Source organism: Marmota monax, unplaced genomic scaffold (genome assembly GCF_021218885.2).
Source record: "Marmota monax isolate L192 unplaced genomic scaffold, Marmota_monax_Labrador192_F-V1.1 WCK01_AAM20220418_F8-fsc00211, whole genome shotgun sequence".
Taxonomy (NCBI): domain Eukaryota; kingdom Metazoa; phylum Chordata; class Mammalia; order Rodentia; family Sciuridae; genus Marmota; species Marmota monax.
Genome location: NW_026694080.1, coordinates 1728342 through 1868945, shown reverse-complemented (window position 1 = coordinate 1868945; position 140604 = coordinate 1728342). Strand labels below are relative to the sequence as shown.

General features: G+C 58.4%; 1 protein-coding gene across 2 annotated transcripts; it reads right to left on the bottom strand.

Moving 5' to 3' along the window:
* Nucleotides 1-35394: 35394 nt before the first annotated feature.
* On the bottom strand, nt 35395-136204 carry Grm4 (glutamate metabotropic receptor 4). 2 transcript variants are annotated; one of them, XM_058585591.1, is made up of 12 exons: nt 136086-136204; nt 125376-126252; nt 89300-89516; nt 66728-66863; nt 63896-64050; nt 61823-61963; nt 50561-50761; nt 50223-50359; nt 46238-47173; nt 40799-41045; nt 40329-40386; nt 35462-35577 (listed from the first exon to the last, which is right to left on the bottom strand). In XM_058585591.1, exons 2-11 carry the CDS (start codon nt 125892-125894, stop codon nt 40376-40378), a joined length of 2700 nt encoding a protein of 899 aa, XP_058441574.1. In that variant the 5' UTR covers nt 125895-126252; nt 136086-136204; the 3' UTR covers nt 35462-35577; nt 40329-40375. The 2 variants fall into 2 exon arrangements, with proteins under 2 accessions (XP_046320476.1, XP_058441574.1); XM_046464520.2 differs by lacking the exon at nt 40329-40386 and having other exon boundaries at nt 35395-35577.
* Between the last annotated feature and the right edge of the window lie 4400 nt (nt 136205-140604).

The window sequence follows — 140604 nt, the reverse complement described above, 5'->3', positions numbered from 1 at the left end:
TGTAAAACAAATGAAAGTCATATCCTGTGAGCGCAGATGCACTCGCTGTGTTCACATGTGTGCCGTGAGCAGACAATTAAAATAATATTAGATAAGATGGCAACCAGCCTGTTTTGTTGAGGAGAAAACAGAAATAAGAGATTATGGGTGACAGTTTCCATCCTGCATCCTACACCAGGCGCAGCCTCTAACTTGTTTCTGCTTCTGCTTGTGTTGTAGGCTATTACTTATTCATACAGATAAGTGAGTGCGAGTTAAAGGAGGGTTTTGTGTGTATCTTCCAATATTCCTTCCTGCCATGCCTTTCAATTAACTCCAGATACAGAGGGCTGGGCGGAGCTCAGTGGTAGAGTGCTGGTCTGACGTGCGTGAGGCCCCAGTTTCAATCCCTAGCATTGCAAAAAAAAAGAGAGAGAGAGAGAGAGAGAGAGAGAGAGAGACAGATGTAGGAAAATCTTTAGTACCAGATCTCCCCAGAGCAACCCTTCTGGTGATTTCAAACAGCTTGTACATTGTGTAACATAATCTTTAACCTGCATCTATTTTTAAATACAGTTTTAGCATTAAACAATGGTATTGAAAATGAACTTCGAGTCCAACGTTTGTGGATATCCTGATTGCCTCCAGAGTACCCCAGGGGCCTGCAGACAAGGTTTAGAAGCCACTGGCTTAATGACCACATCTCATTTGGTCATCTTTCTACCTGGGGCCAGGGCCCCTTCCCTAAAGCCCAGATTATTCTTTCTTTCCCAAAGACTTGAGCTCAAAGTGGGAAAGAACCCCATGGCTGTGTACGTATGTATTTATTTATTTATTTTTGATGCCAGGGATTGAACCCAGGGGTGCTTAACAACTGAGTCACATCAACAGCTCTTTCTGTATTTTATTTAGAGGCAGGGTCTCACGGAGTTGCTTAGTGCCTCACTAAGTTACTGAGGCTGGCTTTGAACTTGTGATCCTCCTGCCTCAGCCTCCTGAGCTGCTGGGATTCTAGGTGTGTGCCACTGCATTCAGCTTCTCCATAGCCTTTTGACAGCACCTCAGCCCATAGTTGAACACCCACAGTGGCTTGAATACCCACGGTGATGGGGATCTCAGCACCTTATGTGATCCGGTCCATCATTGGGCAGCTCTAGTTGTTGAACATCTCTTTCTCTCTGAAACTCTCCCCTTAATTAGAGTGGGCATAGAATGTTTATCAAACCACGCTGTGAAGATAGAATAAGATGTCATGTGCAAAGGACATCCTACTTGTTCAACAGTGTTTAGTCTCCTTGCCCTCCAGGACCCTGATTTTAGAGAGGTAGACAGCTTGATGTTCACAGGGACAAGTATGTGGAGTGGAATGGGCTCTGTGGAGCGGAGGGGGCAGTGCATGTCCTTTGGGAAGTTCCAAAGGGACACCTGCCTCCTCGCCAGTCCCAGACAAAGGAGCTGGAGGGCGGGGAACTCTGGAGGGCTGGGGGCTCTGGTGAGCTTTGACAACTGCACCCACCCCTGCCCTCATCCCCGCACCCACCCCACCCCCACTGGCCTCAGAGCCTCATCTGTCTTCCCTCCTGTCACCAGAGCTGGAACCTTGCAGAGGAGGTGAGGGGATTAAATCTCAGGGCTGGCCGCGCCCCCGCCAAGGAGCTGGCACTTCATTACCCGCCTGCCCAGCTGTCTGCGGCCATCGATCGGCCCTGGCCCCAGTGACCTCGGATCGATGGGCAGCGTGTTATTTACTGGATTGTGTCCTGAGCCGGCGGGGAAGAGGGGAAGGGGCCTAGACAGAGGATCTGCAGCCCGGAGCCTTCTCTGAGGCCTTGTCCTCTGAGGCAGAGGGGACAAGCCATCAGCAAACCCTGGGGTAAGCAGGGGGAAGATTGGGTGGCAGGGGGCGCTCTGTGAGTCAGGCCCTTCCCGTTTATGAGCCTCAGTCTCCTCTGTGGCAGGGTTGGGGGGGCCAACAGGATTTGCACCCTGGCACCCCGCAGGGGTGCGGGGCATGCAGATGAGCCAGGGGGCAGGGGCTGGGCCCTGTCCCCAGGGAGGTGAACCTCCACCCTGAGTTTCTCCCTTGAGTCATGGGACAGCCCAGTAGGGCCAGGTAGTGCAGCGGCTCTGCACCCTGGCCGCTCTGAAGGCCAAAGCTGGGGAGGTTACCATGCCCCGCAGGCAAGCACCCCCTCTGCTCTCCCCTTCCTGGTTCAAGACTTCCTTCCAGCCCTGGGGACAGACAGCTGGCTGGGAAGTGTGAGGAAGATCATGTCCTCAACGGGGAACAGAGTTGGAGAACAAAGGCCCCACCCTTCTTCCCTCAGACATTTCCAAGCCCTGGTCCTCCTGGTCCCCCAGTAGCTGGAGCCCTGTGCCCACAGCTGCATGGTCATGGCTCTTCCTCCTTCTGGATCAGCCTCCAACTCCCTCCTCCTGCTTCTGGGGCTCACTCACCATCCAACTAGACAAGTCCCTCCTCAACTCGGGCTCTGCTGTGCAGGACCCCAAGCCAGCTAGTGCGTGAGAAGCTGCAAATTCAGATTCTTCTGGAAATCCATCCATCTGAGCCTGGCTTTGACACACACCCGGGGTCTGCAAGTAGATGATGTCCCCGTCAGGTCAGGCATTCTGTTCACGTTACACCTTCAACATTTATTGGACATTTCATGAGCTCATGTCAGCTGTAGGGGCTCTGAGGAAGCCCAGAGAACAGCCAGGAAGGTAAACAACTCGGAGACGACCCCACTGCTGTGCTCCCTGACAAGGAGGGGTCCACAGGCATGGGAAGGGGACCCCAAGCTGTGGTCTCCTGACCTCTGTGGTGGCCGGAGGTGGTCCAAAGAGGCTTCTTGGAAGAGGTCATATTTGAGATGAGTCTCGGCAGAAGAGGTCTTAGAGAGAGATTGGACTTGGGTGCCAATTGCTGAGACCACCAGTGCCCTGCCCCCCACAGCACTGCCTTGTCCCCTTTGGAAGGTCACTCTGGTGAGGACCCTATGATCCCCAAGGCCCCTGCCGGTGGTATCCGGCAGGCAGGCACCTTAGTGAGGGCAGCTAACCACTCACGACAGGGGCTGCCTTGACCTGAGCTGTGATCTGGAATCATCTCAGGAGTTGACCTGGCCGAAGGCTGTGGACAGCAGTCCTCAGCAGACACAGGAGTGAGGCAGAGGAGTGGGAGAGGCCATGGTGGGTCAGGGCCACGATGGGTTGCTGAGATTAAAGCCACAAGACAGCACGTTCTACGTCAGGAGTGAGCCGGAAGCAGACTGGTGCCTCAAGGAGACCAGAGCTACCTAGTGGGGGGACATCCACCCAGGACGAGAGACACCCAGCAAAGCCAGCCCCCGACCCCCAGCCCCAGCCAATAGATATCCTTGAATTAGGGAAATTGAGAAGGTCCCTGTTGTTCAGAACCAAAATCGTGAACCAGGAGTTGAGCAGGAGGGGCCTTTTCCCACAACAGGCAGCACAATGACCGGAAGGCAAGGAGCCGGGATGGGGTGGTCCATCTCGGCTAGAGCAGGGGTGTGGTGGGTGGCTGTGCACCTGTGTCCCTAGGAGGTTCAGAGACACAAGATCAGCACACAGAATCTAGCAAGGGGCCAGAAAGGTTGGGTGGGGGAGCAGGTGGTGGGGTCCAGAGATCAGGTGGCACCCTGAGCAGAGAGACGTGTGGCTCACACAGGTCGGGCCCAGTGTGGGGAAGCAGACCACAGGCAGAGAGATGTCACACACCTGTGTCAAGACAGGGGACTGGGAGAGGCGGGACCAGAGCGAGATGCTCTGGGTGACGCTGCCTGAGCAGAAGCCCAACATGGACATGGGGACAGAGAGAAAGGAGGCTCTGCTTACACCTCGGCCAACCAAGAGAACTGCAGGGCTGGTGGCCCACCCACCATCCACTCCACAAGCCCCCTCCTCAAAAAAAAAAAAAAAAAAAAAACTCTCCCTCTGGGCCTCCGGGTCAGCCAGGCTGGCCAGCCATGTGACATCCTTGGGAGACAGGACCAGCCCAGGACTGTCACCTCCTAACTTCTTGCTATGTAAGAGACAGAGGCTGTCAGGCAAGGTCTCCTCACCTGAACTCCTGGTGGACTGGGGTCAAAGGCAGACTGGGGACGTTAGCGAGAGAGCGGGGCACTAGCAAAAGCACAGGAGATGGGGCAGGTGAGTGGCCCAGCCCACGGCAGAGCTGAACGCCGCAGAGGCAGGTTGCCCTGTGTCCACATGACCTGACACTTCAAACTGCTTTGGTGAGCGGTGGGGGCTGGAGGCAGCAGCAGAGGAGGTGCGGAGACAAGGGGAGGTCAGAGGGAGGCCGGAGAGGGGACAGGCTTTCACAGAAAGCCTCCCCTTTGCTGCTTCCCTCTTGACCTGTTGGTAAAGGCCACCCCCTCTGGGAGCAGCAAGGAGCCTGAACTGTGTCAAGGTGGTGTGATCCCAGCTCCTGCCCACCTCGGGCCCCAGTTGAAGATGGAAGCCCAGATGACTTCAACTGAGAAGGCCTGGCTCCTCTCCCGGGGCCCAGACCTGCTGCTCCTGCACTGCCCCTGCCCGTCCACCGGGACCCAGGCTGCCACAAACCAGAACCTAGCCACGACTCAGGGCAAGGGGCCCTGGAGAGGAGGGCAGCCCTTGTGCTGATCCGGGCATGGGGGCCTGGGGCCAGGGTGGTAGTGGTGGGGCAGGGCAGGCCTAATCTCGGTGACTAGCCCCGTCCCTGATTCTGGCCAGGGTGTCCCACAGGCCTCGCAGGTAGAGACCAGTGAGAAGGAGCCAGTCTGTGGTGTCTGGATCTGACCACGCTGAGGACAGGTGACGTGGGCCCCTGGAGTTGAGGAGCGAGGAGGAGGTACAGCCCTGGTCTGGGGAAACAGGCACAATCCATTGTTGGGATCAGTGTGGTCTCGTCCTCTCCCTGGGTTTCTGCGACCTCCTGCCATTGGGAGGGAGGCTCATGCCAGCCTCTCAGTTCCAGTAACCTGGAAACCTCTTGTCACCACTTGTCCGTGTTATGAGGATGCCTCCTCCTGGAGCCCCCAGCTCACCCTTCCGCTTCACAGCAGTGCCTCCTCTTCCACCCAGGGCACAAACATCAGCCCTTGAGCAGCTGCAAACAGCTATGTGCCTGTTCGTACCCCACATACACAGATCACTAGTTCTCAGACATCTGGTACCAGGGCCCCTTTTCATTCCTACTGAGGACTCCCAGATTGTTGATTTATAAATATTTGTCATACTAGGCCCAATGCAGTGTTGCATACCTGTCATCCCAGTGACACAGGAGGCTGAGGCAGGAGGATTGCAAGTTCGAGGCCAGCCTCAATGACTTAGCCAGGCCCTAAGCATCTTAGTGAGACCCTATCTCTAAAAACAAAAAAAGGGCTGGGATATCACCCAGTGGTAAGTACCCCTGTGTTCAATCCCCAATACCAAAACAAATAAATAGATAAATGCCACATTAGCTATTAAAACAGTATTTTTTCTGAATGTTCATTTATGAACTCATATAATATAAAAACAGTTATCTCAGTTCATGTTCATGCAAGAAGTATATTTTTGTAAAAGATGTTTTGAAAATGAGAGAAGAGCTGTATTGCTTTTCAGTTTTGTAAATCTCTCAAGTGTCTGACTTAATAGAAGACAGCTGGACTCTCTTGTCTGCTTCTCCACTAACGTCCCCGGCAATATGTTGTTTTGGTTGAAGTGGATTAAGGACATCTGGCCCCTCCCACATCTGGAGCGGGTAAAGGGATCATGCCAGCCTTGGCCGTTACCAGGGGCACTCTTCTGTGATCCCACACAGGGCCTCAGCAAATGGCAGCTTCTTGAGGCTTGTTTGCTTCCTGGAATCTGAAAACTTAACAAACTTTTCCTATTGTACTATATTAAAATCCCCGACCACCTGACACTCTGACCCTGTACCTTTGGAACCATGCGCACCTTGGCCCTTTGGAAATCAAAGTTTTTCAGGGATGGAGCTGCTGTCTGGCTTGTAGTAACAGAGAGACGTTTTCCAAACTTCCCATGATGGCCTGCGAGCTCAAATCGCATCATTGACAACTAATCCTGTCGGTGGTTTCCCTCATTTCATTCTTTTTCTAGAAATGTCCACCAGATACCCAAGACTGGGGAGCCGCAGGTCTTCTGCTGTGGTTTTTCCTCTAATAAAACCATGTTTTGTGGGAAAGGAAGTAGCAATGTCAGCTCATGGCTGTTCCTCTCCAGAAATTGCTTGCTCTGTGCCTCCTCTTCCCCCCCACCCTTTCCAGAATACTAAGAAGACGGGTGCTCCAGGAGGGGTATTCAATAGTCCATCCCTGGGACTGGCTTAGCAAGGACAGCCTTAGGGGAATTGGCTTCTTTTCTTCTTTCTTTCTTGCAAGTGTGTGGCGGAGACGGAGGCCAGGGCTGCTGGCACAGTGTGGGGCCACCGCCTCGGGCCTGCTGGGCCACCACTGTGCTGGGGATGACAGTGGTGCCCAAGAACCTGTAGAAAATCACTCGGCCCTGCCGAGCGCCGCCTGGGAATTTCATTTGCCCTCCCGAGGACGCCTGTGGCAGGTGCTTTAGTTGTCGTACCCATTTCACACATGAGGGGACAGGGGTACCTCGCTCTGCTACCCCTGGCTCTTAGAGAATCGAGCCCACTTCCAGGCACGAGGTGGGGAAAAGGCTGCACCCACCGTTCTAGTCAGTCCTTCCAAGTCACAAAGCCAGTCGGTCAGTACACATGACACAGCCATCAGATGTCCCCATCCCTGCCCTGTGGTCAGAGAAACAGAGACCCTGCCAGTCAAGAGCCTGCCTGGCACTGGAGCCCAGGGCTGTCCATCAGCTGGAGAAGGACCCCGGTGCTCCCAGCAGCAGGACCCAGCCTGACTGGGAGTTTCCAGGGGCTGGGGACACCAGCCACCTCCCTGTCCAGAACGCTCCCCCCATGTGCTCCGGCCTGGGCCCTGTGAACACATCCCGTTCTGGGGATCTTCTCTCCCCTTTCTGGGCCGTCTCATTCGGAAAGCGGAGCGGTGGGTGGTGGCGCAGCTTCTCTGACCTCCACAGCTCCCTCCGGCTCCAGGGCTGGGCTCCCCCAGACTGGCCACGCATGCCAATGGCCTCTGGGAGGCAAGGCAGGCTGAGCGGCTGACAGAATCAGTTAACACCCGGGCGCCTCCTCTGTTTGCCAAGGCCCCCTGAGGCCCTCGGTCTCATTTTCCCCCTCCCAGAATCACAGAAAAGTAAATAACCACCCGGAGCAGCTCCTGCGGGTAAACAGCCCAGAGTTTGCTCTCCAAATTGCCACCCACCCCGCCCCGCCCTAGGCTGCACTTGAGGACTGACAGGTTTATCTGTGTTCATTTCCTCCATCCCCCACCTGGTCCCAGTGCTGCTGGAGAAGGGCGAGCACCTGGGGTGTCAGAACAGGCTTGCGCACAGCTACCCAGAGCCCCAGCGCCGGCCACCGGAGAAGCTTCTAGACGCCTGAGGAAGACCGGGCCCATGGCCCAGAAGGCAGGGACGGCCTTGGGGTGCACAGTGGGGGGCAGATGTGACCTGGAGCCAGCCTGGGCCAGGACACCCTCTGCCTAGAGTGGCTCACACAGGAGCCAAATCCTGATGTCCCCTGCCTCTGTGTTTGCAGTGTGCTGCCCAGGGTCCCCTCCCCCCACCTGTCCCTCCGCCCTGCTCTGAAACTCCTCCTGGCTCAGCTTCCAGCCCCGTCCCATCCCCCGCCCGTGTCCACACCCCTCTCTGTCCTCATTCCGTTCCGTCCATCCTTGCCTCCCTCAGGAGGCCCTAGGACCTCTTTTCAGCCCTTGGGTCCTTCTGAGGTGTGTCCATCAACAGAAGCACTAGCAACTGTGAACCAGCCAGGCTGACCACGGTCCTGGGAGCCCTGAGAGCCCAGGAGTCAGAGTAAGAGAGACCAGGCCACGGCACGACTAAGGGTTCTGTCACATCCTGGGCCTCACACATGGCTTTCTACGTGGGAACGCTGGGCTGGCGAGACTAAGGACCCTAGTGTCAGAATCACACTGAACTCTAGGCCTTTCTCAGGGCTTTGGGAAGACAAAACTGCAGAGCATGAGACTCTCTGGAGGGATCCAGGCCTAGACCCCAGCCCTCATCTGAGCTATGTAGCCTTGAAGGACTTGCTCACATCTAGGGCCTCAGTTTCTTCATCTATAAAATGGGAGAGAACAAGCCCTACCTGAGAGAGACTAAGGACAGCCTCTGTCACCTGGTAAGTGTTTAGCAAGCAGAAGTTCTAGTTATTGTTGTTATTACTACCGCGACTACTGAAGTTATTATTGGTACAGGTCTATGACAGCCCAAATCCAAGGGTGGTTTTGAGAGAATGGTTTTCCCAAACAGCCCTTCGATGGCCTCCTGGGACCCAGAATGAAGACTAGCAGCCAAGGCTAGATCCCTGCAAACTGGCCGACTTGGACTTGGCCCAGAGGGGAGTGGAAATGTGACAGCCAGGATCAGAGGCACGAGCTAAGTCTGAAAGGGCAGCGGGTGTGGAATATGACAGTTGCAAGTGAGGTTGGCCTAAGGAGATTAAGATTTGGTGTGTCAACATCACCAGATGTCAGCGAGGGACCCACGATAACCTGCTGCAGGGCCAGATAAGAGAACTGCCTCCAAATCCCCGGGAGGGGGCTCTGGAGGCCTGACAGGAGTGCCTGGGGACAGAGATGGCAATGGCAACTTGGAGCCAGGACACAAGCGCGAGTGGGGAGCTGGTGCAGCCCCGAGATGCCAGAGGCTAGGAGCCCACCACGCGGGGAAGTGTCTGCTGTGGGCAGGAGCAGCCCCTGCCTGGATTACAGACAGGTCGCCCAGGGGTGGCCACAGTGTGCACTAGAGAGCTACCTCCATCCGCTGAGGCTGCCAGTGTCCCCTGGCCACCTCTGCATGAGTGAGGCCCCCATCTTGGCTTTGTGTTCAGAAACTCCGAACACATCCGTGCCGTGACTGCATATGGGAGGTGGAGTCGGGTCCCTGATCTGCTGGACCAGCTGGCTCCGGCTTTTACGTGCAGAGAAATACACTTCTGTCTTGTTTCAGTCACTATTCATTTGGGTCCCTGCCATGTGACATTGATCCTGTGTGCTAGCAAACAGAACACACGAGATTCTCCCACTCCACCGCTGCATGGGAGGGACAGGCTGCCACCTCTGCTGCAGAGGGTCTTTTCATTTAGTTTATGTTGAATTTTGCATTACAGTTCACTTCTTTGAACAGGTACCACAGGCACACAATACAGTCAGATATTTGTCATTCAGACTTGGTTTAACCGTATTGGGGACTGCAATTGACAGTGGCTAAAATGAAAGGAGGTGTTTATCTCTCACACGTGAAAGTCTAAGGGACCCAGGATATTTCTGCTCCACAAAGAGCTTAGAAACTCAGGTCCATCCAGCTCCCGTTCCACCTTCCCCGTGTTTCCCCTTGGTCATGACCCACAATGGTGGCCATAAGGGCTCTGTTCTAGGCGACAGGAAGGAAGAGAGAAGATGAAGGGCCAAGGGCACGCCAGATGTCTTTTAAGGAATGTTTTTAGAAGCTGCCCCCATCATGCTTCTATTTACATTCCAAAACCCAAAACTTAATCACATGACCACGCTGGCCGCAAGGAAGACTGGGAAATGTAGTCTTCACGGGGGCAGGGGCGCCTTGTGCTCAACCAGGAGGATGGATGTCAGGAACATCGTCCAAGAAAAGATGCACAGTGAGCATTTCTGAGGAAGGGGCACAAGGGGGAACTTCTGAGGTGACAGTAATGTTCTGTGACTTGACAGAGGTTGGATCACAAGATGCATACATTTTTCAGAGCTTACGGAATGATCTAGTTAAGATGTGTACATTTCATTTTGTGTAACTGTCGTCTCTACGCATCTCTAAATGAGCACAAAAAAGAACTGTAAACAAACATTGAACTCTAGTTAATGATGTGCACGTGAAGGGTGTCTGCAACTTTGAAATGCATCAAAAATAAGACAGATGGGAGGATGGAGAGACGTGAAAAGAAGTAAATCTAGGGATTGGAGAACCTGGGTGATGGGTAAAATGTTGTCCCCACCCCATCTTCTAACCACCCAAATCCACCTGCCTGCTTATAGCGTATGCCAGTGGCAGTGGTGCAGCCATGTCCAAATGCCATACACACACTGAGTGTGGTGGCACATGCCTATAATCCCAGTTTCTCAGGAGGCTGAGGCAGGAGGATCACAAGTTGGAGGCCAGCCTCAGCAACTTAGCCAGACTCTGTCTCAAAATAAAATAAAAAGTGCTGGGAATGTGGCTCCCTGGGTTCAATTCCAGTACTTAGGAAAAAAAAAAAAAAGCCATACACAGAGCAGTCTTTGTCTTGCCCGGACTGCCAGCCTGCTTGTTCATTGATTGAGAGAAAGCCTTGATTGAAGTCCTTGGGGAGCTGCCCTAAGCATCCAAAGGTGGCAACCCCACTGCCCACCGCCCCTCATCACCTTGAATATCAGCTTCCCATCAGGCCCTGACCCTCACCCACCTGCTCAGTGAGTCCATCCATCAGATCCCCTGAGACACCCCTGCCCCTCAGAGCCTCATGACACCCCCTGGTCCTCCTAGAGAAGCTGCTCATTCTCCTCCTGCACCCTTTGCTCCTTGGGCTCCTAATCCTTTGGGTCCAGCTGTTTCTCCCACCAGAAACAGTGACTGGGCAGCGTGGCTGGGTCAGCGCCTGTGGAGCAGGCCCAGGGGCGCTGCCCTCCTAAGCCGGCCGACCAGTGGGCTGAGACCGCAGGAAATAAAAAGGCAGCAGGTCCGTGTGACAAGAGGCCAGCCAGCACGCAGAGGCCCGGACCATGGGGTTTCTTCCTGGCCGTGGTCAGGCCTCTCCAAGGAGGTGACATGGGCAGAGACTGGAAGGAAGTGAAAGGGAGGGCCATGGGGCATCCAGGGGAAGTGCTGCAGCAAAACTGTCTGAGCTGGGGGTCTCCGTGGCCCCTCGTGGGAATCCTAGATGTTAAGGCCCCCGAGGCAACCGAGCTGTGGCCCTGGAGCACCTCCCCTCCCCTCCCCTCAGCCCAGCAGCCAGGAGGAAGGATTATGTTACACCAAGTTGAAGGGAGCAGGACAGGCAGGCTGCCCTGGGGCCTCCTCCTTTGGAGTGCCTCCAGCCTCCAGCCTCCAGCCCCAGACCCCCTCTGCCAGCCCTGGCGCCCTCCCTGGTGAACAGGTAGCCACAGGAGCTGCTGCGTTCCAGGAATCCAGAGCACCGCCTGGTGCTCGCCAAGTCCCCTGAAGGGTTGTTGACTCAAAGCCAAACATCATAATGCCTGACAGCCCGGAACCAGGCTCCCCAGTCTAGATCCCCTGGAACCAGACTCGAGCAAGTCCGGGCTCTTCCTACCCAACCCCCCAGGCCCTTGAAGGTGCAGGTTCTGTCCCCAGCCCAGGGGCAGCTGGTCATTGGGCTGTCCAGAGCACTTACAGTGGAGCAGAAGGGTTATGTCAGGGAAAACCCCAGGGATTCCTAAAACAAAGCCCGTGGAGGCTACTGCCCCAGGCCACCAGGGCTGGGTGGACCTAAGGCCACACTGTGTTTGAGTCCAGGAGCTGTCCCCGCTCTCCATGGGCAGTTGATCACCCAGGAGGCGCCTTCCCCTGTATGAGGGCCATGGTGGGAGCAGGGGTAGGGCAAGGACTGGAGAGAGAGATCTGCCCGGTGCTTAGCGTGACAAGGGCTATAAAAGTGTTTCTTAAATAAGAAAGGAAAGTGCTTAGTAAAGTGTATTTTAAAATCACTCTTTATTGTAACTGTATTTAAAATGTGCGGTAGGGAAAGGGTTTGCCCCCTTTAAGAAGAGTCTGGGGAGAAGCTGCTTCTGTCAGCAGAAAGTCAGTGATTAGGAAACAGAGCCCAGTCGCCAGGGCTTAATTAGCTGCTTTCAGCACTTAAAGCCCAGCCCAGAGGGATGCCTGAGCAGGTGGCCCTGGTGACCAGCCTGGGAAGGGCCCTTGGCCCCACCGCCAAACATCCTGAGGCTCTGCCTGTTGGCACCTGACCCCCAACAGCTTGAGGCTGAGGGAGCCGGGGCGCCAAGGCCTGGAGGGAGAGTGGAGGGTAAGATGCAAGGACATCCCGAGAGAGCACGAGGCCCATGGAGGAAAGAGCAGTTCAAGGTCACCACCACTTGGGCCAGGCCCCTGGGGGCCCTAGACAGCTGTCACCTCTCTACATCTCTTTGGTATTAAGATACACATTCGTCTGATAGAAGGAAAAGTTGGCTACGATCTACATACTGTGGGGTCCGGCTCCAAATTCCTCAATAGGACACCCATAGCACAAAAGTTAATAACTAGAATCAACAAATGGGACTTACTCAAACTAAAAAGTTTTTTTCTCAGCAAAAGAAACAATAAGAGGTAAATAGGGAGCCTACATCCTGGGAACAAATCTTTACCCCTCACACTTCAGATAGAGCCCTAATATCCAGAGTATACAAAGAACTCAAAAAATTAGACAATAAGATAACAAATAACCCAATCAACAAATGGGCCAAGGACCTGAATAGACACTTCTCAGAGGAGGACATACAATCAATCAACAAGTACATGAAAAAATGCTCACCATCTCTAGCTGTCAGAGAAATGCAAATCAAAACCACCCTAAGATACCATCTCACTCCAGTAAGATTGGCAGCCATTATGAAGTCAAACAACAACAAGTGCTGGCGAGGATGTGGGGAAAAGGGTACACTTGTACATTGCTGGTGGGACTGCAAATTGGTGCAGCCAATTTGGAAAGCAGTATGGAGATTTCTTGGAAAGCTGGGAATGGAACCACCATTTGACCCAGCTATTCCCCTTCTCGGTCTATTCCCTAAAGACCTAAAAAGAGCATGCTACAGGGACACTGCTACATCGATGTTCATAGCAGCACAATTCACAATAGCAAGACTGTGGAACCAACCTAGATGCCCTTCAATAGACGAATGGATTAAAAAATGTGGCATTTATACACAATGGAGTATTACTCTTCATTAAAAAATGACAAAATCATAGAATTTGCAGGGAAATGGATGGCATTAGAGCAGATTATGCTAAGTGAAGCTAGCCAATCCCTAAAAAACAAATGCTAAATGTCTTCTTTGATATAAGGAGAGTAACTAAGAACAGAGTAGGGACGAAGAACATGAGAAGAAGATTAACATTAAACTGGGATGAGAGGTGGGAGGGAAAGGGAGAGAGAAGGGAAATTGCATGGAAATGGAAGGAGACCCTCGGGGTTATACAAAATTTCATACAAGAGGAAGCAAGGGGAAAGGGGAAAATAATACAAGGGGGACAAATGAATGACAGTAGAGGGGGTAGAGAGAGAAGAGGGGAGGGGAGGGGAGGGGAGGGGAGGGGGGATAGTAGAGGATAGGAAAGGCAGCAGAAATCAACAGACACTAGTATGGCAATATGTAAATCAATGGATGTGTAACTGATGTGATTCTGCAATTTGTATACGGGGTAAAAATGGGAGTTCATAACCCACTTGAATCAAAGTGTGAAATATGATATATCAAGAACTATGTAATGTTTTGAACAACCAACAATAAAAAATTAAAAAAAAAAGATACACATTCATTTGGCCCCTAAAGGGGGGGGGGAAGCAAGACCCATGGAGAGGTTTCAATTTGTGTCCACACTGGTGGCGTCGGTCTTCCTTTGGGGAAAAATATACCCCAGTAGCACTTATTGAGCACCTAATAGATGCCCTGCAATGGTCACTCCTCGCAACTGCTATTTCACAGAACCGATACTCTGGGAGGTTGGAGGGCTGTGTCGTGAGCCTGTCCGACTCACCCGGTCCAACTCTCCTCCCTAGAGCAGATTCTCCTGGGGACAGGTCTGTGGCTGGGTCCTGGTTGTCTGGCTTCCTCTCTAGATCTTTCCATCTGTCCTCCTTTGGGACCTCATTTGCTGGGTCTGAAGGGATTAAACCACATAACAAACTTCCTTATGGCAGTCACACGGCTGAAAGTTAATTCCCACCAAGTGCCACAGTCAGCGGGGTTAAAGATAAGCCCAGATTCCAGAAGAGCTAAGGAAGGCATTCATAAATGCAGAGATGTGCTGTGTCCCTGGACTGCAAGTTAATATTATTGGTAAGATGCCGATTCTCCCTAAAATGATCTGTGGGTTCAACACCATGCCCATCAACATTCTAGCAGGTTTTGGTGGAAATTGACGAGCCAATTCCAAAATGTAGGGCTGGGGGCATGGTTCAGGATATGCTCAGCATGGAGGGACACAGCCCCGGGTTCCAGCCCCAGCGCGAGGACACGATAGGACGGGGTGGGATAATAAGATAAAATGAAGTGTGTGTGAAAAGGCAAAGGACCTACAATAACTCAGACAACCACGCAGAACAAAGATGAACTACTTAAATGACATGATTTTATAATTTTCTGTAAAGTCTCAAGCAATTAGGACATTGTGATACTGGCTTAAGAAGAGACAAAAAATATGAAAGAAGAGAGAATCCAAAAATAGACCCAGACGGATATGATCAATTGATTTATAACAGACTCTCGTGTAATTCAGCACAAACAAGATTATCTTTTTGACAATGGTGCTGGGCCAGTTGGAGCAATTGAATGGGGGCGGGGGGAATGAAGCTTGACTCCTACCTCACACCATAAATACAGCTTGCTTTTTTCCCCATCAGTGTTGAGACTCGAACCCAAGGCCTCACTAGGCAAGCACTCTACCATTGAGCTACCTCCATCCCAGCTCCTCAAAAATTAATTCTGAATGGATCTAATGTGGATGGCTAAACAATAAATGATATAGACAAGAACGTGACATCTAGACAAAGCATATCTTCAGGACCTTGGAGTAGGAAAAAGATTCCTTAAACATAACACAGAGATCTTATTTGTAGAGGAAATGGATTGGATTTCATTGAAATGCAAAACATCTGGTCATCAAAAGACACCAGTAACAGCAAGAAGGCCCTCAGAGTGGGAGGAGATACCTACTCCCTCCTGGAGCCAACAGAACTCTGGAAAGAAATGGTTCCTACAAATCGAAGCGGCAAAGACAAACAAGTCTATGAAAAATGGCCAAGAGACTTTGACAGACAGATCACAAAGGAAGATATCCAAATATTCAATAAGCTGTGGAAAAGTGCTCAACACCATTAATCACCAAGAAAATGCAAATTGAGACCAAAGTGAGACACCATGATGCACCCACGCTCTGAAGATGCAGATCATCTGGGACCCTCATGCTATGGACATGTAAATTGATGCAACCACTTTGGAGAACGATTTGGATCTATCTACCCCACCTAAGCATGTGCCTCGCCCATGACCCAGCAAGCCCTCTGCTAGGGGTTGACTTGAGATCCATCAAAACGTGCACACATGCCTGCGAAAGGACATACATGGGCAAGAGTGTTCACCACGGCTTCATTCAGAACAACCCTCAAAGCTGGAAAGAACCTAAAGGACAAAACAATTAAGTTGTGAAACGATCATACAATGGAAGAGCACCCAGCAACAAAATGGAACAGTCTACTGACATATGCAACGACATGGATGAATCTCACAAATATTTTACTGAATAAAATAATCTGGAAATAATCAAGCTATATGCTGATATTCACGTACTTTAAATGGGTTATATTTCAATTTTTTTCATGTAATAATTAGGTCTGGGGTATATAGCTCAGTGGAAGAGCTGGGTTCCATCTCAGCACTAATGATGATGATGATGATGATGATGATGACGATGACGATGATGAAAGGAGGGGGCTGGAGTTGTGACTCAGTGGTAGAGCACCTACCTGGCATACAAGAGGCCCTGGTTTCATCCCCAGTGCCACCAAAGAAGGAAAGTAAGTTTGGGATCCTGAGTCTACCTGGGGCTCCAGCTCTCTCCTCACACAAAAGCCCCAAAATCCAGGGAGGCTGGAGCGAACCTCCAGAGATACCATACATATCTTTGCTGAGTCCTCGGTCCTACTCCTGGGTCCTTTCTTCAGTTCACCTCATATTCCCTACCCACACACACACACACAAAAAAAAAAATTGGCAAAAGTCTTTGAAATGAGAGAAAGACCACATTCTATTGCGCAGCTTGGGGACCTGATTCTACAAGGACTCTGTCTTTCCTCACCTTGGAGCTATTTTCACAACTCTTAAGTTGTACAAAATCGATGATAAGTGAATGGTTCTTTAACACGGAAATGCAATGAATTTTGTCTAGTGAAGGTGCCACCACTGACCTGTGGATATTGGCCCGTTTTGTCATCTCTTTGTGAGTTCATTTCCTGGGGGGGGGGGGTCTATATAAGGATCTGCTCTTTGGAGTCTCCTTTGAACTAGCTGTAGCACCTAACTGGTTCCCTCATTCAATAATGAGTTGAAGTTTTTGACGTGTATTCATTTTATATTTATAGGACAGTCACGATTTCTTTAACAACCTCTAGCCCCATTCCCTCTCCACCTTTTCTTCTCTCCATCTCCCACTTGAGTTCAGGCCCAGGCACCCGGGAGCCTCTGGTGTTTCAGATTCACCCACATCATTGAGTAGACACACGAGGGAAGGAGCCCAGTCCTGCCCTCCCCGTCCAGGAGGGAAGATCTAGCTGGTTTCAAGAGTTTTGAGGACCTTATTGGATCCTCACATGCTCTTTCAAGGCAGCCACTGTTTTTGTTGGTATTGGCATTCACGTCCCCACTTGGCTGGAGGGAAACTAAGGCCCACGGAAGTGAAGCAGCTTGCTCCAGGGTGGGCCCAGATCTCATCTCAAAGCCAGACCTCTGAACCCATGAGAACCCATTTCACCGGGGGGCCACTGAGAGAACTTGATGTCACTCTGCCCATCCCAATATCTCTGTCCCTCCAGAGAGCCTGGTCCCAAGGTGAGCCCCACCTCTGTGTGTGTGTGTGTGTGTGTGCACCTCCTGTGGAGGGAGGACTTGCTGCATTCAGAGGCTGGGGGAGCTCTGGCAGACTTGGGGACACACTGACACCTGAGCACCTTCCTCCCCCTTCAAAGGCAGTTTTTTTCCTGGAGGGACAGCAGTGCCAGCCTGAGTCACACAAAATCGATAGTGATCACGGATGAGATCACTGCTCTACCGGTGGTGCTGGCCTGGGCACCCCCAGGTCCCTCCAGCTTCAGAACCTGCTTCTTCCAGTCCAGGCTCCGTCCTCCTTTCCCCTTCCTTGTCCCGCTCCCAGCCCCCATGTCCACTAAGGGCCTCTCCAGAGACCACAGCAAGAAGCAAGAGGACTCGGGGGTAGAGAGAGGGCCGGAGGGCCGAACGGAGAGAGCGCAGGGATGTCCCTGGCCCCACAAAATCCCTGCTCCACAAACACTAGAACCCAGAAGGAACCAGAGAGATCTTGGTCTGTTTTGTGCCTCTGGCCACCAGAGAAGCTGGAAAGAGGACCAAAGGAGGCCAAGCTCCTGGCTGGGGCTGGCCTCGGAGAGCAGAGGGAAAGGGGAGACAAAGGTGGGCAGGGTCTGTGGCACTTCATCCCCCACGGCACCCAGGTCCCTGACCTACACACTCTGCATAGCGCAATCAAAGACTCCCCAGAGAACCCCAAGAAGTCTGTCTATGACTGCCGCGTTTCACAGATGAATAAAGGAGGCAGGGAGGTAGCTAACGCGGGGATCGCATCTCTAGCAAGTGGGGGAGACAGGATTCAGCCCCACGAAGCCAGGCTGGCATGGGGGTCCCCCTTCGTCCTGATGACTCCACAGCCTTCACATGGGACCTACCGCTGGGAATCAGTGAACAGCAGTCTCCTAGCTCACAGAGATCAGTCTAGGGGGCTCCCCAGGGTTAGGGTGTCAGGGAGAGGCTGTCTTCCATCCAGAGGATGTGCGTGTTAAACTTGTCTCCCCAAAGAGGTGTGCAGTTGAAATTTATTTTCTCTGCTGTCCCAAGCGTGGCTCCTCACCCTCACCCCAGTCTAAGGAGGAAGTGATACAGTTGATCCAGAGGGGAAATGAGGACCAGAGGGAGACCTACGCTGCAGGAGGTCTCACAGCTTCAAGGGAGCAGCAGAGGCAGGATTTGAACCCTGGTACCATGGACTTCCCACCCAAAGGGGATGTAGTTACCCCAGTGGGCTGAGGATAGGGACAGTGGGTGGGGCTAAAATTTGGGGTACCATTCGATACCCACACAGACCCCCCCCCCCCCCCCCCCCCGCTCGCATACTTGTTTTGGAAGTGTTCGGGTTTTCTGAGCTCCGGGAGGATGCGTGCCGGGTGTAGATGAGCTAACCTGCGGGTGCGGGGTGGGACAAGGGCGGGAGGATGCGCGGTGGGACAGTGCGGAAGGCGTGTCCGGGAGCCCAGCGCCCGCCCCGCAAGGTAGGCTGAGCCTGAACCGGTTGGGGCGGGGCGGCTTCCACCGTCTCCGAGGCGACGCGAGGTGGCCTGGGGAGGGGAGAGGAAGGGGGGTCCTCCGCAGATTGATCTCGCTCAGTCAGATTCAATCCCGAGTGAAAATGGATTTTTTAATGCGTCTATTAGCTGCTTTGAAAACACAAATTGAGTTCAGGGGAGACAGAGGCCGTCATCAGAAAACAATTTGGAGTCTGAGACACTGGGGGGCAGAGGCGCCCCAGTGGGAAACAGCCCCCCAAACCTGAACCTAGTCTCGGTGAGAGCAAAGGAGGGATCTTTACGCCCCCACCCCACCCTCCAGACACCAGGTACACGGGTCTAGCCACCGGGGTGGGGTGGGGTGGGGTGTCCAGCTTTGCTACAGAAGGTAGCAAATTGCGACCCCAGAAGAAAGCCAGCTCTTGCGGGGAGGGCGCAACCCCCAAGGGCTTCCCGGATGAGGCAGCTTCTGAGGGGCCTTTGAAGTTGCAGGCTAGCCAATCCTGGGCTTGGGTATAAACAACGCCCAGCAAGACTCTGCCCGGTGCTTTGCCAAAGGCCCCTCGTGCATCCTTAGTTTAAGTCTTCCTAGGTCCCCTAAGGCCATGTAAGAATGTGGGCCATTCTCCAGCTGGGGAAACCGAGGCTGGGTGCTGGCACATGGGAGGCCTGTTCCCCAAGGTCACTCAGGCATGACCAAAGCTGCAATTCCCAGCTGCTGTTTAGTGAGACCCACCTCTCTGCCAGGTGAAGGGGCTGCGCCTGGGAGCCGGGGCGCTCAGCTTTCCAGTGACATCAAGGAGGCAGGCGACTGGAGGAGAAAGAGGTAGAGGGAGAACTGGAAGAGTGGGGTCAGAGACCAGTTACTTCCCTCGGTTGTCGTTCTCTGGGTCTGGAGCCTTCTTTGCATATGCAAATGAATTCATCCTTCTGCAATTACACAGTAATCAGGAGCAAATTACCTTCTTGCTGTTTACTTTCAGCATCCTTAATTAATCCGGTTATTAGACAATTAATGGAGCTTGTTTGGTGAGAAATTCATAGCAAGAATGGAGGAGGAGGTGTGTATGGGTAGTGGGGGGACCAAAGGAGATACTTCCCCTATCCAGGAATGAGGGCTTCCCTGGGGACTCCCCTCTGCACCCTTCCTGGGCAGCCTCTCTCCCAGCTCTGGGGCTTCCTGCACACCCCGACCCATCCACCTTTCCCCATCCCACTCAGCCCAGCTTCATCTTGGGGTGGGTCACCTCCTCCTTGAAGCCTTTGTGGATAAGGAAGTAACTCCTACTGTCCTCCAGGGTCCCTTGGGAGCAGAGCCCCAAGCAGCTCTGGAGGTCTAGGTCGGCACCCAGGCTTTCTCCGTCTCTCCCAGGGCCACTCTTGGTGCCCCAACTCCCACTCCCTCATGTTCGCCACCCTCCCCAGCCCTTGCTGTCTGCAAAACCAGCCCTTCCTATCTGGAGACTCAAGTGAGTTCCCCTAGCCCCAGTCCAGGCCTCTGCCCAGGGGTTACTAATGTGCCACACATGTACCTGTACCCAGAGGGCCATGAATAGGGACACAAAACCACCAGGCCCAGCTTGAGGGAACCCTAAGATCAAATTTTAGAAATATTTTTAACAGAAACAGTCTGAACCCCCACCTGCTCAAACTACCAGTAGCCCAGCACTTCTCCTGGGCTCCCTTTCCCTATGTCATTTCTGGACACCCTAAGCACAGTGGTCATGTCCCACAGATCAGTCCTGGGATCATTGTAATCCTACTTTTTCTGTCCAGCTGCATTTAAGATATTCTTTGGGGGTTTCTGCAAGTTCCCTTATGATGTTTTAGGTCTGGGTTTCTCCTTATTTACTCTGCTTAGAATTCTTTATGTTTCCTTCCCAGGATTTGTCTTTTTTTTAATCATTCTGAAAAATTTCCCAGTCAACATATCAAATATTGCCTTTCCCAATTCTTTAAAGGTCTCTCTAATTCCTAGATGAGCTCCTCATTCTGTATCTCAGATCTTTTTTCCTCATTCTTATTTGTCTCTCTGTGCTGCATTATGGCTAATGATTTCTTCAACTCTATTTTCCAGTTCACTAACTATCTTTTCAACTGTATCTAATATGCTGTCTAACCCTTTGGTGGGGCTTTACATTTCAACATTATTATTTTCATTTCTGAATCTATTTGTTCACTTTCATATTTGCCTAGTTTTTCTTATAGCATCTTTGTTTCTTTAAGCATTGTAAACATCTTATTTTACATAAATTGTATTTATATAGTCTGGACCTGATAATTTCCATATCTTGTCATGGAGGTCTAATTCTGCCATTTGTTCTTTTTATTGACTCATTTGTGATCAATTGCTTTGTAGTTTTATGTTATAAACTAAGCTTAGCTGAGCTTTAGCCACAGGAATCCAGAATAGTGAAAGTTCACAGTGTGTCTCAAGAGAATTCACTTTTGTTTATTCCAGCCAGTTGGACAGATGCTAACAACACACTTGGCGTTAATTCCACCACTCCAAACACACAGGTGATGCAAAAGCTCACCTAAAGCCCTGCGAGGGTGGACTTGTGGTCACGAGTTTAAAGAGCCCTCGCCATCTAGTACACAAGGAGACAAATGTCCTTGGTTTTGATTGTCACACTGGGGAGGGGAGGTGCTGCTGGCATCAAGTGGGTAGAAGCCAGCAATGATGCTGAACTCCCTACAGTTATTAGGGAAGATAGTCCCCCATGACAAAGAATACCCTGATCCCAAAAGCCAAATGTGGCGCTGTTGAGAAACTCTGATCTGGCTCATGGAAATGCATGAATAACCTGAGGTCCTCCCACAGCCTCAGCGTCCCCTGACACTCAGGCTTCCAGCACCCTCTTTGATCCTAAAGGATTTCCTTAAATTCATTTATTCATTCATTCTACAAATACAGCCTTGCAGTTTTTGGAGCACTTCTGGGTGTTCTACAGTAGGAGATTTTCAAGATACCCACTGTCATTCTGTTATAGTTTGGACCTGGAATGTCCCCTAAAGGCCCATGGGCTAAAGGTTTGTTTCCGTTTAACAAATGAATAGAGTACCACTAGTGGGAGGTGGTGGGACCTTTAAGAGGAGGGGCCTAATGGGAGGTCTTCAGGTCTCTGAAGGTGTGGCCTTGAAGATGGTAGGGGGACCCCAGGCCCTCCTTGTCTGTCATTCTTGCTTCCCAGCCATGAGGTGGGACTTTGCTCCACTTGGTCCCTGCCTCAGACAGACCCCAAAGCAATGGGGTCACTAGATCATAGACTGTAACCTCCAAAACTGTGAGGCAATATAAATTTTTTCCTCATTATAAGTTGATTGTCTCTGGAATTTGTTAGAGTAGCACGAAGCTCACACACACACATGCCCCATTCCTCTACCTAATTTTGCCGCCCCAGCCTGCAGCTCACTGTGGTCATCGCCTTCTCTACTTCATCTCGTCTCCATATACCCCACCTGGGAGCCTGGAAAATGTATCGCTGAAGGTTCCAGAGACAGTCATGAGAGCTCTGAGAGTGTGTGACGTGCCCAACAGCAGTGGCTCTCATACCCCAAGTCCCACCCTCCTGTGGCCCCAGCCTGACTCTATGAGGCCAAAGTCTGATTCCACAGCCTCTGGGCTCCTCAGATTTCTGGGTCCTCTTCACCTCCCTGGCTCACAGCCTCAGACAGAGCGTGGTCCCCACTCCAAATCCAAGCCTAAGCAATTCCTGCTGCTAGAACATTCCTTCCTCGCCTCCAGGGTGAGCATCAGCTTGTTCCCACTGACAGGCAGGCTGTGGCCTGCTCGGGCTCTCAGTACTGACCTGTTGAATGAATGAACAGATGGTGCGAGACCTAGAATCCTGATACCCCAAAATACATTTCCCGGGGTCTGGGTTATTCGACTTCACAGGGATACAGTGCTAACAGTATTTCCGGTTCTCTCCTCTTAGGCAAATGGGATTACATAGCCTTAGTTCTTGGGGTCGATGTGGCCATAGGACTCACTCTGGCCAATGACAGATGAGCAGAAAAGACCTGTGCTACTCCCAAGGGGAAGCACGTAAGAGCTGAGGCCTCCATGTCTTCTACATTTAGGGAAAAGCAGTTCTCTAAGGCCTTGCGGGTGCAGGGGGCAGAGCTGCTCCCGCTTTACATGACTGAAGAGCACACTTAACAGGCGAGCTGCCCCCTCCAGGTCCAGATTGTGGGACTCGCCCTGTGCACCTGTAATCCCATTGGCTCAGGAGGCCGGGAGGCCAAGGCAGGAGGATCACCAACCTCAGCAATTTAGCCAGGCCCTAAGCAATTTAGCGAGACCCTGTCCCTAAATAAAATACAAAAAGGGCTGGGATGTGGCTCCATGGTTAAGCAGACCTGGGTTCAATCCCCAGTAAAAAATAAATTAAAAAAAAAAATCCAAATTGTGGGATTTGACATCTCAGTTTCCACTGGGAAAAGCACAGTGGGCTCTGCTCTGGGCCTTCGGTGAAGCGCAGTGGAGCCTCTTCTGAGGTACTTAATGCTTCACTCCAGAGACCCAAATGCCAGCCAATCCCAACTGGCCTCCCCCTCAACAAAACAAAGCAAGGTGTCCGTCCTCTCGGCCACGCCTAGACCCTCAGGCTCCCTCCAATCATTCAGTTAATCAATATTTACAGAGCATCTTGTACGCGCAGGTGCTGTTCAGGTCCAGGACATTCGATATAAAACAGAGCAAAGTCCCCACCAGCACAAAGCCATGTTCTTCTGGGGAGAGAGATGTGGAAACGTGGCGGTGTCAGAGGGAGACACCATTGAGCGGCCTGAAGTGGGCAGTGGCCGCAGCGGTGGGCGGCCAGGAAGCACCTTCTAAGGAGACCCGCTGGACAGGGAAGGAACACCCCACATTGAGGGAACAGCAACCAAATGCCCTCCAGAGGGGTGGGAGGCCGAGGGTTGGAGGGAGGAAGAAGGCAGGCCATGGGGCTGGGCAGGGCATCTCACAGCTTGGCCAGAGCCTCAGGTTCATTTCCAGTGTGGTAGCTGGAAGCAGGGTGGGGAAGGAGCCGATTTACGTTTTCACAGGATCCTCTGTCTGCTTTGGACAAGAGAGGAAGCCAGGAGCATTTAGGGGTTTTCAGATAAAGGGTGACAGGGGTTTGGACCAGCAGGGAGAAGCATTGGGATGATGGGAACACCTAAGGCAAGCCATCGGAGGGGCTGATGCGCTGACCACAGGGGGAGGGAGGGGAAGCCAAGGCTGATTCCCCCTTCCCAGGATGATGGTGACCCCTCTCCTCCCCCTTCCCCTCCGCCATTCTCCTCTCCCTTCTCCTCCCCCTCTTCCTCTTCCTCCTCCTCCTGTATACTTCCCTTGTATCCTCCTCTCCACACCCTCAACCACTCTGAACCAGCCTCAGGCCTCCTTCAGTTCCTCAAACATGCCAGACCCCCTTCTCACCTCAGGGCCTTTGCACATGCTGCTCTCTTTGCCTAAAAATCTCTTTCAGAGTACTTATTACAAACTGAAATTATCTGTATCTGAGTATATTTATTTGAGTAGTAACTGCCCACTGTCTGCCACTTGACCTTAAGCTCCAGGAGACAAAGAACCTTGTCTTTCATGGCCACACGTGGTAAAACGTATGTTGAAGGGTAGGTAACTGGAGAATGGAAACGGGCCCTGCTGCGCCTGGACTATGTTTTTAACATTGTGGGACCTTTTAACCCTGGATCATGTGGTGATCAACGCGGCTAATCAGTATTTCCGGTTCTCTCCTCTTAGGCAAATGGGATTACTTAGCCTTAGTTCTTGGGGTCGATGTGGTCACAGGACTCACTCTGGCCAATGACAGATGAGCAGAAAAAACCTGTGTTACTCCCAAGTGGAAGCACTTAAGGGCTGAGGCCTCCATGTCTTCTACAGCCAAGAAGGACTCGTGGGGCCCACGGTGTCTCAGATGGCAGAGGCCCCGCCATCTATGGTCCCTGAGGAACTGTGATGAGCAGGCTCCCCTCCCTGACGCATATGGGTAGGTGGTGTAGACAAAGGAAAATTCATGGCAGCACATCCCGGCCCACCTAACTAACACAGCGAGCCCATTCCATCCTTCAACGCCCGTCATGCTGTCTGTGCCCAATTCTCAGAAGTATTTCACCATGGCTGGGCCCAGTGGCACACGCCTATAATCCCAGTGGTTCAGGTGGCTGAGACAGGAGAATTGTGAGTTCAAGGTCAGCCACAGCAATTAATCAAGGCCCTAAGCAACTCAGCAAGACCCTGTCTCTAAACCAAAAATAAAAAGGGCTGGGGATGTTGCTCGATGGTTAAGGCCCCTGTGTTCAATCCCTGGTACCAAAACAACAACAACAACAAAAAAGTATTTCCAGGTGTAGTGGGACAAGGCCACAATCCCAGTAACTTGGGAGTCTGAGGCAGGAGGATCACAAAATTGAGGCCAGCCTCAGCAACTTAGTGAGACTCTGTCTCAACATAAAAAAATAAAAAGGACTGGGGGTGTAGTTTAATGGTAGGGCAGCCCTGGGTTATATTCCCAGTTCACACACACACACGAAGTATCCATCAGTACATATAGACTGAGCCACCACATAAAGGAGGCACCGACCACAGAGAGAGAATAAAAAGTGTTCACATCCCTGAGATGCTGGTGCACAAGAAAGGGTCAAATAATAGAGGCACAGCAGAAAGACTGCCCCCAGAGGAAGGAGTACCCAGGTAGAATGGGACCTGATAGTGTCCGTAGTCCAGGCAGGTGTGCCAGAGCTGGCAGCCCCGACACAGGGTAGGCAAAGGTCAAGACGGGAAACGGCATGGTAAAAATCAGTGGTATAGAGTTCAAGTACACACCACGCTGCTCTCCAGAGACTGTAAAATGTTTTAAACAAACAGAAATTGCATTCTCTCACATGCACATTCCAAACCGGGGTGCTTCTAGGCTATAGTGTGGTTCTACCATTCCTTACACTTGCCTCAATCTCTGAGGTCAGAGTGCTACTCCAGCTCCTGCCATCACATCTGTATCCCAGCCAGAGAAAAGGAAGAGTTAAATAGAGTGCATTCCCATTCCTTTCATAGATACAACTTTGAAGCACAAGTCTTTAGTCTTGTAGCAGCTCTATCTTCCAGGCATCAAACCCAGCCATTGCCCCCAACTCTGTCCCCTCGTTACCTCTACATCCAATCGAGTGCCTCTTCTCAGGTCCTCACCTCTCACCAGGCTTGTGGCACTAGTCTCCTACTAGGACCCAGTCTCCAGGCCAGGCCCTTCCAATCCATGGTACATGGAGGGAACAAGCCGACTGACTGCCCTAGCCAGGCTACTCCCTCCTTAGAAGAGATTCCAGGCCACCGGACACAGCACCTCCCCACCCCCTCGTCCACCTGTCCAGTTTCATTTCTCACCACTGAGTGACCATCTTCCTCCTCCCAATAACCCTACTTGGTCTCTTTCCCCAAATATGTCATTTATCACCACTGTCCCTTGCCCATCCCTGAAACCCTCCCTGCCCCTACCATGTACCCTCCATCCTGCGGGAACCTGCTCAGGTCACTCCTGCAGGAAATGGACTCAGTGCCCTCCTCTGAGCTCCTGGTATGGATGGTTCCACTCCATATTTCAAAATGATTTCTTTCAACTCATCCCACTTGTCCAGGAACTAACAATCGCCCTGGGCACCCAGTGGTGCTTGAAAAACAACTAAAGGGAGAAAGCCGTGGTGGAGGCAGAAGATGCCCAGTGTGTCTTAAAAAGGCAGCACGGAGTGGAGGCTGAGGGTGGAGACTGGAGTCGTGCTGCCTGGGCCCAACTCCCAGCTCCACCACCTCCTGGCTGCCCGTAATTGATTAAGTTACTCAGCCTCTCTGAGTCTTGGTGTCTCAGTTGTAAAATGGGAACAAGAAGAGTATTCCCTCATACAGTCATTGTAAAATTAAATGATTCAATGCATGTATAACTTAGAATAGTGCTTGACACTGAACTTGCCCTTCTTGCTGTTGGGCCAAGGGCAGTGAGAAACCTTAGACGAGCAGGGAATGGCCTGATGAGATCTGCATCTTAGAAGGACAGGAGGATGCTTCCACTTCTAACTGAACTGGAGTACCAGGGCTGCCTTAGTCAATTCTGGCTGCTATAACAAATTCTCATAGACTAGTTGGCTTATAAAACATCAGAAATGTATTTGTTCTAGTTCTGGAGTCTGGAAGTCAGAGGTTAGGGCCAGCATGCTCAGGTACTGGAGAGGGCCTCTTCCAGGCCGCAGACAGCTTACTTCTATCTTCTTACATGGCAGAGAGAGAAGCAAGGTCTTCAGGACTCTTAGAAGGGTGCTAATCTCACTTTTGAAGACTCAGACTTCATGACCTCATCTAATTAATTAATTAATACCCCCCCAAAACCTGACCCCTAACATCAACACTTCAGAGGGGGTAGTTTTCACATATTAATGTTGGAGGGGGCGGTCCCTAAAAAGGCACCAGGTTACCTTCCCATCTAAAATAAGTAAAAAACAAACAAACAAACAAAAAAGGAAATACATGAGACCATGGTTCTCAAGACATTAGACATTAAGCAACAAATGACGGGGAGCCCTAAGAGATTGGAAAACAAAGGAAGTAAGCCTACAATTGTTGTCCTCCTTAGTGCTCAGAGAGCTCTCAGCCTGTGGTACAGGAGCAGGGACACAGGCAGAGGAGCCCACACTAGAATCCATAAAGGCTGAAGTGGCCAAGGGTCATGGACAAAGTCCAGAGAGGAGAGAACCCAAGAGGCCCCTCATGTGTTCCCCTGAACATGATCAATCCAGAAAGGAAATGAGCAGAGGCTGCTGGAGGGGAAATTTCCCAGAGCTCCCGCAATCCACCAGCCACAGGGGAAGACTCACAATTCACAGGGCACAACCTTGAGTGGGCACAGGTCCTGCCTACCAGTGGGCACAAGGAGCCCTGGAGGACATGCCACTCAGGTCCCTACAAAGCTGAAAAACAAGACCCAAGGGGATCCAACTATTTCCAGGTAGCAACAACACTCCAGTTAGAGCTCGAGATTTCTTTGTACCCAATAATAAGTAGCACCCAATGAAGTCAGATTCACAATGCCTGGCACCCAGTAACCAATTACCTAGTACACAAAGGGGGAAGCTGAGGACCATAATGAGAAAAAAATCAATCCATTGAAACTACCCAGAAATGACACAGGTGGCAGAATTAGTAGACAACGATATTCAAATAGTTCTGATAATTGTATTCCATATGTTCAAGAAGATGGGGGAGAGGGGATATGAGCATTTTAACTAGAGATGTGAAGGATATTAAAAAGACCCAATCAAGCTTCTAATGATAAAAGCTACAGTACTGAGATTTTTAAAAAAGAAATGCACTGGATACAATCAACAGAGGATTGGGTGACACAGAAGAAAAGGTTAATGAAATTGAAGAGAGCAATAGAAACAATACAAAATGAAACACAGACAGAACCCCCAAAATAGAGCGTCAATGAGCTGCCAGACACTTCTGAGGACTGATATGTGTGTAATAGAAGTCTCCGGTTGAGGGGAGACAAAGGGGAGACTGAAACAATTTTGAAGAAATAATGGCCCCAAATTTTCCAAATATAATAAAAACTATAAACCCGGAGATCCAAGAGTCTCAACGAAATCCGAGTACAAGAAACCTACACCGAGGTACATTGTAATCAAATTGTTTAATAAAACTAGAGACAAAGAGCCCTATGAGGAGCCAGAGGGAAGAGACACCTCCTATACAAAAGGATGGAGATAAGATGACAGCAAAGAGCCACCCTTTAAAAAGTGCTGAAATGAAGACTGGACTGTGTCCGTGGCCGGGGGAGGGACGAGGGCAGGGCGTGAATCCAGGAGGGCTGTGGGCACGGGGAGGGCAGAGACCGGCTGCAGTGAGTGGTGGCCAATGACAGGTGGGAGGGGTCCGGGGAGTGTGCAGGTTCCTGGTGAGCGGGCTGCTGATCTCCCGATAGGGGACATGGGGTGCCGGAAGAGGCACAGCAGAAGACTGTGGGCCCCCCCTCCTCGCAGACAGGCCTGCGCAGCCTGCGGGGTGCTGGGGAGGCCGAGGCTGGAGAGGTGCATGAAGCTGTCACTCATCTGATGCCCTTAGGATAGGCGAGGCTGTCGCTCAGTGACACCGAAACCCTGACATCTCCGCACCGAAGCGCAGAAGTTGATTCTTATTCAAAGAAAGGTCATCCTGGGTTGGCAGAGGCTCTGGCCCTGGGACCAGATCCCCTTGCCGTCGCGCCTCCTTGGCCTCAAGTAACTCCACGTCTGCCCAGCGGAAGAAGGCACGTGTGGCGGCGTCACTTCCGCCTACACCTCATTGGCCAGCAGAGGCACGTGGCTGCGGCCCGCAGGGGAGGCTGGGAGTTGTCAGGGAGGACGCCGAGTGTGGGCAGAGCCCCGAGCGCTCTCTTTAATGAGGGGCCGCGGAAGTTTGGAAGTGGAAGAATAGAGAGGATGGACTCAGGCCTGGGGCCCCAGAGGGGCCCTAGAATTTGAGGAGTGGGCAGGAAGAAGGAAGCGCAGAACCACAGGAGAGCGTGTCGGCTGGAAGGAGGGAGCCTCGGTCCAGGAAGGTGAGGCAGCTGGACTCCGGGGTAGGGCCCCTCTCCTGGTTTGTCACAGAGGTTTGCTTTTGTTTTGTTTTGTTTTGGTACCAGAGGTTGAAGTCAGGGACGCTTAGCCACTGAGCCCCAGCGCCAGCCCTTTTTAAATTTTGAGACAGGGTCTCACTGAGTTGCTGAGGCTGGCTTTGCACTCGCGATCCTCCCGCCTCAGCCTCCTGAGTGATTACAGGGTTGCGCCACTGCGCCTGGCTGTCACAGTGATTTTATGGTCTTAAGATCACTTCCTGTAGTTATGACAGTCTTCGTTCCACAGAGGCAGCAAGTGAAGTTCAGATGGCTTCGAGGCTTCCCATGCCCAAGACAGAACCAAAGCCAGGGTCTCTAGCCCCATATCCCTGTGGGCTGCTTCTGTGTTTGCCTCCTTCCTGCCACACCTAGCAGGTGCTGAAGGCAGCCGATCACCCCAGGGTTAGATGCTCAAGGTGGCTCCCTACCCCCCACGCTCCTCTCCTTGCTTTTCTGAGAGCAACTCATAAGTCCATCAGGGAGAGTGTTTCCAGGCTCAGCAACACCGAGAACCGCTAACTTTTGGTGGGAGGGAGGGTGAGACAATGGTAGCCAATCAGGATGCAAGAAGGGTCTTTCTGAAGCCTCTCAAGTTTTGACAAGCCTTTGACTCTGCAGCCCTCAGTTTCCTTCCCTGTTCATGTGTGTGTGTGTGTGTGTGTGTGATGGAGACAGGATGGTCTTTGGGGCCCCATCCAGCTTAGACAGTTACTTCTTTGTTTTCTTTACTGTCTAGTGAAAGTGTTGCAGTGTGCAGAGAACCCCTCTCCTCTTGTCCTCCTCCACCTCTTCCACCCTCTTCCACTGCTCCATAACATTAGCAAAGCCTCTTCCTCCTCACAGACAACCTAGGCTGGGGAAACCAAAGGAAGGGTCCGATTTGCATACTCTAGCTCCTTCCCCACCCCTTTCTGTCCCAGTTTCCATGGCAACTGGCTCCAAAAGACTCTTATCTGAAGTCACCTCCCCTTTTCAGTATGAGTGAATGTTGGCAGCCTACTCAGGCTCTGAGCTCAGAGCTCAATTCCTCATTTTAAGGCTGAAGAAACAGGCCCAGAGAGGGAAAGTAATTTGCCCAAGGGCACACAGCAGAATTGATGCAGAGTCTTACCTAGGATCTGGGAATCTTCTGATTTCCACTCCAGGGTGCCTAGCATCCTCAAAAGGGACATAGGAGCCAGTTATTACCCAGTGACCATCATGCTATATCCATTCTCTCCTAGGCCTCTGGGGAAGATCTTAGGAAGCTCAAGTGAAGAAATTACCCATTGGATTTGGGGCAGAGACTCAGAAATAGAGGTGAGTGCTGGGGTCAGGGGTACAACTAGCTAGATCTCTCTTGGGGCCCCAACCAGCTGCCCTCACCCAATTCAGTCACTCAGCAAGTATTTACTACCTGCCTGCTCTTCTGTTCTAGGCCCCAGGATTCAGCTGTGATTAAACAGACACAAGTCCCTGCCCTGGTGGGGCTGGCATTCTGATAGGGGACAGAGACAATGAGCACACAGATTGAGTGTGACATGATGTCTAGAGTGAAGGTGGTATTCAGAAAGTGGTCTGGGCTACTACTTGGGTTAGGGTAATCTAAGAGCTCTTTCAAAGCTTACCTGTCCCTTGCCCCTCACCTTCAGGTGACCTATGTGTTCAGGTCTGATTCCAGTTCTCTTGCCAGGTGGTTGATGTGCTTTGGGTGACAGTGTCTTGGATCAAAAGCCTAAGGCTTTAACTGCAGAATTTAAGGCACCAAAGCTGGCAGTGGGCTCCCTTGAACCAAGTCAGCAGTTCCTAGCTGGCCTGCGGGCTTGACTGTCTGATTTTGGATGCCCCAGATGAATGACAGAAATGCATTTTCTGGCCCATAAAGATAGCCCTTCCCCTCCCCCCCAGAAAGGACAAGGGATTGGGTGCAGACTCCAGACCCACCTGCAGGAAGCAGCCCCGCCTGGAGCAGAGTTTACTTAACTTTTTATTATGGAAATTTCCCAACATAAGCAGAAGGAGAACAGTAGAAAGAATTCCCCTGTGCCCATTCCCAGCTCAAGAATCAAGTTATGGCCACTGCCATTTCCACTGTCCCTCCCTGCCTGCTGGCTGACTTCAGCATACTGGGACTGGTTTTATGAGGAAAAGGGGAGGAAATAATGGGTGGAGAGTTCACAGGGAGGGGGCTTGGGCATGAAATTTGCTGGAACCCTGAGAGCTGAGTGGCCCCCAAGAGGTAGCTGCACTGAGTGAGGCGGGAAGAGGGGCTGGTTGTGGATGGAGGAGAAGCCTGCTCAGGGGCCAGCCCCACTTCCTGCCAGACCCCGCCTCTCTTTGTTTCCTTTCTCCCATCTTTCCCCCCCCCTCACTTGCAATAAAAACATAATTATGGGGCTTTATAAAAAAAAAAGAAAAAAAGGCAAATTATGGTGACATGCTTTAATTATCTGCCGAGCGAGGCGGGTGAGTTACCCGGGCAGGGCCTTGGAGGCTACCTAAAAATAAAGCAAGAAGCCTCATTAGATGCTAATTGCTGCTTTTGCCAACTGAAGTGAGATTTTGGCGCTGAGTGTCATTCAGTGCTGGGTTGTCTGGGGGGGTGACCCAAGCCCCAGGAGGCTCAGAGTGTCAGGGCCAAGCCCTGGGGGTGGCCAAGGCGGTACAGGACAGAAAGGCAGGAGGAGCTCTCCATTTCATCGAGGGTGCCTCAGTTTCCCCTCAGTGGGAGATGGAAGCTGGGGGCTGGAGGGGGTGGGGCCAAAGGAAGCACAGGCTGAGCTTCTGCCTGGGGGCTTCTGAGATGCCCTTGGTGGGGTACAAGCTGGGCATGGTGCGGATATGCAGAGGGAGGCTGGCTCCAGGCCTCTGTCCCATGTTGCCTCCACCTCTAGGGCTTGAGAAGGCAGAATAGGAGGGACAGACCACAGGACATTAGAACCCAGAACCAGCCCATGTGCGCTGGAAGGGACCTGGGTGCCAGCAGTCTGGCAGCTCCTGGGCTTCTGCTTGCGCTGGTGGCAATTCAGTCTTGGAGGTGAGTCCCAGGAGAGTTGGTGTGGGGACATTGCTGTTCCTTCCTTGGCTTCACAAACCCAAGGTTTGGCCCACACCCAGGCCACTTGGCCGCACAGCCCGTTCTCTAGGGAGCTTCCAGAGCATTCTCAGCTTCACCCACAGGGGTCCAGATGTGTTGTCCTGGGGAGACCCCTGCATTCATGTTGCCTAAGTGTTCCCCAGGTGGCCAGCAAGTGCACGTGAAGGCTGGGCATGGTGGCGCATGCCTGGACTCCCAGCCACTCAGGAGGCGGAGGCAGGAGGAAGGCCAGCCTCAGCAACTTAGCAAGGCCCTGTCTCAAAATAAAAAATAAAGGACGAGGAATATAGCTCAGTGGTAGAGCACCCTTGGGTTCAATCCCCAGTACCCACTACCAAAAAATTAAAGAAAATGTGCCATGAAGTAGAATTCCCACTGGCCCGATCCTTTTGGCTTGAGGAGCCCCATGGCCCCTGGGAAGGGGAGACTCTAGACCCTGGAACAGCACAAAGAACTTTGGGTGCTGCCGACTCCCTGTCTATCTTTCAACCCCCATTTTATTGAAATATAAAGTCCTAAAGACACTAAGCAACTGTCCACCTCTTCGGTGTGTTCTTTGTGAGACTGGGCATTGGTAATTTAGAAGGGAGCAGCCACCTGGCCCAGGAGGCACCCACAGGGCTTCCCCCCACAGCCTCAGAGCAGGTGCTCCTGGCCATCTCAGCCCACCCCTGCCCATTCACCCTCTCATCCTGCTCAGCAGGGCTGACCTGCAGGGTCCCTGTCCCCTCGGATCGTGGAACTTGTACACTTCTCTGCACCCCTTATTCAGGGGCTCAAAGGCCACCCCCTACTTAACCCACCTCATTGCCATAGTGATTTGGCTTTGGGACATCAGCCTTTCTTCACTCAGCATGGCTCCCTGGGGGCTGCCACCCTACTTAGATGGGAAGCCCGAGGGCAGGGCTGTTTCTCCCCACTGACAGAGGACTGAAGCCCCTTGAGGGCGGTGCCTAGCTGCCCTTCACCTGTGCCTTTTCAGAGCCCCCAGTAGGCTAGCTTCAGCCCTTGCTAGGATGCCTAATGGCTGAGCCCCAGCAGGCCACCCGGTCCCCACAGGCCTCCTCTCCCTCCTCCCCACTGGGAGAGACCTTGGATGTTGGCCTCTGCTTCCTTCTCAGCCTCCACTCCCCTCCTGAGTGCTGAGGGGAGCCCATGGGCAGCACCCCCGATTCTCCCCTGGAAGCTAGATGTGGGCCCTACAGACAGGGTGGGGATTGCTCCTGGTCTAACATCACATCCATGGCTGCAGTCCAGACCACCGCCTATCTAGCCTTGAGCCCCAGAGCATCAGTCACCTCAAGAGGGGAGTGGGCAGAGAGGGCAAGGCGCCAAGACCCAAGTGCTACAGGGAATCCCAGGGCCAAGCTGGTCACAGCCCTTCTGCATCCAACCCTCCCCTAGGCCAATGCTACCCTGAAAGCTTCTGGCAAATACCTTGGTCTGGCAACCTATCTGTGATTGCGACGCAACTGGAGGACTCCCTTCTGGGTTGAGGGCTCGGGACCATCCTGTACAAGCAAGATGATCAGCGGAGACACCCCTCCTCTCCTTCCCTTACGCAGACACTGAGCACATATTAAGTGCACAGATCCTGTGGAGGGAGGAGAGTTTTCCTGAGCACAGCTGCATGGGACCCCCTGGCTAAGGACAGTCTCATTAAGGGTCAGTAACACCTGGCACCATTCAGTGTCCCAGCCTCACCTCTACTTGGTCCCTACCCAGGTCCCCACCCAGGTTCTTCCAATCCCTTGGCCATAGCTGGCTGTGGAGGAGGGAGGGGTGCTGCAGGGGGCGGCACAGGCACCCTGGGCTCTCTTTGTATCGCTAGCTCTATAATTTCCGCTGGCAGGGCCCAGCCCCTAAGTCACCCCCTTCCCTACCTCCGGACCTGCTGGCCATTTGCCTGGGACAGGTCCTCAAGACAGGGCCATAATGCAGACTCACCCTCTTGGGCCTAAACAGACAGACAGACATGAAAGACAAACAAGCGTGCACACTGGGTGCAGTGGGAACAGACCAACGCAGCGGGGAGCCTTGCACCACACCCATGCGCCACACACACCACGCGCAGGCCTCCAGGATGCACGGCTCAGGGCCAGGACTTGGAGACAAGACCAACAGGAGAAGGTGCCGTGGGGACCAGTTTCTTCAGAGGAAAAGGAGGGAGAGGTTCAGATTATGGGGTGGGCAGGGGCCTGGGTGTGAGGGCAAGGCACAGGAGAGGAGGGCGGGACGGCCTCCCCCTAGGGCTGCAGGGCAGGGGTGGGGCATCCTCATCACTAGAGGACCACCAGCTGCCAGTTTTGGGAATGTCCTGCAATGTCCTTTTCCCCACCTGAAAACCCGGCCCTTCCATACCCAAGGTTCTGCAGAGCACCCCGGATTCCACCCTGCCCCAGGAAGCAGCCCCTCGCAGTCCCCAACCCTGCATCTCCATCACCCAGCCGCTCCTCCTAACTCCAGGCCACCTGCTGTGGCTCGAGCCCGTGGTCCCACTGCAGGGCCCTTAGCGGATGGAGCCCAGGTGCAAAACCATGTGTTTATTTTTATTAGAAATGTTCTTGGTATAAAAACAATCATGCGCTACACATTGTCATCAGTAACCATCACCAGACACCCAGGCACTGAACTCCGTGTCGTCGGCAGGAGGGGCAGGCGGGCAGGCGGGCAGGACACGTGGCAGACAGGCGGGGGCAGGCGGGCAGGCTGCGGGCCACAGGGACACACACAGAGGCCACCAGGAGGACGCAGCACTTCGCAACACACTCGAGATTTGTTTTTGTTTCAGCTTTTTTGTGTTTTGATTTTTTTTTCCTTTTTTTTTTCTCTTTTGGACATGGAAGATTTTGTGGATCAGAAAAGGATGGCAGGGTGGGGGACTGGAGGAGAATGAGAGGGACAGAAAAAAAATGCATAAGAAGTGACGTGAGGGGACGGAGAGGGAAGCCAGAGGAGCAGGACAGAGCAGATGGGGGGCAGAAAGAGAAGGTAGAGAAGCAGCTGAGAACCCAGGTGACAGGGACGCGCAGAGGGAACAATGGCGATACCAGAGAATGCAGAGGTGGGGACAGAGGCAGACTGAGAAGTCACCAACAGGACAGATGAGGCAGCGGAGGGAGAACAGCGCTGGGCCCCAGGATCTGAGCCCCTGTGCTTCAGGCCGGGCGGCGACAGTCCAGGACGCAGGCTCTCCCGTGGCCCGAAGCAGCCCCGCCCGCCAGCCACCTCGGGTCGCCCGCCTGGCTTGCCCAGGCTGCCCAGCAGCGATGGCTGGGGGCTCCGCTGTCGTCAGCACCAAGCCATGTCCATGGGCACCATGGCAGGTGGGACCCTGCCGGGCCCTCAGGAGCAGCTCTAGCTGGGGGCCCGTCCCCGTGGGGCGCGGCTCCTCAGCCGCTCGGCTCCGCGGCTGAGCTAGATGGCATGGTTGGTGTATGTGACGTAGGTCTGTTTGGTGGCCAGAGCTGGAAGGAGAGAGACCAGAAGGGGTCAAGGGTCAGGGGCCGCCTTCCTCAGCCATCCTTCCACACGGCGCTCTGCTCGCCGCCCAGGCCCCAGGCCCCCAACTCCTGCCCACCTGCCACGGGCCTCCTGCTGACCCTGACCCCGTTCCCAGCGCCAGGTCCACTGTCCCCGCAGGGTCCCCACCTCCACACCCCTGCCCAGGCGGGGCTGCTGTCCTGAGGACCTCCTGCCTCACTAACCCCCCAGCTCCACTGTGGAGGCCACCAAGCCACTGTCACTGCCTGGCCCCACCACATACTGACGTCATGATCTTATTGGTGGTGCAGCTGTGTGACCTTGAACTCCTGCAGAGGGGAAGTCTTGCGGAAGACAACCGCAAGGCGCTGTGGGAGAGCACGTGTGAGGAGTGTCCCTTAAACACATGGGCAGTGGTGGGAGGAGTGAAAACCAGAGGGCGCCTCGCTCTGGCGGAAACAGCCTCAGAACTGAAGTGGCCCTCTGCCCCAGGGAACTGCAGGGCCCCTCTGGGCCTCTTCCTTTCCATTTCTTGGTGCCCCGTCCCCTCCTCCAGTCTTGAGACCTCTTTGTCCGCCTGTCACTCTTCTACCCCACAACTGGGGATGGCCTGGACCTCTGGGTGTCTCCTGTTTCCTGGCCACAGTCCCCAGGACCCTCTCCCCACAGATCCCAGTCCAGTGTCAGCTCTAAAGCCAGATGTTAACCTGAGTGTCCCCTGCCACAATGGATGACAGAACTCACAGCGCCTAGTGACAAGGCCAAAGAAGTGCCACCCCATTTGACAGAGGAGAAACTGAGGCCAGAGGAGCAAGGGTTCCCGCCAGACTTCAGCTTTGTCCTGTCCCACCAGGGTTCAGGCTCTGTCTCAGGGGTTAGTCACCAAGGGCAGCACTGCTGCCCACTGAGGGGCTGTCTGCAGGCTCAGAAGGAAGAAGCTGCCCTGACCCTCTGCTGGGCTCTTGTCAGCTTGGAAGAGGAAGCACACCTGCCAGCTGAGGAGGGGAACATCTGGCTAGAGAAGAGGAAGCCAGGAGACCAGTGTGCTGGTCTGCAAGGCGTCCCCAGTGCGCCTGCCTGCCTGCCTTCACTGGGGGCCGCGTTACCCAGCCTCCCTGGCAGCGAAGTGGGGCCTCTCATGGCTACAGTCTTGCAAATGAGATGAGGGAAGGGACTTTGTGCAAACTTCTAACTAAAGCAGAGTGTGTCCCCTGGACTTCCTCTTTTCCCATCTTAGAAGGGACACTGTGGTCAGCTAGCCTCAACCCACTGGGAGCCAAAAGAACAAGATGGAAGGAACCTGGGCCCCACTCCGGCCCCCATCAGGTACATTTAGGTCACAGAGAAACAAACATCAGTCTAATTTGAGTCTCTGTTCTGTTCTGGGACCTTTTTGTCATAGCAGCTTAACCAAACGAGTACAGGCAGCACTGCTGTGTCCACAGGGCCCATCGTGTGTGGAGGGAAAGGGGCGAGCTGGGGCCACCATGGGAACAGCAGGGAGGCAGGAGGACCAGATTCCAGCCTGGCTGGAGGAGCTCTCTCCTGGCCAGAGCTGGGAGCGTGCCTGTCACAGCAATGTTCAAGCAGAGGATGAACAGTCACCGTCCGCCCCCTGCTTGGCTGGGTCTGTTCCCTGCCTGCACCGAGAGCAAGTGCGGTGGCCCCTTTTGCTGAGGCTTCTTTTCCTGAGGGGCTGCCAACCACCTCCTCCACCCCTCCCAAGCCCCCATGGTCAGAAAGAGGCTGCGGCTGGCTCTGCCAACCCCTGTAGCAGGCCCGGCCACTGAGAAGCGGCCCCCCAGGGTGGGCTCCGACACCCCCGGGTGAACTGAAAAAATTGAGTTCCCAAACCTGTAAAGCCCTCCAGCGGCTCCTGGCTCACAGGTAGGAGAAAAGCTCAGCAGCATCCAGACCCCTGGCTGCAGGGGATGCCAGCTGAGCCTGCTGCACCAGGACAGAGGATCAGCTAGGCTTTCCCCCATGGTGTCCTCTAGAAAGGCCAGTTCACGGGCTCTGGCACCCAGGGGAGGCGGCCCTCAGCTAAAAGCCAGTGCCTGAGTCCCTCAGGTGAGCCTCAGTCTCACCAGCCAGAAAATGGGAGCCGTGTGTCCACCTGGGCCCCTGAGCTCCATGCAAGGCTCAAAGAGAGTCCGCCCAGGAGCTGGGGGACCTGGCCAGCCCTGGCCTTGACACAGCATCTGCCAAAGGCCATATGTCAAAGTGACCCTCTCAGAGCTGCACTTTGCCCATCTGTAAATGGGTGATGATAAACCCCATGGCTGGCTCCCAGCCAAGAGTGGATTAGACCCTCCAGAGCCTACAGAACGCTGGGCAGAGGGCAGGGCAAGAGGCCACACTGACAACGGGCACAGTGACACTGTGGAGCATCTTCAGGAGAGTGAAGGGGCAGGGGTATGGCAGAGGGCCACGGCCACCCCTGACTGATGACAGGCCTCCTTGCTGTTCTCTAGGAACTGGAGGCTCAGATGACAATTAGCTGGTGGCACAGGGTGTGAGCTGACAGTCCCCATTTGTTGCCCCATGTCCCCGTGCCCAATCTGCCTGCAATCAGGCCCTCAATTATTTATTCTGTTGTTTGTTTAAAGATACGTGGCCTGCCAGTGACAGAGTGAAAAATGTCCCTGCTCCACAAAAGTGACACCTCCCCTCTCCTGCTCGAACTCCCCCGGTCTGGCTGTCCCAGGAATCCGTAGCTGGGTGCCTGCGTGACCTCTGTCACTGCACTGAGAGACACCGAGGGCCGGGCACCTCGGCCTCCGTGGCAGGGCGCCAGTTCTCAGCCGTCCCCCACAGGAGCAGGGGCCGGGATGCTGCCCCCGCTTCAGGCAACCAGCCAAGCAGACGCAAGGACAATGTCAGTGTTGAGCCATCACAGCTCTCCTGGAGGCCCCTGCCCCCAAATGTCCCCTCTGGCTGTCACAGCACCATTACTGTCCCCCTCTGGGAGCGGCTCTCAGGAGCACTGGGGTGAAGCCCACGGGCACAGCAGGTCCTGCCCCAGCACAGGCTCAGGGCCTGGGACGGGCAAGTCTCCGGGAGGAGGGAAACTGGGTGGGTGCAGGAAAGGCTCTGTCTCTGGGCCCTTCCTGGCTAGACCTGGGGAGGGCTTGGCATGGGGATGCTGGACATCCAGGTGGACGTGGAAGGCCAGAGCGGAAGTCCTGTGAGGACGCTCTGCCCTTTCCCATCTTGGTATGGAGGGCTAGGGAGGCACCTGAGGGGAGGCCCAGGGTCACAGTGGGAATAAGGAAGGGTAGGACTGGAGGGAACCACACTCATGAGGGTATCAATCAAAGGGGGTGGTGTCAGGAGCTAGGCATACTGCTCCACACAGAAGGTGGGGACCACAGACAGGGAGGCCTCGTGAGTCAGAGCCAAAGAAAAGACACCACGGTGGGGTCTGCTAGTCGCCATCTTGCTGTGTGACTTCAGGAGAGCCACTCACCCTCTCTGAGCCTCAACTCAGGATCAAACCTCTCGCCCAACCAGGGCCTCTCAGGACCTGTGAAGATCACTCAGTGGGGAAAGGACTCTGAGAGTGAAAAGCCCCATTTGGAAGTGGAGGAGACTTGCCTCCCTTTCAGTTACGATTTATTCTGTCAATGCGCTAAACATGGCTGAGGAGGGAAGGAAGGTGCTTCATCCAGGGTCTCAGGATGGACCCTGCAAGATGCTGCCCCACCCAGACAGCCCGGGCGGAAGGTCTCCTGTTTCTCCCAACCGTGAGGTGAATCACCAACCAAGGGCCTCCTCTCTCAAGCTGGGCTCAGGGCCTCCTCAGGGTCCAGCCCACGCTCCAGCTAAGCAACTTAGCAAGATGGCATCTCAAAATTTAAAATAAAAAGGGCTGGGGGTGTGGCTTGGTAGTTAAGCACCCAGGTCCAATCCCTGGTACCAAAAAAAGTTCACTTCTGGACCTTCCCCAGCACTAGAGGGAGGGAGCCCAGGGCCTCTTCCCAGGTCCCCCCAGGGTGGAAACCTGTGGGAAGAAGGGCTCCTGACCCCAACCCGACAAAAGCCTCCCAAGACTTGAGTGGGGGAGGATGCAGAAGGAGCTGCCATTTGGGCCACTTTCAGGTCCAGGGAGGGAGCCACGGCCTGCAGAGGATCCGGGTGACCACAGCCACCTCTCTGTTCCACACGGCCCCAGAGCAGCTGGGAGTGAGGCCTGGGGAGTCCCTGTGGCTGCGAGGGCAGAGGACCCCATCTGTCTGAGAAGGCAGAGGCAGCAGGTGGCTCAGTGACCCTCCCCTCCTGGTCCTCATCTGTAAACATATGATGTCAAGTGCCACCTTTCAGGTGCCTACAGGATAGGAGCATCAGGGAGTAGGCATAGCCCGACTTCGGGGACTTGTCCTGCCACGTCCTTGCACCCCGCCCCCGCTCCTGGCTGCCCCTGCTCCCCACACCGAGGGCCGAGGGCCGGCTCCACCAGGAAGAGAGGCACCGCTGCCTCCCTCTGGAGCCCTTCACCGGGGCTGCCCTGGGGAACGAGGTCCTTGCTGCCCTCCCTCCGGTCATCCTGGGTCTGCGGCTCGGGTTCTGCGGCTCGGGTTCTGCGACTCAGGCGTCTCGTCCTGGAGAGAAGCTCACACACACCAGGCAAGCATGACCTGCCCCTGCTGAGCCTCCTGACGACCCCCTGGGTCACGCTGCCACCTGAGAACCTCAGCCTCTGTAGGTCCCAAAGCCCAGCCCGCCCCTCACTCACCTGTCCTGGCCGGCCCATGTCCTGGGTCCCCATCTCTCAGGGCCCTGCTAGGGGGCTGCTGGACAAAGCCAAGTGGGGTGTTACAGCTGCTCTGGCACCAGCGCCCCTCCCAGGTCACCAAACGGCCAGTGGCAGGGCCCCCCTGAGCAACCCGTCCTCCCTGAGGGACTGGAAGGGCAATTCCGGGGTCCCACTGCCAGCATTACCACTGCTAGAAGGGGGCGGGCAGCACAGGGTTCAGGGGACTCTGCTCTCCCAAGGCCACCAGGACGGGCGAGACAGCACGGGCTTCGACCTGGTGCCCAAGCTCTCCCTGAGCCCCCTCCAGACTGGTGCTCGTCTGTGGCCTGGGGGTGCTCCGAGTGTCCCCCAGAGATGGCAGCCAGGGGCTGTGGCCAGGAGCACCTCCCCAGAAGAGGCGGGGCTGGGCGGGTCCCGGGGCCAGGGCCAGGGCCGGGGTGGCCACTCACCTGGGGCCTCGAGGTTCTCGCAGAGCTCGGACTTGGCCTCCCCATTGGGACGGAAGTTGCCCTTCTGCGTGAACTTGTTGGACATGGTGGCGGCGGTGACGACGGCTTTGAGGCTGCGCTTGCGCTTGGGCACGTTCTGCTCCGGGTGGAAGAGGATGATGTAGACCTTGGGCATGTAGAGCATTCCCAGGGACACGGAGGCGCTCAGGCTCACTGAGACTGTCAGCGTCGTCGTCTGGATGTACAGCTGCAGGTGGCCGGATGGCAGCATCAGAGCCAGCTCTGCCCAGGCCTCCCGGCCCGGACCCTGCCCAGGACCCACCCCAGTGTCTGCTTCAGGGGACAGACCTGCCTGTGTCTGCTGGCTTCAGGCAGCTGGACTTTAGACCAGAGTTCCTGGACTCCAATCTGGGCTCCAGCTGTGATCATGGGCAAGTCAGGTCCTTGTGCCCTACGGGGGCCATGATCCCAGCACTCGCCCCTCAGGGCTGTTGGGTGAAGCACCTGACCTAACACTAAGCGTGGGAACCCTGCCAGGCAGGTGAGTGCAACGGCATTGCCACAGCTGCATTCTAGCTGGGGACATCCTTGAGGAGGGCCCCTTATGGGACCACGGCTGACCTTCTCAGGAATGGTCCCCCGCAAAGGACAGAGGGTGACAACCACCTGTTGGTACCTTGAAATGACTCCAAGAGGCCGTGCCACCACCTGCAGACCAGCCCCTCATTCAGTGACTGTCCTCCTCCCCAAGTGCCAGCCTGGGAGAGCAGGCCCTTGGCATGGGACCCACGGCACCCGGCACAATACAGCAGTGACAGCACAGTCAAAGCTCATTTCATGCTCGTGTGCCAGCGCTAACGGTGACAGATGTTTAGTAAAATGAAAGCCCATTAATCTGGGTGTCGGGTAATCCATTCTTCAATAGTGGTGCTTTCCAGGCAGGGCTGGTGGGCCCAGCAGCCCCCCACCCCTGGCCTGGGGTTCCCTCCAGGGCTCCAGGCCTCAACCGCCCTCTGGCCTCTCAGCCAGGACGGCGCCAGGGGAGACCCAAGCTGTGCCTCCCAGGTCCGGGGGTGGAGGACGCCGACCGTCCCCATCCTCAGATCAGATGGCCCATGCCCTGCCCAGGGCTGCCTCCCCAGGAAGGCTTCCCGGCCCTCAGGGACACCTTCACTTGCACCCAGACCAGCAGTGGGGGACATAGCTCTGGACTGGCTTCCTGAGGTCATGGGCCCTGGCCCCATCGGTGGCCCCTGGGGATAGGGGCCAGATGTCCCACTGTCATACTCCTCCCTGTGACCTGTCCCCAGCCTCACAAGCGCCTCATGACACTGGAACCAAAGGCCTGCCTCTCTCTGGGCAGAGTGAGCCTGCAGCAGACGCTGTGTTAGGGGTTGGGGCTGGGCTCCAGGTGCCACTCCGCCCTGGCCTATGGGGTGCTGGGCAAGTCTGCCCAACTCTCTGAGCACAGCACCTCAGCAGGCAGATCTGACTTCACGGGGACCGTTGCTAGGCAGGGCCCACAGTGGTTTAACGCCCTGCTGCCGCCATCGTGAATTCTGAACCATTTCTGCACAAAGGGCCCTGAAGATGGTGCTAACCCTGAGCCATCATGGCGCTCTGCATTGCTCTGTCCTCCAGCCTGAGAGCCTTCAGATGACAAAACACAGGAAAGGCACAAAGAGACCAAACAGAGCAAAGGTGCCCTCTAACCTGTTGGGCCTGGCATGAGCCCTCCAGGCTCCCTTAGCCACCCTAGCTCTGCCCACCCCAGCTCCTCTCCCTGCCCCAGCACCTGGCACCCCCCTGCACCCCTGGAGCCTGCTCGGCGTTGATTCTGGCATCCCTGTGTGAAGGTGCACGTGGTCACCGGGTGGTGGTGGCAGGTGAACCCTTCTCAGAGAAGCAATGGGCCTACAGAACCCAGCAGCCACCCCTGAGGGACTGCATTCGGGCACCAGGAGGGTCCTAAGGCAGGCAGAAGGAGAGGCGGCCACTGGAGTGTGGTGACTTCAGCTCTCTCCTGCAGCTCATCCCTGGCCGGCTACACGCTGACCTCCACCATCCCTGGTCACATTCCACCTTCATGAGGAGCCCTGCACGATCCTCACCAGCCACCGGCTCCCAGAGTGCAGGAGGTTGTCCACCCTGACTTGGTGGAGGCAGGGGCACAGAAAGAGCAGCCATTGTGTAGATAATGTTTGTGGGTTTCATGGGAGGCCCCGGGGGACAGTGCCAGGGGCTGGGCAAGGAGTTGAGCTCTGCTGCTCTCGGCTTCTTCCCAGGGCACCCCCTGGGGACAAAGATTCTCAGAATCTGTATGAACCAGACCATAAGCCCACACACACCCTGGTTGGCTTCGCCACCACGTCCTGCCCCAACCTGGCTGAGCAGTCACCCGCACAGTGGAGAAAGCCCGCTCAGGACGGCCCTGGTAATGCCTGGGGCTGCCGTGCTAAGCCCTGGAAATCCGGGCTAATGCTGGGAAATCCATCCGCCCGCTCAGCAGAGCGGCAAGACAGCTCCACTCCGCCAGCACCTGCGCTCCAGGGATAGGCCCGGTTCAGCCAGCACCCCTGGGACACACCATGCTCCTCGCACATGCTGTCACACTGCACACCTGTACTCCTGCACCTCTGAGCTCACATGTGCACACTCATGCCACAGACACCTGCTACCCAGGTGCACTCCAGCACAGCTGTGCAGTCACCTGTGTGTACCCACTCACATCTGCACCCCCACACTTGCACATCTGCATGCAAATACACTTCTGGGAACACACACTCAATCTGCACACTTATACGCACACTGGCAGCTAGGAACCCCTCGGCACGCACACTGCCCAACTACGTGCACAAAAGGGTACACTCAGACCTGTCCACACACACTTCTGTACCTGCGTCACAACTCCTGACAACCGCCCCACCCCCTACTGACCCATACACACAAGAACATGCACACCCGTGGCCACAGCTGCCGCTTGCCCGGGGGCTTTTCCTAGCTCTGGTGCAAGTGACATGGCCCAGACACAGCCCAGAGGCTGCCTGAGCCTCTAAGAAGGCTGGGGCCCGAACCCACAGGGACTTCAGAGCGTATGTCCACCACCGTGCCACTCAGAGGCCCAGAGAGGGACTGGGTGTCTACCACGGCCCATGCCCCCATGGGTGGAGCTGGACGGTCCACTCAAGTCTCTGTCCCTCCTGGGACTGTGAAGGGATCATCTTGGGTTCTTTCATGGTCAGTGCTGAGGCAGCCTAAGGAAGAAGGCTTCAGAGACAGGTGGGCAGCCTGGAGACGGGGAGGGGACGCTGGGCCCTCTGCCCGAGGCAGAGGGTCCTGAGACTTGGGATGACAGGAGCCCACTGGGGAGGGAGTGTGGCAGCAGCCGGGGATCGAAGGGGAGGCATGGGCTTCCCACCAGTTGCGGCCCCTGTAGTCCTGGCTCCTCAAGGAGGCAGGAAGAGGCCTCTGGTGCTGCCCAGGGTGATTTCTCAAGCAGCAACTTCCTGGTGGGTGGGACCAGCCACCCAGCCAGCTCCAGGGACCTGGTGGGCACAGAGGGACATGGGGCCTATGCCCACTTCTGCCCTTAGCAAGAAGGGCCTCCCACAGTTGGGGCCACAGAGCTGGGTCCCACTGTGTGCTGGGGAGGCAGTGACCTGGCTCAGACACAGGGGCATGGCATCCCTCACTGAAGCCAGGCCTGGTCTCAGACCTCAGGCCACTCCCTGCCAGGCCCAAGGTCTGTGTCTTGGAGCCCCCCAGTCCCCAAACCTGCCACCAGAAGACACACTACAGGTTTGCCTGAGCAAAGCCCAAGGGATTCTGGGTGAAGGACGCAGCTCCTGCCCTTGAGGGAAAGAAGTGGGCACCTACCAAGGATGTCCCAGGGCAGTGCAGGGGCAGTGGGGGTTGGGGGAGGGAGGGTCCTGAGCTAGACAGAGAGCGCTCAAGTCCAGTTGTGCCATCTACTGGCTGTGTGATCTTGGGAAAGTCACTTTACCTCTCTGTGCCTATGTCTTGGTCTATAAGTGTGAGTGGTGATACTTACTCTTGCCAGCTGCAGTAGGGTCTGGTGGCACATGACAGGTACCCTGTCCATGGCAGTTTTGCAGTGCCTCTCTAAAGGCCAAGCATCCCCAAGAGCTCATGCCTGGGCCCCCAGCTTCATGCTAGTCCCCAGTTATGTCTCCATCTGAAGTCAACCCTCTCTCAGCTGCTGATGTGACAGCTGCACCTGGAAATGTGTAGGTGCCCCAAACTTGGCACGTCCAAAGGTCCCCAGATCCTGCCCCACACAGCCTCCTGTCACCTCCCCTTTCTTAGTGCACTAGAACTCTGTCCTCCCGGTCACTTGGACCAAAACCTTGGAGTCATCACGACTCCTGGGCTCCCCGGACACGAGCCACCAGAAGCTGTCACCTCTTCTCCAGACACCCAGACTCCCCTGCATCTCGCCACTTCTGCTGCCATCACCTCCTGCCCCCCACCACAGCGACCTCCTCACAGCCCCTGCTCCCATCTCACCTGGTCAGGGCCCACCAGCAGCCAGCGTGCTCCTAACCCTGCACCAGGTGGCCAGGTGTGCCCTCCCTCGGGGCTCTCTGATTGCTCACGGGAGCCAGGTCCCCCCCAGCCCCTGGGTCTTGCCATCGGCCTGTTGCCTCTCTGACCTGGTCCCTCGCCCTGCCCACGTCCCCAGTCCCACTCCTTAGAGTCTGCACTCACTGTCTCACACTGTGACAGCACCTGGGAAGACCGCAGGAAGGCTCGTGGTCCCACCTTATGGTGAAGAACCGGCCAGCAAGGCCAGCCGGCTTGCTCAGAGCCCACGTATAGACGGGAGCCCAGGCTGGGAGCCGGGATCCTCGTCGGCCAGGGTGCCTGGCCTCAGTGACTCCCAGCCCTTCCCAGTTACCCAGGCAGCGCCGGGCTGTGTGGGCAGAGTCCACAGGGGCCTCGGTGTGCAGACCTCAGGCCAGGCAAACGGCCCTCAGCTGGCACTGCCAGGGCCCGGGCTGCTGGGCCTCAGGGCAGCTTGGAGCTGGCTAGAGAGGAAGTGAACCCCTGAGACACGTCACACCTCCAAGTCCCAAGCACTCCCGGCTGATGGAGGGAAGGGGGAGGGGAAGGGAGAGCCAGGCAGGCAGGAAGAGGGGGAAGGGAAGGGGAAGGGGACACAGAGAGGGAAGGAAGGAGAGGGATACAGAGGGAGAAGGTGGAGTGGCAGGAAAAGGGAAGGAAGAAGAGGAGGCAAGCCCAGAACCCGGGGAAGGACTTGCACCCCAGAGAAAGAGGGCAGCAGGAAGCTTGGGGGGCAGCCTGGGAAGCTGCCGTGTCCCCACCCCCCACCCGCCCTCCATCCATCCCCTTTTCCCCCTGCCCCCCCACCCGCCCTCCATCCACCCCCTCTCCCCTGCCCGGCCCCCCCCCAGGCACCTTGTCTGCAGACTGTGAGGTGCCAAAGAAGATGGGGATGAAGGCCAGCCAGACGATGCAGGTGGTGTACATGGTGAAGCCGATGGGCTTGGCCTCGTTGAAGGTCTCGGGCACACCACGCGTCTTGATGGCGTACACGGTACACGTGACCATGAGCAGCATGCTGTAGCCCAGCAGGCAGATGAGCGACAGGTCCGAGATGTCGCACTTGAGCACCCCCCTGGCGAATCGGGGATCGAGCGTCCGCTGGTCCTGGAAGTCCACCACCGAGTGGGAAGGGTCCACGACGAACCACACGCAGATGCCCAGCAGCTGCAGGGAGATGAGGCTGAAGGTGATGGCCAGCTGCGAGGCGGGGCTGATGAAGCGCGGGGCGCTGACCGACCGCTTGCCCTGCTCGAAGATGCGGTAGATGCGGTTGGTCTTGGTGAGCAGCGCGGCGTAGCTGATGCTCATGCCCAGCCCCAGGAAGATGCGGCGCAGGGAGCAGGTGCCCAGGTCTGGCTCGGCGATCATCAGGAAGGTGGTGGCGTAGCACAGGAAGATGCCCGCCAGCAGCACATAGCTCAGCTCGCGGCCCGAGGCCTTCACGATGGGTGTGTCGTTGTAGCGCACGAAGGTGACCACCACAAACAGCGTGGCAGCAATGCCCACCACGGCCAGGAAGAGGGGCAGCACTGCCCAGGGCGAGTCCCACTCGAGCTTGATGATGGGGATGGGCCGGCAGCCCGTGCGGTTCTCTGTGGGCCTCATGTCGTAGGGACAGGTCTTACAGGTGTAGCGGTCCACCTGGTACTGGTACCCTGTGCAGGGCTCGCAGTGCCAGCAGCAGGGCATGCCCTTCACCGTCTTCTTCCGCTCGCCCGGCTGGCAGGGCAGGCTGCAGATGGAGCGGGGCAGCTGCTGCCCGCTCCCCGGCCAGTGCATCCTCTCTGTCTGGCAACAACAGCACCACAGAGTGGACCTCAGGATGTGCCACCCAGCGCCCCACCCACCCCACAGGGCAGTGCCCCACACCTGCACGGGCCAATGAGTTGGCTCAAAATGCAGCTGCCTGGATCCCACCAGGACTCACTGCATCGGACAGCTGGATTTAAACAATCTCCGGGCAAGACACTGACCTGGGGGCAGCCCAAGTGACTCCAAAACTCTGAAGACTCCTATGGAGACACTGCGCCCAGAGAGCAGTATGTGACAACCTAGTGTCACATGGAGGCTCGACAGCAGGGCACAGAACTCAGCATCCTGATTCCCAGTCCCTGAGGCCTTGCCAGCAGCAGCGGCAACACCCAGGAGCAGCACCCAGGGAAATGTACGTTCAGGCCCACCCCAGGGACCACCCCAGGTTCTGTGTTCCAGCCCATGATTGGCAGGCACTTCAGAGCAGGAGATGCGCTGCCCCAGCTCAGCCCGTGGCGCTTCCACCCAGCGGCAGAGGGAGCAGGCCGCACAGAGAGTAGGAGGAACCAGGATTTAACCAGAGGACACTGGACGGGCGCCCAGGGGGGTAGCATTTCCTTACATCCTGCTCTAAATTAGCACTGCTCACATTCCACGTCTCTGAAGATACAAATGCTGGGAGCAAAGAAGTCACAGAGTGCTGTCGCGCCCTGCTGAAGGTGCCACAACATCTGGAAAGTAAACACGTGGCCCCAAAGAGCCGAAGAGGCCCGTGCTGGGCAGAGGGAGCCCGACTACCTCGGGGCCTGGTTCAACGCGTTGCTCTAAACCAGCAGCTGCGGGGGGAGCTCGTTCCCAGGGGGAGCCCAGCCGCCTGGCCCCGAGTGTGTGTGTGTGTGGGGGGGGGTCCTGGAGAAATGTAGCCAGTGGTTTGGGGGCTGCTCAGAGGGTTTCGGAGCAGAGAAAAGCAGCAGAGAGGGTGGGCAGGGAACCCGGAGCCGGCCTCGTGGCAGGTGGGAAGAGAATCTTTATAAGAGGTTTGTTCTGTGGCTCTGGGCCTTATAAAATGTGTCGCCCGAGTAGCTAGAGGGACAGCAGTGACCAGCACAGGGTCTGGAGGAATGAAAAGGCCCTCATCACCCCTGCCCACTGAACCCCCCGCAGGAGAAGACCTTCCTCCCAGCTCACAGGACAATGGTGGGTGTTCTGGAAAACTCTGTGGTTCCAGGGGAAAGGACAGCAGAGGTGGTCAAGTCCTAGGATCACGGTTCTGTGGCTAAGGGACTTCACAGCCCTGAACAGGACCTTGGCCTCTCGGGCCTTCGTTTTCTCATCTGACTCAGCCACAGCAGGTAGGACGGCACCTTGCCCCTCCTTACTTAAGGGCAGTCCCCTGGAGGTCATCATGGGACAACTTTAACACTTCATGGAAACAGCAGCTCCGGGAGGACAGGACATTGCTGCCCTGGCTGCTGGAGAGATGGCCACACCTGGGCAGCCAGGCTCGGCTGTAACGAGAGGCCCTGGCTCAGCCCCTGGGGAAGACAGTGTCCGGTAGCCGAAGCCTCCCCTGTGGGTCCTAGAGGGCCCACGGTGCAGCCCAACCAAAGCCACCTAAGAGGAAAGCAGCCAGGCCCAGCCAGCCCACTGCTCCAGCAGCTGACCGCCATCTGGGCCTCCAGGCAAGGGGGACTGAGGACCAGAAGGGCATCACGGGCTGGGCCAGGCTGGGCCCTGGAGATGGCCAGGCCGAGTGCAGGGGCTTGCATTGCTCGGGGAGGAGTCCAGGGCCACCTCCACAGACCCCTCCCTTCATCAACCAATCTGGGCAGTGGGGACAATGACAGTGCCTACCTCAGAGCTGCCACCCTCACAGGAAGGCACTGTGCTCAGGACAGCCCTGGCGCACACAGTGCTCAGGAAACCAGCAGCCGGCCTGCTCTGCCCTCTGCCCCCAGGGAGACACCTCCATTGCCCATCGGGCTCCACCTTGCTGAGTGCCCCCGCCCTGTTCTGTCTGCTCACAGCCAGGAGCCTCTTCACAGGAGGGCTCTGGGTGCCCTGGGAGGGCTCCTTTGCCTCCCCGGGGCTGGTTTTCCTGACCTGTGTCCTCTGGCCTAGAAGGGACTACATGGTGCTGGGGGCTAGAGAGTGTCGCAGGAGGACACAGGGACACCATGAAGCTCTCCCAGCATGGTATCCTCAGTCTGGCCCTTTAAGGTGTCACACTGTGCCCACCAAAGCACAGCTCACCCCTTCACCCTTGCAGGGCAGTGACATGTCCACAGGGGTGTCCCTAAGGAAGGAACTGGAGGTATTTTCTCTTCCCACACATGCCTCTATTTCACAGATAGGGACACTGAGGGCTAGAGGTAAAGCCACTGCATTCCTGGGTCATTCTGTGATCTGGGAAGGTATGACTAGGAGAACCCAGAAAAATGACTGCCATCTAGCGTGGTTTGAAGGGATGGGGACTCACTCCCTGGCCACAGCCAATGCCAGAAACCCAGCGCCTCTCCGTGCCCCACCATGAGACTTCACCCTCTGTCCAGACGCAGCCTCCCAAGATGGCCCCTCCCACCAAGCCTCTGGCTCGGTCTGCGTGTGTGAATTCCTCTCTCCAGAGCCCCCAGGCTCCCTTGGGGAGCAGCCTGGAAACCCCTGAGCCGTGGGAGATGACAAGGCACAGAATGGCAGCAGAACTCCAGGCACTACTGGGCACAGTGGCACACGCCTGTAATCCTAGTAGCTCCAGGGGGCTTAAATAGGAGGACCTCAAGTTCAAAGCCAGCCTCAGCACTGGTGAGGCCCTCAGAAACTCAGTGAGACCCTGTCTCTAAATAAAATACACATAGGGCTGGGGGTGTGGCTCAGTGGTCTAGTGTCCCCAAGTTCAATCCCCGGTATGCACCCCCCCAAAAAAACTCCAGACACCCTTTTCTATTTTGGGGTGAGGGTCTGGGAGAGACTGTGGCCTTGGGAGTGAAGGAGGAAGGAGGCCCGACTGGCAGCCACGCCCTCCCTTGGCGCCCGCCCACAGGTTGGGATGGCATGAGTCCCTACAGGCCCCTCCCGCCCCGCTTACTCGGAGGTGCAGGTGGTCTGTCCAGGAGCCAATGACCTTGTACTCGGCAGAGCCGTTGCGCAGCTGGTACTGGTAGATGTCATAGCGCCCAGGGGCATCTCCATTCTCATTGAAGGTCACGGGGTTTCCTGCGATGCCTGTGGGTGGGGTGTTTCGCTGAGCCTCTACACAGAGGCGGAGATATCTCTGGGGGGGCCCCTCCGTGGAACATCTTGGGGTCCCTCCTCCTGGAGGTATCTGAGGAGACTCCCATTTCAAACCCAGGAGCCCCAGGACTCCTTCCCACCTCCGCGGCCCAGGACCCCGGGGTTGAGCAGCGCCCTGCGCCACACCCCCACCTGAGAAGTTGACGTTTCGGATGTACTTAAGCAGCTGGGTGCCGTCCACGGGGTCCATGCGGGGGCAGAGCCCCACACGACCAGGACACAGGTCTCGGTGCATGGCGTGCAGCGCGTGGCCCATGGCGTACACAGCGTCAATCACAAACTGCACCTTCCCCTCCTGTTCGTATGCCGAGTCCTGCCCAATGCGCTCACGGTCTGCAACGAGACCCCCAGGACGGGGTGCCTGTGAGTCGCCCCCATCTCACAGTGGAACTATAGTGGCCGTTGGGGCCTGGAGGGGCGCCCCAGCCAGTCCATGCACACATCAGGGCTTGCTCTGCCACCCCGGGAGCTGGACCTGCAGGGGCACCAAGGAAATGAGAGGGTGCACTGTCCTGCCACAGCACCACTCACGGCTGGGCTCCCCGGGACCCCAGAACAACCAGGACGCCCCGTCACCTGCCACCCTGTGGCTATGGAGCAGCTGCACGGCTCAGGCTAGGGAACAGCTAGGACAGGGCTGTGTCTGTCACAAAGGAGAGCCGAGCTCCCAAAGCAGCTCACCACGGACTGCACTCCAGCCACAGGACTCCAAGCTCACCCCAGGCTGCAGGTGGGGACATGGAGGCCCAGGGAGACTGTCTGGTCTCCTGATGCCCTCAGTGGTTTCCAGCCATTCCAAACACCTGAGTCACCATTATCCCCGGCCACTCCATCTCCACCTCAGTAACAGCCTCCCCCAGGAGCCAGGGTGGGAGAACTTGGCAAAATGGGGAACGGCCTCCATCACCCCCTCACTGTCAACTGCCACAACCCTCCAGGCCTCGAGACTCTGACCTGTCCTCGGTGCCCACCCAAGCTCTGCACCATGGCTGTGTGATGCTCCTGTGCCAGGAGCCATGCATGAAATGTGTGAGACCCAATCGACATGGAAGCCATTGGGCAGGACAGTCTGGTGTTGGGCATACCCACCAGAGAGAGGGGGAAACGGAGGCCCAGAGAAGCTGGCAATGCTGCGAGAGCGCGCGGAGCGGGATCTGGACACAGACACTCCTGCCCGAGCCTGTACACCACGCTAGACAGGGAGGGGCGGCAAGCAGGTGGGGAGAGCAGGAGAGGAAGGCTGGGGTCGCCAAGGAGAGGACATGGGGGCAGGAAGACAAGAGGAGGTGGACAGAGCCCTGGGGAAGCCTGGCTTCACTCCCAAGGCCACAGCCTCTGCACACTGCCCGGCCCACAGTCTCCTCTCAAGGACGGAAGAAGGAAGTTGACCTTCATAAGCCCCACCCCCAGCTCCCTGGGGGGCCAGAAGTCACTGTGTCTATCTCCGGCCTGGGACATCTCAGAGGCAGACCCAGGGTGCAGAGCTCCCACTGCCTTTCCCTGTGACCTACCCCACCATCCAACCCCCCACACAAGGAAGGACAGTCACCACCCACAGCCCAGGAACGGGGCTGACTGGCCTGTGGCACGTCACCCTTCGGCCAGCCTGGTCACTCGGTTTAACCTGCCGGCCAGGAACCCACACCCTGCTCGGCCAAGCTCAGGTTAGACATTCACAGATGGCCAGGTGGATGTTAGAAATTGTGGAATGACCCCTGTGACCCCAGCTCCCTAGGAAGGAGGCGGAGACAGGGAGACGGAAGTGCAAGGCCAACTCAGCAAGACCCTGTCTCAAAAAATAAAAAATAAAAAAGGCTGGGGATGCAGCTCAGTCGGTCAAGCACCCCTGGGGTCAACTCCCAGAGCTGCAAAGAACAGACAGACATAAATAAATCACAGACTCGCCACGCTGGGGCCAGGGGTCACCTGCCCCCCTGACGTTTTACATCCAAGAAGATGGAGGCCTGGAGAGGGAAGCCCGGTCACACGGCCAGGGAGCTGGGCTCTGGCCACTGCTGAGTGCTCCTAGCTTCCAGACCCCACCCTGCCTCCCTCGGGCCGCATCTGACCAGAGGCCTCTTTTCTGATGTGACGCTGCAAGCTCGGCAGCACTATTTCTAGGTCAAGCACAAACAGAAGGGGACGAGCATGAGACACATTCTCCAGCTTCTCCATCTGCCTCTCTGTCCAGGGCCTCTGACCCCAGGTTCTGAAAAGCCAAGAGAGAAAAAAAAGGGCCAACCTGTGCCCAAAGGGAGGGTTCCCTTGGAAAGCAACTCCTGCACCCAGGCCCAACCCCATGCGCACCCCGACCCCCAGCCCCAGCACTCGCTCCGGCAGCTCCCACCACACCCGACTCAGCCGGAGAAGAGATCAATTATTAAGCAGGGACAGAGCGGGAGGCTGCGGCCACTGCAGGAAGAAGACAGCACTCTCCCACGGCCAAGGACACCTTAGGTGACAGAGGCTGGCTCCCCTCTGGGGAGATGCAGCTCCCCCACTAAGCCGGCCTGGGCCTCGCCTCTCCAGGGTTGCCTCCCAGGTCCCTCCTCAGAGGGCCCCGCTGAATCTCCATTCCTGGGTCCCTCCAGGTCTCTTGCTGGGCTCATAAAGCCTCCAGGGTTGCTGCTGGAGGGTGGGCATCCCCCAGGGGCATCCTTGCCAAGAAGGCGCTCCCCCCCTGGGGTGGCTCCTGCAAAAAGGGGTCCGGGGTCCTACAGACCCTCAGCAGCCTCGTGCCCAGCCTCCTGGTGGTGCGGCCCCGGGGACCCTGGAGACCTCTGCACAGCTGCCCGCCTTGACCTGACTGTCTCAAGGCCAATCCTGTTACATGAGACAACCAGGGGGCAGTGAGGTGCCCTGCAAAGGGGACACCAAGCCATGAGAATGCATATTCTCTCCCTCCCTACCTCCCTCCCTCTCTCTCTCCCCCCCATGCCCTCTCTCAAATGGCAGCTTGGACTCCAGGCCGGGGGCCCCTCATCTGCACCCCTCCAGGACCCAACAGTGTCGGGCAAAGTGCACTCCCACGGTGAGGCCAAGGGGAGGGAATGTGAACCCAAATCTCTTGACTCCAAAGGAGTCCACTTCCTGAACAGCCCTCGCCCTGCTCCAGCCCCTCCCCTGGGGTCCAGGCCCTGCCCCTGCCTGGCCAGGCTTCAGTGGGGTGAAGGAGCACTGCGGCAGGTCCAGAGGCGGTAGGCAGTAGTGGAGGGAGGGGCCTAGAACATTCCCTCCCATGGGCAGGTCGGGTCCTGGAGCCCAGGACCCGCAGCTCTGGGAAGGAGCACAACACGAATATCTGAGAACTATTGAGGGAGATAAATTCCAGACACATGGCGGCACTGACAGCAGCAACAGTTTGAAGATGTCCTAATTGTGTCCCGGGGCACAGTGAGGCAGAGATGCGTTTGGCTCCGCCACGGGTGACAGCCAGCCGGGGAACCATCGGGAGGATTTTCTCCGTCAAGCCCTGGAGCTGTGGTTACTACGGTGACTGCAGCCTTTGTCTGCAGGTTGTAAATTGTAATTGAAATGAGTTTTCAAGGTTGAAATAATCAGAGCCCTCCCTGTCTCCCCCTCACCTCCCCACGGCTCCCCGGCCAGCCCAGGTCTGCTGGTGCACGCAGGGGCCTCGCACCAGGTACACAAAACAGTCACCCAGACGCACGTCCTCACATCCACCCACGCAGAGTAGCCAACGCACGAACCTGCACGCATTTACGGAAGTCATACACACAACATGGCAGGAGTCTTATTTGGGAAGGCAAGGTTACCAAAACCAGGTGGGGGTCGGTCCCGCTGGGGACCTCCAGGAGATTGTGTAGAGGGCACCTCAGGGTCACCCCATCTGGTCAGTCTCAGGCCAGGGATGCCCCCAGGAGCACTGAGTCCACTCATACCACAGGGTGTGAGGGCTGGGGTCCTGGGGACAGTGGCAGGGGACTGACAGCATCTGCATAAATACATACATGCTCCTGAGTGAGACCAGATGTAGATGGATGCACATGCCACACACATGTACACACACGAACCTGCCTCTACAAACACACACACACACACACACACACACCAGTTTTTGTCCCTTGAGAAAATGTCCAGAGAGCAGGTCCAGGGCCCGGGGTGCCCCCAGGAGACAAGCTATGGGATCCTGGCCAAGCAGCGGTCTCCTGAGGCCTCTGTGTCCTCCGCAGACGTGAGGCCCAGGTGGTAACACTGGCCTTGAGGGGTTGCTGGCGACTGAGGGAGATGAGGAGGTGGCCCCCAGAGCCACACCTGTGCCCAGACAGCTCCCCTCGCCCCCCACTCTCTCCTGTTGGAAGATGCCCAGTCCCTGAGGCCAACCTCCCGCCATGGCTTCCCCACCCTGTCCTATGCAGCTGGCGCAGGCTGGCCCCAGTGCTGACCCTCATGGCCTGACATGGGATGGGCATGGGTGCCCCGTGCACCTGGACCTGCACAGAGGGGCAGAGGGGCGCCTCCCTCCTCCCCACCCACCTCCTGCTGCGGCTGAGCCGTCCTCCCGCCCCCGACCCACCAGGGCATTCTGAGGGCCCCTCCAGTCCTGCTCCTGAGGCCAGGATCACTGTCACCTGATCCTGCCCAGGATTCCCAGAAGTCCCCAGCAGGGAACCCCGGGCCGGTCACCCTCCTGCTCTCGGCAACACACCACAGTTTCTGCGGGTCCCTCCCTGGACCCTGGGGCATCTCCAAGCCACTCAGCCCCTCCTTCATCCCCAGCTCTGTCCCCCAAACTCGGCCTCAGCTCCATACCAACTCCCTCCTGTCCCAGGGGATGCTGGACCCCAGTGTCTGGGGGGACAGCTGGCACACACGGGGTGGCCATTTCATGAGGAAAAGGAAGCTCAGGAAGGTGAGGAAGTATGCCCAGCGGAGGCCCGACCCGGCCGCCAGGGGCTCACCGTCAAGCCCTGGGGCTCTGTGGGGCAGAGCCGGCTCCTCCACCTGGAGCCAGCTGCAAGCATTAGGGTGTAAACGACCCTGTGGGTCCCCACGAGTAGGACCCAGGATGACAAGGTTGGCTTCAGAGCTCAAGTCCCAGCTCTGACAGTGACTATAAATGATCACTTCAGCAGAGAGGTGGGGACTTTGGAGCTGGTGGAAGTCACTTCCGGACGCCCTCAAAATGAAACCGTGAACCTTATGGATCCTCCCGAAACACCTGAGTCCCCAAAGAGTCTGACCCCAGGAATGTGTCCCCAGATGCCCACGGACCCCAGTTTGAGAAGCAGGACATGATCACCCTCCGTCCACCTCTGGCCGGGCCTGGGGAGGTCCCCAGCCTCTCTGAGCTTCCGTGTCCTTGTCTGTGAAGTGAATGGCACCTGGGGCCACAGGAGGGGAGTCACACCTGCAGCAGAGGCCACACCTACCCCGGCCAGAGCCCAGGACAGACGGGTCCCGAGCCCCACCCTGGTTCCAAGGTCTCCCCTGCCCCAGGGCCAGCCCACCTCTCCCTAACAGGACGGAGCCGCAGGCAGAGCCCATCTGTGTCCTGGTGACCCCCAGCCCCCATCACTCAGCTTGGAAATCCCCAGGACCCCGCTGCCCGGCCCCGCCCGTCCTCTCCCCCTGCTTCAGTCCCCGCAGCAACTTCTCGGCCCCATTTTCTCCCGACCAGCTCTGGAGTTTGCTCCCGCCTCTCCAAGGACACTGAGCTCACGGCGGTCACCAGGACCCCAAGTGGCCAATGGTGCAGCCCAGGTCCTCCTCTCCCTGGGCTCCCCGAGGCTCCCTGCACCTCCAGAACCCCATGCTCAGGTTCCTGCTGTCCCCCGCTTCCCCTGCCCTGCCCTCAACTTCCCCGTGTCCAGGGCTCGGTCCTGGCCCCTCTGGGCTCTCCCAACAGCCCCCTCTGTGCCCTGCCACCTCCTCACAGTCCAAGTTCCCCGCCGGCTCCTCCTCCCGCGGCTCATCTCAGGCAGAGTGGCCCTTCCACCTGCTGGCTGGGCCAGGGACCTTGGAGACACCCCGGACTTCCTGTCACCTTTCTCTCCCCTTAAATTCTTCAGCAAACTCCACACACCTCTGCCTTAGGCCCTGGCACCACCCACCAGGGTCACAGCACCAGTGTCTTCACCGTCTCCCACTCTGCCCTTGAGCCCCACCTCCTCCGCAGGCAGCAGCCAGAGTGAGACATTGGAATATAAACCAGGTCCCCTCCATTCTCTCAAGCCCTGCAGTGGCTATTCTCATCCTGTGAAAGAGACTAAGGCCTTTCAAATTACCCACATGGCCTTCGGCCTTCGTGATTCTCCCCACCTCTCTGACCTCATGTCCCCACTGTTGCTCTGCTCAGTGCTTCCTCATGGCTCCCCAGACCTGCTGAGCTTGAGCCCACCTCAGGGCCTTTGCACGTGCTGTCCTCTACCTGACATGCTCTCTCCTAGATTCCCACATCTCATTCTTCCTCTGCCTCCTTGTCTTTGAAGGTTTGCCTCCTCGGTGACACCTCCTGACTTAAGAGGCAACATCCCCGGCCTCAGCACTCTGTTTTCCTCCAGGAGTCCTGGGTCCTCCTCTGGCCTCATGGATAGGCCATGACACTGACTGCCAGGCCACCCCACCCTCTGCCACCTTGTCTGCAAGGCCAGATTATCTGCCATTTGCAGGGCTTGGGGGACTCTCCAAAGCAGGTCTGTCCCCTTGACCAAGCCATAGGCTGGGCACACAGTCAGCCTCTTAATCAGTGCTGGTTGGTCTCCTGGCTGAACAAGTGAGAAGGAGCATTGAGGGGCAGGGCCAGGATCCTGTCACCATCCTGCAGCTGAAGGTCTGAGTGACAGCGGGTTCTTCGCATGGTTCACAGCAGGTGCACAGTGGGTGCTCCCAAACACAGGTCCCTTCCTGTCCCCAGGAGGGAGGCTCCCTTGGTTCCTCTGGGGATGTGGAGCTGGGAAGATTCTGCAAAAGAGTCTGGGGTGACCTGGGGCTGGGACATCAGTTGGCCTGAGGCAGGACATCTCTGGAGCCAGATGGCTCTGGAGTTCAAATCCCAGCTCTGCTTCTTACTACCTGGGGCAAGTCCTTAACCTCTTGGGGCCTTAGTTTACTTGTCTGTGAAATGGGTTTTCGTAAAGATAAAAGGCCAAACCCTAGAATTAGGCACAACCTGCACTCTTCAATTAACGGTGCTATGTAAATACTCGCTGTTATTATTCTTCCATTTTTATTACTGTTGTTATTGTGGCTGTTGGCACAGGCGGGGTGATTGGCGTCCCCCACACATCCCCAGCCATCCTGCGCCGTCGCCCCCCCAGCTCCCCGCCCCGGGAGCAGCAGGCAGTAGATTTTCCCTGTCTCCTCGTAAACCGTGCCTCCTCCGCGCAGCCATCACCTGGCTGGCAGGGCTGTCAAAAAGACGGATGCCACATCTGCCTTGTTTATGGCTTTAATTCCCCAACCCTGCTCTGGGCTCCCAGGGAGGGGCTGGGAGGAGGGGCAGCGGGCGGCTCCCCCACGGGCTCTGGGCTCCGCAGCTGCAGAGGCCCCTCACGGTGACCCCAACCCGCGTGGGCCCAGGGGTGAGCGCCCCAGAGCAGAGCCCGCCTCTGGGAAGCCGTGGGGAAGGGTGTGCCCTGCGGGACGGCCCTGGAGGTGCTGGGCAGGGGGGACAGATTCCTGTTACAGATGAGGCAATGGAGGTCACCTGCCCGAGGCTACCCAGCTAGTAGGTGGCAGCACCAGGATGCACAGCCAGGGCTGCGCAGTCCCCAGGCCGCGGCACCTGCCCTGTCCCGAGGCTCTCTGAGCCAGCAGCCGGTTCACACGGCCATGGGGCAGGCTGAGGTCCTGGGACCACCACCCAGTGACCGCCCAGTGACGGGCAGCTGCTCACACAGCCCAGCTCCCACACTCAAGGTAGGATGGGATGCTCGCGCCTCTGTCCACCGTCCCCAGGGGATAAGCGCCAGGTGTCCCGGCGGTAACCTGCTCAATGTCACAGTTGCTGCTTCCTCCTCTCCTCGCTCCTGGGAGCCCTTCCCAAATAAATGGCTTCCCCTCGAAGCCTCGTCCCAGGGGAAGCCGACTTTAGACAGCCCTGCAGGATGGATGGAATCTTCCCGAGTGTTAGCCCCGGGACGAGACGGTCCTTCCCATCCTCTCCGAAGGTCACCAGGCCCGTTTGCTGACAGAGTTGAGGAGGAATGGATTTGGCAAAGCAGGGGACAAACACAGGAATGGCACCTGCTGGGTCTGGGACTGAGGCCGGCAGAGGCAGGCTGTGGACTGTGGGGCGCTGGGGAACCCGGGAGTCAGGGGCTCCCGGCCACAGCTGTGGGGAGGGGGCAGAGGGAGGCCGACAGGGATCAGGAGGGACCAGGGAGGGAGACAGGGCCGGGAATCGGCCTGCCTGTGAGTCGGCCCCGCCAGCTTTCTAGCAAGTGACGTTCACAATTTGCCTCCATTTTCTCTTCTATAAAATGGGTGCCACTCCTATAACTGTCACACCGCCCCTCGGGTGGCACAGTCCTCCTCCAGGATACGAGAGCAGACAGACAGACTTGGTACAACACAGGCTAGTACATGACCCGAGTGCCTGTCTAGATCCCACGGCTCCTCCTTCCTGTCGACAGGGACAACCCTCCATCAGCACAGCCCTTTCCAGACAGCCTCGTTATAGGCTGAATCCTCACAACCACCCCCGGAGATGGGAGGTGACATCCCTGTTCTACAGACGAGCATCTGGGACACAGAGAAGTTCAATAACTTGCCCAAGGTCACACAGCAGGGAGAAGACAGGGCTGGATCTAGACTCAGGATTGGGTCCTTCCCTTGCCCCTCCTCCCATGTGCCCAAACCAGCACTGGGGTCCTGCTGTCCTCCTCTTCCCGCTCACCCCTGGGCAGGACATAGGGCACCAGCACCAGATCTCAGTGTCCCAGGTCCCACACACATTCCCAGTGGCTCCCTGGCCCTCGCTTCCCCCAGAGATGGGCAGGCTCACTGTGTCCAATGTGGGCCACTCAAGAACCTGGACCAGCCTCTATGGAGTTCCACAGGCAGCGAGAAGATTCAGGTCAGCGGCAAGGTGCTGTCCCCCATCCCCCTCATGTCCACCGAGTCTCCCTCCACCCCTGTGCTGCACCCTCTGGAGCCTGGGGTGCCTGCCGTCCTCTGGGTGACTGCTGCCTTCCCTCCCACCACTCAGGTCTCTCTGAGTCAGAGAATCCCCAATTTTCTGCACAGTAGAACCACCTGGGGTTCTTTAAAAAAAAACAAATCCTGCTGTTCAGATGTACCCAGAACAAATTAATTCAGAGTATTCAGGGGTAGAAGTCAGGTATCCGTGTTTTTAAAAGGTCCCCCCTTGATGCAATGTAGGAAAAGCTTAGGGACCCCTGCTCCATCCCTAGGTACATATTAAAATATCAAAATCACCCGGAGAGCTGAACAGAGAAAATATCCACAGCCCCTGAGGTCCTGGCTCAGTTGGCCAGGTGGCAGGGGACGGGGGGTTGGGGGGTAATAGTTTTAAAAGCTCTCCAGGCACAGCCAGGCTTGAGAGCTACCATTTTATAGTTCAGCAAGTACCTCCATTAATGATCCCTTCCTTGCAGAGACACCCCCTGGGCTGGCTCACCACCCACCCCATTTCTCAGATGAGCAAACAAAGGCTCAAGAGGGTCACCGGGCTTGCTGGAGGCTCAGGACAAAGCTGCCCTCTTCAGAACCCAGCTCAGGTCCCCCTCTCCTACCTGCTCTGACAGGCGGAGCGGCGCCTCCCTTCAGGGCTGCTAAAAGGGTTCCAAGTCCCCACCCAGGTCTGCACAGGGGCCTTCTCCCCTCCGTCCCCCACACACAGTAAGGGGACTTCAGACATTGCCTGGCCCTGGACGGCCTAGGCGTTGGGGCTGGGAGGCCCAGTTGCCAATCTTGTCCCCCGTGCCAGGCTCACCATGCCATTCCCATCCCTAGGGTCAGGGGTCTGGACAGTTTTTCACTTCACTGGGAGCACTTTGAAAATAAAAGAGGATGTTCTCCGTAATTACACCAAACAGGAGTGAACCTGGGTATGTGGTCACACTGGCCTGAGGGCTCAGCCTCTGTGACCACGTGGCTCTAGACAGACAAAGTGATTTGGGCTGTGAGCTTGCCTGGGTCTCCAGGGGATTCCCCCCCCCACCTCCAGTGGCTATGAGCCAGCACAGGACAGCACAGGACAGCACACCCTCCACTGACTACCCCCCACCTCACCTGGCTCCCTCCTCCCCTGGCCCTGGTGGACCAGCATCTGTCAACGATTCCAGGAAGCCTGGCCCTGGCCCCCCCGAGCCTCTGCCTACACTGCGTGGGCAGAGTGGAAGGACAGAGGACAGAGCTCCTCACCCTCACTTAGGTACCACTCAGGTTGGGAGGCACCCAGAGTTCCCCTCTCATGTCACTGAGGGGTCCTGCTGCAGAGCTGCCCAGACCCAGAGCCCACCCTCAGCCACATCCAAACACATCCATGGTGAATAATCTTGCCACCTTAAGTGCTGAAGGCCAAGAGCTCAGACCCGGGTTCAAATCCCGCTTCACCATCTCCCATCTGTGGGAATTCAGGTCCCTTTACTCACCTCATCTGGGTCTCCCTCTTCCCACCTGAAAAATGACCAGTCGCTGCCCCTCCACCGGGTACAGTTCTTTCTTCTTTTCAACCTCAGACGTCTGCTTTGCAGAGAGGGCTTCCCAGGCCGCTTGACGGTTGCAGTTCCCCTCCCCGTACAGCCTGCCCATTCTTTTTCCTATCCGTTTCGTTTCTCCTGCACACTTCCCTTCGGACATAGTCTATCACTTATTTATCTTGTTTATCATCTGCTTCTTCATTAGAATAAAAATTCCAAGAGAATTTTGACTCTTCCGTTCATTACTAGATCCACTATGCTCAGCGCCGGGGCTGGGTGTCCTGGGAGTCAAGCTGGTGTTTGTTGAGTGACTGAGAGAAACCCAGGGGGTTAGAGTGGTTTCTATAGCCTCCAGACCACTGCGTGCCAGGACTGGACACAGGGCGGGTGGGGTCACTTCAGTCCCACTGGACTGGGGCTAGGGATATGCAGATGAAACCCAAAGCACACGCTGGAGGGTGCCCCTGCAGAGACTGAGGAGCCCCTCTAACTGTCTCCGGAGAGGACACAGTAACCTAGGCCCTCCACAGCGCCCCCAACTGGCTGTGGCTCCACCCCCAGGCCCCGCCCATGGACTCCCAACTCCTCCCCCAGGTTCCCCTTCATCTCCACACCTGCCGCCTCCTGCCCAGCTCTTGGACTCCCTGGACTCCTCCCTGCCAGGCTTCTCCCCTGCAACTCCGCCAGCTCCTGTCCCTGGCCCCGCCCAGCAGACCCCGCCCCCACAGGCCCCGCCCAGCAGGCCCCGCCCCAGGCACGTGCTCACTGGTGCACTTCTTGACGTGGCTGCCCTTCTTGAGCGCGTGGCGGCTCAGCTTGCAGTGGAAGTTGTCCTCCCAGAACTCCGCAAACCAGATGTTGCGCCGGTTGTTGTCCAGCGTGCGGCTGGAGAAGTAGCGGTCGAAGCCTGGGGAGGAACCCGGCGTCAGGGTCTCAACCCTGCTGTCCCCTGGGCCCCTGGCTCAGAGGTGGCCCAGGCCAAGAGAGGGAGCGAAGCGTACACCCTCTGATCCAGGGCCAGCCGGCAAAAACAAAACTGGGAACATTTCATTTCATTCAAAATGAAAAGAGCTGGATTAAGTCCCAGGGGGAGCATGTGTAATCTACGCTGCTGCTTTATGGGCGCGAAGCACGCTGACAGGGACGTTCCTGCAGCCTGAAGCCACCCAAATGCTAACAGCAGGCTTCTGGGAGAAAGAGCGGCCCGGGGGTCCCGAGATGAAGGCTGAGAGGCTGGTGAGGAGCCCTGGCCAGAGAAGGGGGTTCACCCAGGGCACACTGCAAGTCCAGGACCTGGATCTTCCCCTTCAAGTCCAGAATGTCCCCACTGGTGGCAGATACAGCCTTCTCTTCTCGTGCTCTGCTAGACTCACAGCCCTGCTCCAGCCCAAGCAGGATGCTGCTGATGAGTGGTGCCCTCTCCCTCCTCCGAGATGCCTCTGCAGCACTGACTCCCCTGTCCCCAGGTGGCTAACTGCTGGGGACAGGCCAGAACATCTGAAAGCTCAGTGGCACCCACATTAAGTGCTGAGAACCCTGTCCATGGAAAGGTCCAGACAGAAGCTCAGTGACTATCGAGAGCTGCAGGAGAAAAACCCCTGAGGGATGGTGACGCTTGGCCTACCCCAAGGCTGCTCTGCCTTTGCCCTGTGACACATTGGGTCAGGTTATGGGGGACTCTCCTATGCAGTGTAGGATGTTGAACAGCATCCCAACCCTCTACCCACTCGATGCCAGAAGCATCACCCCCTAACTGTGGCAACCAAAGGAATTGCCAAACTTCCCCTGGGGGCAAAAATCACCCCCAGATGAGAACCACTGTTCTAAAAGCTTCTCTAATGTCCCAGAGACAAAAGGTACTTCCTAAGCAAGTCCTGTGTTCAAATATCTACTCTGCCACTCACTGCCAAAGGTGCCAGTGTCTCTGAGCATTGCTATATTCCTCCAGGAGAGTGGGTAGGGGGGCATCACAGAGTCTGGGAACACTCCATGTGGTATCTGAAAGGCGACTAGCATTTGAGGGCACCAGGAAGCCAGGGCTGTTGTCATTTTGTGCTTATTAAGATTTGGGACCAGAGGGGTGGTTGGAAACTTCCGCTGCCTGTGCGTGCTGTGCCTCAGGGTGAAGAGAGGACACTGCTGCATGACCTTGAGCTTGTCCCCTCCTTCGGCCTCAGTCTCTTGGAAAGTTTGACGGAGAGGCAGATGTGCGTGCGCTCCATCAACGCTGGGTTCCAATGAACAGAGAGAGGGCAGCAAAGGAGGAGGCCAGGAGCCCGCCTCCCCCGTGGCGAGACCGCAAGGTCCCTGCCAAATCAGGCCATTAATGGAAACTTCATGCCTAGCACCCTGCAAGGCTCTGCCAGAGCAGTTTGTCCCTATCCAAGGTGACTTTGGGTTTTGCCCTGAAAGGAGGGGATGCAGGGCAGGCCCAGCCCAAGGCCATCGGAGGCCTGCCAGCCTCGGCAGGCTCTGGAGGCACCCCGTCTCCCCGCCTGCTGGCAGCTCCCCACCCTGCTGGCAGAGGACTCTCCCAGATGGGAGAAGGGTGGAACCATGTGGGGGGAGGAGAACCTTCGCAGAGGAGCCTCCTGAGCGTGCCACACGCCTCCCACACCCAGAAGTATCTGAGAAAAGATGAAGAAAGGTCCTGAAGCTGCACTTGAATTCGGCTGTGCTGAGCGAGGCCTACGAGGCTCCTCAGCCCAGCGCCACTGTACACAGGAGGCTGCGGGCCAAGGCCAGAGGAGGAAAGATGGGGCAGAGAGGACGGAAGGAGAGGAGGACGACAAGAGCAGTGTGGGGTGACGGGCAGTGGGAAGGCCAGCGCCATGCCTACCTCGCACGGACATCCTCTTGGGGAGGATAGTGACGGCTCCCTCGGCCACCTCCTCCAGGTGCAGCACAGGTGCAATCTTGGAGCCCCAGCTGTCAGAGCCCATCCAGAAGAAGTGGCCTGTCTGGTTGGCCTTCCGCGCCGCCTCCAGCACGCGCCTGCAGAGCACACGCGGGTCCGGCCCCCGTGTCTGGCCCCACAGCCGCCCCACCATGGCCACAGCCCACACCATGCTCTCCCACAGCCCAGGCTCTCCCCCAGGCTATGCCTGGACACCCGCCGATGCCCCCTGAGCCCTCTGATGTACCCATGGAGCCCCCAGCCCTGGCCCACACCTGCCGCTAGGTCCCCTGGCCCGGGCCTGTGCCCAAACCCACATCTGTCTCCCCAGACCCACATCTGCCCCTGTCTGACTCAGTTCCAGAACTACATCTGCCAGCCCCTGTCCCCTCACACTCGTGCCTTCCTGGCTGGATGCCACCCCATGCTCCTTAGCCCCTCCTTACATCATACCATTGTCACACGGCTACCCCGCCACTACCCCCTCCTCACCCCTCTGCACACAGTGCCCTCTCCATCCTCCATCTTCTGTGCCCAAAGTCCAGGTCCCTCAAAGAGCTGTTCCCCTCACCCTGCCCAGGTGGATGGGGGGAAGGCTGCCTGGTACTCACCCCCTACCCCATCCTCAAGGACAGAGGTCTTTTTTGGGGGAGTGAGGGGTATCAGGGATTGAACTCAGGGGCACTTGACCACTGAGCCACATCCCCAGCCCTATTTTGTATTTTATTAGAGACAGGGTCTCACTGAGTTGCTTAGGGCCTCGCCATTGCTGAGGCTGGCTTTGAACTCATGATCCTTCTGAATCAGCTTCCCTAGCTGCTGGGATTACAGGCGTGTACCACCGCGCCCAGCCATGGACAGTGGTCTTAAACAGGGACCGAGCCTAGCACAGCACCAAGGAGCCCACAGTGGTCCAAGGGTGCTCACTGGATGCAGGAATTAAGTGGCCCCTGCAAAGGACTCTGGGAGGAGAAAACCAGAGAGGAGTGGGCAGCTCCCCCATGGGGGAGGGTCTGGGGCAGAGAGGAGGTGAGTAACTGCCCACCCTTGTGCCCGGGGAGGACCAGGCCCGGACTCCAGGGCCTGTGTGGCTGAGCAGGAGCCCCTGGGGCTTCCAGAAAGAAATCCCTGCAGGCCCCAGAGGCAGCACCAAGCTAGCCTTGTGGCCCATCCTCACCATCACCTCCCTACTCCTGACCTTCCAGGTCCTTGCAGGCAGCCCCCCACCCAGGCTGCCCACAGCCTGTTAATACCACCTGCATCCGCTAGCCCACGTGACCAGAGCTCTCAGCCCTCCGTCCCTGCAAAGCCACCTGGGTTTATTTTTACTTCTGTTTGCTTCTGGAAATGCATGTGGGTTTCCAGAAATGACCTGCCTCCCACCACACGCCCACAGCCGGCTCTGGAGCCAATCTAAATCCCTTCGGGTCCCTCCCTTTGGGGCCTCTTCTCTAGGACAAAGGACTGAGCCTCATCCTCCCTCCCAGCCCAAAATCAGGCAGCCTGGAGCAGGGTGCATGGCCGAGTGGGGTATAGGAAGCCGCTGGCTTTGGGGAGTGGTGGCATCAGGGACAGGGACCAGTGGCTCAGAAGGGGTCCCCTTGCTTCAGGCAAGGCTGGGAGCATCAGTAACATCCAGAGCCAGAAGTTAGGGACCTGTTCCCCTCAGACGCCGCCTCTGTGAACCTTGGGGGCTGTCAGAACGGGGCCCTGAGGACAACCCCCTTCCCCTGCCTGAGATCCCCCATCAGAGGTGGTCCTTTGGCTCTTGAGGCCTCAGTGACCTTCTAGAACTCCCTCTATCCATCCTCCCCGACCTGGAAATGTCCCTGGGGATTTTCTGTGTCATGGGAACTCAGGAGTCCAGAACGGGGTCTTCACTAAGTGACAAAAAGGGTTTGAAAGGAAAATGTCCCAGGGCTGGGGTGTGGCTCAGGGGTGGCACATGGGCTGGCAGGCAGGAGGCCCTGGGCTCCACCCCAAGCACAGCCAAAAGAAAAGGGCCCCAGGTCTGCCCATGGGCCCAAGCAGCCTTGGGCAGTGAGTGCAGAAGCTGTGTCTCCCCGCAAACAGGGTATTTCTGGGGACTGACCCCACCTGACCTGGCCACCAGGCTCAGGGAGGAGGGACAAAGAAAAACCAAGAGGCAGAGAAGGTTGGGACGAGCCCGAAGAGAGGGACAGGCCCAGGGTCTCTGCCCTGTATGTCCAGGCACCCACAGCCCCCTGCCCCCAGTCTGTAGACACAGAGACAGAGGCCTGCGGAGGGGACCATCCCGCCCACAGTGATTATGTGCCCAAGCCAGTCAGCCCTAGAACCCTTGCCCAGACTCTTCCCTGTCCTGAGCTCCAAGGAAAGGAGGGAGGGACGGTGAGGTGGCCAATGTGTCCTGGCACCCCCTTCATGCCAGGCCTACCGTAAGCCCTTTATGCACATTCCTGCATTCTACTCTGGAACACCAGCAGGCAGGCATCATGAGGTCACATTTTTAGCAGCAAAATGGCCCAGAGAGGTTAAGAATTCACGTGAGGTCACACAGCTAGTAGGCAGGATGAGAATCAAGGTAGTCTGGCCCCAAGCCATAGCCTCCAGCCCTTCACTGAAGCGTCCTGCTTGCCCTCCCTGGCAGGCAGAGTGGATGTGGGAACGGGGTGTGGAGCATGGCCGTTATCAGTAGCCTAGGCCCCCGCCCGAAAGCTCTCCCCACTCTGACACCCACCTGCCCATTCCCACCTCTGTGAATCCCGTGCCCACCCCACTGCCACCCACACCCACCTGATGTCATCTTCGTTGGCAAAGATGATGACGGCCCTGGCGTTTGAGGTCTCCAGGAGCCGCCGGATGATCTTGTCAAACTCTCCTGTCTTGGGCTCCCGCGGTATCTTGACCGACTGGGCGATGCACACGCCCCCTGCAGGACAGTCTGTGGTTAGCCTGGGTGGGTGGGGGAGCCCGAGTCCCCCCATGGTCCCCTTCACACACACCCCCAGGAGATGGGGGCTGAGGGCTGCCCAAGGTCCCCAGCCTGACTCTCAGCCCCCAGGTCCCAGCCTCTGGACACAAGCCGTTCAATCAGAACAGCCACAGAGCAGAATTGGCTCCACTCAACAGCTGGCCTCAGTTTCCCTACCCAGCAGTTAGAAGCAAGTGCAAGAGGCGGCCAATGTCACACTTAGAAACCAGACTACCTGGGTTCAGATCTCAACTCTGACGAGGCACAGCGGTGCACACTTGTAACCCCCATCACTCAGGAGGCTGAGACAGGAGGATTGCAAATTCGAGGCCAGCCTCAGCAACTTAGTGAGACCCTGTGTTAAATAAAAATAATAAAAAGGGCGGGGGTGTAGCTTAGTGATAAAGTACCCCTCAGTTCAGTCTCCAGTACCAAGAGAAGAAAAATCTCCACTCTACTACTTACTGCTGTGTGACCTCAGCTGTGTGATGTATTTGAGACACATCACTTATAAAGTGAAGATAATGAGATTCTGTACTTCATTGGATCATTATAAAATAAATGAGCTAATACATGTAAATACAGTTAGCGTCTAGTACACAAGAAGCGCTTAGCAAATATTGGTTATTTTTACTGGAACCATCTCAGAGGGGGTTTTAGAAGATCCGCTGAGAATGAGAGCCACCTGGGCCATCAGTGTCCCCAAGCTCACATCCACACCCTTCTTAGGCTCCTGTCCCTGAGGCCATCCACAAGCCCTGGGTAGAGGTAGTGACCATGGCTGGAGCCCGGCCTCAGTTTGAATTCCCACCCAGCTGGTTCCCAGCCTCCGACGGGCCTCTCAAGTGTGGCTGACGGGGGGGGGGGGGGGGGGGGGGGGTGCTTCATGGATTTAAATCCCCCCTGACCCTCTGGTATGGAGGCACTTGTGGACACCTGTGTCACACTGCACCTGACAGGTGGAGAGAGCTGGAGTCAGAGGGTGACAGCACCAGAGCGAACAGACCCTCCCCACTGGGCTGCAGGGTGGGGGCCTCTGAGAATAAGGCTGAGGCCCTGGTGCTGTGGTCGGGGCTCAGTCAGTGGGTGCCCCTCTCCCTCCTCTGGGTCCCTCTCAAAACAGGGCTGGCTCCAGGCCCAGCCAATGCCCCAACCACCCACCCACGGCGGCTGGGCCCCGGCTGCCAGCCCAGTCGCCCCCAGGCCTCCACCTAAGCCCTCTGCAGACTCCCCCACCCCCGGCATCTCTGTGCAGGTGGCTGGGCTCAAGGACCTTGACCCCCGCCCCACAGGGAAGTGGTAGCACCCGGCCAAGGAGAGAGTCCTGGGGGTGGCTGCTCTGAGCCAGGCCCCCTGTTGGACCCCAGGCTCTTCACGTGTGTGCTATTGCTCTCTCTCTCTCTCTCTCTCTCTCTCTCTCTCTCTCTCTCACACACACACACACACACACACACACACACACACATGGCTCCCTGGTCTCTCCTAGACCCCAAAAAAGTCCCAAACACCAGAGAAGAGCATGGTCCCTGGAGGTCCTGGGGCAGAGGGAGAAGGTGCCAGGGTCTTGGGCAGGACCGAGCCCCTCTCCACCCCGTCACAGGAAGCCAGGGGAGTGGCCATGTGCGATGGTGGCAGCCGGGCCCTGGGCTCCAGCTAACCCCTCCATATGGTTTCCTTCCAGTTAGAAAGTGGGCCAACCGCGACATTTCTCCCCCCATCTGGGGAGACAGATGGACAGAGGAAGAGGCTGGACTAGAAGGGGCAGGGGAGGGAGGACGGCCACCTGGCTCCGGGAGGGAGGGGCAGGGGACCGGAGTTAACTGCCCTCAAACAGGGAGAAACTGTCAGGTCAAGTTGCGTTTCTGGGCGAGGGTCCCTCAGAGGCGCCGTGTGCCAGTCCCTCCTGCCCCTCCAGGCACATGGCGGTGCTTCGTTTTGCTAGTGAGAGGGTTAGGTGACCGCAGCTCAGCTAGGAGGGTGTGCCTGGGTCCCCAAGTGCCGAGACGGCGTGCAGTCTGAGGAGGGTCCCGTGTTCTCACAATGATGCGAGGGGGTCCTGGAGGGAGGGGGTCCTGGAGGGTAGGGGGGTCCTGGATAGGGGGGTCCTGGAGGGGAGGGGGTCCTGGATAGGGGGATCCTGGAGGGGAGGGTCCTGGAGGGAGGGGCCTCCTGGAGGGGAGGGGGGTCCTAGATGGGGGATCCTGGAGGGGAGGGGGGTCTTGGAGGGAGGGGGATCCTGGAGGGGAGGGGGTCCTGGAGGGAGGGGGGTCCTGGAGGGGGTGTCCTGGAGGGGAGGGTCCTGGAGGGGGGAGGTCCTGGAGGGGGGAGGTCCTGGAGGGAGGAGGGTCCTGGAGGGGAGGGGCATCCTGGAGGGAGGCCCTTGGCATGGAGCTCGGGAGACCCCTCACTGACAGGCGTCTGAGGCAGGTGGGACACAGTCTGTCAATTCTCCATGGATTCAGGTCTGAGGTGGCACCAGCCCCACACGTCCAGCTTATAGGTGAGAACACAGGCAGGGGGTGAAGGGCTTCCCAAGGTCGTGAAGACAGACAAGGGCAGAGCCAGGGTGGAACCCAGGCCATCTGGCTCCAGGGTCCCCTTTCAGCCCGTCCTGTGGGGAAGAGAGAGGGTGTAGGGTCAAGGGAACCCAGGAGACCTGGAGCACAGGCGTTCAGATGGGCGTTGCCGTCCCCAGGATGGGAGACCCTTGGCTCACTGCCCAACGTCAGCGTGGCTGCTCAGGGGAGTGGGGACCAAGGGGTGGCTCACCAGGGACAATCCTGGGGGATACAAGCTCCTGGTGGTGGCCTCAGCCTCAACTGCTCCTGGCCATAGCCAGAGAGGACTGAGGTGGCCCACAGGGACAGCATTGACTGATACCCACCACATGTTTGGCTCCACTCTGCAGCGGAGTCTTAAGGGGTCCTTGCCCACCCCTGGGGCAGGTGCCGATATCCCCAACTTACAGATGTGGAAACTGGGGCTTAGAGGTCCCCGAGAGCCTGACCAAGGTCACACTGCCAGTAAGGGGGACTGTGATCCCTGCCAGTGCCCAGAGCCTCCCTCAGGCTGAGAGGCCCCCACATCTGCAGCCCCTGCCCGCTGCTGGATAGCACCCTGTCCTCGACAGCTCGCAGCCGTGAAAATCCCCCACAGCGACTACCAACACCAAAGGGCCGGGGTTTCCAGGCCGGTCTCTTCCCCAGCCTCTGCTGTTTAGGTGGTGTGTGCACACACGTGGGCACACACAGACACGGATGCACACACCAGTGCCACCAACGTGCACGATCACATGCAGCCCACACACTACAGACCACAAGCCACACACCAGCCCGCTGCGCTCCTGCTCCCAGGCCCTGGATGTCACCATGGGAACCACGTTAACACTCCCTGGGATGCCCTCCCCCCACACCCTCCCCCACGCCCTCCCGCCCTCCAGGCTCTCATCAGTACAACAGGAACACAGGAGTCCACCCTGCAGCAAAACCAGCACATAAAACCCACAGAGCAGCCAGGCACCATGGCCCACGCCTGTAATCCCAAAGGCTGGGGAGGCTGAGGCAGGAGGATGGGGAGTTCAAAGCCAGCCTCAGCAAAGGCAAGGTGCTAAGCAACTCAGTGAGCCCCTATCTCTAAATAAAATACAAATCAGGGGCTAAGGATGTGGCTCTGTGGCTCAAGTGGTAGCGCGCTCGCCTGGCATGCATGAGACACTGGGTTCAATCCTCAGCACCACATAAAAATAAAATAAAGATAAATGTCAAGGAACCCAACATTTTAAAAAATAAGTACATAAAATACAAATAGGGCTGGGGATGGGGCTCAGTGGTCGAGGGACCCTGAGTTCAATCCCCGATGCCAAAAAATAAGAAATAAAAAACCCCCTAAGCCTGGTTGTCTTAGGGCAGGTCCAGGGCCATGCGGGTACAGGAGTCTGGGCTGGTGCCCTGTGGCCCCCAGGCCCTCCTGGTCCCCCTGGGAGCCCCTCACACCTATCACCAGCCCCTGCTGAGCTTGCTGCCAGGACCCTGCCCACTCAGCCCCCTGAACAGAGCCCACCTGCCACATGCCAGCTGCCAGCCCTGCCAGCCCAGCCAAGGCATGGCCTCTGCCTGCTGGGCCAGGGGCAGGAAGCCACTGCCACCTGCCAAGGACAGTCGAGCAAGTGAAGGCTGTGGATCTCGGTGGCCCTTGTGTCCGAGCTGGATGGAGAGCTAAGAGGCTGAGGCCAGAGAGGGATTGTGCCTTACCCAGGGACACACAGCAGCTGGGCAGAGCTGCTGGGCAGAGGAGGCCATGATCACTGCCCAGGAGATTTAGGTCCTGGGCACCACTGACCGCTTCCCCACGGGAGCTGCCCCAGCCCTGCACCCCTCCACGCCTCCCCTTCTCCCTGTGCTCCCACCCATCAGTATTGGCTGGTCCTTGGTGTCATCCCTCAACTGGACACCTGATCAAGGAGTGTCCTTCAGAGCACTTTGGAGGGTCTCGTGGCCATATCTTGCGTGTGCTGGGAGCCTGCCAGCCCCTCCCGTCCCCATTCATTCCCAGGGAACCTCTGTCACCTGGCATGGGACACACAGAGACGCTCACCACCGCCCCCTCAGAGCCTGCGAGAGGAATGGAAACACCTAAATGTTTAACGACAGAAGGGACAAACGGGCATGTCCCCCAGTGTAACATGAGGTAGTCAGGATGACTGAAGTGGCTCTCGTGGCAGCCGGACGGTCTCCAAAACATAAAATGGACTCAAACAATGCACGGGCAGCTTGACCGGTCCTGTTTACGTAAAATCTAGAGACCACGTCGGTATCCCTCATCCCTGGGACACACAGACACCTTCCTACGGGACAGCTGCGGGCGGGCCAGCCATTGCAGGCAGGCTCCCTGCAAGCTCCCTGGCGCTCAGGCTCTGCTCCGCCACAGCCACCGTGGGAACTCAGAAGTGCTGGTGAGTGGCTAGACAAGGACCCCAGAGAAGCCACCCGCTTCAGAACCATGGTGACCGCAAGGCAGGAGAAGAAAGGACTAGAGCTGAGCAGGCTCCTGGGGGGCTTCCACTCAATTCCCAAAGTTTGACTTTTAAAAAAAATTTGGAGGGGGGGGACAGGGTTGTGGCTCAGAGGTAGAGCGCTTGCCTAGCACGTGCGAGGCCCTGGGTTCTGCCCTCAGCACCACCTAAGTGTGAAATAAAGATGTCGTGTCCACCTATAACTGAAGAATAAATATTTAAAAATTTGGGGGGGACATCATGCCTGTATCTGCTTATTTTTGTCTGTGGTGCTGGGGATCGAGCCCAGGGCCCTGCGCGTGCCAGGCAGTCACTCACCGCTGAGCCCCGTCCCGGCCCCTGCTGGTCCATGCGTACAGCTCTGGGTTGGAACCCAGGGCCCACAGGTGCCAGGTGAGGGCTCGAACCCTGAGCCACACCCCACCAGAACTGTTAGAAACAGGTGACAGCGAGGGCACCCAGTCCTTGAGCAGTACTGCCCGAAGGGGGGCTCCTGGTGCCCCCGAGCCCCGTGCCATGCTCGTCTGTGGGAGGGACCGCACAGTCACTGTGGCCCCGGGCACGTACAGCGCCTTCCCCGCCGCCTTCCCCCAGGCCTGCCCGGCCTCCCGCTGCCAGCCATCTGCTCCTGAAGCCCTGTCTTCCCTGAGGGTGGCTCTGCCCGGTTGCCCCCGGCTCCCCGACCGCCCCTGACCCCAGGCGCCTCCCTGACAGTGACATGATGCAGACAACCCGCCAGCGGAGCTGCTGCCGGGTTCCTGTTGCCTTCTGTGGTCCCCGTGCCCTTTTCATGTGTGGTCAGTGACCCTTCCCAGGGTTCCCGGTGCCACGGGCATGTCTGTGCGTCTGCCGCTGGTCGCTTCCCCGAGGGCGGAGCTGAGTCTGCTGAGTCCATTCATCCTTCATTCTTTCTTTCTGTTTTGGTTTTGAGAAGGGCTCTACTCTGTTCCTCGCATAGTTAGTCCTAAAGAAACGATAGCGGGAGGAGCTGTCTGCAGGAGCTCACGGTCAGGGAAGCAAGACCAGAAGGGACAGTGATGCCACCCCTGCCCTTCATTGACCAGCAAGTGTTCACTGAGCACCTATTATGTGCCTGGCCCAGTGCTGGACACTGGGATGCAGCCGAGAGGACGGGCCCTCCACACCCCAGGGTGAGGGTGAACAGTAAGCACCTCAGAACAGGAGCGGCACCCGAGAGGCCTCATGGTGCCTGGAGGCTGCAGAGCACACCCCGTCGGGGAGGCTGGGGCTGGCCATGTGGCTGAAGGGGCAGGGGCTGCGTCTGAACTCAGCCCTGGCTTTTCTCCAGGAGCTGCTGCCTTGTCAGGGACCGAGACCAAGGATTGCAGCGTGTTGATCCCACCTTCACCGGAGGACTCGCCGCTAAAGTGAATCCACGTCCGTCCCCCACCACCTGCCATTACCAGTGCCCGGGCTTCCCCCTCGTCACTCAGGGGACTTGGGTTTATGTGCAATGAGGTCCTCCTCCCCTCCAGCCTGAGGCAGGCAGGACCCTCTGAGCCCGGGCTCTGCCTGGGTCCCTCCGTGCCCAGCACTGCCCTGTCCCCCAGCATGGCTCTCCCGCTCTGCCTGTCTGAACAAGTCCACTCTGCCACACTGTGAGGCCACCGTCCTCTGCCTTCGAGGTGCTCTCAAGTGTGGCTTGTGCCCACCCTGGCACCATCAGCCTGGGCAGGCAGAGAGGCCCCACAGGACAAGCTGGCGCCTGCCCTGGGCCACAGGACGGTCTGGCGGCCAGGCCCTGTGGGCTTGGGCACCTCTCTCCGTCTCTCCATGGTTTCTTCAGATCCTTTTATTCTCTCATCTGCTCACCTTGAGACCTACCTGGCCAGACACGGGGACAGGCTGGGTCCCCAGGAAGGAGCCACGACCCCGAGGGCAGTGCTGAGGTCCTCAGCTCGTAGCAGGCTCCCCACCCTCCCTCTCTTGCTGCAGTCCCAGGGCTCACACTCTGACCACCAGCCTGCTGCTCAGTCCCCGGCCAGTCTCCGACCCTGGACACCAGACAAGGAAGGACAGAAATCCTGCAGGGCACCCAGCAATTTCCCAGCACTCTCTGCCTCCGTCTGCAAGGTACAGTAGGGCTCGGCCCCTGGCAGCCCAGCCAGCTGCCCCTGGAGGCCTGCGGAAAGCCATCTCCTCTCCTCACCATCTTCTTCAAAATCCTTTCAAACTTAAAAATGGAGGCTGAGGCAGGAGGATCGTGAGTTCAAAGCCAGCCTCTGCAACTTAGCAAGGCTCTAAGCAATTCAGTGGGACCCTGTCTCTAAATGAAATACAAAATAGGGCTGGGGATGGGGCTCAGTTAGTGAAGTGCCCTGAGTTCCATCCCTGGCACCAAAATAAATAAATAAATAAAAATGGAGAAAAACAATGAAAAGACAAACCCTAGGAAATCAAGTGGGAAAATCTACACTCCAGCAAAACCGCGAAGGGGCCACCTTGCAAAGAGGTGGGGAGGGGGTGACGGGAACCACGTGGGGAGGGGTCCCTGGCTCCCGGGGTTTATAGCAGAGAGGGACTTGGAGGGACTCAGAGTCACCCCCTTCCCTCCGACCCTCAAAACCAGGCCCTCAGCAGCCCCTTCCCCAAAGCAGCTCTCAGAACAGGGACCAAGACGGCCACTCGAGGGTCAGTGACTGAGAAGATGTAACAATGGGCCCAGACAGCAGGGCTGTGACCCCGCAGAGTGGGAGGACACCAGGCCCTGGGCCAACGCCCCTTTACTGGAGGCTGCTGGGTGGTGTCCCAGGGAGGGGTGGTCCCAGCTGTAGTGGGTCTGGGTCTGCCAAGAGCCCCAGGTCATCCGGAGGGTGGCCCGGGCCTGGTTTCCATCACCAGCCTGTCCGCTCTGCCCCCTCTCTGAGCCACCACCTTGTCACACACGGGCACTGGGCTCTCTCTTGTGCCTGGCGTCCACTTTGCACGGGGCTCTGGGCCACAATAACCCACACTCGGTGCTGTTCTGCCAGGGCCATTTGTGGGCTCTGGCCCCAGGCAGGGGTGCACCTCACACACGCGGGGTCCTCCTCAGTCCTGCTTCTGTGGGGGTCACTTTTCCCACCCAGATGCAAATCACTTGCGGTGAGTGCTCAGGAAATAGATTGGCAAAAGAAGCACAGTGTAAGCAAGCTGACCGCCCCTGGCCAACCTGAGGACAGAGAAGGGCAGGAGGTGGAATGGTCACCTCCCTGCTGTAGGTGACTCTAGCCCGTGGCAGTCAGTGGGTCCTCTGGTGAGGGATTCACCAGGTACCAGGAAGACCCAGGTGCTAAGAGACAATGAGAGGGGTCAGTCACCCCGTTTCCCACCTGCTGGATCCCGACACAGCCCAGGGGTTGAGTGCAAATATCGTAAAGCATGAATATTGTGCCTGTGTCCAGCTGCCCTCAGCCTGAGGCAAGGGGGGACAAGCCAGGCCCACTGCTGGGTGACCTTGCCCAGACCCCCCCACACACTTCCTCTCCCACGCAGGCCCCCTGCCGCCCATCCAGCAAGGCCTGAGGGAACCTTGGGGCCATACCACCTCTCAGAGCCTGCCCACCCCTCCAGGCCTAGGGACCTCTCCCGCTTTCTGGGGAGGGTCCTAGGCTGACAAGAGGAGCCAGGTCCCTGCTGGGGAGACTCACAGTGGCCGTCCCTCTGGCCTAGCCCAGCCCTGTCCATATGGGAAGATCTGGGGGAACAAGGATGGCCAGGGAAGAAGAGGGGAAACACAGGTACCAAGAGCTGGCACAAGAGCCCGAGCCCACACAGTGGGCCCAGGTCCCATCTCAGGACCTCGGCGTTGTTCAGAGGCGCATTATTCATGGCGCTAGACTGGAGCAGAGGGAAAGTGGGAGTGATCCACCCAATACCTTAACACAGACCCATTGAGCAGAACACCCCTGAAGTGAGGAAGGCAGAAAAAATAGGGCAGGGGCCTGGAGGGAAGTGTTTGGAGGTGGGGGTGGCAGTCGGGGACCCACAGCCGGGCACAGGAAGTGGCCAGTCCCAGGCTCACTGGGGCCCCACCCCAGGCCCAGCCCAGCCCAGCCCCTGGCCGCAGCGGCCACACGCAGCACTCGCTGTGACGGAGGGAGCCCCCTTCTCAGGCTCCCCTCAGAGAAGGCAGGGGACTTGCTGAGGCCCACCCAGGCCCAGAGCGGCCGAGGTCCCACCCAGGCCCTGGACGGGGCTGCAGTGAGCAGGGCCTCAGCTTCTCTACCTGCCCAACCCCACCTGCCTAGGGCCCCCAATTTCTCCACCATCCCCTACAAAATAGCCCAGCTCCTTCCCAGTCACCTGCCATCCTCCACCTTATGCTGTGGTCAGTTTTATAACTTATCTGCTTCAAGGAGAGAGCTGGAAGCAGGTGGCCAGGATTCAAACCCCAGCTTGACCACTTCTTAGCTGTGTGACTTTGGACAAGTTACTTAACCACTCTGGCTCTTGTCTCCCACAAGAGAGTATGAACAATGGGTCAATACACATAAGACGTTTAGGACAGTTCCAGGCACGGGAGTACTCAGTAAGTGCTTGTTATTATCACACTGTTGTAAACTTCCTCTACCGGCCCGTGAGTCCCTTCAAGGGGACACTGGGTCTTTCTCATTCCCAACTCCCCTGGTTCCAGTGCCAGGCACACAGGAGGTGTTCAATCAGTGTTCACAGAACTGATCTTCATCTCCAGCCACGTTGTCCGCCTGACGCCTGGGAGAAGGAGGGAGTGCTGGGCGGGTGGCAGAAAGCCCCGCGTGGGGCGGGGCCCAGGGGAGATGACCCCTGGCCAGCTCCCCGTCAGCAGCAGGAGCTCGGGCCTCTCGAGGGTCAATGAAGGGGCCTGGAGGAAGAGCCCGGGTCAGGGGCCTGCAGCTGGGCCTGCGGTTTGGCCAGGATGAAATGTTTAGGAGCTCACGTCCCCAGGGAGTGAAACCTGACGGCAGAGTGACCAGAGGGGTAAAGACGCAGGCCGTCTCCCACCTGCCCCATCCACCACCAGCAGGCAGTGGGTGACGAAGTCTTCTTCAGGCCAGGGCAGGTGGGAGGGTGAGGCAGGAGCCAGGCCCTGGGTGGAGCCATGGCCCCAATGTAACGGGGTGAACCCTTCACCCCACTAGAACCAGCTTCCTCAGGACCATGGTGCTGTCCCCCCACGCCTGAGATGGAGGACGGAGCCACCAGGATGGAGCAGTGTCCCCAACCAGCCTGGGGGCAGGATGGCAGCTAGGGTGACACCCTTCCACAGGCCGGAGAGCAGAAGAAGCCGCCTGACCCAGGAGCCAGGGGAGACCCTCCGGAGCCCTGGGCTGCCTGTGACTCGGGTTAGAAGAGCTGGTGGACCAAGGTCAGGGGCTCAGGCCCAGACAAGGGCCGCGAGCGGAAGAAATGCCCACCCCTCCCCGATCAATCGCCCTGGGCTCCCACCGTCCTGTTGGCAGAAGGCTTGAGACCCAGAGCCTGCTTGGCCGGACCTGGGAGCAGGGACACCGAGACCAGACAGGAGGGGGACACCGGGCCAAGGTCCCGGAACAGCCCAGGGTGGGCCTCAGGAGGGCTCCCAGAGCAGGGCAAGGAGGGGTTAGAGGCCCCTGTAGTTTCCCTCCACAGACACTTGGGGTGACATGATTTTCCCTACCGTGGAAGTGTCCGTATGCAATACAGGGACATCCTGGGAACCCTGGCACTGAATATTATCAGTAGGGACCCAGATTGTAATAATGATCTCAAGTGCCCCATACTGCTGCGTGTCCCTGGGCAGGGCGGGACTGCCTGGTGATTCAGCTCCTTTCTGACCGAAGCCAGGAACCAGGGAGGGACAGCCATTTGCCCAAGGCCGTCCAGCCATGCCCCCCACACTCTAACCAGGCCCTCTCTGGGCTGGCCATGGGAGTGCCAGGGAGCTCAGTGCCAGGGCGGTCCCACCTCACCAGGGCCTAACCCCACGCACCCCTTTCCCATTGACACCACCCAGCCTGCCCGCCTGGCCCTCCACTCCCCCAACACTCCAGTCCCACCTGCTCTCTCAGCGCGAGTCCAACTCCTCAGCCCCATCCTGAGGCCCTGCAGGACTGAGCCCAGCCACCCTCCAGTTCAGCCCCATCACACCCACCCAAGCAGCACCTGCTGTCTCCAGCCACACCAGGTGTGCCACCCCGTGTTCCTGCCACCTTGATGTCTAGTTCCCCATCCTTCCCAGACGCCTCTCCTCTTGCAAGCTCCTCCCATCTGTCCTCGAGGATTCAGCTCAGAACCCCGCCTCCTCCAGGAAGCCCTCGGGGTGTCCCCAGGCCCCTCCTCCCCTAGGTGGCAGCAGAACCCCTGCGCTGCACTCCTGCTTATGGAAAATTTTGGACTAGGTGCCTCTGTGCCCAGGCTCCTCCAGCCTGGGGGGGGGGGGCGGGTGGCCCAGTCGAGCCACATGCACTGCCAGCAGCCCCTGAGTCAGCAACTCGCCAGCACCCCGGGGCCAGGACAGTCCTAGATGCTGGGGACAGCCGTAAAGAGGACACACAAGAACCCCGCCTCGTGGGGTTCACATCTACCAGGAAGCGCAGGATGATGGCCACGAGCCAAAGACAAAATGAAAGCGTGAGCTGCTGGTGACTTCACAAGGCCCGTGTCCAGAGGCCTCTGGGGCCTGCCATCCTCTGCCTCCTCTCTGTGCCCTCCCCTGCTGGCCCCTCGCAACCACCCAGCCCCCGCTAGCTCCTCCCAGTCAACCATGTCCCCGGTACCATTTCACACCCAGGGAAACAGAGCCCTGGGACAGGGCCTCGTCCTGCCGCCCCTTCTACCACCCCCCCCCACCTTTCCACGTCTCCCTGTTCCTTCCCCCTCCCACCTTCCTGGGTGACCCACAAGGGGCCCCCAGCTCCAACTCAGTAAAAGCAGAAGGGAGACGACAGGGGCTCCCTCAGCTCCCCCCACCCTCTCTCCTCCTGCTTGTCACTTTGTCCCACTTCCTCCCCCATCCCAGGGCCTCCCCTGAGCCCCAAGACATCGTTAGCTTTTCTCTGGCTCATTAAAAATGAGAATTTGCATAGAATATCCATATGATCATCTGTCTACAGCAAAATGGGGCACAGAGACGACGCAGGGTGGGAGCTGCGGGGAGCCGAGGACGGTCGAGGGCAAGGAGGGAGGACTCTGACCAGGAAGGGGCCACGTGCCCATCTGGGGGCCCGAGGCCTCGGAGGCAGCCCCTTCCCGCCTCAGCCCATGCCTGGGCTTCCTGAAGCTAACTCGCCTGCTCTGGCCATTCTTGAAATAACCGCAAAGAGTACAATTATCTCCACTTCACAGAGACTGGGTGCCCGGGGGACAGCGGCCTGTTGTAGGACACGCAGCAAGTCTGCCCGTCCTAGGGACAGCCTCCGCCGGGGGGCCCCACCTCAAGGACCTGCTGCTCTGGAAGGGGCCGTCCAGCCTGAAGCTCAGAAGACAGGTGCAGACCCCCCCAGGACCCCCCCCCAGGACCCCCCCAGGTCAGGCTCCCCCTCCCCAGCCCCACCCTGGCTCCCTCCCCAGGCCTGCGGTTTAGCCAGAGATGGGGGGGGGGTTGCTGGAGACAAGGGCACCCCCCTCTCATCCCAGCTTCAGAATTGCACTCAGAGCTGCCTTGTCCCCAGGAGGTCACAGCAGTGCCCAGACATAAACTCGGTGGGTAAAAAATAAGTTGATAACAAAATACCGGGGGAGGAACCTGTGCTTCACAGCTGGGGTTCGCTCAGCAGCCGCGGACTGACCACTGACCACGGGCTGGAGCCAATCCACACTACCCAGCACGGCCCGCCTTGGGCAGGGGAGAGCCCGCTGTCCGTGGTGCTGAAGCAGGAGTCTGGGCCTTGGCCCGCCCGGCTGTAGGTTCAAGTCATAAAATGCACCCCAAATATGTCCCTTCTCATGCCTTCACCCCTGATCCAATGGTCACCTCTAGCCTAGATGACCACAGTAGCCTCCTGAGTGGCCCAGGTCTCAGTCTACTCCCCAAACAAGAGCCAGAGGAGCCTGTTAAACTCCAGTCTGCTCATGTCCTTCCTCGGTTCACAACCCTCCAATGGCTCCCAGGTCACCCTGAGAGAAAACCAAAGTCCTCACAGTGGCCCCCAAGGCCCCATGTGACCTGCCCATCCTCTGCTTCTTCTCTCCCCTCACTCATCCTGCCCCTGGCTCTTGGCTGTTCCCCAATGCCAGGCAGGCTGCACCCCAGGGCCTTTGCATTTGCTAGTGCTCGGTCTGGACCCACAGACTCTTCCCACAGGTCTCCACTGGGCTCACCTCTCACGGCCTTTGGGACTTTATCAAATGCCACTTCTGCAGAAAGGCAGGGCTACTCGGCCCTCTGTCCACTTACCCTGCTTTATCCCCCTTCATAGCCATGTCTACCGGCTGCTAGCTGAAGTTCTATTAAGTAACCCTGTCCTGGCTTGTCAATCACAGGATGCCTCTGGCCCTCTCCTCGGATGTGACTGCAGGGGTCAGGGCCTTCATCTGTGTATCCCCTGCAGCACTCCCAGTGTCCCTGTCCCAGGCCTGGCATCCAGCAGGTGCTCAGTGAATATTTATTCTGCACATGAATGAATGACTGCGCCAAGGTGAGGCATAAAAGGGCTGATGAACAGAAGGAAGGAGCACCCACCCTTTCCCCACCAGCCGCCTCCCCTTGGGGCAGCCCCCCTCCCCCTCCCACTCCCCTTCCCTCTCCCCCTCCCTCTCCCCCTCCCCCCACACTCCCCACAATGCCAGGGTCTTTGAGCCTCAGACTTGAAGCCACAGCTCCTCCATAATCCCGGCTGCCACCCGCAGCCTCTCCTCTCTTCCTCCCTGGCCCTGAGCAGAGCGTTGGCGTGGGGAGGAGGAAGGGTGGATGGAGAGAGTGACAGGCAGAGGGGCTGTAAGGTCCCCATGTAGCCACACGCATGAGCCACGGAGGGAGGCACACGGACCCCTTCCTGGTCTGGCAGATGTGGAACTGGGGGCTCCTCGGTGGAGGGGACTTGCCCAAGGCTCAGGCCGGGCTGGCGGACCCGCCCTCCTGGCCCTCGGCAGCCCCCTGAAGCAGGAGGGAGAAGGGGAGGCCAGGACAGAACGCTGAGCCACGGCTCTCTGCAGAGCCCCAGAGGGCACTGCTCCTGCCACTTCTCCAAGGGCTCGGAACAGGGACTCGGGTGCTGGGGACCTGCCCCGAGAGGCCTGCAGCTCCCGTCCAGAGTCATCAGGTGGAGCGCGTCCTGCACTGGGGCGAGCCGGGCAGCGGCCTTCACCAGATGCTCTTCACAACAGGGAAGCAGCTGGAAGGGGCCCTGTCCCGAGGGAGCCTGGGAGACACGGCCCAATAGGCTCAGGTGGGCATGAGGAGGGAGGGGGGGCAGGAAGAGGAACGTGGGGTTCAAGACAGGCTCGAGGGATCAGCAGTAAAGGGACCAGGGGGGCGAAGGTGTTAAGGGGACAGCTGCTGAGGGGCAGCTACCCTGTGGCCTCAGGTCTGGGCCCAAGAACAAGAGAACAGGGAGCCAGGGACAACCTGGACCTCCACGAGGTGAGAGAGAGAGAAACCCAAGAGCTGCAAAGACCTCCACCATGGATGCTCAAGGTCCCCTGATCCAGCACCTTCACATCAGTGAAGAAGCTGAGGCTCAGAGAGGGAAGGTTAGCAGCCCAGAGTCACACAGCCACCCAGAGCCAGAGTAAGGACTAGAACTCAGCCCCCACTCCCAGATCAGGGCCCTTGGTCCCTCACTCTGCTCTGGTTAATAACGATAACAACTGACACCTTTGGGGACACAGGGTGTTACAGGAGTGCCTGTGCTAAGGACTACATGTCGACTCAGTCTCCGTCAGGCACATGGCCTGAGGCGCTGTCCAAGGTAGCGCAGCTCCTGGTGTCAGGGATTTGGCCCAGCTGTCCCTTGGCCCCAGCACCTGGGCTGGGAAACCCTCACTCCACCAGGAGGACCGGGTTCCAAAGGCCGAAGCTGCCATGAGGCTGTAACCAGCAGAGGGAGGGTTTAAACCCCAGGGGAAACGGACACCTTCAAAAGGAGGTCAGGGAGGAGGCTGCTGTCCCCATCCGCCCGTCCGGGAGGAAGAGATGCAAATTCAGAGCAAAAAAAGCTCAGCCTCCGACATCTTCCTTTTGTCACTGTCACCAAGCTCAGAGGCACAGGCCGAGAGAGCGTGTCCCCACCAGGACCCACACCTCGGAGACGAGGCGTGGAGTGAGGGAAAAGGTGCCGCGCAGCGGGGCCCAGGGACGCCCAGCCCTGGGGACTCACAGAATCCAGAGGTGTCAGCTCTGCCACAGGCCAGAGCGGCAGAGAAATCAGAGCAGACGGGTGAAGTCCCCGGGGCAGGCCAGGCAGGCGCAGGGGCTCGTCTTCACGAAGGGACAGGATTGACCTGCAATCACTGCGCAGTCACATTAACCACAGCCGCCTGCCAATCTCTGAGGCGGCAAGGGGACTAGCTGCGCCCGGTGGGCCTGGTGGTTCAGCAGGGGGTTGGCGCTGGGGCCACACCCACTTCATGTCCCCAGGGCGAGGGACGGGCAGCAGAGGGGGCAGGAAGACCCAGGGAGTCTCAGGCCCGAGGCAGCCTGGTGGATGCTCTGGAGCCGTGGGGACCGGCTGTGCGGGGGGCCCAGGATGTGGAGGGTGTAGGGTCAGAGGACAGAGCACCTGGGCCGCGGGCGGCGGAGCCCCTGGGCGGCCCGTGGACACCAAGCCAGGCCTGGCAGCAGCGCCTCCCTGCTTCTCCGGCCCCTGCCACCTGAGCCAACCTCAGCCACAGCCATGGAGCAGGACACCACTGTGCGCCAGGCACTGTCCCATGCGACTGTCCCCCTCCCATACACACATTCCCCAACCAAAACACAAAGCCCTGAAGTGGCCCCTGGGCCTCCCGCTGCTCAGGCCTCGTGGGTGTTTCCCTTCCCATCACCCCCTGGGGGGACTGTCCTAAATACAGTCGCAGCAAATGTCTGGGGGTGTCTGGATGAACCAGAATCGCAGGGAACAAGCCGAGAGAAACCTTTGCTTGAGGGAGGAACCCTCCCTGCTTGAGCTGGCGGCCCCACACCTGTCACAGAGAACGCGACACGCCCAAAGGCCGGGCGCTGGTCATCTGTTCATGCCACAAACATCTACCGAGGCCCGCTGTGCACAGAAAGGTGGGGCACGGGGATGAGCGGGGTCCTGGCCCTTCCTGGCCACAGGAGCCCAGAGCCAGGGGACAAGGCAGATGGAAGGCAGGGCAGACATGACAGTGAGCCCAAGAAGAGTCCCCACAGCTGCCTGCTCCACCAGGGACGCAGCTCCGCCTGAGGCAGGGCGACGGGGAGTCTGCGGGAGGGGCGCTGAGGTCCTGGGCAGGAGCAGGCTGGGCACAGGGGCTGGGCAGGAGCAGGCTGGGCACAGGGGCTGGGCAGGAGCAGGCTGGGCACGGGGGTGCGGATGTCGTGCACTGACACGTTCCCACCAAGCAGGCACCGCTGAGTGCCAAAAGATTTCCGAATGCAGGGCTGGCCTAAGGGAAGCCCCCAGCCCCACCACCTGGTGCGCCTGTCCTGGGGTCACCAGCACAGGCCAGGCCCCTCGCCAGGTCCCCGCTGCCCTACTCCTTCCTACCTCCAGGCCCTTGCTCAGGCTGTCCCCCTGCCTGGCCCGCCGTCTCCTCCTCTGCCTGTCCGAGGAGCCCCCGCCCAGCCCTGCACAGCCGCCTTGCCAGCCAGGCAGCCCAGGACAGCACTCACCCACTCCAACAGGGAACGTCACATCCTGTCACCCACTGGGGCCGGCTCTCCTGAGCACTGCTGTGCTCACCATGTCCCCTGAGGAGCCCTGAGAGTAGGGCCCTCAGCTGTGTCCTCTGACACAGGGGCTGGGCACCCCACAGGTGCCACACAAACCCACGAAGCCAGGTTGCTGGGAGCTAGCACCACAGAGGGTGGCTCCTCCTCCTCCTCCCTGAGGACAGGTGACACCTCAGGACAAAGCGTCCAGTGTGGCACAGAAGCGGAAATGCAAGGACGTGCACCCCGTGTTTCAAACAAGAGAACCCTGACACAGCCTCTGACGGGCCCGAGGCCCCCCTCCCTGCCCACCGCTGCAGGGAGAGGATTTCTGTCCTTGATGAGTCAGTAGAGGCTGGGGGACAGCAGGAGAGCCCAGCAGGGAGGAGGCTGGGGGTCCCAGGACAGAGCCTGAGCACCGTCATCCTTGGTCTGTCCCTCAGTGGTCTGGGACAGCCACCTCTCAAGCCCAGGGTGGGAGAAGGGCCACAGAAGGAAGTGGTGGGGGCTAGATTCTGTGATCAGTCATCAACAATTATTGAGCAACTACTATGTGCCAGGGGCTGGGCTAGATGCTGTGGGTGCAGCAGGGAACAAAACAGGCAAAGTCTCTGCCCTTACAGGCTGTAAACAGATAAATAAAAAGTTATTAGTTTAGTGCTGTAAGGAAAACAGAGAGGGCACAGGGTGGAGAGTCGCGGGCTAAGGAGAGGCGGTTTATGCAGGGTGCTCAGAGGCCCATCTGCGGAGGGGACTGGACGCTCTAAGGACGTGGGCCACGTGGATGAGCAGGGAAAGACCAGGCAAAGGCCCTGGGGCTGGCTTGTGCCTGGCACCATAGCAGCAGGACAGAGGCTGGTGTGGTCAGAGCAGGGGGAGGGGGAGGCAGCAGGAAGGGGAGCGGGTGCTCTGAGCGCCCATTCTAGGGTCTTCTGGTTTAGGGGCACCCAGAGGCTCCCCCAAAACACAAATAGCCCCTCTGGGTGGCGCGGCTCTTCCCAGTGGCCAAGCTCCCCCCTCACCAGGAGCCTCAGCAGGTGGTGTCCATCCGCAGCAGGGAAAAGCCAGGGCCAGGAGCCCCCTGGCCCAGCTCTGAGCCTCCCAGCAGGGCCACAGCCATCGCAGCTGCTCCGCTGACAGAGGCCATCGGAATGCAAGCCTGCCACCCAGCCTGCTACTCAGTCCCGGGCGCCGGAGCTGGAGGTCAGAGCAGCAGCCTGACTCACCAGCGTCTCCGGAATACCAATGGGGGACTCGGGGACACCAGGAGGTGAGGCTTCAGAACCTGTGCTGTGCAAGGGGACAGGATGTCCTCCCAAGAGCAGGCCTGAGCCTGCTCCCTCCGCCCGCCCAGAGGGGCCACCTCGGCCCCCAGGAGCTCAGCGTGAACGTGCCTTGGAGCACTGGACCCACCCACCTGATTAGGCCAGAGCCCAACTCCCAGGGGACCCTATGGAGAATGTCACCTGTGTCCTTGTCACATGCACCCGAGGTGGGACAGCTCGTTGGCTAGGGAGACCCTCAGCTAGATCAAGATCCTGTCCCTCTGCCTTCCGTGTGGTCTCTGAGCCTCGATCTGGCCTCTGCGGAGGGGCTGCCTGAGAGCTCGTGAGTGGACGCCCGTGAAGCAGGTCCGCGGGGCACATCCCTCCCGCCACCCACAGGCGCCCGGGCTCTGACACGCATGCTCCCTGCGACCTGGGGCAGGACCCTTGACATCCCTGAGCCCTGGGGTTCCTCACTGTGGAGTGGGGGGCATCGGTGCGGGTAAACTGAGGCCCACAGCAGGGCCCGGGGATGCAGAGGGCTGAGGAGCCGCAGGTGTTCATGCTCCTACCCCCAAAGGTGCCCAGGAAGGGGCCTCAGGGACCTGGCCACCTCTGCACAGGCCTCTCTGCTTCTGTCTCCTCCACCTGCGACTCACGGGCCTTATCCGGGGAGCCCAGGCTGCTCTGCGCCTCTCACCCCAGCCCTGGCCGGGCCCTCACTTCTGCCTGCAGCCCCTCCCCAGGGGCTTGGGCCCACCCAGGGGAGACACGGGGGAGGTGCACCAGACCCTCATGCCACCCCGCAGGCGCACACGGCTGTGCCCACTGATGCCATGGAGGCAGCCCCCAGTCACATGTCCAAAAATTCACGCGTGGACACCGTCCCCAACACGCCCACACATGCCCCGCCCTGCCCAACCGTGAAGCTGGTGGCTCTGCCCCACCCCCCGCCTTCCAGTAAGGACCAGCTCTGCCCGGGATCCTGTGGCTCTGTCCCTACCCCTGGCCATGCGTGCTTCCCTGGTGACAGCACTGCCTGGCCCCCTCCGGTGACCCCTACCCCACGCAACTCCCTTGGTTCCAGTAGTGGCCAGGTACCAACCAGGGCAGGGGGGACCCCGGGAGTCAGACCCTGAAAACGAAGCCCCAGGGCTCATCCCTGAGTCCCCATCAGCAGGCACCCGGTGCTCCTCTCTTTCTGACATCCTAGCCCATATCATTGAGGAGAAAACTGAGCTCAGAGAGGCTAAGTGACTTCCCCAGGAGCACACAGCCAATAAGTAGCTGCCCTGGAGCCCAGGCCTGTCCTAGGAGCCTGAACCCCCACACAGCGCAGCCTCTGTGATACAAGGTAGGAAGGCAGAGTGAGGTCAAGGGCCTGGTCTGACGGCCTGGCTCAAAGCCTTCACTGCGCTCTGAGCCTTTGTTTGCCCATCTATAAAATGGACATAAATACACAGGGTGCACGGGGCTGTCAACAGGATTCACGACAGCACTGAGCCATCCTAGGGGCCATCAGGGAACTCCCCTTGCAAAGGACAAAGCTAGGTTCCTGTTCCAAATCCCCCATACTCTGGCTGTGTGACCTTGGGAAAACCACTTGCCCTCTCTGGCCTGTTTCCTCGCCTAGGAGATGATCATAAAAACACTCCTCTGAGACACCCAGAGCCCAGCCCAGGGTAGACCCTGGGACTTGCTCGCCACCACTCTGATGTGCAATGCCAGCCCTGGAACGTTCCCTCCCTGTCTCCCCTCCCCTCCCCGTGTTCCTCTGAACAACTCACAGATGATTTATACTTCAGAGGACGAATCAATACAATATGTGGCCAAAGACATCTTTAATCTTTTGCAGGGATTAGGCTACAAGGTGCAGCGGCCTCTTTCTACCAGCCGCTCAATTCCAGCCGGAGCGCCGCTTTCTCTCCTCTTCTTTTCACCCACCCAAAGACATTCTTCCAAGTGAGATTTCGTTTAGCAGGTGGGGTCGGGGGACCTGGATGCCCATCCACAGGGCCAGGCCCAGCTCGGCTCCAAGATGACTCTCACCCTGGCACAGGGAGCAGCAGGAGGGTCTGAGGACACGGGAGGCCCAGCCAGATGGGGAAACAGGCCCTCAGCAAGGTGGGAGTGTCCCCAGGGGCAGAGGCGCTGGAGGGGCTCCAGGGCAGGAGGGCCTACGTTGGGGCTGGCACAGTAGCTCGCGCTCTTGTTTATCTCGAATGCTGGGTCCTTGGTAAAACTCGTGAGCGGGCTTTAGTTTTCTAACTCCCCAGCATCTGATTAGATGCCTGTAAAAGATTCAAACAGCAGCTAGGTGAGGAGGCCACACCTGGGATTCCAGCAACTCAGAGGCTGAGGGAGGAGGATCACGAGTCTGAGGCCAGCCTCAGCAACTTAGCATGTTCCTAAGCAACTTAGAGAGACCCTATCTTGAAATTAAAAAGGCTGGGGAGGTGGCTTCATGGCAAAGCACCCTGGGCCAAAGCTTCCCAATTCCCAGCACAAAAAGAAAGAAAAAAGCCACGCGGTATCACCTTTAGCCACACAATGCCCAGACCCCGACCCTGCCGTGGCTCTCCCACCCTGGAATGTGTGTGTCCCTGTCACGCCCCAGCACTCACACCCAAGCTGGTCCACATGGGTCTCAGCAAGAGGGACAGTGGAGGGAGAAGAGGGGCAGACAAGGATACAAAACCACATGAGCCCTTCAGCCAGGGTCAAATCCCTCTTTGCCTCTCATGTGCCGAATGATTTGGTGCCAGTTATCAGGTGGCTTCTCTGTGCCCCAACTCTTCCTCTGCTGCCCAGTGGGGTGAGCAGTGCCTACCTTGAAGGACCATCCAGGACAGCGGTGCTGGGCATATGGGCGGGGGCAGGCTATGTGAGTCCTGGGGGGACCTCTACATCTCCTGGGCCAAAGACGGAACACAGCCAACCCCTGAGACTCTGGGCCCTCTGTCCTCGCACACAGCACCTCTGTCTCTAAATCCTGCAGAGGTTGTCCCTTAAACAGAGAAGGCAGTGGGCTCCTTTGGGGAAGAATTCAAGCTTTGGGAGGGGAGGGGCCTGTACAGAGTGGTGGCCAGAGGAAGGTGTAGAACCGGATCCCACAGCCGAGGAAAGGACAGGGACCGGGCGTGAGGGCTGTGGCTCCACCAGGGTGCTGACCACCAGTCCTCTTGGAGGTGGGAGGGGGTCCAGTGCCTTGTGTCCCTCTGCCTGCGCGGGGTGGGAGAGGCCCAGAGCAGGGGCGGGCGTGGCCTGGAGCCGGGTGGGTGTGGCCTGAAGTCGGGTGGGCGTGGCCTGGAGCCCTCCTCGCAGTCCCTCCGAGCTGCCCCACTTCCCCGCTCCCCGCACCAGGTCGCGGGCACCCAAGCAAACCTCAGCCATGCAATTAAAGGGGCTTATCGGAGATTTATAGCAGGATTATGCCCGCAGGGTGTAGCCAGCGCCAGCCTCCAGACACTCGGGTCCTTAGGAAAAGCAATTAGAGTCCTGGGCCGCGTATCAATGCAGATACCAGCACCAAGGTCAAGAGCGCCAGGTGAGCTATTTAGAGACAGGCCTAGGGAGAGGCCAGGAGGGGCCGGAGCGCCCTCTCTCAGGGACCTGGGCTGCCAGGAGGGGGACCATCCCCCTCGGGACAGCCTCTAGGAGCCAGCGTCCTGCCCTTGGCTGTCCTGACACAGGGACCTGCCTGCCACCCCTGCCCCACAGGCGGCCCCCTCAGTGCCCCACTCAGCTCAGGGTCGGTCAGGGTCCAGGCTGGGGTCCCCCCAAGGTGTCACCCTTTTATCTCAGCCGCTGACCTACACTGGGGCTTCCTGACAGCTTTGTCACAGCATGTGAGGACAGCAGTTTAGGTGACGCAAGAGCTCAGTGGGGAAGGTGATGCAAAGCACCTGCCAGAGCTCCTCATCTGAGGGACACCACTGTCACCGAGGCCCGAGCCAGCACAGCACCACAACAAGGCAGCTCAGCTTTAGGTCTCCAAATTCCCCACCCTTCTGACAGGGGCCACCAGCTTTGGGTCCCCAGTACCTGATTAAGCCAGGCCCTCCGTGCCTACCTGCCCCTTCCTGTCCTGTGCCTGTGAGGACAGCTGCTGTCCCACCATCCACACCAGGAACACACCGTCCTTCACTAGCACAGCCATGTCTGCAGAAGGCGTCACCTCACCCAGGAGTCACCCGTCAGGGAGGCCCCCAAGCCCAGGCACTCAGGAGACAGAGGCACTGGGGGAGCGGCCGGGGTGGGGGGAGAGGGCAGAGATCACACCAGGGCCACACGGTGCCACGATCCCACACCCCTGCACGTGACTCACCGTCCTCGCGGGACTTCTGGATGAAGGCCTCCACTCCGCTCTCGCCGTAGCTGCCCTCCGAGGCCAGCGTGGACACGTAGTTCCACTTGAGGGCGCGGACGATGTCCACCATGGCCTGGGCCTGGTATGTGTCCGAGGGCACCACGCGGGAGAAGAAGTCGTAGCGGCTGTTGTCACTCAGGTCGGGGGCTGTGGAGGCGTAGCTGATCTGGGGGATCTGGGGGCGAGAGGGACTGCTGACGAGGGCGCTGGCACCTCCCCCCCCCCCGTCCCCACAGCCTGGGACCCGCCGCCCCTCGCCCCACAGGCACTGCCTTCTCTCACCCAGGAGGGGACCCTGCTCCACAGAGGAGGGGACAGGCCCAGAGAGGTTGTGCCAGCTCTCGATCAGCCCAGCCTCCAGCTCCAGCCAGATCCCCGGGGCTGCGGGCTCCTGCGTGTCTCATGGGATCCTGTCCACCCCAGGTGGGAGGGGACTGTCACAACAGCACCAAAACCCCTTCCCCAGAAACTCTCCCAGCCGGCCTCCCTGGGGTGCTGGGACTGAGGGCCCCAGACACACACCCCCGACCCAGGGATGTGCCCAGGTGGGCAACATGATTTAGCCTTCAGTTACGGGTGGGGATGGGAGTCCCAGGGGCCCTAAGGGGTCATTTGCTCCATCCCCTGTCCCCAGGCAGCCTCTCTGGTCACCACCCACAGTCCGTCCCCCCAGCTCTCTCTGGGTCCAGGTTCCAGCTGCCCCTGAGCCCCACCCACCCCACAGAAGGAAGCCCAGGTGGCCAGGGCAGGGGAACTCCAAGAAGTCCTCTCCCCACAGCTTGGACGCAGGGCCCAGAAGGGCAAAGGCCTGCCTCTCCACCAACCACAGGGCGGACGCAGGCCTCCCAGCCACAGAGCACCCTCCTGCCCCACCACCCCCGGGGTACTCCCCAGGCAGGGCTGAGACTCGGGCCCCTTAAGTGGCCCTTTCCTCTCATAGTTGTGGCCAATATCCCCAAAGACACAGAAGGGGAGTGTGGACCACCCTCTTCTGCCACCTCATCCCGCCACCTTCCATCACCCCAGTGACCCAGAGGCCCCAGCCCACTGGTCCCAGGGCCAGTCAGCACCCTGGGCCTCCATTCCCTTCCCCCACCCACGTCAGTACTCACAATTCCTGTGCCCTCTGCCCTGCTCTTAGTGTCCAGGTGACAGGTGGAGGGAGTGGCCACACTGATCTGTGCTGCTGTTGAACCTAAGGTTCCACCCCCTAAGAAATCACTAAGATCCAGTCCTGGCCAAGAAACTTGGGCCAGAACTTTGGGTCCTGGGAACCCCAGAGCAGAGGAATGTTCTGGGGTAAGAGGATTGGGGGAGCATCCTGGACTAGTGGTTGTCCACCTGGCCAATGCCTGGGGTGTCCCTATCCCCAGGCACCACCTCCCAGATCAGACAGCTCCCCTCCCTCCGGGTGGAGGCAGAGGCTTTGCTGACCTAGGATCCCCACGCCGAGATCCAGCCATTCCACTTCATTCACTTCAACAGAGACTTTCCTGAGCACCTACTATGTCCTAAGTGCTGGGCACAGCAATGACCAAAACACAGAGCTTCCATCCTGGAGGGAGGGGGACACAGCAAGCCCTCACCCCAGTGATGAGGCCCCTTAAGGGCACAGAGGACAGGGCAGCTGGTGTGCAAGAAGCAAGGGGGAGGTGACGGCTGAGGGGAGCCAGCAGTCTGAGGAAGGCTGAGGAAGGAGTTCATGTCAGGGAGTGGCAGGGGCCCGGGGACAGCTGGGTGGTGGGCAGCAGAGGGAGAGGCTGGGGCAGCTGCAGTGAAGCAGGAAGAGGAGCATCAACACACAGTAGTCTAGCTGTCATTTTTAAAAGGGACAAATGGCTAAAGGGAAGATGGACAGGATCCATCCTGCACTGGGGACACCCATCACCAAAAGGGCCCGGCCCAACAGCCCTCAAGGTGCCCTCCCTGTGGCCCTGCCGGCCCCCATGGCCTCCCCTCACCCTGTCTCCCCTCGCCCTGCCTGGTGGGAAAGGCCTGGATCCCTGGGATCCTCAGGGAGGAGGATGGAGGGGGGAAGACAGCTGATTGGTTTTGGGGGGTTTTCTGAGCAACTGAGGGTTAACTCCTGCGGCCTCTCCCTGGAGCTGTTGTGGTCTAGGTGAAACAGTATGCACAACACTATTCACATGGCACCATGTGTCAGAGCAAGACTTTGGAAACAACATACATGTTCATCAAGAGGGGATGTTTAAAGAAGTCCTAGCCACACAAGGAAAATTATACAGCTGTGAAAAGGGAGGAGGCCACTTTCCCTGTGCCACTCTTCCAGGCATGGCAGGGTAAGAACAATGGCATCAAGGAAGCCAGGTGCTTAATGAGTGGGAGGAGAGGAGTATGTACTCACACTGCCCTGGAACAAAGGCTGTGGCCAGGGGAAGATACCAGGTGGCTGGGTGCAGGGCTGAGTGGACCATGCACCTCACACCCAGTGTCTGTTAGAATGCAGAGCCCCCCACACGCACCCCATTCCCGCACAGGATAGGCACATACATCACCCGTGCAGAGAGCAGCGCACTCAAATGAATGTGAGTACACGGGTCACCTTTTGGACGTCTGTCAGCAGTGCCCAAAAACACCACCCTCAGCCCCAAGGACACTCTGCGAGGAAACAGCACCCTCTGAGGGGTGACCTGGGCCAGATACTCAGTGATTAATGCAGAAGCCGTTCATCGAGAGGGTGAAGGAGGGGTGGCATGGTAGCCTTCTTGGTTCTCGGGGACCCTGCCTTTTAGAGCAGGGCCTCTCCCCCTCCACGCTGCTGGCCCCTGAGGGGAGGGTCATTCCTTGTTGGGGACTGTCCCATGCCCTGCGGGATGTTTAACAGCATCCTGGGCCTTCACCAGCTTGGTGACAGTGGCAACTCCTTCCCCCCCCCTGCTGTGACAACTGAAGATGTCTCCAGGTGGCCCAATGACACCAGGGAGGGGGCAAAACTGTCCCCAGTTGAGAGCCACTGTCCCAGAGCTTGTGCTGAAATATTTAGGGATGAGGTGACATGCAGGGACCTGGAATCTGCCTCAAAGGAACCAGGGCAAGGGGCGGGGGTGGGATGAACAGGACACCACCCGCCCAAGGGCTGGCCGTGCCCGGTGACGGGAGCGAGGGGCTGGTGGCTCTGCTGCACTTCCGTAGGTGTCTGAAGTGTCTTTCTGTATATACGCCGAGTGCTGCTGGAGCCCGGGGCGCCCTGCTCTGAGTTACAACCCCAGCCCCTTCTATTCTGAGAGGGTGTCTCGCTAGGTCGCCCAGGATGGCCTCAGACTCGTGATCCTGCTGCCTCGGCCTCCGGAGTCACTGGGATTACCCGAGAGTGCCACCACGCCCTGAAGAAATGTCCATCTTCTAAACAAAGACTTTTTAAATAAAATCAAACAAAATAAATGCACCCCTGGGCCGCCCCTCCCCACAGAAACGCCCTGAATGTGGAGCTGAAGCTGGAGAAGAGGTGGAGACGGAGAGGCCAGACGCCCCGCCCAGCTTCTTCCGCAGGCGCCCTGCCAGGCCACGGCAGAGCGTTGACTTTTTCACTTGACCACTGACCTCTCTGCCTGGTCCTCAGCGAGGAGTGATAACACACACTTAGGTCTCCACTGGCCTCCTGATGAAGCCTGTCCCACTTCTGAGGTGTTCTGCCAACGAGGGCCCGGGACATGGAGGGGCGGGAGGCCCACTCAGGCGTCTGGACTGGACCCAGGTCTCAAGAATCAGCCCTATCCCAACGAGGCTGCTGCTTCTCACTCATCCCACATTCCTCCTTCCCAGCCGCCTCCCTCTTCTGGTCAAGCTGCCCGCGGCTCCCAGCATCCACGGTGGACAGATGGATGGCTCTGAGTCCAGCCTCTGTCAGTGGCTTCAGACCCAGGCCCACACTCAGAGGGGCCCCAGGTGGACTGCCCCCTGCCCATGCCCCATTCCCACACAGGACGGGAGCCCAGCGTGGGGTCCTGCAGGTCTGCTGTCGGCCTGCGGGAAGATGGGGCTCTGAGCCGCCCCAGCCATACCCGAGCTCTTCCCCCTGCAGCCTCCCCCATTCCCTGGGGAGGCGGTTTCAAGCCAAGATGTGGGAACTAAACCACTCGGGTTCACATCCCGGCCCCTCCACTCGCCAGGAGGGAAATCAGGTAAGTGACCTCCCCTCCCAGGCCTCCGTCTCTCCAGCTGTGAGATGGGAATGAATCAGGAGCCGTGGCCTGAGGCCGTGAGAGTCACCGGGGTCACCCGGGAAACTCCCGCGCTGCTTCCTGCAGGGGGGCAGCCGTGGCTCCGGGGTGACGCCCCACCAGCCCCTGGTGCTGTCCTCCCACCTCTCTGGGCCTCTTTCCTCCCAGGACTTCCCTGTCCGCCTGCCCTCCCAGCCCAGCTCTCTGTCACCGTCATGGGGACATCCTGGGAGAATCTCCAGGGCTCCCTCCCCACACCTGTCAGCCTGGAGTGGGGTGGGGACAGGATTGCCTTAGGGTCACTGTGCCCCATCTGTGGGTCTGGAGCGAGCGGGTGACTGGGACACACTGGCCCGGGTGGGGCACCGCCACGCCCTGCACTCGGCGTCCTGCAGCCCAGCTGGCGAGGGAGGGGACGACCCGTCTGCACTCTGCTCAGAGAACCTCCCCAGCTCTCACGACAGCAGCGCCAGGGGGCGGGGGCAGAGCACCCCAGGCAGCGGCTCCTCTCCCAGCCCCACAGTGAGCGCCTACTGTGTGCTGCTTGCTGTTCTAGGCGCCAAGAGCCGGTCGCTCACTCACCCCCTCGTGGGGCAAGAGCCCAGCAGCATATGCCCACCACGGGCGTCCTGCTCTACATCCTCCTGTCTGTTCCTCTTTCCTCTCCAACTGTCGTCCTCCACCCCTGAGCCCATGACCTCATCTCCCCACGCTCCAGACCCAGCTCCGGAGCTGCCACCTCCAGGCAGTCCACCCAGGGCCCTGCCCTCGGCCTCCCACAGCACTAAGTGCCACTGCCCAGGGGCACCAGGCGCGGCCCACGGCATTAGAAGTCTTGGTCATTTGTTAATCCAACAGGACTTCTGAGGTCCCCGTTGTGCTGGGCAGGGCCACACTGGGAGATGCAGAGGTGAACTGGACTCGTCCCACCCCCACTGCATCCTGGGAGATGCCACACAGGGAGCTGAAAGTGCTTGTGCAAAAGGTGCCCTGTGGAGCCGGGCATGGTGGCGCATGCCTGTGATTCCAGCGGCTCAGGAGGCTGAGGCAGGAGGATCTCAAGTTCAAGGCCAGCCTCAGCAATAGTGAAGCCCTAAGCAACTCAGGGAGGCCCTGTCTCTGAATCAAATACAAAACAGGGCTGGGGATGAGGCTCGGTGGTCGAGTGCCCTGAGTTCAATCCCCAGTATCCCCCCAAAAAATGTGCCCTGTGGGCTGGGACCCCTTAGGTGGGAGGGTCAGATGCCAAGTGACTTACATGGGGTGGCGTGACAGGGGACAGGAGGAGGGCATGTATATCAACCTCCCTCCCCTCTCTCCCCCTCTCTTCTGGAGTGACAGGAGGTCCCTGCACGTCGGGGGGGGGGGGGGACAGAAGCTGCTTTCAGCCTTGAGCAACAGTGAAGGTGGGTTCCCAGCGCATCCGTGTGCGCGTGTGCGTGAGCCCGAGCCGCAGCGTGTGCCCTGAGCGACTGAGTGCCCGGCACGTTCGCTCCTTCCTTTTATGATCGTCCCCGGCACCGCCGGCCCGCCAGGCATAGTTCGGAGCGCAGCCGGCCCCGTGGGCGCCTGTCCACCAGGGCTCCAGCCTAGACGCAGCCCGGGGGTGGAGACAGGAGATGCTGAGGGTTTGGGTGGGAATTGGGTGCCAGGAGAAAATAAATGAAGTAAGCAGGAGCAGGGGAGGGGAGGGATCAGGAAGGCCCCTCTAATGGGTGACACTGGAACCAAGATCCCAGGAGGGGGAGGGCAGGAGCCACGTGGGTATTTGAGGGGATCCCAGGCGCAGGGAATAGCCCGTGCAAAGGCCCACACGCGTGCACACCGTGGATGCACACACGTGTGCGTAGGACCAGATCTGTTCTCAGGCTGCCCGGGCCTGGCCAGCAGCCCCCTGTCCTGAGCAAGTGACCAGGACAGACGCACGATCAGGGCCAGCTCAGGCTCTGGTTACTGGTTCCCAGAGCAGCAGAATCTGAGGCCCCTCAAGAGAGGCTAGTCCATACCCACACTCAGCACAGGAGGGGCCTGCACAGTGTCCCAGAGCCCACCCAGGGCACAGTCCCCTGGTCTCTGAAGGCTGAGGCTCTAGCCAAAAGCGTCTGGAACAGTAAGGGTCAAATCCTTACCCTGACCCCCCCAAGGGCCCAGAGCCAAATGACCCGACACCCAGGGCCACTGCCTTGTGGACACCCCAGGGGCCATCTGCCAGGAACCACGCTGCTCTTCCCGTGAGCCTGAGAGTGAAGGCGCCTCCCCTCCCCCTCCCCAGTGCTTGGCACATAATTAAGCCTCCAGCGCACTCTGGAGCCTGCGTGGGTCACAACCCAGTCTTGCTGTTCACCTGTGCAACCAGAAGCAAGTGGGCGACCTTTAGGGCCCCGGTTCCCTTCCCTGTGAGGTTATCACAGGAACAGAGGCTGCGCTGTGGAGTACGCCCACAGGACTCAGAGCCTGGCACCTGGGGACCCTCGGCAAATGCCAGACCTTCAAGTTAGAGAGGGAGGCAGGGCTAGGCCCCTAGTGCCCATTTCGTAGATGAGGAGACTGAGGCTCAGAGAGATGGTAGAGCTGAGCATCCCAACCCAGAGAAGCAGAGCCAAGGTGCTCCGTGGTGGAGCGCCTGCCTGGCACGGGCGAGACCCTGGGTTCCAACCACAGCAAGGCCAAATCAAAGACAAGCTGCTGGCTGGCCCGTCCACCTGCCCCGGCCTGGCCCAGCCCGGCCACCACCGCTGCCTGCCTTCCTCTGCTGCCCAAAGGCCAGGCCAGGGAGCCACAGAATGAGGCCAGGGTCCTGCCACCACCCCGAGCTACCAGCCCAGCCCAGCCCGCCCAGGACCCAAGCTGACTTTGGGAACCCCATCCCCAAGGCCGCAGCCCCTCTCTGAGGAGCAGGGGACCCTGCCTGGGCTGGCTCGGGCCTGGGTGGCTGCCCACGGCCGCCCTCCTGATCCCGGCTCTCAGCAAAGCTATTTTCTTCACAGATGAAAGGCAGCGACTTTCAGGTACGTGAAAGCCACGGCGGTGGGACGCATGTTCAGAGCGGCCAGGGGAGGCCCAGCTCCCGGCGCCCTCCGCTCGTGGCACCCACAGCCCCCACCCAGGGGCTTCAGTGCCAGACCCGGGCCCAGAGGGGCTCTGCAGCGCCCACTGCCCCTCCTGCCGCCACACAGGCCACCCCCCCTAAACCCCAGCAGGGCGGCCTGTCCCCTCCTGCCTGCCCTGAGGAGCCCTAGCGCCCCTGGGGCTCTGAGCACACAGACTTAAATAACTTCAGAGAGCCAACCCGGCGGGGGAGCCAGACTCTGGTGCTGCTGACAAGACAGTCCTCGGGCCAGGGGAGAGGGAGGGCCCCGGGACGAGGGGCCAGTGGAGGACGGGCCGGGAGCCAGGCTGGCCTGCCAACACAGGCCCCACCTCGGGGACCAGGCCCTGCCAAGGAAGGCCCTGGGGAACTGGGGGGATCGAGCCGGGCACAGGTGGCAGGACCAGCCCTTGGCCTTCAGTGGGGACCATCTGGAGGGACAAACCTGCCAGCCTGGGGCAGGGGCTATGGGCAGGCTCTGGGGGGACGGGCCGCTCGGAGGTGACTCAGGGAGACTCCCAGCACCGGGGACCCTTCATGTGTGGGACGGTCTAAGATGACCCCGGTGTGGACCGTGGCCACAGGGCAGTGGAAACAGGCCTGAGGAGGGGTCAAAGAGGAGGGACAGGCAGGATGGGGGACGGGGGTCCCAGGGTGCCTCTGAGGTACGAGGATGTGAGGTGTCTGGAGGGACGGGAGCCAGAGGACCACAGCTGGCGGGAACAGGGACATGGGGGTAGGAGGCCACAGTGACTCGGGGGCTGTGGTGGCTGAGGGGTGAGCACAGGTGACACTTCCCAGGGAAACTCAGGAGGGGGAAGAGAAGAGGCAGCCGGGACGCAGCTGGGGGCACTCCTGGGGGGAGGACTGGGTGCTGGGCCCTGGGGGGCTGCAGAGGGGCCAGGGGAAAGCCAGAGAGCAGGGAGGCCACGAAGGGTCCTCAGAGTAGGTGCCCCTGATGAGGGGGCCAGGCATGGCAGCGAGGGACGAACAGGCCCCGGGGATCGTGGCACTTCACAGACAGCAGGGAGGGCTGGCGTTGTAGACAGGCCTCTCCCAAAACTTGATCCTCTGACTCTCCCTGGGGCCAAGGGTTTTAGATGGTGTGACGAGGACACCTCGGGGCCAAGGGGGCCAGGGCACTGGGTAGAGCAGCCACAGAGAGAGAGAGGGACACAGCAGAGAGGGTGCAGGGGACAGCAGAGGGCAGCAGGTCACCCTGCACTGACCAAGCCATTTCCAACATGAACTCTGGGGCTCAAGCAAGAGTGACACACACGGTGCGGGACAACCCCAGGGGATCTCGCGCACTCATGAAGCACGGGAAGTGGGTTCCCAGGCCCAGGGGATGGGGCACCTGGGAAGAGGGGTGGACTGGCATACCTGGTAGCCTTGGGGAAGAACAGGTCAGGCCCCAGATGGGGAAACTGCCCAGGGCACCTCCAGGACCAGTCACTGGGGCCTTTCCCCTCCCCTCCCCCCACACCCGCTGGTGCCAGCTGAGGGGCACCAGCCACCTTCCCAAAGTCCCCGGGCATTCGCACCAGGCCAGCCTGGGTGGCGCACTCAGGACACGGCCCATCATGAGTCAGAACTTACCACTCTGCTCTGTGGACATCGACCAGCTGAGGACCCCAGCCTGAGTCTCTGGCCACTCTGGGTCTGGCACCTGCCCCACCTGTCCCTGGGCTGGCAGCTATGACCCAGCGCAATCACGCAGGCCGCCCAGGCCCACCTGAGCCAGCTCTGCTCTGGCCTTCATGCTGGGAGCCTGGTGCTGTCACCTCCCCAGGGCACGGAGCCTTCCCTGTCCTGCTTTTCCCCAGGTCAGTCGAGAAGCTGGGCCTCCCTTCAGCCTGGTCCCAGAGGGGACCCTGGCCCTCCTCTGCCCCTGTAACCAGTGCCCCTTCTCTCACCCCAGGCCTGCAGCGTGACCACTGTGGCCAAGAGCACACACCAGTGCCAGACTGCAGACACATCACAGGAGACAATACACGGTGCCACAAGACCCCTGTGATCCCTTCACCTCGGCTGCTCCCATGACTGCCAATCCACTGAGCACACTCTCAACAAACTCCCATGATGCTCAGTACCCTATCAACCCATGCATGGACTCGCTCAGTAATGGCTTATCGAGCACCTACTGTGGGCTTCGCCCTATCTGAGGCACAGGGGATGAGCACAGAGCCAAACCCCTGTCTTCGTGGAGCTGATTCTAAGACAGACCATCAGTAAGAACTGAATACACACCACAGATGATGAGCACTGGGGAGTCGAGGCAGCGGCTGAGCACTTCCAGCCCCCGCCTTCCTGGCACACGTGAGCCACACTACAACTCTCTGCCCCTTGTGGTCTTCCAGGGCCACATGAGTCCTCGTCAGAGAGCTGGGAGCAGAAAAGGCATGTCATTTCTAAGCTAGAACATTCAATTGCAGGTGCAAGACCCTGCAGGGTCCACATTTTTCCTGCTACCGTCACCAGCAAGGTTCAAGCCCAACCTGCATCCCTGAGGAAACAGGGACAAAGCACTCAGCCAACCTGGGAAGACGAGTAATGCAGGAAGTACCAAGTTTAGGTTCTGATGAGCCACAGAGGTTTGCAGACTGGTTGTTACAGCAGCATCACCTCACCTGTGCTGACAGATATAGCCAGAATTTATACACAGCTAATTTATAAACATGATGCTGTAGCTCTGGGACGGCCAGGAATGACTGATCTATCTCCACCTCAGAGCCTGGATGTGTCAGGTTCGTATTCATCATGCCAGAGTGGTTGGGGATGAATCAAACTGAATTAAATTCAGACACACACACACACACACACACACACACACAATTACCACCAGCATTCACATCATAACTTTTCATAAATGCTTCCTATGTGCCAAGAACTATCCTAAGTGACCTTATAGACCTTAACACCTCCAATCTTATAATAACTCTATGCAGTAGGTCTCCTTGCTCTCCCCATTTTTCTGAAACTGAAGTACAGACAGGTTAAGCAACTTGCCTAAGATCAACAGCTCAGCCAGGATTTGAACCCAAGGGGACTCACTCCAGAGCCCATGATACTAATTTTCATGTGAAACCTCAGTGCCCACCTTCCATAGATGGCCCCACACACACACAGGCATGCACACACACACACACACGCACACACGCACACAAGTACAGGCTAAGGGTGAGCCTCCAGTGACCAGGGCAGCCCCCTCCTGTGGTGCAGATTCTTAGGGTCGCAGCAGGGACAGTCAGCACGACTTCCTCCCCCTGCTCAGGCCCCACCTCCACTCCTGCCTGTCACCTTGGCTGAAGTGGCCCATCTGTCTCCAACCCAAAGGGCTGGGGGCCAAGGACCCCAAGGGGGTGTCTAAACGGCTCTGCTTTGAGCAACAGCTAATTTATAAACATAATTATTAATTTCATGCTTATCGTATGCAAACCTCTGTCTCCCAGACGAGATGAAATTGATTTAATTAGAAATCCCATCACCAAGCCTTTTGAATCCAAGCTTTTAATTAGGATCACGGATCCCACCCCAGGCCTCAAGGGGCTGGTGGCCCCTGACTTCCCTCTCTGAGGATCTGGGCCTGGCCAGGATTGTGGTGTCACTGGGCCTGGGAAGGATGCTCAGTGAGGAGCCCGGGCTCAGCGCCTCTGGCCTTCCCAGGGCGCAGAACTGGACACCCTCGCGGGGCCTGAGGCTGTGCCTGGGCAAGCCGAAGGGAAGCGGCCACCCCTCCACCAGCACATGAATGACGCTCTGAGATCCCCGTCTCCCCACCCCCAAGGCAGCAGGACCCTCCCTCTGGCAACCCTGCCTCCAGGGCTCCCCCACACCCAGCAATCTGGACAGCCCATGCCTGCCTGGCCCCTTATCAGGAGAAGGAGGGACACTTGAATTACCTTCCAGGCCTTTCTGATCACCTTCCAGGCGCGGCTGCAGGGCTTGGCGCTCACAGTCCCCGAGGCCACCCGCAGCTCAGTCCTCAGCTCACCCTGGCGACACCCTAGGTCTCCTTAGGAGCCCGGAAAGGCCCTGCCCGACCCCGCATGGCTGGAGGGGGGCGGGGAGCCGCTCACTGGGCCTTCGGAAGAGCCGCAGCAGGCGCAGGGGACCGCGGATAGGAGCAAACAAGATCCTCAAATCAGCACTTGTCCTATTTCATAAGCGAAATGTAGATCAATACATTACACTCGCTTCCGCAGGCCTCACATGCTGACCCGGCACCTGTCAGGAGTGGAACAGGAGAGGGGGGCAGGAGGGGGGCCATGGGGAGGGGGAGGGGCAGGAGGGGAGGGCCATGGGGGGTCGGGGTGGCAGGGGGGAGGGCTCATGGGAGGGGTGGGGAGGTAGGGGGGAGGCCCCATGGGGGGTGGGGTGCAGGGGGGAGGGCCCATGGGGGGGCAGGGGGGCCTCCTGCACCCTCTCCAGGGAGGGCTCAAAGCCCAGGCTCCCAGAGCTGAGGAGCAGTCACCGTGTGACTCTGGGCAAGTCACTGACCTTTCGGGCCACAGTGTCCTCATCTGTCAAGTGGGCACCAGACTCTGGGCTTTGTCAAGTTCACTGTGAGGGTCACACAGGACAATGGATGTTAAGAAGTGCACCAAGAGGGTCGGAGCTGTTATTGTGACCTGGGGCGCAGAGCGGTTGTTGTGACCTGGGGCGCAGGCCGGTGCGGTGCGGTTGGTTCAGATGTGCCCCATTATTAATCCTCACAGGGCCCCAGGTGGAAAGCCTTCGCCCCGATTGACAGAGGAGAAGCTGCCTCTCAGAGAGCAGAGGACTTTCAGGACCACCCAGACCCATCTGATAGCCAAGCTGTGGCTGCCCTGTGCACACGCTGCTGGGGGCCAGGCCACGCCCAAATGGCAGGGAGCACTGGGGACCAGCCCAGGGAGGCTTCAGGACCCAGGGCCCAGGCTCAGGATGGGCTGTGCAGCTGCTCCAGGCAGCAGGTAAGAGGCAGCTCGGATGTTTGTGGTGATCCCAACAGGATAGTAGCTGCCGTTTAATGAGCACCTACTGCATGCCCAGCCCTTCACATGGATTATCTATTTTATTCCTTATACAACAGCCTGGGTGCCCACGCTATTCATTACCTTCATTTTCCAGACAAGGACACCGAGGACCAGGAAAACAGAAGCAAGATCACACACCAAGGGGCAAGGTGGGATTTGAACTCAGGTCTGTCTGCTCCATCACCTGAGTGCTCCCCCTCCATTCCCTGCCTGGCTCTGCCCACATTCACCCCAGCTTCCTGCCCTGTGTCCACACCACCCCAACCCCCAGGAAGCAGCCAGGGTGGGCCCTCAGGAGTCCTCCCACTGGCCTTTCCCCAGCCCATTCCTCGGGGATGGGGGTCTCTGTGCCTCAGCCCCCACATCTGTTCAGTGGGAGCTGATGACCCCTGCCTGGCGCCCAGGTAAGGACAGAGGAGGGGCCTCCACAAGGTGGGACGCACCTGCCAAAGCCTCTTCCAGCCAGGCACAGTGGCACACGCCTGTTAATCCCAGAGTTTAGGAGGCTGAGGCAGGAGGATCGCAAATTCAAAGCCGGCCTCAGCAACTCAGCCCCCAGGCTGCAAGACACAGGGGCAGGGGTGGGAGGTGTGGGGGACCGGGCAGCCAGGGCAGCTGTCACTGTGCCTGATGACCATTCACACAAAGAGCGCCAGCCATGTGGGTGTGGCAAGCCCAGAGACAATCACCCAGGTCTGCCCAGGGCTCGCCAAGTCCAGTTAATGCGCTGCGCGTGGAATATATTGCGCTGCGTTAATGTAATATGACATAATGGGACGTGTTAACGTTATTGAGCACAGGAGCCGATAAAAGTCACAGCCATCGCTCGCCACAATTTATAGCACGGCCACGCTAGAGCCTGCTGGCCGCCCAGATGGGCTCAGAGGGTGTCCCACTGGGGCTCTGAGGGCTTCCACCAGGGAAAGGGGACCTGAGCCCTGGGTGAGGGAAGGAGGTGCAGCCGGGCAGGCCAGGTGGTCCCCTTATGCCAGAGGTGCCACGCTGTGCTCTGAGACTCCCGTCCCCACAAGCCCTGCAGAGCTGATGACCCACGTAGTCCTTCCTACCCCGGGTCCGGGTGCCTCCTCCTCCGGGCAGCTCCCCCTCGGCCTCCTCCTCTGGCCCTGCCCCTTCCCGACTGACCGAGTACCCCCAGGGCTCAGTGCCCACTGCCCTCTGTGATCCCTCCACTGGCTCCCTGGGGCATGGCATGCCACCTGCCGGCCTCACAGGCCACCTACAGCCCAGAGTCTCACCAGGGTGCCCACTTGACAGCCCTCCAGGCCCCACCCAGCGGCCGGGTCCCCTGGGCCCCCTAAAGAGTGTCTTGGACTTTGCAGGTACAAGGCCGAGTTGCTGAGCCCCAGGTCCTCAGGAAGCCCTGCCCAGCCAGGGAGCTGTCCTTGTCCTTCCAGCTGCTCCAGCCAAAGCGCTGGACGTGTCCTCAGGTCCTCTTCCCCACATGCCCAAAATCTGATTTATCAGCAAATCTTGTTGGCTGTGTTTGGAAAATAGACCAGAATCCAGCCACCACTCACTGACTTGGCCAGAGCCACCCAGGGCCGGCCCCGGCTCCTCTGGCTGGGCTGGTACACAGCTCCTCGGCCTCCTCACTGGCCTCCTGCCTCCCGCACAACCCCCCAACACACACACACACACAGTCGTTCCCACAGGGCAGCCAGAGGACCCAGCTAAAACCTGAGTTAGATCAGTCTCTCGGCTCCTCAAAGGTTCCCGTCTCACCCAGACTGGAAGCCAAAGTCTGCCAATGGCTCACGAGGCCCTGCATGACCTTCCCGCTGAGGCCCTGACCTCACCTCCTCTACCTTCCCTGTCTCCATGCTGTTCCTCCCAACTGACTAGGTAGGAGCTCGCCCCAGGGCCTTTGCACCAGTGGTTTTCATTCACATAGTCTGTTGATGGTCAGCCTCCCCATTAGAATGTCAGTCCAACAAGGACAGCGTAGAATGTCCGTCCACTGCTATGACCCCAGGACTCAGGACAGGGTCTGGTGCCACAGCCCTCACTGTGAAGGCTCTGCCCATAAAGATGAATGACAACTGTGGACAGGCGGACCCGCGTAGCAGGCTGCTTCTACCGGATTCCCACAGTGGGTTTCCAACACGATTATCTTGGGGAAAAGTTTGAGCTTCTAACGTTTGAAACCACTGGCCCTGTCCAGGGCGAGTGAGCGAGCACAGACCTGCCCAGCGCAGCAGGCCAGCAAGACCAGCCGTGGAGTGGGTCCTCCCTCCGTCCCTCCCACCTCGGGGGCAGGGCTGCCCCCCCCAGCACCCAGCCTGCAGGAGGCGACTTTGGCTGGAGTCAGGGGAGGAGGAACCCGGGGGCTTCTCTCCCTTCCAGGTCACCCCCTCCACTGCCCTCAGGTTCTAGGAGTCCCCTGCTCTGTCAGTGCCCTCAGGAAGGCCAGCATGGCCACACTCATGGCGGCCCCCACCCTCCTCCGGGGACGCTGTAGAAGGCCCATCTCTGCAGAATGAGGGCTTCTGGGCCCCAGCAAGGAGGCGGCACCATCCCCCAACCCATCATGCATGTCCTGAAAATATACCTATGGAGTGTTCCCGGGCATCTGGCTCCACAGTAGGCACCAGGTGTCATAGCAGGCAGAAGGTGACAAATCCCTGTCTTCATGGAACTGAGTCCAGTGGGATAGACTGCCTCTAACCGGACGCACACAAGGACACACACATAATCACCACATCCAGGAAGTGTTGGAGCTGCAAGGGCCTGAATAAGGACCCAAATCTGACCAGGGTAGCTAGGAAAGGGACATTGAGCTAACATCTGAGCAATATCCCAGTGAAGAGGGCTCAAAAAGCATCCCAGGAAGAATGGGCAGCTAGTGCAAAGGCCCTGAGGCCAACAGCCCACAGATTCAAGGGACTGTAACGCAAAACAGAGGGGAGGGAGATACAGGGTGAGAGGGGGCTGTACAGAAAACAGACCTCAGGGCAAGACGGGGCCCTGGGAGGACAGTGAGGGTACTGAATGGTCCAGGTAAGAGGCGACAGTGGCCTGGACCAGGGATATCCACAGAGATGAAGAGAAGCAGGACCCTCCCCACAATCCCTCTGGCCCCCAGGTGTCTCCTCCCTGGACAACCCTTGGTGAACCCTTGCTGAACTATGAAGTCCTCCAGGGCCAGCTGCCTGTTCCCCTGGGGGCCACCCACCTCTTCAAGGTAACCAGGCTCCGAGGGCTCCTCAGCTCCCCAGGACTAGGTGGGCACCGGGGAACCAGCCCAGAGCAGAAGGCCACCCTGCCTCTCACGCCCCTGCCGTAGCCTTCCGCAGCTCCCTGGGCTGCCACACTGGACAGACCCTGAGGCCTGCTCTGTCCCTCACTCGTGGCCTGAGCTCTGCCAAGACCCTCCTCCCTCTGCACCCCAGGCGCTTCACCTCAGAGTCACAACAACTCTGACGATCACCAGCGTTTAGTGAGCACTTACTGTGTGCTGGGCTCTGCTCTCAGCGCTGCCACTCCAACAGAGACCAGCCACACGTGGGCAGGAGCACCTGGCCCAGCTGACAGGTGAGACCCAAAGACACTCAGGTGGACAATGGCCCTGGTCACAGCCTCAGGGCTGGCAGAGCCCCACCGTGCTGCCTCCACAGAGGAAATAAGGACCGGCCTGAATCAGCGTGGACCCCTGGGGCTGCTCCTGGGGACCTCAGCCCGGACGCCCTGCCCTGGCCCAGAAGGCCCCAGCTTCCCCTGAGGGGGACAGCTGGTCCTGGGGCGGAAGTCTGCCCAGGACCCCCTCCTTCTCCCACCTTCTACAGACACCTCCAAACATTCCTGTGTCTCGGTGGTCACAGTCCATCTATGTGCCAGATACTGGGACGTGGCGAGGGACAGGACAGTCCCTGCTGGTACCCAGAAGGTCTCCTGTGGCTCTGGCCCTGGCCGCCAGGGAGTCGCCTGCTCCAGGGGCTCCGGCTCCCTCCCTCCACTTGGCCCCGGGGTGAGGTCCCAGGTGAGGGGCCACAATCCTCATCTCAGGTGTGCCCCTGGGGCCCCGCCCTGCCACAGCCCCTCCAGTGTCACCTCACCCCACCAACCCCAGCAGGGCCCTCCAGGTGCACATCACCGTCCTCAGGTCCCAGGCGAGGACTCAAAGGCTCCTCACTCCGCCGCTGATTAAAATCCAAGCCCTTCCAGGCCCAGGGCAGAGACATGTCCCCACGGCCGAGCCCACTCCACCCACGGCAAGGGCTACCAGCACATCTGGGCACCGTCCAGACACCAAGGGGGGAGGCAGGGGGCCCATGGGCTCCCACCCAGGCCCATGTGTCCAGTTTCCAGCAACCGGTGGCCTAAGTGACTCCTCCCCTCCCCCGGTCCCACCACCGCCCCAGGTCACTGCCCCAGTTAACCCAGGCCTCAGGGGGCCCTGCAGGGGCAGGCTCAAGAGCAGAGCCCGGGGGGCCTCCCAGGCCAGCACCAGGGCACACCCACGAGTCTGTTCAGAAGGAGCCAGGCTCTGCCCGGTCCCCACGGCCTCCTGCTCCAGCTGCCAGGTCTGAAACCCAGCTGCTCAGGTCGGCCACCCATGTCACCTGGAAGGCAGCACTTAACCACAGACCCTCAGGCCTGGGGGCCAGGGTCTCCCCTGCGGCGTCCCTTGGGTCTCACCTGAGAGGTGGCCTGCCTCTGCCTGCAGCAGCCCACTCAGCACCGGTGGCTTCTGGGCTTGGGGGACTCAGGACTGAAATCTGCCCCCCTGTCCCTCTCGTGGGGTTTGAGGGCTCTTCTCTGGAGCCATGGAGACCTCTCCCATGCTGCCCACCGAGAGGCCCCGGGCCCCTTGATTCTCCCTGCTCCAGCCCTGCCGGCCACTGGCCGCCTCCTCCCCACGGCCACACGCCCACCCGCCCAGGCAGGAGCGCCACTCACAAGACGCCACCCTCCCCAGCTTGAAGCAAGGCCCGGGCCTGCGTCCACCCTGCTGCCCACTGACCTCCGCCCTCACCAATCACACCCACTGCCCTGCCCACTGGCCTGGGGACAGCCCTGGGCCCCGAGCTGGGCCACCACCCCCCCAGCCTTGGCGCATGCCAGCTCCGCCACTCAGGCTCTTCACCGTCCTCTCCAATCAGCTCTTGGGTCACACAAGGCTTCTCAGGCAGGTGACACTGAACATCCATCTAAAGCAGACCCCCGCTCCCTGTGCCCCCGCCCTCAGCCCTTGTCCCTCCGCTACTTTCTGTGACACACCTCCCCGTTGCTGTGCCTGGGTGTGGGCTATGACTCCCGGGGACATTAGAGGCCAAGACGGTGCCCTCCTGGCCTGGGCTGCGGGCCACCTGTCCTGCCTGAGCTCCCCACCAGCCTTCCTCCAGCGCAGGCCTGGGGCTGGGGACAGCAAGACAGTCCCACTCAGGAGGCTGTGAAGGGTCAGGGGCCTCGGGGAGCAGCCTCTGTGTGGGGAGCCCTGGGCCCCCGGGCTGCAAGCACGATTGAAACGGCTCTCCCAGGGGATCCCTGGGACTGGCGAGGCCAGACGGACGCCCCAGACATCCCCACCTCAGACTCCAGGGCACGAATGACGGCACAGGGGCCAGTGAGGGAGACACAGGTGGACTCGTGTGGGGACCCAGCCCTGCCAGGAGCCGGTGGAGGCGCCAAGTCAGTCCCCACACCAAAGGGCCTTCACACGGGCCCACACCCCAGGAGGAGCCCTGAAGGTCACACCCTGACACACTCAGGTGCACGCCCACATCTAGTGCACACAGCCCAGGCCTTCCCATGCGTGCAATCGCGCGCGCGCGCACACACACACGGGCAGACAGTGAGTCACACTCAGTTACACTCAGAGAACACACAGGGCAGGTGCGTTCACTCAGGGAGCACAGGACACCTAGGACACCCCCACACACACAAGGCAGAAACACCAGCTTGTGCAGTGCGTAGGGCCACCTTGGGGCACTCCCATGTCCCACATGTGTCTCCTGGACACACTCCCAGGCTGCAGGGTGGGACGCGCCCTGACAGCACCCACACGTGCGCCCTCAGGACAGGCACACTGGGGACACAAGAGAGCGTGGAACTCCCTGGTCTCGCTGCCCAGCCTCCGCCCAGCGAGGAGCTGGAACTCAGCGGGTGTCTGTGCACAGGGCAGGCTGACCCGCCCTCCCTGGGGACCCCAGCAGGGGTGGCTTTTCTGCAGGGCTGGGCTCCACCAGGGGAGAACAGACTGTGAGGGCAGAGTGTGAGGGGCCGGCAGCTGCTGGGGGCATGGTGACCTGAGGATGCGAGCAGGGACACCAGGGCTGTGTCCTGACTTGTCCACCGACCCCCAGGGCAAGCTGGCAGCCCTGCCCTCTCCCTGGGCACCGGCCCACCCAGGGGACGGGCATTGCTGGGGAGGGTACCGAGGCCCCCACCTGTTCCACTTCCTGTGTGTCTAGATCTTCCATCAGGCCTCGGGGACACGAGGGCCCTCACCGAGAAGTGGGGCCTTCCCCGGAAACCTGGGGACACGGAAGGGTCCTCCCTCGTCCCAAGCTGCGGCTCAGTAACTGTGGTGAAGGGCCCCTGGTTACCCCCTGTGCCCAGCTCCTGCCCAGGGAGGAGACAGGGCGCTGAGATCTGTTTGATAATCCTGCTGAACTGGAGAAAATGAACAAACGGGAGACCAGCTAGAAATTAATCAGACCTCTCCCTGTCCATCCCCCACCTTCCATCTTAATGGAGGTTATTTATCCAACAAGCGACAAAACATGGAATTAAATTAAACAGGGCCCTCTCCCCCTCCTCTCCCGCCCTGCTACGGCTCTGTAAGCTGCTCGGGCTGGCGGCCCTGGTTACCCCAGACGCCGACCAGTCAGGACACCGTGGTGCCCATGGAAGTCCAGCCAGAAGCCCCGTTCTGCCCCAAGCTCTTGGTGGGAGAAGGTGCTGGAGCAGCGGGAGGCTGAGGAATGTCGCCCCCCACATGCCTCACACCCCACCCCGTCTCCCTGGCCTAGGGCACCCGGCACCCCAAGGCATCGCCCTCTCAGCCAGGGCTGCACCCACACCCTTGACTTTGTCTGGCAGCTCCTTGGACCTCCCCAAATGTCTCTTCCCTGTTGCTTTAGAGCCCATGTGTGCTTCTAGCCAGGGCCATCCTCTGGTCACTAAGCTACTAAGTCCCAGGTGCAGTGGCACACACCTGTAATCAAGAGACTGAAGCAGGAGGAGGATCACGAGTTTGAGGCCAGCCTCAGCAATTTTATGAGGGTCAAGCACATCCCTGCCTCAGTTATAGCCTTTATCCAAAGTACCAGTCAGCCACCAGCTCCCTTCCTTACACACCTAAGTCCCTGTTCAAATGTCCCCTCCCAGGGCTTCCCTGATGGCCCTTTTTATACTTCCCCTGCTGCAATACCCTATAAACTCTGGCCCTGTGAAATCTTCTTCTATGGCACCTGTCACTAGTTAAATTACCACATTTACTGTCTCTTCCCTGCTCTAGAAGGTCAGCTCCACGTGGGCAAGAATTGTATGCAACCTGCCCAACATCTGGCTCATAACAGACATTTACCAACTCTCTGGTGTCGGAATGAATGAACGTCACTGGGCTGCAGACCGTCACCTCCACTCCAAACCCTTCCATCAGCCTCCTGGTCACCCTCTCAGCCCCAGGTCTCATCCCACAACGGACACCCCACTCCACCCTCAAAATATTCTTGCCCCAAAATCCAAGCAGGGCACCACCTTGCAGGTCAAGTTCACCCTTGGCCCCAGCCCCACTCCCCCATCTGTCCCAGTCCCTTGACCACTTACCCATCACCTGACCCCCCCCCATGCCACTGTCAGGCCGGGCACCCTGTCATTAGCCACCCTCTGCTGAGAGCACTGTCATGGGTCCGTCTCTGCCTGCAGGACACCAGCCACCTCCTCCAGGAAGCCACCCGGTGCACACCTTGTCAGAACCGCTGGCCCCTCCTCCTAGCTCCCAGCGCTCACCTGCACCTCCACCACCGCCTCCTGCCCCCACTGGAGCCGTGACTGATCACGTGCCTGTCACACCTCCCCACCCAGGAGGGACCCAGATTTTCCTCTGGCAGTCCCTCCCCTCCACCACCTGCTCCGGTTTCTGGCACAACCTTGGAGCTCCAGAAATATTTGCTGAATCAAAGGATCCAGCTCACACTGAGCGCAGGGAGCAGCCCTGTTAAGAGGGTCCTTTCCTTCAGGTCACTGGCATTGAGGGCTGCTCCAAGGACCAAGGGACCTCTAAGTGCTACTTAATCGCTGCACCCGGGAGCAGCGGGCCCCATGATGTGCTCCCCTCCCCTCAGGGCTGCCTGGAAGGAAGCCATTCACCAGGTGGAGAGGTGGCCAGGGCCCTCTACCACAGCCACACCCGGCCCCGGTGTGGCCACCAGCCCAGGACAGCAGTCCCTGGCCCGCCCAGCTATATGGGCAAGCGCACATGTGGCCACCCCCATGGGCAAGGACAGCAGCCACCACACAGCCACCGCTGAATTATTTATTTCGTACATTGTTAGCGCAGCAGAGAGAGCAACCGTGTCTCCAGGCTTCAATTAAAATATCAAGGCGCCCGCGCCGTCTGCGCAGCCACATGCCCAGCGCCCCCCACGACGAGCTGGCGGAGAGAACCGCAGGGCAGCCACCAGCGCCCGGCCACCACGGCCCGCTGCAGCCTCCCGGGCGGATTCTGTTCCAGGACCATGGACAGCCGCCTCGGGAGCCCCGTGAACTTCGGTCCAGAGGCCCAGGCCCCGAGACACCTGCCAGCCCAGGCCTCTCCAAGGCCATTTAGAAACCGATGGCCTGAAGTTGCCTTTGCAGTTTCCCACGGGGGCCCTGGGACAGGCCCTGCCGGGGTGGGGGCCAACCCCGCTCCTCCACCTGCCACCACCTCCCCAGGTCCCTCCCGGGGTCCCTCCCAGGGCCCAGGAGGAACCCAGACGCATCACAACTGAGGCCACAGGTTCCTCACTCAGAAAAGGTAAAATTCAGCAGCCAGGCTCAGGCCTCCAGGGACGGCCACCACCAAGGGAAAGGGACTCTGAGGAGGGCAGTGGGTGCAGTGCCGGACACGGCAGGGGAGAGCTTTAAGGGCACACAGGTAGTTCCTGTGGCCTCCCAGCCTCCAGCCCAACCTGGACATCCCCAATTCTGGGCCACAGACTGAGGATGGCTACGGAGCTGACGGAACTCGGGGAGATGGCTGAGCCACAGCTAACTGGGTCACCCATGAGATTCACTTCAACGGCCCCCAGACTAGAACACGGGGCTAGTGAATTAAAGTGGGCGAGCTGGAAAAGAGCAGGAAACGCCAGACACATGGCGCCTGGCACTGTGGAAGGAGCACGGGCTTCAGTGACAAGCAGCCCTGCAGCTTCCGCTGCCTTAGGGACAAGCCTCAGTCTCCCCCCCTGAACAACGGAGCCCGTGATACCGACCTCCTAGATGGCAATGTACATTAGATAACCTCTGCAAAACTACCAGCACATGCCAGCATGTAAATCCAATGCTGTCTTTTATTGAGCACCTACTATGTTCCAGGTGCTGTAGATAAGAGCAGGAAAGAAGAAAGACACAGTCCTGCCTTTGGAGCCCCAGAGCCCCAGAGGCCAGCATTGTCCATGAGGATGACAGAAGAGGTGACATTTGAGATGGGCCCCAAAGCACAGGTAGGATTTCCAAAGCAAAGGAAAAGTGGCAAGAAGGTCCAACCTCTTTGGGACAATGACTGGCAGTACCTAAAACACACACACACACACACACACATACACACACACACAAGAAGTAAGCACTTACATCCACTTAAAGATACATTCGATCCTAGCAGCTTGGGAGGCTGAGGCAGGAGGCTCCCAAGTTCAAAGCCAACCTCAGCAACCTAGCAAGGCTCTAAGCAACCTAGTGAGACCCTGTCTCAAAACAAAATATTGTTTTAAAAGATCTGGGGATGTGGCTCAGTGGTTAAGCACCTCTGAATTCAATCCCTGGACAAAAACTTAAAATCAGACACAAACGTTCAGAGGCGCAGCTTCATTCCTAATAGGCAAACACTGGGCTCAGGCCGATGTCCAGCAGCGGCAGAATGGATACATAAATCATGAACCAGCCACATAATGACACAATGGAATAGTACGGAACAATACAAAAGAGTGAGCCCCCCGTACCCCCGCCCCTTGGGTGGATCTCACGGGCAACATGAACAAAGAAACCAGGGAGGAAAGACGCGCTCTCTGCCTCCCTGTAAGTAAAGCTCAGGCCAGGCAGCGCTAAGCTGTGCTGTCGGAAATCAGGCTGTGATTATCCTCAGGAGGGAGGGGTACTGGCGGGGAGGAGCTCCAGGGAACTTTCCGGAGCACTGGAAATGTTCTCTGTGCTGATAAGTCAGATAAACACGGCATTTATAAGAGCTTATCAGGGCCAGCACGGTGGCGCACCACCTGTAATCCCAGCGGCTCAGGAGGCTGAGGCAGGAGGATTGTGAGTTCAAAGCCAGCCTCAGTCACTTAGCAAGGTCCTAAGTCAACAGCGAGACCCTGGGTCTAAATCAAATATTTTTAAAAGGGTTGGGGGTGTGGCTCAGCGGTTAGGCCCTGGCTCATCAGGCAGTACGTCTGAAACGTGAATATTCTAGGGTGACAAGTTACACCTCAACCTTTTTACACTGGGAAGGAACAAAACCGGGAGGCAGAGCGGCCTTCGGGGGCAGTCTTCTGAGGGCACATCAAACGCAGAGGCCAGCAGATGGGAAGCCGGGAGCCCAGGGACCTGGAGCAGGACCCCAGGGGAGAATGGAGACGAGGTGACAAGCCAAGCTGGGCCAGGCCCTAAAGGGCTTCCAAGCAATGCCAGCCGGGAGCCCCAGGGCCTTCCCACCTTCTCCCCGGCCCCCGCCACGCATGCCACCTGTCCACCATGAGGAGCCTGGGAGGTCACCACCCTCCCTGCCAGCTGGGTCCCCTGCCCGCCTGGTCCCCTGCCCGCCTGGTCCCCTGCCCACCTGGTCCCCTGCCCGCCACCTCCCTCAGCCAACATGCTTCATTAACAACCTTGCACTTAATTTCCAGGGTTTTGGAGGCTTTCATCCTGAGCAGGCATAAGTGACACCACGGTCCCCAGCCTCCAAGTCAGCAATTCAGCTGGGCATGTCTCTCCAGGCCCCCGTCCCACGTCCATGACATCGCCCAGGACGCCAGGCTCTCCTCCTAGGCGCCACCTGCCGTGGCCGCCCCCCCCCCCCCGGAGCTCACCTGAGCACCTGTCGCCCCCTCAGGAGCTGCTCCAGTCAGCAGGGCCCTCCCTCCTCCTTCCCCACCACCGGGCCCCCAGGCAGCACTGGCATGTCCCCTGGTGGAGAGGCCACTGTGAGAAAGCAGCCCCCAGACCCACATCCAACCAGCCTCCATGGGCCCTGGCATATCAGAGATGCCACAGCCCCTGGGTGACAACGTAGCCACTCAACACCACGTTCCAGGGACGGCTTGAGGGTACTGGAGATGCTCAGCACGAGAGCCCGGTGCAGACACCGGCTACGAACCGGAGAGGATGCCATCTCAACTTGCTAAATTATACAGAAGGGCTAAAAGGAGGGACGCGAACACATCAAGATTATCACCCTGGAGAGCGGGGTAATTGAGCCATTTTTACTCGCTTCTTTATGGGTTTCTGTTTACTTCCAAGTCTGCCACAGACATATTGGCTTTTACAACCACACCAGGAAGGAGTCCGGGGACATGGGGCCACGCTCACACATAGGGACCCAAAGCTGACTGTCTGTGTTCCGAGGGACCGAGGGAGGGCCCACTAGAAGGACCTGTTTGTGACTTTCAGGTACAGGTAGGGGCAGAGCTCTGGGGTGGGGGCTGGGACCCTGATTCTGAGCCCACCTGTGGTTCTGGGTGGTCCCCAAACATTGACTTCTCTGTTTCCTCATCTATAAAATAGGGCGGCCAGGGCTGGGGCTGGGGCTCTGCGGCAGAGCGCTCGCCTGGCGTGTGTGAGGCCCTGGGTTCCATCCTCAGCCCCACAGAGAAATAAACAAATGACATTAAGGCAGGCTGTCCATCTACAGCTACAAAGAAAAGAAAAATAGGGCACTTTGTAGATCCTATGGAATGACCAAAAAGTGACCGCAAGATTACAAATTGTGAACTGTTGGAATCAAACCTGAGTTTCCTCTTGACATTCTCTGCCAGGCCCGATGTCCCCACCACAGTTTCTAAGAGATGCCCAGGAGCCACCTTCGGCAGACCTCTGAGAGTCCAAAACACCATGGGCCACACTCAGGCACTGGACCCCAAGGTGCACATAAAATACACTTATAACCTGGACTGGGCACGGTGAGGCACACCTGTCATCCTAGTGACCTGGGAGCCTGAGGTAGGAGGAGGACAAGTTCAAGGTCATATTGGGCAACTCAGGGAGACTCTGCCTCAAAATAAAAATCAAAAGGGCCGGGGGTGTAGCTCAGTGGTAAAGTGACCCTGGGTTCCATCCCCAGCACCAGAAAAAAATAAACCTAAAACTAGGGAAAATACTACCTCCTTGTTCTACAGCAAAGGAGGAGGCCTGGGAGGGGATTCTCAGTAAACATTTACCAAAGGAACACGACAGTACAAACAAAAGCAAACCCAGGCCATCTGCTCCCTGGTGAGCAGGGAGATGCTCCTGGGGGTCAGGTGCCTGCCGCCTGGTGTCCCCACCCCGCCTGGGTTTGGAGCAGAGATGAGCTTTTCACACATTGACACCTCTCTGCTAATTTTTTTAAAACCTCTTCCCTCTAGGTATTGTGGGAATTCACAAAAGAAATAGGCAATTCCACTCCAGACGAGCTACACAAGGCCACCACACAGAGACTAGGTCAGGACCTGCCACAAGCTGACCCGGGCCAGGTCCCCCTGCCTGGCTGGCAGCCGAGGCGGTGGCCCGGCTGCAGGATGCCACCAAGCCCAGCCCTCAGCCCTCATTGATGGGACAGCAAGGTGGCCACATCTGCAGAAATGACAAGCACAACTGCACTGTGACCCCGTGCCAGGTCAAGGCCACCCCAGAGCTGTGCTTGGTGGCCAAGGCAGAGTTGCCCACGAGGCTTTCCTGTAAAAGCAAAAGACTGGAAACCACCTGGGTCCATTAAGGGACCAGGGAGTGTGATGTAGCCACTCAAAAGAAAGGCCTCCTGCTGTGACACCGTCCCCGGGAGCGCTGCAAGGTCACCAAGCCAGCTGCTAGCTGCCAGGGAGGACGTAAACATGCCCCTGGCCTCCTCCTGCCCTGGCGCTCGAAGACCTCAATAAAGGGGCCACTCAGGCTCCACCCTGTGCGCAGGCCTGAGAAGGGCCCACGCGGCTGGGCCAGGTCCTCTGGTGTTGGGGACACCAGGCCATGGGTGCTCTGATGACACTGTAATTTGAAAGACTGCCAGGCCTGGGGACACTCAGACCCCCAGGGCTGCTGCCTAAAGACCCCTTCTTTCAGGAGAGCTGCTTCTTCAAAGGAGATGACCCTCCCAGTCCCCCACACCCTCTCCCTCCCTCCAGGCCTCAGTGCTGGAGAGAGAAGCTGACCGACAGCAGGCTGCAAAGCCCAGGTGACAGGCCAGGCGGGCGGGGCAGGGCGAGGTGGAGCAGGTGAGAGGGCCTCTCTCCTCTTGTCAGGTTGTTGAACTTTCCTAATTGATTTTGTGTCTGTGTCCCCAGGATCCTTAGGACCATCTTAGGAAACCACTTAAGCAATTAAGATAATCAAAGTACTTAGAAGACACTTAACATTCCCTGCTCCAGACGCCCCAGCCACCCCCAACAGCCACCCCCAACAGCAGCAGCCCCGGGCCTCACTGTCAGGAGCCACCACTGCAGGGAAGTAGATGCCTGTCATGTCCACAGCAACTGCCTGTCACCCTCTTGGCCACAGCACCCCTGAGCCCCAGTAGCCTCCCAGAGCCTACTCACAAGCCAATCATGCTCTCTGCCACCAGGCCTTGGACTCACTGTCCCCTCCCCTGAAATGCCCTCCACGGCTGCCAGCACCCCTCAGCCTAGCTAAGGTGGCCCTCGAGTGTCCCACAGGAAGCCTTCCCTGCACCCCAGCCCCACCTCACAGAGACCAGCGCCTTCCAAAGTCCCAGCCCAAGGGAAAGATGAGCCGGGAGGGGCTCTCCATAGCGCCCAGGCAGGGGCAGGACCCTCTGCCACTAAATGCCAATATAAGAACCCCCAGGGATCTTGATGCAAGACTCGGCCCCAGAGAGTCCCCCCAGAGGGCGGTGCAGGCCCAGAACCTGGGAAACCCCTGAACAGGGCCCAGGGGGACTCCAACAGGGGGCGGGTCTCTAAGACAGAGGGTGAGTTGGCAGCCCCCGGGGAGAAGTTTTACCCCCAGGAGCCTACAATCCCACTCCTGAGCGTGACCAGCAAGGAGCTCTTCCCCTGCTCAAGGGAATATGGGCAAAGACATCTGTGACACCAGAAAGATCCTTGGGAACAACTGGGTGACCACAGGAGAATGGAGGAGTAAATGCACAGGGGCAGAGTCCCACGGCAGAGCACTATGCCGCCAAGAAAAGGAACAAAGCAAACCAGCGAGCAACAGGCCTGAGGGAAAAGAAGCAAGCAGGAAGCACGTGATGTGCACCCTTCTATCAAGCTCAAAACATGCAAACCTGAACTAAGTATTATTGATGAATTTTTTTTTGAATTGTACACATCCAAGACAAGGCAACAGTTGCTTCAAGGAAGAGAAAGGAGAGGGATGAGGCGACACACCCAGGGGCCTTCCAATAGACTTACAAAGTTTTCTTTCTTAAAATGAAGACAAGCTTTGCCAGTTACAGTGGCACACACCTGTAACCCCATCCCCTCCTTTGGTTCCCTTGTTCCTGGACCTCAGTCCTCTCCAGGCCAACAACTCAGGAGGCTGAGGCAGGAGGATCACGAGTTCAAAGCCAGCCTCAGCAATGGCGAGGCACTGAACAACTCAGGGAGACCCCGTCTCTAAATTAAATACAAAATAGGGCTGGCGATGTGGCCCAGTGGGTGAGTGCCCCCCAGTTCAACCCCCAGTTCCAAAGAAAAAAGAAGTAAAAAAATACAAACACCACACGCGTGCCTTGTGGCAGTGAGGAGTCCCTGGCGTGAGGCTCACCTTGGCGATGCCACCCCGTTTCAACAGAACAAAAGGGCGGCCTGGACAGCTGGGCACAGTTCACTCCCTGTGAGGCCCCCCTCCCACCCACACCCCCGCCCAGACCTGGCTCGTCCCCCTCCTGGGATCCTCCCTTGGGGTAAAGCGCTGCTCTGGCAGGGGACCCCCCTGACTCCTGCGAGCTTCCAGACCTGAGCTGGGGGGCGGCGTGGACACCGGCTCTGGAGGCCCCAGCAGAAGTTCCAGCTGCCCCTACACCACAGCCCCAGGGACAGGACCAGGAGAGAGCTCTGTCCACACTCGGTCAGGAGACACCAGAGGACCCATTAGGCCCCTCTCCACTCTGCCCAGGTGAGTGCTGACCCCTCCAGGGACCTCAGCCAGGCTGTTTGAAATCCCCTGCTGGCCCTTGGGGACAGCCACCCAGCAGGCAGTGGCCTCCACGAGGCCTGCTCTACCCTCGCTGGGCCAGGGGCAGGCCGAGCAGAGCATGGCTGGTCCTGGGTCACCCTGGGACCTGGAAGGTGACCAGAGGCCTAGAGAGGACTGAGGTCCAGGAACAAGGGAACCTAAGGAGGGGACAGGGTGAGCGTGCAGCCCCCTCGTCACGGAGACACCTTCCACGGCCACGGTTTCCTGAGTGCCCGCTGCACGCTGCCCTGTGCTGGTTCCACTAACATCTCACCTGCCCACTTTACAGACCGGAAACCAGGTTCAGAGAGGGCGAGCGAGCTGCCCAAGGTCTCACAGTCAGGCCAAACCCAGAATCTCGATTTCCCTTTTTGCAGCAAGTTCACACCCTTGCGAACAGCCTGACCACCCCCGCCACGTCCCTGGAAGTATTCAGAGCCGACCTCATGACCCCCGGCCAGTCAAGAAGAGCTCAGAGCTGTGCTGGGACCCCCTAGGTCAGGGGCTCTGGAGGCCACAGGAGAGGGCACACCCTGCTCAGGAGGAGGTTCTGGGTGTCCGGGGGGTGCTACTGCCATGCCAAGGCCACAGTCAAGGGACAAGGCAAGTGGACACGCAGGTGGGCGGCCCGAGGGTACACCAAGGGTGTCAGGCCCTTAACCACAGTCTTCTAGCAAAGAGGCCGTGCCATGCCACCCCGAGAAAGGCAGAGGCAGACAAAGAGGGGACCAAGGGAGGAAGAGGACGGGGGAGGCCACAGAGGCAGACAGATGGGGGGGCTGGGGACAGAGGGACACAGAAGAACAGGGGCAACTAAAGGCACCTCCTCCTCCTCCTCCTCCTCCTCCAACGTGGCTCCGGGCTGCAGGTCCCCCTGGAACTGGGGTGCAGGCCCCGCCTGCCCTCCTCACCCGGGCCCAAGCGGGAAGGTCAGTTGGAACCCAAAGTGGCATCGGCCTCTCTCCTCCTCCCCCATGTCTGGTCATCAAAATGCTAGTGCAGTGAGTTGGGGGAAATGAAGGGCACGCAGGTCACTAGAGGGAGGCAGGAGGGGGAGGCCTGGCCTGCACCCACAGACCTGGGGCCCCCAAGGTCGCTGGCTCCCCGCTTTGCCTGCCTGCCTGTCTGTCTGTCTCTGAGCATCAGGGACCGGGGGGAGGACCAAGAGAGGTCCAGCCAACTCCTCCCTGGGCATGCTCAAAGGCCACGGAGGGTGTGAGTGGCCCCACATGCCCCTGGAGGGTCATCAGAGTCTTGCTGGATCCTGAATGGGGCCTCGAAGGAGGAGTCGGGCTCCGCCACCTGACGGCAGGAAGGGCCCTCCACTCCCGAGGGCCACGGCCAGGTGAAGGCCCAGGGTAGGCTCAGGAAAGCACAGGCATGAGAGAGTAAGGAGTGGGTCCGAGCCCACTAGTCCAGAGACAGCAGCCACCTTACCAAGGTCACACAGCAAGTCAGCAGCAGAGCCGGGCCCTGAATGAAGGTCCCCAGGCTACACAGGAGGCTTCACTGGCAAGGGGACCTGGAGCCTTCACCCAGGGGGAGCCAGAGACCCCACACACAGCAGGGTCACCCATAGTACAAAGGCTAGAGGGCCCAAATTGGCAGGTCCCTATACAAGGGGACTCAGGGACACGCACCAGAATCATCTCTTAGGCCAGTAGCCTGCCCCTTCCCCATCACCCAACTCTTGCCCTTGTCACCTGCGTCCCAGGAAGCCTCTGGGTGCTCTGTCAGCAGGAGAGGAGGACCAATACCACGAAGTCCTACTGTGTGCCTTTGTTCAGTCCTCACAATGCCTCCCCCAGGGGGTAGGAGCCACAGATGGCCCTGTTTTACAGACAAGGACATCGTGGTCCTGAGAAGGCCAGTGACTTGTCCAGGGTCACAAGAGCCCTCCTCCCACAGCAGCCCCTGCAGCAAGAAGGGTCCATGGACCTCGGAAGCCCCTCCCTCCCCCGTGAGGTTTGGGGTGGAGGGGGCAGGAGTCCTGCTGGGAGCACAGCAGACAGGAGGGGGTGGAGCCTCGGGGGCCTTGGGGCGGTGAGGCCTTGTCAGGGGGCCAGTGGGGCTGAGTCTAGAGGCCCCATAGCTGCAGGCTCTGGCTGTCCCTCTCCCAACAGATCTCATCTTGGTGTCTACCCAAATACGTTCCAGCACCAACAAATCCCAAGCTAAGGGCTTTGCACGTACTACCATTTCTGCTGGGTGAGTATCCTCATGCCCATTTCACAGGTGAGTAAACTGAGGTTCAGGCCACACAGAGTAAACGTTGGACCAGGCCTATATGGTGATCAAAAGACAGAACAGTGGAAGAGAAGGGTAGATCAGGGTCGGACAGGCTGGATCCATGTCCAGGCTCCACCACTTCCTAGCTGTGTGACCTTGGGCACAATGCTTAGCTTCTCTGTGCCTCAGTTGTCAGTTCTGTAAAATGGAGATAATAAACGTACATCTGCCTCTGGGGGTGGCTGGGAAGGGATTTTCATGAAGAAAACACATCCAGGTGACTCTGGGGCCTCCAGAGGGGACACTGGCTTGACCTTGTGGTAAGGTGGCCCTAACTACATGCACCCCAGATCAGGTGGCACTCACACAGCCCCCAAGACCCCAGGTGCCCTGCTCTTGCTGAAACGTGGGAGCTGAACGCCTCCCTGCATTCCCTGTCCCTCCGGGAGTCCCTCCAGAGGAACACTGTCTAAGTCCCACTGAGGCCTGGCATCTGCAGGGTGTCCTTGAGGTGGAGCTGAGTTCAGCAGGCCGCTACTCAAGGCTGCTGCCGAAGCTCCCCAAGATGAGCATCGCTGTGTTCCCATAAAACTTTATTTAAACACCCTGAAAGTTTAATTGCATGTAACTTTCTCATGTCATGACATTGTATTCTGATTTTTTTCCAACCATTTAAAATAGAAAGAACCAGGTGTGCACACCTCTAATCCCAGGCACTCAGGAGGCTGAGGCAGGAGGACTGCAAGTTTGAGACTGGCCTCAGCAATTTAGCAAGACCTTCTCTCAAAATAAAAAATAAAAATAAAATAGAGCTGGGCACGTGGCTCAGTGATGGAGCCACATCCAGCCACAGGTGAAGCCCTGGGTTCCATCCCCAGCACCACTAAATAAACAGCAAAGCGAAACATACAGAGCTTCCTCAGCCCGTGGACCGTACAGAAACAGACTGCAGGCCACGGATCTGGCTCCTGGGCAGCCCTTCCCTAACCTGGGTCTGGAAGAGAAGCCAAGGACAAACAAAAAGGAACAAATATGTACATGAATGCAAATTGTGATGAAGGCCCTGAAGGAAGAGAATAGGGAGATGGAATAACTAGGGGCTGGGGGGGCGGGACTCTGAAGAGAGGCCTTTAAGCTTAAGGCTGCATGAGAAAGATCCTCCTTCAAACAGTAGAGGGAGAGAAGATTCCAGACAGAGAGGATAGCAGGTGCAAAGACCCTGGGGTTGAAAAATAGCACGGCCTCAAGGAACATAAGGAGGCTGGTATGACAGGTGTGGGGCCTGGAGAGACAAAGGTCCGGCCAGGCCAGGCCATCAGGCAGGCGGCACAGGGGGGCACAGGGGGGCCAGGCAGGAGTTTGCATTTTAATCTGCTAGGAAGTCCTTACAAGGCAGATTTCCTTTGGGTTTTAGAAAGATCCTTCCAGCTCCTGAGCAGAGCTTTGGCCGAGGGGAAGCCATGTGGAGCGGGGAGAGGAGGGAGGAGGTTCCAGGTAAGAGTCTGCGAGGGAGGCGGGAGATGTAGTCCCGTCCACGATGAGATCTGAGCTCAGAATTCCAAAAGCTGAGCCTGCGGCCTGTGCTGGCCAGGGGGAAGGAGGGGGTCGAGGCCAGCTGTCTCCAAGGGAGATTCGCGGGCTGCGGGAGGGTTGGGTGGACTCTCGGCGTCCCCCCAGTTGGGCTGTGAAATACACGGAGGCCCACGAGCCATGTCCTCAATAGAAAGGCTGTCATCTAAGCCACAGAAACTTCCCCCGGAGCCTGGGGCCCGGCACTGAGGGCTGGGACATCAGTCCCTGCTCCGGAAGAGCCACCGGCCAGCCCCGTGCGCACTGAGGGAGCCCCCGGGGCCGGGCTGCCTCCTCGCCCCTCCCGGCCCCACTGTGCGCCAGCAAAGAAACTCATTAGCCAAATGCAGAGCTGGCGCTGAGTCCCGTCGGAGCCCGTGGCAGGAAGACACAAGAGGCCCAGCAGATGGCGGGGACTCTCCAGGATCAGCCTCAAAGGTCACCGTCTGTCACTGCCCGCTGGCCGCATCCTCTTCTGCATCAATGGAGGTTCGCTGACGCTGACTTCAGGCCCCGCTACAAGCTGCGCCGTGACATTTCCCGTGGGCTGACTGTGTGCCAGACACCGCGCACTCAGACCTGACCTTCGCCCCACCCCTCCTGTGAGGTTGCACCTTACAAATGAGGAAGGAGGCAGAGGAAGGTGGGTCAGGTGGCCAGCCCCCAGCCCAAACCCTCTGCCTGCTGTGGAGCCTGTTTTCTCCACGGTAAGACGCAAGACAGAAGAGAAGCTAAAATGATTTCTGGATTCTGAGCTCTTCCAGGTCCAGAGTTTGGAAAGTGCTTCTTTGAGGGGTCTGCACTCTGTTCCTTCACCTTGGAATAATGGCTATTATCAGGGAAAGAGCCTATTGGCTCATTCATACTATGGTGTCCATGACTGATATGATAAGCAGAGGTGAGTTAACTCAGATGGAGCAGGGATTCAAGTTCAGATCTGATTGGCTCCAGAACCTGGGCTGTCCCCCAAACATGGCATCACAAAGGCCACATCCTCTGGTTTAATTTTTTTTTTTTTTTTTGTACTGGAGATTGAACCCAGCTGGGCTTAACTACTGAGCCACATCCCCAGCCCTTTTTATTTTTTTTTATTTTGAGACAGGGTCTCACTAAATTGCTCATAATCTCAATAAGTTGCTGAGGCTGACCTCTAATTTGCAATCCTCCTGCCTCAGCCTCCTGAGCCGGTGAGATGACAGACAGGCACCACCACACCACCCCCCAGCAGCAAGATATTTTTCACACCCGTCACTACTCCCTGTCCTGGGAGAAGGGGCCCAAATGAGGATGAAGGAAGGAGGCAGGGGCAGTGAGGTCGGGGATGTCAACGATCAGAATATAGTCTCCAGAGTCAAGCCTTCAGGTCCCCAAAGAGAGCCTGGGTTCCAGCCTCACTTCTAACTCAGCTTATTTCCACAGGCTGTCTGCAAAGAGCCGGGCCTGGGAGCAGGGGACTGTCACTTCATCAGGGCCCAGTCCCCACATCTGTACAACAGGGAGGTGGCCCCGTCCAGCTCTGGCGCTTGCAGTTCTGCTCACATCTGGGCCCCGACTGCACCCCCTGAACATTCTCCAGCAGGGAATCACCCCTATGCCCCACCCAGACCTCCCCTTGGGGCCTGGCACTGGAAACCCAAAGCCGCAGTCACAGCTCTGGCCAAGCTCCAGCAGGGCCTCCTCCTGCCCAGGGCAGCAGGGTTGGGGCAGAAACACCTGGAGCAGACCCCACTGCCCCCCCCCAGGGCCCTCCCTCTGCAGAGTTCAACCTCTGGGCCTCTGTGAGTGGCTTTCACGATTCTCACCCAGCCTCTCTTTCTACCAGTTTAATTATTGAGGAGGACTCTTGTCGCCAGCCTGGAACATTAAGTCTGTTAAAAGGGACCCAGGGACCCAGGGAATGCAGACCACAGCCGGCTGGTTCCTCGGGCTCCCTCTGCCCTGCCTCCCCCTCCCAGCAGACCCCCACTGCCCAATCCTTTCCCCCCCACACCTCTACCTCTAGTCCCATCTCACTCTGTACAGCTGGGGGCTGGGTCCCCTGCCCCAACCCACTCCTTCCCTGTGACCTGAGGAAGCACAGGCCAAATGGAGCCAGGCCACCTTCATACCTGACCAGATGGACACAGGACAAGGAGCCCCGGGAGCCCTGGGCTGGTCAAACACCATGGGACTCCGGCCCTTCCCCCACCCCACCTTGCCATGGGGAGAGGATGGCACAGAATCACAGTCAGTGCCTGTCTGGGGTCCTGAGCACCTGTCCCAAAACAGCTGTGTTCCCAGGAGCACGCTCTAAAGCCTCACACTGAGAGGGACCATTTTTTGAGCTTTTGCAGGTATCAAGTGACCTGACCTCTCAGCTCATTAGAGTCTGGCCACCCTCTGGAAGAGGGGAGGGACCTTCACTGATGTCATGGCTCTAAGTGCTGGGCCCAGGTGCTTTACCATCTTTCTGCAAGACTCAGAGTCGAAAAAGGTATTTAATATAAAGATCAAATAAGGACCCCCCAGCAGCCCCTAGCATCGTGGCCTCTTAGAGGCTGGGGTCTGTGCCTGACAGGCAGACAGGGGCCTAGGCCTTGACCCCTCTGCTGGATGCCCCAGGCCACCTCCCCTCCCCAGGCCTGGGTGAGGCAGCTGAAGTGCCAGCCCAGCATCACCAGGCCCCGGCCCTCCTGCCCCTGCGTCCACCCCAGGAATGGTCCAGCTACCCATTCCCAAACTGTCCCGCGAGGAATCCTAAGAGATCACCTGGGGCAACACAGTCCTCAGGGACTGTTCAAATTGTCCACTGTGGGGACAGAATTGCTTCCAATCCCCTGCTTCCTCTTTGAACCACATGTAAATTTGGCATTGTTCATAATGCATCCATTTGTTTTAAAATTAAAATCATGTTTTCATCCAGATCATCAAATAAAACCAACAGTCCAGGAAAAAGGACCGTACTTGAGGACCACATGGCTCTGCGGGGACACTGCTGATGGCTGTGTGACAGGGGGGCTGGCCTATGGCTAACTCCTTCCCCAGCCAGAGCTGGTGACAGGACAACTCAAGCCAGCTCCTACTCCCCTGACCGGCACCCCTATCCCCAGCCCTGCCACCACCTCCAGTACAGACCCTCCTTTCCATTCATCACACCCTGAGATGCCCCCAGGTACTGATGCATCCTGGGAGTTAGGTCAGAGGGTTCCAGAAAGGGTCTGGGTGACAGGGACCCAGCCTTAGCTCTTCCCACCCTGCACGGTGCCAGGCAGCTTCTCCCAGTTCTCTGCCAACTCTGGAGACAGGGGAGAGGAAGGGCCAACTGCAGAGGCCAAGATCTGACAGCCGCCTGAGGGAGGGACCCGGCAGCTTCCCCTCTCTTCCCCCTCCCCCCCAGCCTCTCCCCCTCCACACTCACACCGACACCAACATGCAGAGCAAACGAGGCAGGCTGAGGGAGAGAAGCGGGCACATAATTATTGGTAAAATGCTTGTAATGTTTTTCCCTCTCCCCGGTAGCTTTCAGTTGTTTTAGCAGCTTAGCGAAGCACTTGGCTCCAATTGAATTGCAAATCAGCAGCTCTTGCCCCGGGAAGAGAGGAAGGGAGGCGGCACGGAGGGGGCAGGGCGGGGTTCCAGAAGGAGAGGGAGAAAGGTGTGTTCGGAGGAAGGGCAGAAGGAAGGCCTTGGAAGGGGGGGGGGGGGCTCAGTGCAGGGCCCGGGGCCCAGAAATGGAGACGCAGCTCCCGGCGCCCGCGGCCTCCTCTGCAGGCTCTGCAGGCTCAGCAGCCCCACACCCTTCCAGAAAACCAGGACGCGGTTTCCAACATAATCACGGGCCGGGAGGGAGGCCACCAGGGGCTTCCTCAACTACCCAGAAGAAAACATCCCTTCCCTGGGAATTGCAATTATTTGAAAACAATGTCAAAACAAAAGTCTTGCTTTTTCCTCCCTGCAAATCTCCAGCGTTTCCACTTCCGCTCTCTTTTCATCCGCCTGCCCGTCCTTCTCCCCACGTGTCTGTCTTTTCATCTGTCTGTCTGCCCATCTCCTCCTTTCTTCTGTATTACCCTCCTGGTTCCAAGTTCCCCAGGGAGGCATGGAGTCCCGCCTGGGGCTGCCATTGGCCGCTGCTTCAGTACCATGGTCAGCACCATGGTCAGCACCATGGTCAGCGCCGGCGAGCCGGGTCCCTCCGCGTGGCCCTCGCGGCTGTGCCCACGCTCTGATCACGGAACAGGACAACACACTGAGGCCAGAGGACTGACCCCCGCCCTCAGACAGGCTCCAGGTGAGACTCCCGAGGAGGCAGGAAGGGAAGAGGAGAGGAGAGACACGGGCTGGCTAGGTCCCCCTCCTGGCCTTGGGGGACTAGGGCGGTTGGCGGAAGCACACCTCCAGGCCCCACCCCGGGCACTAACCTTAAAGAGGCGCAGGATGTTGGCCACCATGATGGAGACCGAGCTCCCTGAAGCACCGATGACACCCACCACGCGCTCGGGCTTGGTGATGATGGGCGGGCCACCGCTGCCACAGCGGACCTCCGTGCCGTCCTTCTCGATGAGCGCCTGCACAAAGGTCAGTGACTGCTCCAGGGCATGGGTGTCCCTCGAGCAGGTGTCCAGAATGCGGGCGCCCAGCGTGATGTTGGGCAGCAGGTCCGGGTCATTGTTGATGCGATCCAGGGCAAAGAGCATGGCCTCCAGCCGGTGGATGCCCTTCTCCTTCTTGAGTTCTCCACAGGCCTTGCCCTCCGAGCCCCGGCCATGCACTGGGAACAGGCCTCCCAGGGTGATGTCCCCGTCTATGCGGATGGAGTTCATGTGGGGGTGGCCTTTGGGCTTCCCCAGGGAGGAAGGCACCCAGGGGCCGTAAAGGCTGAGGAGCAGGCAGAGGGGCAGCCGGGCCCACCACCAGCCCCAGCCTCTCTTTCCAGGCATCTCGGAAATACCTAGAGACCCATGAACGGTGGCCCCTCCTAGCCCTCACAAGCCCCGGGTCCTCCAGCCTGGGTGCGCAGGGGCAGGCTGCTTCAGCAGTAGGGTGGCCAGGGGTGGCCAGCTGGGACAGCCATGCTGGGGCTCTCTCTGCCCTCCTCCTTGTCACCTGGGCAGTGCTCAGTGGCCCACACAGTCCAGGCCCACAGATGGCAGGCAGGAGCCGACGAGGCAGCAGGAACACTCTGATCCCCAAGTCCTGCAGGCCGGATCTTCATGGATGACTGTGGAAGGGTGAAGAGGTCCTAGCTTGCGTATCCTGGCATCAAGGAGAAACCAGCTCCAGTCCTCTCCTACCAACCTGAGAGAGAGAGAGAGAAAATATCAAACACAAATCCAGAGAAGACATTAGCTATTCTGATCTCTCATCAGGAGCCTGGGAGAGGGAGATGCTGGAGGTTATCGCCAAAGACTCCATAAATCTCCTCTACTGGGTTTTCTCCCAGCTGCGGCTCAACTCTGGTTGAAATGGGAGAGTTTGAGGCAGAAATTAGGTCACGTTTGAGGACTGCCCAGGGCCAGTGCCCACGGCCATCAGAGGCCCAGGCGTCAGACAGCACACTTCCTAGGAACCGCAGGAAGGGCTGGGGAGGAGGCCTTCCTCAACATGCCTGCAGGAGCCAAAGAAAGAAACCAGCTTTGCTGTGCCCAAACCCATTTTAGAGATGAGGAAACTGAGGCCCAGAGAGACTCCCCAGGCTTCCCAGCTCCAGGCTCTGGAATCGGAGACTTGTTGACTCTTTGGGGACTTAGAAACCAAGAAGGCAACAAGGGGTGGCTGTGGTTCCCCAGATGAGCCCAGCTCATGCTGAAGGCCGGGGAAGGCCGAGGAGAACAGGGATGTGGGGTTCTGGATTTTCCTCCTGATCCATGAGGACATGGGGGGCCCTCCACTCGCACGTTCCCACCCAGCGGCTCAACTGTCCCAGGCGGAGGATAAACTCCAGCGACTCCTTTTTGCTCCCTCACCCCTTCCTGACTCTCTCTGTCTCTCCTTTCTGGATCACCCTTCTCCACTCCCCACACCCCTCCCTGTGAGTGGGGCTCAGGTTACGGCCTGAGCTACTGCACATTATTATGATCGTCGTCATTATTATTGTTGTTGTGATTAAATATTTATCTGCAAGGGTAGAGGAGAGAACACCAGCTCTGCCTCATTCTCACTGCTAATTTGGGCTAATTTCCCCCGGGGGTTCCTTCCCTTGCCCAGGCTCCCTGCCCAAAGCCAGCAGCCTCCTTCCCTCCACCTAGAGAGTCAGGGAGTCAGGGCTTGGCTGGGAGGCCAGCTCCCGAGGCCAGCTCCCGAGTCCCCTTCCCCAGGGGTTGGACAAATGCAGACCAGGATGCCTCTTGGCCATTCTATGCCTCAGTTTCCCCAGAGAGCTGAAAAAGGATTCGTGTTTGGATTGAGAGGTTTCCCCAGAGACATGGCACCTCCATCAAGGCCAAGTGGAGGTCTTGGATCCAGCCCTGCCCCACCAATATCCCCCCCACAAAGGCCCTGACTGCTCCAGTTCTGGGCCAAGAGGAAGGAGGGACATGGTGTGACATCCCAGAAGCCAGCCTCAGCTCCTGGGCTTCGGCCTCTGCAGACCCTCACCTCACTCACTGAAATGGTCCCTCCACTTGAGCTCCTCAGGAGCCAAGAGTATGGCTACTAATTCCCTCTAGCCACACTCTGCGGGCAAACCAGTGGCCCGAATGCAAATCATGGCTCTTCCAATGTCACCCAGCCAATCAAGATGTGTACAGGTTTGCAGTGGCACATGCCTGTAATCCCAGGTACTGAGGAGGCTGAGGCTGGAGTACAGCAAGTTCAAGGCTGGCCTTTGGCAACTTAGCAACGCCCTGTCTCCAAACAAAAAATAAAAGGGGCTGGGAATGTGGCTCAGCTGGAGAGCTCCCCTACAATCCCCAGCCAGCGCCAGACAGAGAAAAGAAAAAGAAAAGCTGGTGTGGAAGCCAGCTCAGCCACCCAGGGAGCTCTGAGGAAGTCCAAAGATGATTTCATAATGCCACCATCTCCAGGAACCAGTGACCCAGGGCTGAAGGCCAATGCTTCCAAAACCCAGGGGATGGGGAGGCCAGGTAGGTGGAGCCCACACCGTCTTGTGGATGAGTCTATGAGATCTCTTTCCTAGACAGAGTGAAAGGAGGCGGGCGCTGGGTTGCTAATGCCAGCACCAGGCAATTCAGAAAAGAGAAACTGGAGAAACCCCTCCACAACTCCAGTCTGTTACTACTGTGCAAGGCACAGCCTGTCTGGTCCTCAGTTTCAAAATCTGTAAAATGGGTGAATTGGAGCAAAATCCAGTCTAAGGGCTATACTTCCCCTTGGGCATATTTTCTGTCGTCATAATGATGGTAGAATCATGAAGAAACCTATGTACAGGCAGGGTTCAAGGATACTAGACTTCCTGCTGCAGGTAGGAGAGAGTCTACTCAAGGAGACACTGTCTGTCTGGTGACAGGGCCCAGGGAGCCAATGGCTGTGCACAGTTGCCTGCCGGGCACCACTCTCGGTGCCTTCCTTACGTTTTTCCGCCCTGTGAGCCGTGTGGTGTTTTTGTCCCCATCTCACACTCAAGTGACAGGGAACCAGGGGATGTGAGGGTGTGCAGGGTGCCCACACCCCTGCAGCTCCCCGCACTGGACCAGCCGGCCAATCCTTCAGTCCCTGCCAGCCCTGACGCCCTGTGAGTTCATGATTGGTTTCCATGAATTTCAAATGGAGGGATCTTGGCATGGTGACAGAGTGTGCCACAGCAGGGCAGACTCAGCCCGGGAGGCCGACGCGCAGCCGCTTCAACAGCCGGGCCGTGCTCAGGCTTCCAGATCCTTCATGGGGGCTCGGTGCTGGCTTCCCTGTGAGGCCTGCGCACATCCGAGCTGAGCAGCGGGTGCACACGGGGACCCACGGGCAGGAGGCCTTGGAGAGGACAAGGGCAGACACCCGCAGGGTCAGAACCAAGAGCCCCGAGGCCCAGGCCCCGCCCCAAGCCCCTCAGATCCCTGCAAGTCCTACTGGGCCTGCCTTTCCGAGCTCCTCCAGAGAGCCGGGCAAACCGCTGCCTCTTTTAGCCTCCCCTCCTGCCTTTGATCATGTAACAGGAGTGAAAGAAGCCAGGAGAGCAGGGGCGGGGGAGGCGCCCCGTGCTCCTTCCCACCGCTGCCTCCACCAGCCCCGGAGGGGGAGCAGGCCGGGGCAGGAGGGGGTCCTTCTTTAAGTCCTTTCCCCAGTCCTTAGACTCTCCCCACCCCCTGGCCAAATCCAAAATAGCCAGGGAAGCTCAAGCCTGGGGCAGTGAGTGGGGGCCTCCCCAGGGAAACCCCAGGACAGCTGCAGATCCGAGCCAAGCCCAGCTGAGGGGGGCCTCACCCCACTTTTCTTTTCTCCCCCCCTCTATTCCCTGGTTCCTCCCCTGAAGGATGAGGGCCTAGAAGGAGCAGGGACCAGGGGCAGAGGGGAAGGGAGGCCATCCTTCCCTCTCCACACAGACAGCTCACAGGCTAACAGTGTTTTCCAGAACATTCTTGGGAGAGCTGGCAAGCAGCTGCAGGCTGCCCCTTACCCCTCGGCCACAGTCAGGGCAGGGGAGTCCCCAGCCATGCCAGCTGAGGGCCCCCTGGCACCTGAGGGAGGGCCTGTGGGGGGGGCCTCGGGATCGCTGCTGCCCTGAGGAGCAGGCTCTGCCCTCCCCAGCCAGGCCCGAGCCAGGCAGAACCACAGACCACAGAACAACACCAGATCTGAAGGGAACCACCGAGACTTACTAAACCTCCAATTATTTTTCACTGAGCTGCTTTTTATTCTTCCAAAACCAATGAAATAGAACAAAACCCAAACAGTACAATAAAGAGAGGGAAGAGCTTTGTACCTTGCTCCTCAGGGTTGGGGCCAGAGCCAGAGACACCGTCTCCTGCACTTGGCCTTCTGAGGGCCTTCCCACAGGAGACAGGCGGGTGCCGTCAGGGTGGCCAGGAGCGCACCCCACACCTCCTTCCCTGCGTCTTGCTCCTTTATCCTGTGGCACCCGACCCCGTCCTCTCGCCTCCCATCTTACCCATATCCCACAGCACCTTTCACCTCTAGTCACCCTCCCTGTGCAGAGCCCAGCCCTGCCCAGGGGCTCAGGAAGCTCTGGGACTGCGAGATGGTGGGCAGAGCAGGCTTTGGGTCTCCTGAGCTGTCCAGACGCCTCGTGGGGACGGTGAGAGGGAACTGAAGGACTCTCCCCTTCCTTCACCAATGGCCTCTCTTTGCCACCCCCTGGCTGGGCAGAGGTGTGGTTTGCTGGACAGTCTCATCCCAAATGGACAGGGCTCAGATCCTGGTCACCTGGAGCCTTTCCGCCAACCCCAGCTGCACAGCAAGCCAGGCCCAGTGTGATCCCCACCGGCATGACCAGCTGGCACCTCCCAACCCTAGAAGCACAGCCATCCCCCACAGCCTACGCTGGCATCCCCAGCAGGGTGAAGTGGACAAGGGACATGAGGGGAGGTGATGATGACCAGCCCTCCCAGGTAGCCCATCTTATTACAGGAGTCTTTTCCGGACAATTCTTCACCACAGGGGCCAGGTTCTAGTGGTGGAGCTGGGGACAGGGTTTGGGGCAGTAAACTCAGGACTGATGGGCTGGGGGTGGAACCTTTGACCCCCCGGACCAGCAAGGACTCATTCTGAAGAGCAGCCCTGCTCTAAGAGGGCTCTGGCTCCCCAGCCTCCTTTCCTGCGCCCCCCACAGGCTGACTGGTCTCCCCCACCTGGACTGGGAGCCCCTCTGAGCTCTAAAACCCAGACTCCACTCCAGCAGCCCCCCTCTCTGTTCTGCCACAATAAGAGCCTGACGCAGAGGTGACCAGTTCTGTGCTGGCCACGGGGTGAGATGCACTAGAGAAATACGTATGGAAGGGAGGAGGGGCGGGAGGAGGACCTAATTCCCTAGCTTAATGCCAGTGGAAACTAAGAAGAGAGCGACTTGAAATCGAGTGTCCTGCCGTGCCCCAAACTGTGATTCCCTCCCTTCAAAAAGCAGCTGAGGGCTCCTCCTCCTCCAGGAAGCCTGCTCTGATTTTCCCAATTCCCATCACCTCGGGCCCCTGCAGAGCCTGCCATGCTGTTTTTTGACCCTGATGACCTGGGAACACACTAAGGGTCATGTGACAAGCACCCTTCTCATCTCTGCACTCCCTGTACCCAGTTCAAGGCCCAAAACACAGAAAACACAAAATGAATGACAGTCAAGTCCCTGCCCAGCGCCACCACTGCAGCCGCACCAGGACGGAGGCCAAGGCAGGGGACCTGCCGCGGTGCTTCCACTCCACCAAGGGAGCTCGGGCCTCACAGCAAGTTCCCAAAGCTGTGGTGTGGTCCCATGTAGAATGTGACCCCTTCTTCCACCACCATTTGGTCTTTCATTCAAATGTGGGCTGAGCGCTTGCCATGTGACCCCGTTGCTCTGGGGGTGACACAGCCCACTCACACCCGTGGGCCCAGGGGAGCACTGCGTGGGACTCTTCAGGGGATCCAGGCTGTGGAAGATAAAGTGGAAGAAGGAACGACCCAGAGGGGCTACTTCACAAGGGAAGAATCAGGGAAGGCTTCTCTGAGGAGGTGACACTGACCAGAAATTACAAGGCATGGGACTCGTAGATAGAAATCTGGAAGAAATACATTCCAGGTACAACAGCAAGTTCAAAGGCTCTGAGGTGGGCATGGGCTTAGCTTCAGTGCTAGGAAATACAAGGAGTCTGGCTACCTGGAGGGCAGTGGGAAGGACTGCAGATGGGGTAAGGCAAGAAATGCCACCTAGCCAAGACTAAGCAGGCCCTTATAGGCCACCAAGTGGATGAAGAAATAAGGGGCTCCTCGAGGGCTTGGAGCATGGTGAGAGACAGGGCCTCTCTTGAAACCTGAGGCCCATAAGGGCAGCTACCTGTGTAGGCATGGCCGCTCAGGACAGTTGGAACGAGCCTCACCCACTGCTCCAGCACTGGATCACCGCAAGGTTAGCACAGGTCACAGGCCCTTGTCCCCCAGAACAGCACAGAACACACCAGCACTGACCTTCCTCTGCTCCCAGAGCCAGGGGCCGGCCCCCACGTTCATACTGCCCAGGTCTCCACCAACTAGCAGACCTCCTTGTCCACGTCGACCCCCAGCCTTCCTTCCCACCCCAACTCCCCCAGCCCTCGGTGACACCAGTGTCCCTCACTTTCCAACACAGAGCCCAAGTGGGCAAGTGTCTTTGTCTGCAGCTGGTGCTATTGTGAGCTTCCCACCCCACGGCCTCCTCCCCTCCTCCCCTTCCTGTCCCCCTCCTTAAACTGGAGCTCCCCAAGCCCAGCACTGCTCAGGACACCTGGCGCCGCTGCCTTGGCCCCGCCCACAACCAGACTCTACTGTCCTGCACAGCCATGGATGTAATGCAGTGCCCAGGGGCCACACCACAGCCAGGCACCAAGATGGGGCAGTGAGTGACATCTGAGGATCAATCACCCACCAGAGCTTCAGAATCCAGGTCAAGTCCCAATCTCCATTTCTATATTTAAACTTCAAATAACCCTGTAGTGAGAACAGTGTTTTTACTAGAAGTCCTGCCCCAAACAGAAAGCAGGTCCAGCCCAGGGAGTGGAGGGGTGCTATGGGAGGCCAGGTATGGGGGACCAGGTGGAACCCAGAGCTGCTGGTCTCAATGCAGGTGGCCCAAACCAGGAGAGCTCCTGGACTCTGCCATCAAAGGGCCCCCTCACAACCAGGGTGGCCAGGGCCTTCTCCAAGGGAGCTGGGTGGCTTAACCTGACCCATGTTGCTTGGCCCCAAATGGCATAGGCTGTCATTAGGGCTGTCGTTTCCCAATTACTGCTGATAATCTCTACCTTCATTGAATGGGGTCCCCATAATGTCATTATGCACTGCGTTCCTCAATTTATTTAACGTACGTGTGTACACATATATTTATGCCTCACTGCAGCCTTGAGATTGCTCAATGGGGAGGTTAATAATAAAACATTTTGACAGGAGGCATCAGCTCTAATTTAAGGGGTGGTTTTTACTATCCTTGTGGTATTCATTTTTCCAAGGAGCCAAAAGACACAGGAACAGGCTGGAACAGCATCTCTTGGCCCACAGGCTAGGAGGCAAGGCCAGGAGGCAGCCAGCGGGCTGAGCTGGCCACTTCTCTAAGCAAGTTCCACTCCCTGCAGGCCCAGGCCAGGAAAGAGAGGCAGGGAAGTAGGGGACAGAAGTCACCAGAGCCTGTAACTCCTGCACTGGCAGGGACAAAGGAAGCTGGTTGGGAATGAGGAGTCACCAGCCCAGGGAGGGAGAGCAGCAGAGATGGAGGCCAAAGGGAGACACAGGAGCCCCACAGAGTGTGACCAAGCCCTCCCACGCCAAAGGAGTGAAACCCCTGGGACTTTGGAGGGTCCCAGGCAACAAGGGCAGAGTTGGCACTCATGGAAATAAGGGTTGAGTGGCAGTGACAGGAAGCTGGGGTTCCCCTGCCCCAGGCCCGCTGCCCAGCAGACAAGTCCCCACTGCCTCTCAGCCTCCTGCCTCAGGTGGGCCCACCCAGCCAGCATCTCTTCCGCCAGCCCCAGCGAGCAGGGCCCCAGCCCAGATGCCAGCTCCCCCACAGCCTTCTCCAAGCGGCCACGGCGGCGGCCACTCTGCAGAAGTGAGATAACCTTCCAGCCGGCAGCCGGCAGGCCCAGCTGCCCAGGCTGCCAGCGGGGCCTGCCCACTGGAAAGTTGGGTTCTAGGCTGAGCAGAGGAGGACAGCAGGGTGGATAGATGTCTTGGGGTGGGTGGTAATTAGGGGCTGCCTGCTCCACGCTTGTCTAGGGAGAGGACATGTCTACTAGCTATAATTAAAAGCTCAGGAGCCCATGGGTCCTGCTCCCATCTCTTCCTACCAGCTGTCCCGTGCAGCAGGGCTAGCACCATGTGGTCAAACAGCCTGGGGGCTGGGTCGTGGACCGCTCAGGAAGGGGTGGGACTGGCCCCCTGACCCTTCTAGATAGCATACTCACAGGCTGGCTCACCACCTCCTCTCCCAGAGATGTCCCACCTCCAACAGGGTAGAGCTAAACCGCCAGACACAGGTCTCTGGGATGAGGAGGGAGGGGGATGGAGGAGCGGCCCCAGCCAGACCACTAAGGCCAAGAAGCAGATCAACTCCTGACAGGCCCCCGCCTCCACTGCCTGCTCAGGACCAGCTCTGTAACAAGCTGCATCTCCCTGCTCATATGTCTCTCCTGAAACGCACCATTCATAGGACATCCTTTAAGTTAAACACTGCTGGCTTCCTTCCAGGGATGGGATAACTTTTGGGGGTGTTTTGTTCCTAAAAGATGCGAAGGTGTTGGCAGGTGGGGAAAGCTTATGTCTAAAAGGATGAAAGCCAGAGGAGGTGAAGACAGTGGTCCCCTCATTCACAAGTGAGCAGGCGCGTCTATCCCAGGGCTAAGTGAGGGGAGGAGGACAGGGAGAGGGGACAAAGGCTCCAACCCCCTCCCCACTGCAGCCAGACCCTCTTTGCAGGCCCCGTGGCCTGCCCAGGACAGACAGGGTACCTCTGCCAAGGGTGCCCCACCCAGGAGTCTCTAGGCTCCTCCGAAGGGGCACTTCCCGAACCTCAGGAAGGTCCTAGAGTTCTCCGCTCTTGGTGGAAGCTCTTCCTCCAGGCACACGCAGAGCCTGAGCCCAGGGAGAAAGTGGGGCAGGCCTGGGCCACATCCTGAGCAGTGGAGAGATGGCATGCAAAGGTTCCTTGCCTCCACATGGGCTGGCCTGGGGATGTGAGGTGGAGCACTGCAGATAGTGCTCTATGGGACCAGAGTGCTCGGTACCCACGCCCTTCCAGCTGGCCTCCCGGCCTGCATAAACCTCCACTCTCACCCCAGAATAGACGGGGTGAATCTAGTATGGGGACACACACACAGAACATGCCCTCCCCCATCACCTCCAGCTTCCTTCCAGACTGACAGAGGAGCAGCCACCACTCTGACAATCTTGTGTCTTCCAGTTCGGTAAACCCAGCTCAGTCTGTATTCCGAAATGCCAGTTTTCTCCCTTCGCCAGGAGCAGGCATGGTGAGGAGAGAAGGTAAAGAACCGAGGCGCCCCTCCAAAAAGGACTGACAGTCGCGGGGAGGGGGTGAGGGTGTCAATCAGAGCCTAGGGGCAGGGGGCGCTCGTACGTTCGGGCTCAGGACTCCCTGCCACCGCCACCGCTGCCCCATCTCAGCACAAACAGATTCAGACCTCCAGGGTGCGGGGGCGCCCCTCGCAGTCGGGTCCTCCACCTCCCGGCCCCGCCCCCGCACGGGAAGGGGACGCCTCCAGCCTGCGGGCGCCGGGGAAGACCGACCCCTGAGCAGGGGCCTCCCCCCAGCACACGCGCGCACACACATGCACACACAGATCCACACGGGCGCTCCCCTCTCCAGGTTGCAGCGTAGAGACTCAGGTTCTTCAGGGTCTCAGGGAGGGATGGTCCTGAGTGTCCGGAGAGCGCCTGACCCTGAAATCCCGGGACATCGGGGAGACCCCAGACCTACGGGGATGCCCTAAGCCGCTGCGGGTCAGCGGTTATCAGGCTCTGGCCGGTGGCGAAGGCGGCGCTGGGGCGGGCACCAGAGCCGGACGCGGTGCCTGGCATGGGAGCCAAGGCGCGCGAGGCTGGCGCTGCCCTCCCTCCGGGAGACCGCGGAGGAGAGGTGCAAATAATGCCCCGCGCCCCCGCCTGCCCTGCTCTCCGCAGAGCCGCGCGCTAATGCCGCCGCCCCCACCTGGGAGCTGGCAAGACCCTCCATCCGATGGAACCTGACATAGCCGCTGACCACAGCGACACTACTTTCCCCCAGACCCTCAAAACAGCCGCTGCCCCACTCCTTCCCTCGGAGGCATCCGGAGAGGGGGGGTCTCTGCCCCGAGGGGAGACCCTCTAGCCCGGGTCCCGCACCCTCAGGCCTCGAGGGCTTCGGTTCGCCGGCTCTCCTCGGGGTACCCCGAGCGCGGGACCTCGCGGGAGGCCACCTCCCCGAGCCTCGGTGTCTCCACCGCAGCCCGCGCCCCAGGAGGCCGGAGGGCACAGTCCCCTCTGCTCGTTCCCCTCGGGCCACAACTCACCCCGAGCCGGCGAGGTTTAAGCCGTGCCGAGGGGTCCGGTAGCGCCCGCCCGCCCTGGGGGCGCAGGGAGGCGGCGGCCGGACGTTCGGTTCTTGCGGTGCCCGGAGCCCGGTCGCGGCGGGCGGCGCTGACGCTGAGGACCGAGCCCGGCACGGAGCCGCCCGGAGTCCCGGACGCAGCGGGATGAGCCTGCAGCCGATCGACTGGAGCCGCCGCCAAGCGCGCGGCGTTCGGCGGCTGCTCCGGGGAGAGAGAGCAAGCTGGGAGCGGCGGCGAGCCCGACTCCCGCGGCCGCGAAGCCCAGCGTCCGAGCCCGAGAGCGCGGGCGAGACGGTCCAGGGAGCTGGATCCTGCCAAGGGCTCCGGGCTAGGAAGGGAGCGGAGCGGGAGCAGAACAGCCAGCGCAGCCGGCCGAGGTGCGGGCGCCGAGCGGCGCCGCGGCGGCGGCAGCGGCAACAGCAGCAGGAAAAAAAATGAGAGCAAGCCAGAGAGCGCGCTGGAGAGCGAGCGAGAGAGCGAGGCAGCGAGAGACGGGAAGAGCGAGGAAGACGCGGAGGGGAGGCTGCGGGCGGGGCGGGAGCGCGAACCGGCGAGGGGGCCGCAGCCGCTCGCCCTGGCGCCCACGGCCGCTGCCGCACCCGGGAGGCGCGAGCCCAGCCCGGCAAGTTTGCGCTGCAAGTGCGGGTCGAGCGCGCGGCGCTTCCGCCGGCCTTTTAAAGAGAGAGCACCTGGGAGCCCACCCCCTACCCCGCACCTCCACCTCCGGAAGGCTGGGACGCTCGCCGCGCCCCGCCGCCCCGCCACGCCTGCCCCGCCAAAGACTCCCCTGCACCACATCCCACTGTCGCCCCCTCCCGGAAGCCCCCTTTCCCCACACCTCCCGGTGCACGTGCCTGGCCACCAGCCCCAAAGATATGGCAGAGACCCCTCCTCACCCCAGAGGTGGAGGGTCAAGGAACAGACCCTCTTGACACCCTGAAAAGTACAGCAGAGCATGGGGAAGCACAGGGGGCGCTACCACGACCCCTTGCGTCACGAGAACCCCCATCTGCAGGGCTGCTTCTCACACATCCGCACACGTGGTGTGTGCCCCCATGTGGCACGTTCATCTTCACACCCCGGTTCAGGCATATGAGGAGGGGAGAAACTGAGGCCCAGTTAAGCAATTCCACGTGTCCCAGGTCTCCAAGCCTGTGGGGGAGTGGACCCCTTCTACGGAGCCCTCCACCACCTCAGAACCCTACCAGGCTAAGGGAACATGCGCCAGCTGGTTCACAGCAGGAAGGTCTCCTTCCAGCAACGGTTTGCAAAGAGTAACAGGTGGCTGGTCACAGGCTACGGTGACCCAGAGAAGATTCCATCAGCCTGCAGAGCTGGAACTCGGTTCCCTCCTTCCCAAGGGGCCTTTGGAATAGCCCTGGAGAGGGTTGGCCTTGGAGACAGGCAGGGGAGGAAGCAAGGGAGGCAGCCTCGCAGTCCTTTTAGGATTGCAAGAGCATCTCACCCCAGACTGCAGAAGTGGCTCCAGTTAGTCATGATGTGACGTGTGACTGTCCTTGTCCCAGAGAGGGGGCACAACATAGAGCTGGTGGCTTCCCTTCCGATCAGTACCTCCATCCTCCCAGCTGACCTGCAGAGGGCCACCTTGTGCTTGACTGTGCCCAGCCCTGGGAGTGCTCAGCCATCCTCCCAACCCAACCCCTAAAGATACCCCATTTATAGGTCAGAGGAATGTCTGGAGAGTCTGAGAATAACAGCCAGCCCTCTGGTCTACCTTCTCCCCCTCTATGCCCCTTAACCAAATGGCCCATGCCTTCCCACAAGGCTGCTCCTCCTCCAGCCCCATACTGAGCAGGCCAGGACCTGCTTGTTCACCAGCCTTCATCCAGGGCCTGGTACCACACCTGTCCACAGTGAGCTCCAGGAGTGCCTAGTGGATGAAGAACTGCTCGCAGAGCATGCCCTGTCTTTGCTGTCACATGTGATGACCCAAATATATGTCTCATTTCCCAAATCAGTGTCTGAGGTCTCTCATGGAAGGACCCAGATTGTTTCTCCACTCATTGGCACCTTTGGTCTTTATGTAACCAATGCTGACAGAGATCCTGCCCGACTCCACTCGCAGACTGAGAAAACACACAGGACTGAGTCTGCCCTGAGGAGCGTGCACCATGGCCATTTGGACCTCAGCACGAAGCTCTTTATGGCAATATAAGCAAAGGCCATGAGGACTCCTGCTGCCCAGCAGCTCTGCCCAGCCAAGCGTGTGCTGCTCTGGACCTGCAGGAGACTCTCGTCCCTGGAGAGGCCATGTCCTTGGGAACCGTCTTCCTGGGCTCAGACCCGTTTCCTGTAACCCAAGGATGATGGTGCTCACCTCAAAGCAGGACTGTTAAGTAGCAGGGCTTGTTCACTGCAAGGGCCACCCAGTTGAGGGACAGGGGATGCTCAGATTCAGCCTGACTTGGTTTTGACAAAGGATCAGTCCTCTCTTGAGGCTGTGTCTGCTAAAAAGAGGGGGTTCCTTCTCGGCTTCTCCAGGGTTAGTGCCACATAGGCAGCTAGGGCCTGGGCCCTCCTCACAGGGTGGCCGTGAGAGGGAATGAGCTGAAGTGGGCACCGTCTGGGTCCCTGTGAGTGGGAGCCACAGCGATTTTTAACACAACATAATCCTCAATATCCTTTTGTTGAATAAATGAATGGATGGCAGGATGAATGGATTAGTTAAACTGAAAATAACACAGGCCACGGTTTACTGAGAGTCCAAACGAACACCGCCACGCTCCCACCCCTGGCCGCGGTATTGCCTTCACTCTGGCCATAATTATCCTGCCCCCACCCGCCACCAGCTGTGTCACAGAAGGCTGGGCAGGCTATATTTTTCAGGGGTTAAAAAAAGAAATGCTGTCGGCTGGCAGATGGCTGAGTTTGTGGATGCGTCCAGCGTGCAGGTTCCCAGCCGGAGGCCTGGATCTTCTGGGCCGCTGTCCTGGGCCACCCCAGGCCTCCACAGACCCACAGTGCTCAGCCAAGACTCTGAGCAACAGCCCCGACTTGTCCAGCTGAGACACCCTCTTCTGCCCCCCGGGGCAGTCTCTCTCAGGTCATGACTGATTGACTTACCGTGGAGACAGACAGACACGGGTGTGCACGCACATACACACACATACACACACACACACACACCCCTCGTGGAACTTCCATGGGCATCCCCTGCCCTGGGGGACCAGGTAGCCACCCACTGTGGAAGAGAGTGACTGGAAGTGACTTCAAGTAGTCACACAGCCAGGGCTCCCAGCCTGGACCAGCTTCCCCAAGACCTGAATCCCAAACTGTCCTCCTCAGCAAGCCCAAGGGCACACAGAAAGAAGGTCACAGGACTGAAGCCTGTCCCCTGGGTCAAGAGCCATGCATAAGACCCATGAATCCTTCTGAGCATTGGTTTCCCCAGCAGTGAGATCCACTGGACCAAGATTTCTCTAAGGACTCTAGAATTCAGTGGTGAGTCTTATTCGGAAACTTTACAAGAGGATGACCTGCTATCGGTGGGTGAGCAGGGTGGGAGATTCTAATCCACCAGGCCTCCCGTGCACAGGCTTACCCGGGGAAAAAGAGACACCATCTCCACACTGGAGCACAGACAGCTGAGGGAAGAAGAGGCAAGTCATCCTGTCCTGGAGAAAATAACAATACAAAGTCCCATGCCTGTGCTTCAGACCTCCATAACCTGGAAGTTCTTCCTGGGATCTGACCTAACTCCTTCCTACTATAGCAGATTCTTTCTTCATGCTTTTATTCTGGCCTCTCAGTGAGGGAAAACAAGTCGCCCGGTGCACTCCCCTGCTGTGTGGCAACTCATACCTACAAACCTGCTTCTGTGACTTCTCCATTTCAAAAGAAACCTAATAGGAAAGGGCAATTGCCTTTGAAAATTCTGAATTTAGCGTTTGTTGAAATAAATCAAAGTGAGCTCAAGGTGCAAGGCCCCTGGGAGAGACTGCAGACCTGGAAACCGTCCCCATGTTGAGTTGACCCAGCCACTGCCTATGCCTCTGCGTCTGATGGGTTTCAATTTTGGCTTCCCCTAAACCAGGCCATTAGATGGCGACGTGGGGGGGGGGCGGAGCTTAAACAACAACTGTCCCCTGGCAGAGCATTCCCAGGATGAAGAGTCAACCATGAAGGGAGCACAATGTCCCCCTGGCTCTGCAGAGTCACATGCCACCCTATAGGGACTGGTCGTCTTGTGCTGAGGTCAGAAGCTGAGGACTGCTGGGAGCAGTAGCCCACGCCTGTGATCCTAGCTGCTTGGGAGGCCGAGGCAGGAGGATCAGGAGTTCGAAGCCAGCCTCCCCAACTTAGTGAGGCACTTAGCAACTCAGTGAGACCCTGGCTCTAAATAAAACGTATAAAAGGGCTGGGGACGTGGCTCAGTGGTTGAGCGCCCCTGGGTTCAATCCTCAGTACCAAAAAAAAAGAGGATGGGGACGTGGCTCAGTGGTTGTGGGTTCAATCCCCA

Coding starts and splice junctions, on each gene's coding strand:
- Grm4 (XM_046464520.2), bottom strand. CDS start 125,894: ATGCCTGGAAAGAGAGGCTGGGGCTGGTGGTGGGCCCGGCTGCCCCTC. Junction 64,051..66,727: donor GCCAACGAAGATGACATCAG/GTGGGTGTGGGT, acceptor TGTGCTCTGCAG/GCGCGTGCTGGAGGCGGCGC. Junction 61,964..63,895: donor CAAGAGGATGTCCGTGCGAG/GTAGGCATGGCG, acceptor GTTCCTCCCCAG/GCTTCGACCGCTACTTCTCC.